At 55.5% G+C, this 107,697-nt stretch overlaps 2 protein-coding genes and 2 long non-coding RNA genes across 8 annotated transcripts; 1 reads left to right on the forward strand and 3 right to left on the reverse strand.

The window, feature by feature from the left end:
* The first annotated feature begins 226 nt into the window (after positions 1 to 226).
* On the forward strand, positions 227 to 60,971 carry SLC37A1 (solute carrier family 37 member 1). Of its 4 annotated transcripts, none has more exons than XM_047098855.1 (22): positions 227 to 360; positions 991 to 1,090; positions 4,326 to 4,557; positions 14,195 to 14,276; positions 18,943 to 19,075; positions 19,775 to 19,853; positions 23,092 to 23,227; positions 24,450 to 24,526; positions 25,570 to 25,736; positions 30,659 to 30,696; positions 32,410 to 32,490; positions 38,876 to 39,007; positions 41,344 to 41,434; positions 43,723 to 43,785; positions 44,105 to 44,190; positions 45,146 to 45,194; positions 45,383 to 45,508; positions 46,822 to 46,895; positions 49,499 to 49,577; positions 55,637 to 55,734; positions 59,448 to 59,512; positions 60,012 to 60,971. In XM_047098855.1, exons 3-22 carry the CDS (start codon positions 4,502 to 4,504, stop codon positions 60,025 to 60,027), a joined length of 1,728 nt encoding a protein of 575 aa, XP_046954811.1. In that variant the 5' UTR covers positions 227 to 360; positions 991 to 1,090; positions 4,326 to 4,501; the 3' UTR covers positions 60,028 to 60,971. The 4 variants fall into 4 exon arrangements, with proteins under 4 accessions (XP_046954811.1, XP_046954812.1, XP_046954810.1 ...); XM_047098856.1 differs by having other exon boundaries at positions 994 to 1,090; XM_047098854.1 differs by lacking the exon at positions 227 to 360 and having other exon boundaries at positions 787 to 1,383.
* LOC124527328 (cuticle collagen 13-like) lies at positions 350 to 4,307 on the reverse strand. Its single transcript, XM_047100496.1, has 2 exons — positions 4,085 to 4,307; positions 350 to 885 (listed from the first exon to the last, which is right to left on the reverse strand). The coding sequence occupies exons 1-2, from the start codon at positions 4,305 to 4,307 to the stop codon at positions 350 to 352; spliced, it is 759 nt and encodes a 252-aa protein (XP_046956452.1).
* LOC124526112 (uncharacterized) lies at positions 7,790 to 16,282 on the reverse strand. The gene is made up of 2 exons (XR_006965617.1): positions 15,508 to 16,282; positions 7,790 to 10,361 (listed from the first exon to the last, which is right to left on the reverse strand). It is a non-coding gene; the product is annotated as an uncharacterized LOC124526112 (long non-coding RNA).
* Positions 33,200 to 35,982, reverse strand: LOC124526111 (uncharacterized). 2 transcript variants are annotated; one of them, XR_006965616.1, is made up of 2 exons: positions 35,886 to 35,982; positions 33,200 to 34,899 (listed from the first exon to the last, which is right to left on the reverse strand). It is a non-coding gene; the product is annotated as an uncharacterized LOC124526111 (long non-coding RNA). The 2 variants fall into 2 exon arrangements; XR_006965615.1 differs by having other exon boundaries at positions 33,200 to 35,508.
* Positions 60,972 to 107,697: the final 46,726 nt, after the last annotated feature.

Genomic DNA, 107,697 nt, shown 5'->3' on the forward strand with positions numbered 1-107,697 from the left:
CCGGCAGGTGCAAGGACACAGGACGGCCGCCGAAATACCGCCCGGGGGGATGGCCTGGGGGCCCCAGCAGCCGGCGGGCCGGCAGCGCCGCTCGCGTGGGGGCGCCCCCGGGGCTGTTTGGGACCCTGGACGCGCCCCGGGGCCGGGGCTGAGGCGTGGATCGCGGGAGGGAGGGGAGGATCGGAGGAGGGGGACGAGCCGGAGAGGGAGGGCCGCGCCGCCCGCCGCCGCCCGGGCCCCGGCGCCCCACGGCCCGCAGGAAAGTGAAAGGGGCGGCGGGGCCGGCGGGGCCTCCGCGCGCCGCCCCAGGAAGTCGCGAGCAGGAAGCGCCCGCGGCGGCCGGGTCGGGCTACGGCGCAGGTGAGGCTCGGGGACAGGGGTAGGGGCTGGGCGGGGAGAGCGGCGCGGGGTGGGCGTCCTCGGGCTTGGCGGCGGCGCGGCACCTGCCGCGGCGGGGCCGGTCCCGGCGCGCCGGCTGCCCCCCGCCCCGCCGGCCTTTGTGCTTGGCCTTGGCCTGGGCCCGGGAGTCTCGACTCCTTCCGTGCGTCCGGAGGGACCCGAGCGGCGCGGGGACCCCGGGCAAGTGGGGGCAGGGGCGGGCCGAGCGGTCCTGCGGGTCCCCTCCTCCCCACCCCGCCCCGGCCGCGCTGGCATTGGGGGACCGGGGCCGCCGCGGGAGGAGCCCCGCGCATTGTCCGCGGCGCGCCGGGGACGTGGGCGTGCCGCCGAGTCCGCCTCCCCCGGGACCGGCCGCCGGGGAGGAGCCGGCGGAACAGCCGTCCCGGAGGCTCGGGGCGCCGGCGCCCTGGGCCTCTGGGCGGTTTGCGTGCGGCGCGGCTGGTTCCCGGGCTCGTGAGCCTCCCGGCCGACGCGAGTGACAGCGACCTTGTGGATCGAGAGGGGAGCGCCGGGACGTCCCCCACCTGCCGACCCCCACCCATCGGGCTCTTTTTTCCTCTTTCTCCCACCTTCCGGCCCTCCCTGCCCCAGCAGCCACGCGGCCCATCCCGGTGACCCGGCGACCGCGGCGGACCGCCCGGATTTGCATTTGAACGGAGCACCCTGGAAAGCCCCAGCCCTCGGCCCCCAGGTCGGAATTTCTTTCTAAAAGGGGAATGAATTGTAACGCCTGCCTCTCCTCCGGCTTCCCTGAGCTCGCTGCCGGGAACGTGCTGCCTGCCTCGGATCTGAAATCCTGTCAAGTTGTTTGAGTTGGTGACTGTGTTAGATTTCCTCCCAGGCCCCTTCGCTGGTGTCCTTGTGGGTCAAGGCCCCAGACCTTCAGTGTCTCACCATGGAGTCTTGAACCGGCACCTGCAGCTTGTGTTTTGTGCACCACCTTTGAGGTTCTGTCTGCGGGTGGAGGCAAGGACAGTGGTACAGGTAGAGGAGTCCTTTTTTGTGTTTAGACCCCGGGAAACACACAGTGGCCATTGTCATTAATCTTTAATATGGAATAGAGCCTTTAAAGTACCAACCGCAGGAAGTATTTTCTCTGGGAAGGAAGCTGTATTCGTTCTCTCTCCTCCCCTCCTCCCCTCCTTCTCTCTCTCTCTCTCTCTCTCTCTCTCTCTCTCTCAAGAAAAAAGAAAAACTTTTTGGGGGGAGGGGCATGCACTTGCCATCCATGTTTGTCTTAAAATGAGGCCCACTTTTAAAACTTTGTCTTTAAGTAGGCCATTTAAAATGTGCTCAGGGTTGTGTAGATCCTTTAGAGCAGCACTCAGTTCTGGAAAGACCCTTTCCGCCTTACTCTTGCCATTACCTCCTTTCAGTCTCCTTATTTTTGCTTGGAAGAGCACACGGAGCCACTGCCGGGCCACCAGTGGAGGGTCTGAGGCCGCCCTGGGGAACGCAGGTCTCCCTGGGGTCATTCCTCTCCTAGCTGGCTGGGTTGGGCTCTTCCAGAAGGTGGGTGTAAAAACGTGCCTGTGGCGGATTTTAACAGAGTTGGTGGGGGGTCCTGAAGCTGCTGTCTTTGGTGATAGAATGACACTGGACATTCTGACTTCTCTCCCGAATGTTGAGTTCCAGGGGCGCCTGGAAAGAACGACTGGGGGGAAAAGTCTGTCTCCTTTTTACGTGATTGGGCTGCATGCCAAACACAGGATGTCAAGCAGGTGCTTTGCCTCGTTCTTCTGTGCTCTCTGGAGGGGACAGGACAGCCTGGAGGAAGCGAGGTGGGAGGGAGGACGGGGCTGAGAGGATCTGGACCTGAATTTGCCCAGTGTCCAGCCCAGGCGAGCCATCTGTCCCTGTTGTCCTCCGTAGAAGGGAACGCCATGCCTCACGGTGGTTACAGGAGTCCTCGCCGTGAACCTCAGAGGGCTCGGCCGGCTCTCCGTGGAATGCTTCTCAGTGGGCACCGCCCGGGCTCTGGAGGAAGGAGCCTCATTAAGTTGAGCTCTTAACATCTCGCGTGTAAAATCACTACCTTTATGCAGCTTAACTGCACTTGCTATGAGAATTATAGCACTTGGCTTTGACCCACTGTACAGGAGAAAAATCCGCTGTTGTTTTAAAAAGAGATTGACGTTTTCTTCCCCTGCTGTTTTCCAGTGCCTTTTGGATTTTTTAATTTTTTTTTTGAAATTACAGGTTTTACCAGAATTGAGGTTGGTTGGTTAATTGATTGATTCAGATGACAATAGAATATTCCTAGATAAGCCGTGCCTAGAGAAGCAGTGTTTGGACAGAGGAAGAAACTGGACTCTGACCATCCGTTTTCAGGCACTGTGAAGTTGAAATCAAATCGTTCACTACGAGGTCATTGTCGCAAGATTGTTTCTCAAAATAGATTTAGGCTCAAGCAGGGGCCCACTCATCTTGAGCAGAGTTTTAGTAAAATATTTTGTAAATCTAGATTTTGAGCAAAATATTTTTGAAGCATTTGTGGAGATTCATTTCACACATCTCTTGAGCCCTTGCTGCGTGTGAAGTTCTAAACCTCAGTCATGGGAGCGGGGGCCCGGCAGTCCTGGGCCTCCCTCATCCGTATTCACAAGAACACTAGCTGCTATTTACCAAGCATCTTCCACACCAGGCCCTGTGTGAAGGGTTTTCCACGGACAATCTCCTGTCCTCTTCATAACAACCCTAAAATGTAGGTGCCATCATCCCTATCTTTTAGGCAGGGACCGCAAGGGAGCAGACAGTTTAAGCAGTGTGCCCAGGGTCACCCAGCCCAAGGGGGGGTGGTGCAGCAGGCTGGCGGAAGTTAAGGCACAGTTCTGGCTGGAGCAGACTCACCTCTCCACTGCCTCCCTGGGTGGAGGGTTCAGGGTCGGGGCTTCTGGGATGAAAACTCAGCAAGGATTTTGAATTTTTCTCTACCGTCATGCAGGGAGATCCTTGAAGAAGGTGTGCGGAGGAAGAAGGGAGAAGGGAGGGCTGGAATGAAAGAGGAGGAGACGCCCAGGCACTTAGGAACTTAGTTGCAGTGCTCCGACTCTCCTGTTTGCTTTGCTTGTTTGTTATCCCAAGGAAGCTGCTTGAAGACGTTAAATAAATTTCAGCTGCTTTAGATTGAGATTAATGTTTACTCAAAGTAGCTTTCTTTGAAAAAGTATATAAGCCGGTGAATTTTTGGCCAGGGTCCTACAATGCACCGTGTACCGTGTTATTTAATGCGTTGGTCCAAAAGACTCCTTGTTGCCGAGCATAGCGGATAGACTGGAAAATAACACAAGTCATGAGGTTGGCTTTGGGACGGGGGACAGATCTCCCTGGGGTGCTGGGGGTCTCTGAGGTGACCACAGGAGATGAGGAACGGAGAGGCAGATGCGCGGTCGAGTTCCTTCCCGTGGCATTCGGTGTGTTTCCACTGAGTTGCGCGGCCACAGTTCAGCGATCGGTTTGCTGATGTGCCATCTTGTCGAGGCCTGCGTTCCTCTCTGTTAGCGGGGGTGGGCGGGATCGAGCGTGTCCGGGGTCCTGCGTGCCCTGGTAATTGAGCACGTGGTGTAGGCACCGGGCACAACCGGGCTTCCTGTGAAGGCTAATATTAGCTCTGAGGAGTACCGTGGTTAAGAGCCAAGGGGTTGATCTGTAGACGTCTCCCGCGTGGAGGCGAGCCCTGGGTTGCCTGCGGCTTCATCAGAACATCGGGTGAAACTCATTCCTGTGATCTTTGAACAAGCCGTCCCCGAGGGCGGACGCTCTGTGTCCGCCTTGTAGCGCTCACGGCGGGAGTTCCCCGTCGTGCTGGACGTCCAGCTTTGCCGCGGGCTGGCCGGCAGCCGTCCAGGGTGTTCCTTCAGCCGGGGACCCCACCGGCGTGCACTGGTCACAACAGCCGACTTTTCCATTCCTCGTCCTCCTTGTAGAGAGCCGAGCCTCTGCCGGACGAAGAGGGCCAGCGAGAACCAGCAGGACGCCTCGACGCACTTTCCAGTCCGCGTGAGCCGCAGCGGCCAGAGGGAAATCCTTGGAGCCGGGGTCAGGAGCCTGTGGAGGAAGCATCCTGCCTTGTGACCGGAGCTGCGTGGTCAGTGCGGCGTAAATGGCTCCCCTCCCTGCCGGCATCCGCTTCATCGTCTCCTTCTCCCGGGACCAGTGGTAAGTGCTGGCACCAGCCGGGCCCGCTGCCCTGTGCCGGTGACACCGCACGGCCGGTGGCATTAGGAAGTCCCGTGGGCGACCGGCCTCCCTGCGACCTTTGGCCTGTCGGTGGTGCAGACGTGACCAGGATTGTTGCCAAACCGTCTTCCATCTTCGCTTCTGGTGGTGACAGTGTTCGGACCCCTTCACGGTCTTCGGTAGTTTCCGTAATGACCGCGGTCTGCACAGAAAAATGGCCACTGGCTCCCGGCAGGAGTGAAATAAAAACAAAAGGGCTGCGGGTGAAATGAGTACATTAACTCCAAACTCAGCGAGTGGCTTAGCTGGGGCAGAACTTGCTGGGAGAAAAAGAGACGTAAACAAGTTAGATGCAGACCCGAACACCACTTTCTGTTCTGAGAGCAACCTCTCCTGGCATGTCCTTCTCATGGCGGGTTCAGGAACCCCGGGCTCCTTGGAGGAAGAAGAGGGTGAGGGCAGCCTAGAGTCAGGCTCTGCATCGTCTGGCCCGCCCTCTCAAAGGCTTCTCTTCCCTGCTGATCTCTATTGGGAAGGAACAAGATTGCCCATACCCTCTTAGGTTCTTTCTTTGGGGGCATGCGAATTAAACCACAAAAGACAAATGTGATCACATATGTATGGGAGGTTGCAGAAGGATGTGACTCAAAAGGGCTTATTTGCCATCTTAATAAGGGAAGAGGAGGAGGAGAAGACGTGTGGGAAAACCAACGATGTTCTGGAAAGGGTGAAATGGGCCCTTAGGGACTAGGTGAGAGATATGATAGTGCTGTGGCTACTTCTCATTTCCAGTAAGAAGGGTCGTCTCCCCTGGTTGTGCCCAGGGAGGGTTTTGTGACACTTGAGTTGTTCTAGGTGGCTGTGCTTTCGGGCGGGTAAGAGATTTCGGGAACTCAAATGCCTTCTATTCAAAATAGTTCTTATGCCATAGTGGTGTATTCTGGACCCTTCTTCTCTGCCACGACAGCCCACTGGTGGCATCACACTCTTCCCTGCTTCTCAGGCCCCTGCTGGTTGGTGGGCACCCACGGGGTCTCCGGTGTGACCGCAGACATTTGCCTCCTTTCCAGAGTGGTTCCCGTGTCAGCTCATTTCATGTCTACCAGTAACCTGGCCACAAGCCTTTACACACTTACCTTTCATCTCCTGGGTGCTTCTCTTCCGTTTCTTTGTCTGTTTTGTAACTCTCTTTTGGTACAATGTTTAAACTCCCAGAGGAAAATTACAAGGATATCACAAAGAACTTGGAAGAACCCCTGAATGTCACAAATTCTTTTTCTTTTTTCAGGTTGAGGCAGGGGCAGAACAGAGCTTCTCACACTTTAGTGCACTTGTAAATCACCCTGAGAACTTGTTAAAATGCGTTGCTGACTTGGGAGGTCTGGAGTGGGGCCAGGGAATCTGCATCTCCCAGGGGATGCGGAGTCCGTAGACAGCACTTGGGGTAGCAAGGATATGGAATATCACTTCCATCTCTGCCTCAGACTTGCTCTTTGACCTTCAAAAGTTATTGAACCTTTCTGGACCCAGCTTCCTTCCCTGTAAAAGGAGAGAGCTGACTTTAAGATTCCTCCGAAGGGCTTTATGTTTTTCTCCCAGCACGCATTGCCCTTCCTAACAGCACCTTGATGTCCTTTGGGGACCTGACTTCCCTCCTTCATGTGCAGTTGTGGGAGTGGCGCAGGCTGGGTGGGTCCCTGGACCCAGAGGGGGGCCCACAGGACCAGCCAAGAAGGGCTGTGGGTTTCACACGGGATAGAAATGAAACGTGAGCCGAGAGGAAGTAATAAACAGAGTTTATTAAAGATACGGAGAGAGTGTGGATACAGACAGAGCATTTGGGAGACTCGGAGAGGAAAGAAGAGGGAGTCTCCTGTTTGCTTGGGGCCTGGGGTTTTTATTGATGGTGGTCTAGTGCCTATGTCTTCTCAAAATCCGGGAACAAAGACCCAGACGAGTGCTTAGGTGTCGTCCACCAGTCACTGATGCCCTGGGGCCAGGGGTCTTGGTGAGTCCGTAGTCTTGGAAAAACATTCATGCCTTTGATGAGGACCTGCCCCGTCACTCCTTAGATGTCATCTCTTGTGCTCCAAGAAGACTCCAAAGAAGTCATTAACTCCTTGACCTTGACAAGGAGGACATATGTTACCTGTTCTGTAACAGGTGTGTAAGGCGGGGGTGTAGGCCTTAGCAAAAAACTAGAAACAGGAAAAAGACAGAAAAGAGCAGTTTTTTATGGGGTCCCTTTAGTTTCCCTGTCTCAGCAGGTGGGTAAGTCTCATGCTTTCGGGTCCGTTATGGTGGCCAGCGGAGGCCCTTGAGGCTCTGTTCCCGTGGCGGTTCTCACACAGCCCACGTCCCCCGGGAGGCAGGGTAGGACCCAGGATGGGCTCTTGGTCTCTCCTGGGACGTTCAGTCTTTTTTGTTTTTTACTTTTTTTTTTTTAAATGTTTAGTTTTGAGAGACAGAGCGTGAGCGGGGGAGGGGCAGAGAGAGAGGGAGACACAGAATCCGGACCAGGCTCCAGGCTCCGAGCTGTCAGCACAGAGCCCGACACGGGGCTTGAGCCCACTGACCGTGAGATCGTGACCTGAGCCGAAGTCGGACGCTCACCCGCCTGAGCGCCCCCGGAGCCCCCGGGACATTCAGTCTTGAGGGTCTTGAGTAGAGTGAACCTCGGGCAGAAGTACTCTTGAAATGCAGCTAGTCCACCGTCCGTCAGCATGGAGCCTGCTTAAGAATCCATCAGTCTCTCTCTCTTTCTCTCTCTCCCCCCCACCCCTCTCCCGTGCTCATGCGCACGTGCCCAAGTTCCCTCTCCAAAAAAAAAAAAAAATGAAAATAAATGATGCTAGGAATGGATGGTAGCCCATTGGATACACTAAGAATCTAATGAGTAAGTGAATGCACAAACAGGAGAAGGGAAGCCCCTCCCCAAGTGGAATGCCAGCCGCTAAGTAGAGCAGCCGGGCCCGCGATGGCACACACGTTGTTGAGGAGGTGGGAGGGACAGGGCGGCCGTGTGGTCTCCACGTATGTCCCCACGGTTCCTCCGTTAATTGCTTAGAAAAGGTGTGGCTTTCCCTGAGGGACAGACAGGGGCAGACAGCCCCTTAGCCAAGTGGCCACTGCTAACACCACACCGACATCCTGTCTCTGCTTTAGGATGCTCTGAAAAGGACTCCCGTCACGGCTAGGCGCGGTTTCACTGTTTCCAGATGAAGCCTGTGGACTGGTGTCTGTGCCAAATCGTATTGCTCCGTTACCCTCGTCTAAAGTATGCGTCATTAGTTGCATACAACTCAGAGCGATAACACTCCGAGGAGGAAACGGATACTCTGCCCCGAATCTCTCAGGTGGCAGCAGGCTGCTATCCATCTGGGGACACCTGCGATATTCAAGAACGTGTCCAAGCAGACTCTGGAAGTGCACACCTGTCCTGGGCTGTCGCTGCCGAGACGTGCTCTGTTTTTGCTAGAGACGCGGTGTTAACCCGCACGCTGTTCTCGTGGTACCGATAGACGCGGACGAGGCCACCGTCAGACGTCCCTACGAAAAGCAGGCGGAACAGCCAGGAACGAAAGTGTCAGGCAGCTCATTTGTAAGGGTTCCTGTTTAATGGCCACGAGCCTGTGTGTAACACAACACAAAAATAAAAGCATGGGATGGTGTCCGTTTCCCAAGGCTGCTGTAACAAAGGACCACAAACTGTAGGGCTCCTGACAGCAGAAATCTCCTCCCACCGTCCTGGAGGCTGGAAGTGAGAGATCCAGGTGTCGGCTGGTCCGCAGGGTGGAGGGAAGGCCCCCTCCTGCCTCTCCTGGCTTCTGTGGTTGCTGGCAGTCCTTGGCTTGGCTGTGCCTCTGCGGTCACGTGGCCCTCTGCCCTGCCTGTCCCTGTGTCTTCACACGGCCTTTTATAAAGATAGCAGTCATTGGATTTAGGATCTCATTTGATTTGAGGTCGCACATGAGCTAAGTATGACCTCAACTAATTACAGCCCCAGGACTCTATTTCCAAATAAGGTCACATTCTGAGGTTTCTGGATGGACTTGAATTGGGAGGAGGGAGGGCTGGGGGGGAGACATTATTCAACCCAGTACAAAGTGGATAATAGAACAAATAACCATCCACAATCTTGTTTCGTAAACGATAAAGACAGAAAAAGGAGGGTAGAACTACAAAGAGGGAAAAGGAATCAGGAGGGCCGCGTAGGACTTGGGTCCCATAACCCCGGGTAACCCCGAGGAAGTCGAGCGTCTGCTCCCTCTCCAGGACAGGCGTAGTGACGTGGCTGCTGTGGCCAGGCCTTCTGAAAGGGGAAAAGTCGACCTCTGCTGCGGGCTCTTTCCCCCTCCCCAAGTCCCACGTAAACAAGAGGAGGAAAGAGAGGAAGGACCGTCGGCCCTGACACTGGCTGAATCAAAGATGCGGCTTTCCTTTTTGGGAGACACGGTTTCCATCTCCAAGAAAACTCCAGTTTGCCGTGTATGTTCACCCTTCGCCCTGACTTCGGGACAGCTTCTCTCAGAGAACCCTGCCGGCCTCTCGGCACGTCCCCTCCCCAAAGACGCTGATGCATCACGGAAAATTCAGATTGGTCTGGAAGCACGTACAGCTCTCCTCTGCGGCCCCTGTACTCAGGGGGCGTCCCCCAGTGAGGGGCAGTCAGGGGAACGACCTTCACCCACCAGGCCCTGCGCTGGTGAGTGCCCACTGTAGAACTGCCAGTTAGGGAAGGAGGCAGCGGCCCGGGGAGTGAAGTTGGAGGCCCAGGGAGGGAGGACAGCAGCCTCGAGGTGGAGGGTGGAGGCCCGGGTTGTCCACTAAGTCCCAATAACCTGGACGGACTGCACCATCCAGGAATGCAGGGTAGGGTAGGGCCCCCGGGCTCTTCAGATGTTATCTGGACGAACCGAGGAGCTCTTTATGTCTGGGTTTTTTGCCTCTATTGAATAAACATGTTAATGTATTTAACAAAAATCAAGTATTTGTAAGTAGAATATTCCGTTTATGTCTGGGTGGAGAGTAGAGAGCGTGAACCCAAAAGCCACTCTGTCAAATTCCTGAGCGGAATGACGATGAAATTCGGATTTCTCCTGGCTGATAACACACTCGCGAACCGGTGTTATATAGCATCCTCGAAGGCTCCAGATGCTTCTCTCAGACTCTGGTCCGGCAGGTGCTGGAGCTGACTCAGTCCCAGACTGGTGTTCATACTCCTTGTGGAGACTGGAGAAGGGAGCCCTGTGCCCAGGTGAGGGCAGGTCCGGGTCCCTGTGGAGGTGGAGCCCCGACTTGCCCCCTTCTGTCACCCGTGCCTCCACTGGAAGTCACTACCCGCCAAAGTGGACACTCTTTTGGAAACCCACTGGCCTTTTCAGACCAGAAACAGGCAGGTTCTTCAGGGCTTGGGGCTGCGCCTCCCGAAACGAGGGGCCTGCCTCTACCTGAGAGCAGGTAGAGGCCCCTGCTCTCATCTCTTGCCGAATACTCTTCCTGCTCACCTGTCTCCCTCTCTGAGAAATACTTTTCTAGAAAGTGGTTCAAACTCTAAAGCTGGAAAAACTTTTATCTTCTTACACAACTATCTTTTCTTGAGTCTCTGATTCAGATTCATTTCAGTCTTACTCTCGGTTTGCTTTCCGTATAAGCCGAGAAGAGCAGCAAGGCTTTAGGCCAGGGTTTCCTACGTCATCGGCCTTGATCGTCGCATGTCCGCGTCGCTGACTTTCTCGTGGAGGTGCCTGAGATATTTATATTCCTGCATTTCTTGTGTCCTTCTACCGAGTTGCACAGAAACAAAAAAGTAAAAAAATAAACAGGATCTGAAACACCCAGGATAGTAGGCTTACAAGAAATTTGCAGTTAATTCTGTTACAGACTAGATGACGGTTTCTTTCTGTCTACTTTATGGACTCTGTTCATGGTCCGCATCTCAGGTTTCTCTTTGTAGTCATTTTTTTTTAACGAATATTTAAATAGCTTCGATTTGGACAAAAGTGGCAGATTTTATTATTTTTTTTTTCAACGTTTATTTATTTTTGGGACAGAGAGAGACAGAGCATGAACGGGGGAGGGGCAGAGAGAGAGGGAGACACAGAATCGGAAACAGGCTCCAGGCTCTGAGCCATCAGCCCAGAGCCTGACGCGGGGCTCGAACTCACGGACCGCGAGATCGTGACCTGGCTGAAGTCGGACGCTTAACCGACTGCGCCACCCAGGCGCCCCTAAAAGTGGCAGATTTTTTAAATGTAATATTATGGCCATCCTGCATACAGGATTAATAACGATATAGGACTGAATGAACAATATACAGCATAAGACGATTTAAAATGCATCCGGTACAGGGGCGCCCGGTGGCTCAGTTGGTTAAGCGTCCGACTCAGCTCAGCCGATGATCTCGCGGTTTGTGAGTCGGAGCCCCGCGTTGGGCTCTGTGCTGACAGCTCGGAGCCTGAGCCTGCTTCAGATTCTATGTCTCCCTCTCTCTCTGCCCCTTCTCTGCTCGTGCTCTGTCCCTCTCTTTCAAAAAATAAAATAAAAACATCACAAAATTAAAACACATTAAGTACATTAAAATACAATACAGTTACAGTGTTTTAGTATGTATGTATTTATTTATTTACTTACTTATTTTCATCCTGATAAGTGCCCTCCTTAATCTCCATCACCTACTCACGCTTGCCCCCACCCACCTCCCCTCTGGTGACCATCAGCCTCTATAGTTAAGAGTCTGTTTCTTGGTTTGACTCTCTCTCTTTTTCCTTTTCCTTTATTCATTTGTTTGGTTTCTTAAATTCCACATGTGAGTGAAACCGTATAATATTTGTCTTTCTCTGACTGACTTATTTCACTTAACGTTATACTCTCTAGTTCCGCTCACGTCACTGCAAGCGAGTGGCAAGATTTCACTTTTTTATGGTTGAGTAATATTCCAGTTTATATGTATACCACATCTACCTTATCCATTCATCAGTTGGTGGACACTTGGGCTGTTTCCATAATTTGGCTACTGTAGATGATGCTGCTATAAACATAGGGGTGCACATACTCCCCTGAATTCGTGTTTTTGTATTTGGGAGGTAAATACTCAGTATTGTGATTCCTGGGTCATAGGGTAGTTCTATTTTTAACTTCGGAAGGAACCGCCATACTGTTCCCTAGAGTGGCTGCACCAGTTTGCGTTCCCACCAACAGTGCACCCGGGTTCCCCTTTCTCCGCATTCTCACCAACACCTGTTGTTTCTCGTGTTGTTGATTGTAGCCATTCTGACAGGTGTGAAGGGATATCACAGGGTAGCTTTGATTTGCATTTTCCTGATGATGAGTGATGCTGAGCCTCTTTTCATGTGTCTGTTGGCCATCTGGGTGCCTTCTTTGGAGAAGTGTCGGTTCATGTCTTCTGCCCATTTTTAAATTGAGTTATTCACTTTTGGGGTGTTGAGTTGTAACAGTTCTTCATATATTTGGATACTAACCCTTTATCAGATATGTCATTTGCAAATATCTTCTCCCATTCGGTAGGTTGCCTTTTCATTTTCTTGATTGTTTCCTTTACTGTGCAGAAGCTTTTTATTTTGATGTAGTCCCAGGAGTTTATTTTTGCTTTTATTTCTTTTGCCTTGGGAGACGCATCTAGAAAGATGTTGCTATAACCGATGTTAGAGCAATTACTGTCTATGCTCTCTTCAGGGATTTTTTTAAGTTTATTTATTTTGAGAGAGAGAAAACAGGACTGGAGTAGGGGCAGAGAGAGAGGAGAGAGCTAGAATCCCAAGTAGGCTCCACACTGCCAATAAAGGCCCAACACAGGGCTCAAGTGCACAAACCATGAGATCATGACCTGAGCCAAAGTTGGACACTTAACTGACTGAGCCACCCAGGCACCCCTCTCTTTAAGGATTTTTATCTCCTCAGGCCAGTATCTCTCATGAATATAGATGTGAAAGACCTTAACAAAATATTATCAAACCAAATCCAACAACAAATCAAAAAAATCATATGCCATGATCAAGGGGATTTATTCCTGGGATGCAGGTGTAGTTCAGTGTTCGCAAAACAATCAGCACGATACCTTACATCAATAAGAGGAAGTATGAAAACCATAAGATCATTTCAAAGCATGTTAAAATGCTTTCAAAAAGCATTTGACAAAGTATAACATCCATTCATGATAAAAACCCTCAACAGAGTAGGTCTAAAGGGAACGTACCTCAACATCATAAAGACCATATATGAAAAACCCACAGCTAACCTCATATTCAGTAGGGAAAAACAGAGCTTTTCCCCCAAGGTCAGGAACAAGACAGGGATGTCTGCTCTCACCACTGTTGTTCAACGTAGTACTGGAAGCCCTAGCTTCAGTAACCCAACAACAAAAGGAAATAAAAGGCATCCAGGTTGGTAAGGAAGAAACAAAACTCTCGCTATTTACAGGTGACATGATAGAATATATAGAAAACCCGAAAGACTCCACCAAAAATCTACTAGAACTTATAAATGAACTCAGTAAGGTCATAGGATACAAAATCAATTTACAGAAAACTGTTGCATTTCTCTCTCTTTTTTTTTTTTAGCATAATTAGAGCATTTTATTTATTTTTAGTTTGAGAGAGAAAGAGCGTGAGGTGGGGAGGGGGCAGAGCAGAGGGGGGGAGAGAGAGAGAATCCCAAGTAAGCTCCACACTCAGCGCAGAGCCCAACGTGGCGCTCCGTCCCATGACCCTGGGATCACAACCTGAACCAAAATCAAGAATTGGACACTTAACCGACTGAACCACCCAGGTGCCCCTGGTGCATTTCCATACACTAATAATGAAGGAGCAGAAACTGAAATTGGGAAAACAAATCTGTTTACAGTTGTACCAAAACCAACAAAATGTTGAGGAATAAACTTAACCAAAGAGGTGAAACACCTGTATCCTGAAAACTATGAAACATTGACAAAAGAAAGTCAAAATGGTGCAAAGAAATGGAAAGCCATTCCACGCTCATGCATTGGAAAAACAAACATTGTTAAAACGTCTGTACTACCCAAAGCAATCTATAGACTCCACGCAAACCCTATCAGATACCAAGAGGACTTTTCTCAGCCCTAGAGCAAGCACTCCTAAAATATGTATGGAACCGCAAAAGACCCCGAATAACCCAAGCACTCTTGAAAAAACTGGAGGCGTCATAATCCCAGATTTCAAGAGATACTACAGAGCTGTAGTAATCAAAGTAGTGCGGTACCGGCACAAAAATAGACACATAGGTCAGTAGAACAGAGTAGAAAACCCAGAAATAAATCCACGATCGTAACGTGTGGTCAATTAATCTTCAACAAAGGAGGCAAGAATATGCAATGGGAAAAAGACGGTGTCTTCAACCGATGGTGCTGGGAAAACTGGACAGTGACATGCAGAAGAATGGAACCGGACCGCTTTCTTACGCCAGACACGAAAAGAAACTCAAAACTAAATATGAGACCCGAACCATCAAAATCCCCGAAGAGAGCACAGGCAGTAACTTCACTTTCTAGCTATGTCTCCGGAGGCAAGGGAAACACAGTGCACTCTTAACGCATCTTCTATCATTTTACGTCACCCCCCACCTCTGTTCTGTGTTTCAGGTACAGAGCCTTCATTTTTGTTTTGACATTTTTGCTGTATGCCAGTTTCCACTTATCCCGAAAGCCTATCAGCATAGTGAAGGTAAGAAATCCTAAAAAGCACCCCGTTTCATGTCCTGCCTATAATTTCCGTAAGGAACTTGTTACTCTAGGAACGGGTTTGGGAGCGAGGGAGGGGGTGGGGGGTGGTGGTGAGACAAGTGGAGGAAACAGACGGTTTAGGAGCAAGTTATCCTCTTTGGTTTCTCTTTTCTGAAATGAACGTCTTCGAAGTGTTTTTAGGGTTTGTAACTTCAGAGGTGCCGCATTAGTCGACGGTTGCAGATTTCTAAAGCTTCGTTAAGTATTTATTCTGTCCTGTGTGAATTTTTCCCTCCAGACTCATCTAATCTGAAATCGTTCCCCAAGGTGCTTCTCCCGTCACTGTGCTCCGATCCTGAGCCTGGCCGTGGTGGCCCCGCTATTCTTAGAGCCACGAGCTTCTGTTTGAGTGAGGGGTGAGCACCAGGCGACGCTCAGCAGGGCACTTAACTAGACTTCAAGAAGAGAAGATTCAAGTAGACAGTCCTACGTAATAGCCAGTTTAAACTGGGGAAGGAGCGAGATAATTTTCTTACCCTCACAGGAACGACATCATTTTTGCCTATAGACTGTCAAGGCTTTTGACTCTTGGTTGTAGAAGGAACAGGAAATTGTTTGTTGCCAAAGATCGCTTAGTCAGAACTTGATTACCTGACCCCTCACCCTCTGGTTCTGGGCAGGGACGCAGATCGGGCACTGTGATTCTGACCTTTGTAGGCACGCTTCCTCCCTTCCCGCCCAGAGGCCTTCAGGCCAGCGAAACAGGAAATGCCGAACACGGCCATCGTTCTGTGGACAGTTTTGTGTTCCCTGCTCTCCAGTAACGCCCAGTGGGTGTTAGTTAAACAGCATCCATCTACTCGAGGGATCCTATAGTTCGTCCTTGACCCCCAGTTAGCAGGAATCTACCGTGCCCTTCATGTCACTGGAGTTTTTGATATACCAAGTTTGAATGACTGCGGGGGGACAAGAGATGGTGGGATGTGATGCACCCAACCAGGGACTCTAAAATCATACCAAGGACCCGCCACTACATTTCAATGCTACCACTCACTCCTTGTCTTCCTTGTTAGGGAAGCGCACATACGGCTCAAGGAAAGGCAAGTTCTAAGAATGGAAGAGGCCATTGGAGGGGTCCCGGTGAGCGCCGTGGGGCTGAAGTTGCTGCTGGGGGTTCAGCATTGACCTTGGGTGGGGGGCAAACGCCTAGAGTAGGGAGGGTGGGCTCTCACCGGCAAGCCCCGCCTAGGGGGCAGAGGCTCCGTGCGAGGACACAGGAGGGGGCGCCGGCCGCCACAGGACCTCCGTGGCGGGACAGGACACTTGGATTCGATGCGCTATCACAAGGGGCCCCTTGTGAAACCCGTTCAGCCAGGAAGGGATGTAGCATTGTGGGGCACCCTCCCAGCTTCCCCGCCGGGAGCTTGGGGCTTACTGATGAGGCGGTGTCCCATCAACTCCTATGTGAGTACTGCATCCGTCAGGGCGCCTGCTGAGCCCCGTGGCAGGGCAGGGTGCCCTGTTCATCGTTTGACAGTCCTCGCAGCAGGCCTGGGGGCTCGGGAGCCCAGTCCCCTCGTGCAGGGTGGCGCAGCTCCAGCAAATTCCGCAGGGTCTCTGCTCTCGGCCTCTGTGCCGCGGGCCCGCAGGGCGTGGAGTACCTGAGTACGTCCGCAGCCTCGCACGCAAGCCTCTCAGGGCAGACCTGAGAACCCAGGAGGTGCCCCCCCCCCACAGTTGGGATGAATGAGTGTATGAGGCTCGTGGCTCAAGTTGAGGCTTAAACAACAGTCTTCAGTAAATGTGCGTCCACGTACAGATATGTGTGCCTAAGTCTGCGTGGATGTGAGCGCGTGTAGAACGTCGGTGCCTCGGAAAGGCCATGCTGCCCGCTGATCCCGCGTGGTTCCCTCTTGTTGCCCACTGGTAGGGGGACTGGGGGAGGGGCCAGGGCTGGAGGTGCATCTGCAGACGGGACAGAGAGCACCCGCACCCCACCCCTGCCTGCCCCTCCCCACCCCCACCCGCCTTGTGGCTCCGTGGCTGTTATCGTGGCTGCTTGCCGTGTCCCCCCATCCTGCGGACACCAGCCCCTCCCGCCCCCGCCCCCACCTTCCAATCCCCGTGGCACTTGCTGTGTAGTTTGTTGCTGTCCTGCCGTGTGGCACGTGGGCAGTGGTAAATAACCTGGAGGGTCGTGTACCTGGAGCCTCCAGGCCACATAGTCTCCTGATTGCTTGGCTTTTAATGACCGCCTGGTGTCACACGTCCATTAATTTTGTTACCTGTGGAAACATTCGCGTAAAAATTGGCAAGGGCCAAGGACTAGCCCCCCCGTCGCTGTCACACCAGGGTATGAACCCGTTCCCCTGCTGAGGGTTTTTCTGATCAGATCCTCTTGGTCTAATTCATCCTTAACTTTCCCTCACACACCGGGTGTGGGAATAAAGCTGGTGGCTGACAGCCAGCACGTGGCGATAGAAACAAGCATCCTCGGGACCAGTGTGAAGTCTTTGCTGGCTCTCCTGCAGCCCTTCGGCCGCCAGGAGGGTGGAGATCGCGGTTCCGATGGGAAGGGTGCGGGCTGGGGAAGGGGTCAGCGCGGCCGCCGGAGGCTGGAGTGAGTGGGGGGCGCCCTGCCTTGGCGAAGTCGCTGTGCCCTCTGAGAGTCCAGGGGAGAAGCGGGAGGCCAGCCCCGTGGCACCAGAGTCCCCGCTCAGAGTCCCCCTCATCACAGGACAACCAAGATGAAACCCTTTTCTGCTTGTTTATGACACAAGAGGGGATCCTTCCTCATCTTTCTTGGTCCCAGGGGATGTGGAAGCCCCGCTTGGAGCCGTGGCCCACGGCCACCTCCTCCCTCGTTCCGTCTCGGCAGGCGGGTCGGCGCCCGGCCTGCCTGCGGCTCTCTCGGCGACGGATGGACAGCGAGGGCGGTGAGGCACGGGGTCTGGCCCAGGGAAGGGTGACTTCTGCGGGGAGAGGAGGAGCCAAGTATGAACCCGGGGGAATGGGGAAGGGCCGCCTGCTGTGTGCAGGCCAGGGGGACTCCGAGATCCAGGCCAGCGCAGCCGGCCTCCGGCCCCGGGAGGGTGAGAGGAAAGCCGTCTTGCAAAGACTCGACTGAGTTTGTAAAGCGGAGCCCGCGGAGAACTTTTAGGGCGAGGTTTGAGTGCTAGCAGAACGCCCAGTGCTGACGACAAGCCACGGGACCACAGAGTGGCTGAGTCCCATGTGCCCTGCCAGGCCTCGGTGGCGTGTGTCCGTGCAAAACCAGGAGGCGTCCAGCCCAGGCTGACCACAGCCCTGGCAAGGGCAGCCGGTCGCAGGAGCCTCTTTGGTGACTCGCTCTGGAGGAGATGGGCGCCAGGGAAGGAGGCGGTGGGCAGGACGTGTGGCCGCTGTTCTTTCTGGGGCCAGCTTTCCTCGTGAGCCCCAGACCCCTGCCTTCACGCTGCGGCTCCGTGAAGAACGCCGCTTGGGGCCCTGCTGCCACTAAGGGCCACTCCCTGCCCTTGTGGTTGCCTCCTCTCTGCCCTCACTCACACCTGGGGGATTACGTCATCTGAGCCCCTGGGAGCAGAAAAACCCGGCAAATGCACAGCAGGCGGCAGGGGCGCTTGGGGAGGGGAGACATGGACTGTGGGGCTGAAAGGCAGACTGGTAGCCAGGTGGAGGTTCCCCCGTAGCAAGACGGGCCCTTTTCTGGAAGGGGACGTCCTCTTGTAAGGAGCACCCCGCGTCCCCTGTGCCCTGCACACAGCCCCGGTGCCCGCTCCTCCGGCCCTCCCTGGTGCGTCCATGCCCCGGAACAGCATCACCGGTCCCGCTGAGTTCTGCAGCTGAGGGGGGCCAGCCCTGTCTGCAGGCGGGCACACTGAGGCGGGTGGGAGCGACTTCCTCAGGCCCCTGCACCTGTCAGCCAGAGGGCTCCCGAGCCTTACACTCCTCTGCCCCTGGCCCGCGTGCTGGCTCCGCGGACAACTTGGTGGGTCGGTGGCCCTGTGCCCCAGCTGTGCTGTTGTCTTACTGAGGCACGTGATCTGCACACGGTAACGCGCGCAGATCTGAAGCGTCTAGCCTGGCAAATATGCACAAGCTCGAACGATCCCCAGGTTAGGGTGTGTCTGGCCCCTTCCAGCTCCCGCTCCAGGCCCCGCGTGCCCCGCCCCCTTCACGGCCCTCCTGCTGGTGAGTGAGCGTCACCGCTGCCACCTGGGGCTGGGTTCTGTCCTCCAGTGACTGACCGAGTCTGGCCTTTGCGCTCCTCACGTCAGGCTTCTTCTGATGGGAGGTTCATCCTCCTCTTTGCTTGGACCTGTGCCTTGCTCTCCGGCTTGGCGGGGCACTTACTCGGGTGTAAACCTGGCACGATGAGGCCGTGCTCGCAGTGCGGCAGGCGGTGCCGGCGTGGTCGTCTCCGCCGCCCGACCGTCACAGGCCCGTGTTGGCTGTGTGTGAGTTCGGGGCTGGGAGCGGCGGAGGCCCGAGCAGCCCCGGTCACCGCAGGCATTCGGTGGGTCGTGCAGACAGACCGCCCCGGCGGGGGCCTCGCTGCCCCAGAGCGTGGTTGCCCTGGGAAGACCGAGAGGAGGGGGCGACTGCTCCAATGCCGCGAGCCCCTGAACCTGGCCTGAGCGCGCTCTCTGTGTCCGCTGATGTCCTAGGGTGAGCTCCACAGGTACTGTGCCGCACTGAACGAGGGGGACGTCGAATTTAGCAGCCAGAGCCGGAGGGCCAGTGACACCCCCCGCCACCAGCCACCAGACAACGAGACTGACTGCAGCTGGGCCCCGTTTGGTGAGTTCTCCGTCTGTCCGCCCCTGTGCATCTCGATCCTGACGCGCGCCGTCCTGCGGCCTCTCGCGTGGCTAGACAGCCGGTGCCGAAAGCGACAGGCAGCCTCACCGATGTGGGCGGCACTAACGATGTTCCCGGACGTGACTGCCTGTCCGGGGACAGCTCTGTCCTGTCACCCGCTCGCCTCCTCCCGCAGCTACTGTGCCCGCGGCACCTGCTGACTCCCGGGAGATCCTCTTTCTGGGGAAATCTGCTCAAGAGGACTTGTATTTTGCATCTGTCGGGGCTGAGAGCCAGGCTTTGCCGAGCGGGGACCGTGCTGGACAGGAGAGGGAGCCCCCAGAGGTGTGGGGCGGGGGCTGGCCCGGGGCTGCTGCAGAAAAGCCAGATTAACTCGGGAGGCAAAATGAACAAAAAACCACATGCTCCCCATGCACAGTGGGGATTTTCTCTAATCCAGATGACGTCTAGTTAGTGACTATTTGAGAACGTGGCAACTTTCTTTCCCTTTGTCCAGAAGCCAACCGGATGTCCTGCCACACTTTCTGTGTTCAAAACCGTCCCTTTCTCCTTCTGCGTCTGCTGCCCCAGTGTAGACGGCAGGCATGTGCACTTTATCACCCGGCCCCAGAACACAGACTTGTATTTAGTGGAAGTAGGCCATACTCACTGTTTCCTGCTGATTTTCACCCTGTGTAGACCAGGACAACTACCAGCAGCTGCTCGGGGCCCTGGACTACTCGTTCCTGTGCGCATACGCCATCGGCATGTACCTGAGGTAGGTCTGCCTGCTTCTCAAGATGCTCGTCGTTCTCGTCCGTTCGCTGCAGGACATGTCTGCGGGTTGCTTGCCGCCCCAGCTCTTCTCAGAGAGGAGGGTAAAGTGTGCTGCAGGGCTGATCAACACGAGACCGCCAAGCGGTGCGTGTAGACGCCCCGGATGTTGTGCTGCTCAGGGCGGGCCGTCCGGGGACGGCTCTCAGGGCCCCGGGCTTTCGGAGGCACCGTTAACCCTGCCGTGGGGTGGTCGCCGGGAACAGGGCGCTGGTAGCTCCCGGGGATCGTGTGCAGAGTGATCCTCTCCTCTGTCCCTGGGGCCACCATCTGTTCACACGACCCAGATCACTAGAGTCACGGCAGTTTAGGGTGTGTGCCGGGCACGTCCCCCCGGCTGCCCAGCTCGCCCCAAACAGCACCTCACCGTCCTCCCTGTGGTTGGGGCACGGACCCCAGAGACACGCAGCTGGGAATAAATCCGACTCAGTGCTGCCCCTCTTTGGGCCTCAGTTTCCCCTCTGCGAAATGGGCACAACAGTGGTTAACTCCCCGGATCATGGCAGGAGAGGATGAGCTAATCCGTGTAGAATGCGCAGAGCAGAGCCCGGCCCGTGGAGTGTTCCCGGTGTCGGTCACGTGTGATTCTCACCCCGTCCTGCATCGACCCAGGAAGGTGGAAGTGTTATGTGGGTAACAGGATATGTGATTGGCTGATTAAAAACTGGTATCGTGTCAGTCCAGCTGGGTTTAAAAAAAAAAATTATAGGGACTAAAGGCCTTCAGCTCAAGGGGCTTTTGTTCAGAGACCCAGTGATCTTCAGAGCTTTGAGCATCGTGGGGACACCTGTGAGCGGTTAGCTTCTCTGTGATATCCACCCAGAGTGTGGCACCATCCAGACCTGCCCCTGGACCCCAGCGCAGGGTGGGGGTGGTGCCCGGTCAGGCGCTTTCTGTTGGTGGAGTGGACGGCCCCTCTGTGTTTCATTTGCATAGCCCTGCAGAACGGGTTTGAATGAACGAATGTGTAAGGTTGGATACGGAAGCCTGTGGTGTGTTCCCCTCCCCTGCTCATGCTCTGTCTCTCTCTTTCTCTCTCTCAAAAATAAATAAAGCTTAAAAAAAAGAAAAAAAGAAAAAAAAAGAAAAAGCCCAAAGGTTGGACTGTGTTTTTCCCAGTTACTAGAAAACAGTATTTAAATGCAGTTCTCAGCTTAGCGTGATATTGTCCCCCAGGCAACACTTCGCAGGATCTGGAAACAAGGTTGGTGTCACAACCGGACAAGGGGTGCTTGGCATCTAGTGGGCAGAGACCAGGGCCGCTGAGCATGCTACGGCACAAAGAGTGACCCGACCCCACGGGTCAAGAGGGTTGAGGTTAAGAAGGCTTTAAATAAGAGGGTCTTACTGTTGCTTATGTATCAGCAAAGATAACATGTCATGAAACTCGCCAATGAGGGTTTATTAACAAAACTCTGCCTCGTGTAGAATCCAGAGTAGACTCGTGGCTGTAACAAAGGCATACACTGCTTCTTTGGATGGCCCTTTAGTGACACTGCGGCACGTGGCTCAGGAAATGGATCGTTTGTATGTCGCGTGAACCGCATACGGGGGCGCCTCCATCAGCCCAGACCTTCCTAGCAGGTGCGCCCTGGCCTTTGGTCCCGGTATGAATCGGATGTCATGTGGAATGGTGTCCGTTCCCTCAGGCCTTTTCTTTAGCGACTTGGAAGCAGAGACTAAATTTGGGCCCAGTGTCATATAGCAAGACTGGGGAACATGTGTCAGCCCTGGCCGACGGCACTAGCTCTGTCCTGTGACGCCCAGGCAGATCAACCAGCCCCTCCGAGACACGTCTTCTCTTCTCTGAAGCCAGCGGGTTGAAGCAGAGAACTTGCTTAGCTCTAGAACGCTCTTGCGTTTGTGACCAGTTTCTCCCCAGCTTAAAATCTGACCTGAATGTTGTTTCTAATTTTTTTTTTAATTTTTTTATGCTGATTTACTTTCGAGAGAGAGAGAGAGAGAGAGAGAGAGAAACAGAGTGTGAGCAGGCGAGGGGCAGAGAGAGAGGGAGACACAGAATCGAAGCAGGCTCCAGGCTCCGAGCTGTCAGCACAGAGCTTGACACGGGGCTCAAACCCACAAACTGTGAGATCACTGACCTGAGCTGAAGTCTGACACTCAACGGACTGAGCCACTCAGGCACCCCTGTTTCTAATTTTAAGTTACTTCCTCTGCCTTGGTCATTTGCCTCAGTCACCGGTGAGGTGTTAGGTAGATTGGCTTTATTTGGGGACTCCAGAAGGACAGGTTTTCTAGTGTGTTGGTTCTTGAGATGAAAGAATCGTGGAGATGGTTCCCAGAGCATTGTTCACGGGCAGGTAGGGGTCACTCTCCATTAAGTTTCTTGTTTATCCGAATCCCTTAATGGACACGTGGAAGAAAATGTGACCCGTGGTTTCTCATGGCTGCAAAAGCCTCCCAGTTACCTGGGATTATTCTGGGTTTTGTGCACTGAACAAGTGACACTGTCACGTTGCTCCTTGGTGGCCCTTCCCCTAAGGCGGTGAGAGGCCACCCTTCACCCACAGCGACCCCACCGGAGCACCAGACGGCTCTGGGAAGGAGCTCTCCAGGCAGCTGCTCATTTTGAGCCACATTGCCGGTGGAAAGGAGCATGTCACCCCCTGTCCCCGACCTCACGCTCCAGGCTGTCTGTCTTCAAACCAGGTCACGGTGGTGCCAGCAGGAAGGCAGCTGGCAGAGCCCCTCCAGCCCGGCGTGTTAACGCAGGGGACTCAGTGACAGCTCGGGGGCGAGCGACTAACCGAGGCCACAACTGATCCCTTTCATGACACACCTACATCTGCCCTTCCAGGTGTTTGAACACTATGCACAGTTACTGGATGCTATTTACAGAAAAACGCGTTTAACTAGCAGGACGAGATTTTGGTTGTTTTAATTGGCGACCGTCACAGGCAAGTCATAGTGTTTGAGGTTTATTACCTGACGGTTAGTGGCTTTTACTAGAAATAAAGTCCTAAGAGATGTTGCCAATTGCCAATTTCTGGTTAATAAGTGCTCCACCGGAGACAGCTGTGATGAAATCTTCCTGGAAACTGTAGCGCATCGGAGTTCTGAAAGCTCGGAGAACAGCGTGAAAACATCCGGAAAGATCCGGACCCTTCACGTTGTGGGTGTGTTTGTTTTCTCATGTTCGCTTCTTTCTTCTCCGTCCTCAGTGGCATAATAGGGGAACGCCTGCCCATTCGGTATTACCTGACTTCTGGGATGCTGGCCAGTGGTGCTTTTACCGCCCTGTTTGGATTAGGGTATTTCTACAACATCCACAGTTTCGGCTTCTACGTGGTAACTCAGGTGAGGTCTGGGTCCGCGGCTCCCCACGGATGGGGTTTCCGTGATGAATCAGGCTGGGCCTTTCTGCCACGAGAGAAGGCTGCCTGGGGGTGGGGGCGCACGGTGTCCTGTCTGCCGTTGGGGTCGGTGCTGGCACAGGAAGCTCTGTCCTTGCAGTAGCTGTGAGGCCTCCCTTAGTCCTGGGACCTGCCTCTTAAATCCTCCCCCTCCGAGCCCCCCGCTGGGCACTGAGGCAGGGAGCCTGGGAGCCCTGCCGCCCGAGTGTGGGAGACTTCGTGTCCTGTGGCCCGTTTGACCTGTCTCGATGGAGGGACACAGGGTGGCAGGGGTGGGAGGAAGGGAGCACTCTGGAGCTGCTGGCGGGAGGTCGGCGTTGCGGGTGGTCAGCAGGGCGGAGAGGAGAGAGCCTCACGGTGCTCCAAGGGGAGTAGAGCCAGGCCGTGGGCTCTGCCCTTCCTGCCGGCCCATCTGTCCTGGTCTGCCACTGCCCCCGCCCTGCCCCGCCCTGGATAAACATCAACCACAAGTGAGAAATGAGGAAAATACTCATGCCCAGCCTCTGAGGCTCTCCAGAGCCTGAGGGTGTCATCAAATCATCAAAGCCAACTGTCCGGAATTTGCTTTTCAGCTGTTGCCTTTGGACTTGAACAAGTTTGGCTGTTTTAATGACAACAGCGATTCACACTTTATAGTAAAATAAAAAATTAGAAGGAAGGAAAAGAGCTTCCCAGAGTCCCAGCTTGTTCCTTGAGGGAAGGCAAGCCGGACTGGCCCAGGGACGTTGTAGGGGGCAAAGGAGGGCAGCTCCTGTCGTGCCCTTGACCCTGGATGCCCCGGAGACTAAAGCAGACCTGCTCGCGCTTCTTGAACCTTCTGAGAGCGTCAGCCCGGGCGCTGTTGAAACGTGGAGAAACGCTTCCCCGAGCTCTGCGTCCAGCCCCTTCTCCTCTCAGAGGCTCAGGCCACAGAAGTGAAAGCACTTATCTATGATTTCCATGCGTGTGTGTGTGTGTGTGTGTGTGTGTGTGTGTGTAGCTGAAAACACATCTGTGGCTGTTGAGGCTCCCATCAAGGAGGGTTTTGCTGCCTTGCTGCTGTGGGAGTCCCCGCTGTGCGCCCAGACTTGCAAAGAACCGGGGAAGTGAGCACCTGTGAGCCTGGCCTGAAGACGGCTGCGTGCGCTTTCCCGCCTGCCGTCAGCCCTCCTTTGCCCCTGTCACAGATCATCAACGGACTGGTGCAGACCACCGGCTGGCCCAGTGTCGTCACCTGCCTCGGCAACTGGTTCGGAAAAGGAAGGTGAGAAAGGGCACCCGCTTTCAGCACCATTTATTTTTTAAGATTCTGACGCAAACCAGACCATGTCATTTTTAGTTATTCTTTAGATCCGCTGCAGAAAAAGCCGCTTTTGCTAGCCTGCTCTCTCAAAGATGATTGACACTCTGGGGTTCTGAGATTCAGGTGGGCCTTTGTCCCTGTCGCGGGCTGGGGGAGCGTGTCGTTCTGCGCAGCTGGTCACCCGCGAGCCTGACAGAAACACGGAGCTTAGGGCCCGGCCCCGGGTCTTGTGAAGCAATAAGTATATCGTCCCGAGACAGGAAGGCACCTGGAAGGGTGACAGGTCCTGAGCTGCACTCAGTGTTTGGCGATGGGCCCACAGTCCGTGATTTCTGCATGGTGCACGGTGTGGCCAGGCCCGAGAGCACACAGCGCTGGGAGACACAGGGAAAGCAGGGAAGCAGGGCCAGAACCCACCGCCGTGAGCCTGGGTTCGATCCTTCAGCCGGTGGGGTCCTCGACGTGAACTTTTGCTAATGGGGTATCTCCTCAAACGATCGTATTTGTTTTTAAAGTTTATTTTTAGTTTTGAGAGACAGAGACAGCATGAGTGGGGGAGGGGCAGAGAGAGGGCGAGAGGGAGAATCCCAAGCAGGCTCCGAGCCGTCAGCCCAGAGCCGGATGTGGGGCTCCAACTCCTGAGCCGTGGGATCACGACCTGAGCCCAAATCCAGAGTCAGACGCTCAACCGACTGAGCCCCCCGGGTGCCCCAGATGATGGTATTTCAGTTACAGAGGCACAAATGTAATGTGGGGCCTTCCAAGAAGGTCAGGGAAAGGCTTCTTTCCTCTTCGTAAGCACAGAATAACAAAGCTCTGAGAGGGGCGTGCAGTGCCACGGCCTGACGCGTGTCCCGCCAGACAACCTTGCGGGAGCGGCATCTGCGCTGCCGGTTGATTTCGATGTTTCCTCGCACCCGTCGTAGGCACCGTCTGTCCTCCACCTGCTGGTCCACTGAAGCTTCTCGACATCATTGGCCGTCTTGTGTTTTGTTGTGTTGCAGGCGAGGTTTGATTATGGGGGTCTGGAACTCCCACACGTCCGTGGGCAACATTTTGGGGTCCTTGATTGCCGGCTACTGGGTGTCCACGTGCTGGGGCCTGTCCTTCATCGTGCCCGGGGCCATTGTGGCAGCGATGGGGATTGTGTGCTTTCTCTTTCTCATCGAACGTAAGTACCCCGGCCTTGGAGATGGCGCCCCGGGAGGGCCTCGCGGGGCGAGTTGTTAAGAGAACGGGCTGTGTTGGCCCAGCGCGAGCCCGTGGTCGCCCTGGCTCTCCCCTTGCCAGGCAGCCTTCTGTCTTCAGGTCTGGCTGGGTTTTCTGTGGTCTCCTGATTTCTGGAGTAACTGATGTTGAGATTCCTCCCATCCCAACCTGCCCTCCTGCCCCGCGGCGCAAGGTGCGCGTGGCTGGCCCGGTGCCGGCAACGTCACGTCTGCCCGAGGCCTGCCACGCTGCTCACCTGCCGGGGTGCAGCGCCCAGCCCGCGTGGCCGCACCTGCTCACCTGTCTTGCCGACGCAGACTGGTACCTCGCCGGCTTGTCTGTCTTCTGATAAGATCTACCTTAGACAGTGTCACCAAGTCATGGCACAACCCAAGACCGGATGTCCTAATCAGGTGAAGAGTGTTCTACCAGAAACTCAAATTCTTTGCCCCATTCTAGACTCAATACCACACTTCTGACTTAATTGAATTTGAAATCAGTTTTCAAAGTAGAGATCCGGCAGGGACAGGGAGTCCTGGCAGTACCTCCAGTGGGAGAGAAGCTGCCGAAAGTGTCGGGTGTCGAGGCGTCCCCGTCCCACGAGCTGTTCTGAGGGGTCACGTTTGGCATTCACTTCTTTGATTTGGCTTCAGGGAAAACAAAACCATATGGTGCAGCACAGCTCCCCACTGTTGACTCCCAGGTAGGGACCCTCAGGAGCCCGGCTACGCCCTCCGTGCCGGGCATTCATTGTCACTTCAGCTCTGAGTTCGGGCTGCCGGCTTCGTCACCCGGGACGTTGAGGTCTGTTTGACCCAGCTTCTCACTTCTTGTTTCTTGCTGCTAAAGGTAACCTTTCCGTCTTGAAGTGACTATCATCAGCTGTGTGGGTGTGAGGCTCCAGGCCAGCCTTGTCAGTGAGAGCGAGGCCGTGGTCCGCTGAGGCCTGGGGTGCACCGCGGGCGGGCGCAGGGAGGGGTGGCTGCGGCTCACCCCCTCTTCCCCCTCCTCCGGGGCCGAGGACACTATTTGCAACGTGTCCACGTGGCCAGGACCAGTGAATCGTGAGACGGACGGGGGTTTAGAGCCGCCTCACCCACACACCCAGCCTGCGGCGGGCATCCATAGCTTGGGTACCACGGAGTTCCGGGAAAGGTCCCTGTGTCCCCTGTTGGCCTCCACGCTGGCTCCCTGGCACCTGGAGCTCGGTCCCGGGGCTCTCCAGAGTGTCCCTTACGCATTAGTCATCTGGAGAACAATGCGCGTCCTCTTTGCTCGTGCGCAGGGGCCCCCGGGTGTGTCCTGCCCGAGGTCTAGAGTCCACGGCACCTTTTTTTTCTCTTCCCCAACCAAGGAAGGGTTGGTTTAGGGGGAAAGAGGAAATGTGACACGGAATGGGGTGTGTGGCAGGAGTGATTAATCCGCCAGCCCGGCCGGGATCGTAGCACCGTTCGGGTCGGTTTTCCCGGGCGGGGCCTCGTCCCCCACTCGAGACAGGGTTTCCAAGAACAAGGAAGCTGTGGTTCGTCCTCGGTAGGAAAACGAGAGCCCCCTTCCCACGGAGCCACCACTCCTGTGTCTTCCGAGGGGGCGGGACAAGGCAGAGAGGGTCCACGCAGGGCTCTCCTGGAGCTGCCCTCCCACCAGCCCTGGTCGGGGGTCCCCTCTCCATCCGGTGCCTGCAGTGATCCCCGAGCTGCTTTCCCGGCCCTGCTGAGCCGTGAGGCCAGGTACCCTGCCCAGGAAGTTGTCCGGAGGCTTACAGATCCCCGGGGACGGACCTGCACTTCGTTCTCCTGCTCCTGGGTTGTCCTTGACCTGAGGAGAAAGGCCACGTGCTGACCACGGGGGCAGCCTGAGAGGCACCCTGGGCAGGGCGGTGCTGTGGGACGGAGGCCTGGACTCGGAGCCCGTGTCCCCGGCCCCGTCCAGGCGGTTTTGCGCCCTCGCCACAGGCGACACGGGCCCTCGACCGAGCCCCTGTGCCTCCCCTCCGCAGCTCCACCCGCGGTGTCTGCCCACTCCCCCTTCCCGGCCCCCCCACACCCGCCCTCCTGCTCCTGCACCCTTCACGGTCTGGGGCAGGTTTCTCAGGGAACCTGCCCCCCCCCCCGCCCCCAGAGCCAGATCAGTCACCTGGTCCCCGCCCTCACCCCGCCTTGCCCGGCACTGCCTTCGGACGAGGCTTACCCTGTTCTGTGCCCTGGACTTGAGTCATCTTTCAGGCCCTCTGAGTAATTAGTGGCCCTTCTTGTGTCACCATTCTGTGTCACCGTACAGCAGGTGCCTCCTGTGTCCCCGGCACCGTGCCAGGCTCGCTGCAGGTATAGTTGCGTGGACCTCCAGGGCCGTGGGTGCCCTGCCCCAGGTCACACGGTAGACGGTGAGGTTGGGGTGTAACAGGTGCCTGCTCACCCATTCAGACTTTCTCGCACTTTGGCCACAGACCCCTTAGGTCCCTGGGATGTGTTCTCGTGGATACAGTTCAAAAGGTTTTTTTTTTTTTTTTTTGTCATTTAGGTGATAATTAAAAAAACCAAACTCTGTTGTAAACGCTATGTTCTGTCACAGAGACAATATGCATTTGAGAGACGTTTTCGTGCAACAGAGAGTGCAGGTTTTTCTTAAGTCTGTTTGTCAAACCGGGGTTCCCTAGGACCCAGGGAGTTGAGAGATTATCTCTGGGGCTGTGGGAACTCTTCTCTTAGAAAGCGTCTGAGAGACGCCACACACGGGTGTCTTCTCTGCCACCGTCGCTCCATTACGTGAGCCCCTTTCTCCCGGTGAAGTGAAAGACTGGCTTTGCTCGTGGGACGCCCACTCCCCTGACCACAGCCCCCCTTCCCGCCCTCGCCGCGCACGTGAGGCGGCCTCCACCCCTCCTCGCCCTGCCTCCGGCCCCCCCGTCCCCGCAGGCCCTTCTCTTTCCTGCCAGGGGTGTCGGAGCCCCCGAGGAGGCCCCCCGGCGGGAGCCAGGAGGAGGCCGACAGGGCTCGTGACCCCATCGCTCCGGCGCGCGGCCAGACTTGCCATCCGTACCTGTCGGCAGGGGGCCTCATCCCGCAGTACAGCCCCCCCGACCCCCAAGTGGGCCTCTCTACTCTATGCCGCCCTGTCTGGGGAAGCCCCCTGCCCCCGCCACGCACCCCGTCTCCCCGCAGCCGTGGTCGGGGGGCCTCTGTGCACGCGGCTCTGACGGGCACTGCCGTGTGCTGACCGCTGACTTTCCTCTGGAGGCGGCGCCTCTAGCCGGCCTCGTGGGACGAGGTGCTTCTGTGGGCCCCTGACATTCCCTCGTGCCAGGACCCCAGGCGCCACGCATGAGCTGGCGTGAGCAGAGAGAACCCGGCGTGCAGGCTCAGACCCTTCCCGTCCTCCTCGCCCGGGCTCCGGCCAGGCTCTCGCGCCTGAGGCCCGTCTTCGCGTGTCCCCCGTCAGCCCGGGTCCACGCGGACGCAGGGCACGTCAGCCTAAAGGAGGCCGCTTGCCCTCCCCCACAGCAGAACAAAACTGGGGCCTTTCTGCCGGGGGAGGGGGGACCGTGTTCTGTCCACGTGACCAGGAGGCTCCGTGTGCACGGTGATGACGGCCAGCTGTCAGGACGGGCGACGCTGCCGGCAGAGCCCTCAACACAGGGGAGGCCAGTCGACGTGCACCTTGCTGGTTTCTCTCCGCTCCCTCCCCACCCTTCTCGTGACCGGGGTCCCTCCCGGTCCCCCGTTCTCGGGCCCCTCTGGGTCGGCCTGGGAAGCCGCTCTCCGGCGTGTCCCATCCGAGCGTCCTTTGTGCCGATGCCCCGTACAGTGAAGGCCGTATCGTGGGGACTGGCCGAGCCTCGTGAGGAGTGGCGACCCCTGACTGACCCTTGGGGACCTCACAGTGGCCTCCCTGGGGAAAGCCACCTGCGCACCGCTGACATCACTGTAAGCAGTGATGGCACATCTCAGGTGTGCCACCGGGACCGCCAGTGCCAAGCGGCCACGCACGGCAGACGTGGAAGAGCTGCCGGTCCAGCAGAATGTGTGTTCAGTCCGGTGGGGCCCCCCGTGGCTGTCATCCCCGTGTCCCCAGAGGGAACTCAGCTGTGGGAAGCTGAAAGCCCCATCGCTCTTTGTGTTTCAAGGCAGTGAAGCTGTTTCACCAAAAGTTACACACAAAGAGCGGATTCTGGGTAGGAGGAAGGGCCGGGCTGTTTAAGGCAGTGTCTGGGTTCCAAAGCAGGGGGTCCTGGGGGCCATCTGGGTTTCAAAGCCGTTCCGAAGCAAGGGACCTGTGTATCCCGTTAGGGCGGCCGTCTGGCTTCCGGAGCAGGGGGTCCGCGTCCCCCAGCTCCTGGAGGCTGTGAGTCTGGCTGTCGGCTCTGTGGCTTTGCACCTGTCCTTCCTTCTTCGTGTTTCGATAAAAGGCATTTTGCTCTAATCACGATAGATGTTTGGTCCCCACTAACTCTTATTCGTAATTCATTCCGTAATGTTAACGAGCCCGTCACATATGTTGAAAGTGACCAGCTGCTCCAAAGAGGCTTGTCCCACCTCTACAGTTCCTTCTGATTCCTGTCCTTACGTGCGTTTTCCATGGCCTGTCATCGTAGCACACATGTGCTCTGCTTATTGTTATATGTCCCACGTTTTCACACGTGTGATGGTCTCCCTTTGCCGGTGGCTCCCTCTGCCATGCTGCGGGCCCTGGGGGAGCACGTGGTCCCGGGGACGGAAAGAGGGGGCGTGGGGCGGCCTGGCGGGTTGACCAGCTGCAGCCTCACCCCGCCGGGCAGCCGTCTTTCCCTTCCGTCTGGCCAAGTATCAGATGGCTCGTGGCGGTCTCATTTCTTGTGGTGGAAGCTCTCAGGCCTGGGTTCACACGTTGCTCTGTTTGGTGTTTCAGATCCCAAGGACATCGCCTGCTCTTCCTCCCTGGTGGCGGTAAGGACTCCCTCTCCACTCCTCGCGTCTGCCAGGGCCGTGCGCCGTCGGCTAGGTGTCTGCTGACCGCCGCCAGTCTGGCTGGTCTGTGCGGTGTCAGTGGGTCGCCAAGTGTGGACAGGGTCCCACCCTCGAAGTATTGGCAGTGCCAGGAGAGGGCTAGTCGTGACCGTGGCGACAGACCCCCAGACAAGAAGTTTGGGGCAGTCCGGGCCGGGACGTCCCCCCCAGAGGCTGACCTGAGGCCGGGCCCCTGCTCCTCTGCCGCGCCCGGCAGGGGGTGTCCCTTCGCCGGGCGGAGCCCCTGTGGCCCTTACGCCCAGTCCCCCGCTGACCGTGGAGCAGTCCCCGCGGGCCACCCTCGCTGACTTCACGTGCACGCCTCCTGCCTTCCCTCCGGCCCACGCTGGGCCGTCGAAACAGCCCGCCAGGGTCCCTGCAGCCTCAGATGCGTCAGCACCCCAGCCTCTTCCTTCCCCCGTCCTCTGTGCCCTCGCCGCTGGAGATACGTTCGGGCCCTGCCTCGGCACCCCCCGTGCGCCAGTGGGGAGTCCTCTCCACGCTGTCAGCGGGGCCTCTCCCTGAGCACCACGGTCACACAGGGCACTGCCCACCTGCCACCCCCGTAGAGGCGTCTCAGACGAGCCACGACCCAGTAATCTCTCCACCTCACCCCATAAACAGCCGGGCCCCGGCTGTCCCCGTCTCAGTCGGGGAACCACTGTCCCCCCTGTGGGCAGGCCAGCTCCTGGGACGTCACGTCCACCAGGCTGGCCCCTGGCACCGTCCTCTCCCCTCTGAGCCACTGCTCATCAGTTTCCTCAAACACTGCGCCCTTGCTCCTCCCAAACCCGTGTTTCACGCTTTGCTTGGGAAGTCAGGGCACATCACTGACTTGATTAACCGCCTCCTACTCTACCTGGCTTTACCCAGTACATCTCGTTTACCCCTTGCCGCTGGTCTCCCCAGTGGGAGGTGACCGCGCAGGCAGGAGCCCCTCTCGCTCACGGCCAAGGCCCACTGCTCCCGGACAGCGCCCGCCGCCGTGCAAGAGAGGGAGCCAGAGACTCCCTCTTGTTAATACTTGGAGCCTTTAAGCACAATCTGAAAAGAGGGGTTCCGGTGCCTTATTGAATGAAAACAAACCCAATTTTGAAAATCACGACCTTCAGGAAGGTTAACACGTTAAAAAAAAAAAAAAACTATAGTTGATATCGTAAAACATTTTAAAAGCCATTTTCCTGCCGCGAGCATGAATTTCCGTTTCAGAGCTCGTAAGGATCGGTTTTTGGTTGTGCAGTGACTAGTGTCCGTGAAAACGCCCTGCCCTGAATCGCGCTGCTGACCCCGGCAGGGCCTCTGTTCCACACTCGTTAGAGAAGGACACTGCCCTGTATCGTTTCTACAGGCCTTTCCGTGCGTCACTGAAAACCGTCAAAGCCAGTAAGGACAATTAGGTTGCCGTAATCAGCATTTTTACGTTTCCTTATCCCTCAGTCTTGGCTTATTCGTCAAGAAAGATCTTCTTTCCACATCTTTTGTCTGAGGGTCCAGAGCCCCCGATTACCCTGTTGCTTTATCTTAGTCGTGTGTCTTGCTCCCCCCGGCACCTGCCCTGGGACGTGTTGCACGGTGCCCCTTGCTCTGGGGTGGCCACTGTGGTCGCCGCTGTCCGTTCGGGAACCTCTGTAACGCTCTGCTCTTCTGACCCAGCATTCGAGGGGCCACGAGAACGGCGCACACAGATTCAGGCTGCAGAAGCAAGTCTTCACGGACGACGAGAACAAGCCCCTGGTGAGTCGAACGAGCCCCCGCCGCTTTGCGGAAATCCGAGTCCTGCCTCGGTGACAGACTTGGGCCTCGAGTTTCCTGCATGAGACCTGAGCCTGCCCTTGCGCGATTTCTTTGGGCAACAGGCTGGACTTACTTTAAGTCTGTAATCAAATTTGGAAGCGACGCCCTCATTCAACGGCTGTGCTCAGCGTTCAGTGTCCCAGGCGTGCTCCGCGTCAGGCCACGCCCTGAGCGGCAGTCACACCGTCCCCGCTGCTCCCGTGGACTCACGTTCTGGGGGGGCGGGTGGGGGACAGAGGGGAAACCAGCAGTTTCCTGCAGCAGCTAAATGCCAGGCACAGAGCCCGCCGAGACGGCTGAGCGGGCGCTGGTTCAGGCCTCGTGTGGGGAGCCATCCCTAAGCAGGGGGCATGGACAGAGCCGTGAAGGGGGGCGGGCCTGAGCGGACCTGGGCCAAGGGGTTCAGGGGCCACACAGGGAGGGCTGGCGAGTGAGGTGGGCCCAAGAGATAACGTAAAATCATCTCCTAGCCCTCTGCACTGCCACTCCCGTGTTACAGAGGAGGAAACTGAGGCACCGAGTGCGCAGCTGCCTGCCTGGTCCTCCTCAGAAGGGAAGCCTCGATGCAGCCGGTGGGCCTCCTCCCTCCAGGATACCGCCCAGAACTTTCTCGTATGGCTGCGCTTCACTGACCACACTGAGCCACAGGGGCGTTTTGGATTCGTTTTAGTCGTTGAAATAACAAGCTGTTTGCTTTTTTAATCAAACAGCTAGAAGGATACATGCTCCACGTGGGCTTCTTACTTTTTTTTCTTTACTGCCTAAGGAAGTTTATTTGTGGTGGCTGAAGTGACAGAAAAGGGAAAAATGACGTCTCGCACGTCTTGGTTCTCGGAGCTGGGGGAAATGCCGCTGGAGTCCTGTGAACCCTCTACTCTCTGCTGAGTGTGCGTGTCAACAATTGGGTGTGTTAGTTTGGGCCCCCGGAACAAGAATACCGCGGACTGGGCGGCTTAAACGACGCGCATTTTTCCCTCGCATTTCAAACAGTTGTTTCTGGAGGCTGGAAGTCCAGGGTCAAGGCACCGGCAGGCGTGGGGTCTCGCAGACGCCTGCCTTCTCCCTGGGTGCTCAGAGACAGAGCACAGGGAGAGACGCGGGCTCCCGGGGCCTCTTCTCACAAGGCGCTGATCCCATCCTGACCTCTCTGCCCACCACTCGGGGCTTGGGGTCCCACACGGGAATCTGGGAGGAACACATACAGTCGGTCCACACCACCAGATGTTAACCGATGTCCGAATGGCTGTGACTCCCCTCTGGCTGTCACTGAAGACTCACCTCTTCCTCTGAGGCGAGACCCCCAGGCCGCGTGTTCTGGCAGCGTGCCATCCGGTACGGCTAACCACGTCTTCTGAGCGTAACTTCCCTCTTGCCTTCCGTTGACCAACATGTCACCAGAGAGACAGTGGCATGTTTAGAGGCCCTGGCGGGTCTTTTCAGGCCCGGCCACACCACAGGCTGGCCTTGATGTGCCCGTGACCGGGCAGATTTTGGTCCCATGTCCCTTACACGGCACCCATTGAAGTGCGGGGGGGGGGGGGGAGGGCTCTTGGGTCACCAGGCAGGATGTCCCTCCAGTTTGGCAGGACACCCTGTTGTCCCCTCTCCCGGAGTGACCGAGCTCGGATCCGCGGGGCCCAGAGTTGAGCAGCGCCCACCCCCTCATCACCTTCATCACCGTGGTGTCTGGGCCACGCGTGATTCTTAGCAACTTGGCGAGAAAAGACGTGAAGCCAGGGGCGCGTGGGGAGGCGAGTTCGAACAAAGAGGGAGAGGCTCAGGCATCACGAGCCAGGTGGACCCTCTTCCACGGGGGTCTTTGTGATGCTCGGCTTGTGGCTGGCTGGTGGGAATTTGTCACCCTTGGCGGCCCACGTCACCGTCATCCTCGGCTTCTCTGAGGGTCTTTCTGGCCGTCCGGGGCTCAGCCAATGCTTGGCGCTGAGTGGGCGTTTTAATGCCAGAGGTGATTCCACGTGGCGCACCGGTCGGTGGGAATCCACGCTCTCTGGGGGAGACCTTCCTCCGTGTGGCTTTGGGCAGCACAGGGCGTGCCATGGGCTTCGGTTTCTGTCGGGGCAGGATTGCGCGCTTCCCCTCCGCCCGCCGTGTGTGCGCGTCTGTGTTCATCGCATGGAGCCCTTTTGCCCTCTGAGTCCTGAGCCTAGGAGCGGGCTGCCTTGGCTGGGGAAGCTCTGCCCCTGCTGGTGCCGTCAGATCCCCTGGGGCTCCTGGTGCCCGGCTTCCCATGTCCGGTCCGCCCGGTGGGTCTCTGGCTCTATAAGGAGGAGGCAGATTTCCTCCCCTGTTTGTTGTGGGGTCTTTTTGTTTTTGTTTCTGTTTTTTACACTGAGAGAGAGAGAGAGAGAGCACAAGCAGGGGAAGAGCAGAGAGAGAGAGAGAGAGAGAGAGAGAGAGAGACTTTCAAGCAGGCTTTCATGCTCAGTGAGGGGCCCCGCTTGGGCCTCGATCCCACAACCCTGGAATTAAAACCTGAGCCAAAATCAAGAGTCAGACGCTCAAGGGACCGAACCACTCAGGTGCCCCACCCCCTGATTTGTCTTACAAAACCCACCAGGACTTCCCTTTTTCCCTCTGTCTCCTCCAGACACTGCCAAGGACTGGAATTTGGTAGGTAGGAGCCCCCAGGCTGTGCATAAACATGAGTGGGTGTGGGCAGGAGGCCCTTCCCAACAAAGACCAAGCTTGCTTAGATAAAGAGCTGAGGGGCTGGATCCGAGACTTTTCTCCAGCCCAGCAGGCAATCCAGACACGCTTTATGGAACCAGGAAGGGCTGTGACTAGGCGGGTTTCTGTGTACAATTCCTGCTCTGAGTTAGAGGCGCTCTTCTTCTCTTGGCTGAGCAGGGTCTGTTCCCTCTATGTTTTCTCTTTATCTGGCTGAATCTCATCCACTGGTGAGTCTGTTTTCGTGTTTACAAAACACCTGTCCTAGACCTGAAACGATAAAAATGCTAGAAGAGAACACAGGCGGTAATGTCCCTAACGTTGGCCACAGCAACTCCTTTCTAGCTGTGTCTCCGGAGGCAAGGGAAACATAAGTGAAAATAAACCGTTGGGATTTCATCAAGAAAAAGCTTCTGCACAGCAAAGGAAACCGTCAAAACTAAAAGGCAACCTACCAAATGGGAGAAGATATTTGCAAATGACATACCTGAGAGAGGACTAGTATCTAAGATATATAAAGAACTTATACAGCTTAACACCTAAAAAACAAATAATCCAATTAAAAAATGGGCAGAAGATATGAACAGACATAAAGAAGACATCCAGACGGCCAACAGACACACGAACAGATGCTCAACATCACTTACCATGGAGGAAAGGCAAATCAAACCTACAACGTGGTATCACCTCACATCTGTCAGAACCGCTGAAATCAACACAAGAAACAACAGGCGCTGGCCAAGGTGGAGAAAAAAGAACCTTCGTGCACTGTTGGTGGGAATGCAGACTGGTGCAGCCGCTCTAGAACAGTGTTACGGCGCTTCCTCAAAAAGTTAAAAGTAGAACTACCTACCCTGTGACTCCGCAATCACACGACTGGGCATTTCCCCAAAAAATACAAAAACACTAATTCAGAAGGATACACGCACCCCTATGTTTATAGCAGCATTACTTACAACAGCCAAGACACGGACGCAGCCTAAGTGTCCATGAACTGAAGAACGGATAAAGAAGATGCGGTGTATTATATACAACGGAATGTTACTCAGCCATAGAAGAGGATGAAATCTGGCCATTTGCAATGATGTGGGTGGAGCTAGAGAGTATTATACCAAGAGAAAGAAGTCGGTCAGAGAAAGACGGATACCATAGGATTTCACTCATGTAGAATTTAAGAAACAAGACAAATGAGCAAAGGGAAAAAAACAGAAAGACAAACCAAAAAATGGACTTTTTTTCATTTTTAAATAGGCTCCACACCCGGCATGGAGCCCCGTGTGGAACCCAGGGTGGAGCTTGAACTCACGACCGTGAGATCAATAGTCAGATGCTTAGGGTGCCTGGGTAGCTCAGTCAGCTAAGCATCTGCCTCTTGATTTCAGCTCGGGTCATGATCCATTCTCTCTCTCTGTCTCTCTCTCTCTCTCTCTCTCTCTCTCTCTCTCTCTCAAAAATAAAATTAAAAAAAGAGTCAGATGCTTAACCGACTGAGCCACCCAGGCACCCCAAGAAACAGACTCTTAACTATAGAGAACAAACTGATGGTCACCAGAGGGGAGGTGGATGGGGGTGGAGGGATGGGGGAAACCGGTGATGGGGATTGACGAGGACACTTACTGTGATGAGCACCGAGTGTCATGTGGCAGTGTTGAGTTACCACATTGTACACCTGAAACTGATATCACACTGTGTTCGTGATACTGGAGTTAAAATTTTACATACAGTATCTTATTAAGAGAGTATAGTAACTGTATCAACAGCTACACACAGATATTAACTCATCTGAAAATCTTTATTTTCTCCTATAAAATTTTTTCATACATTTTGTAATTTAGACTCTTCATTCCATTCGTTAGCAAGTGTTTTACATCTTTTATTCAAAGAAGCAGTTTCGGGGCACCTGGACGGCTCAGTCGATTAAGCATCCGTCCAACTTCGGCTCAGGTCATGATCTCACGGTCCGTGAGTTCGAGCCCCACATTGGGCTGTGTGCTGACAGCTCAGAGCCTGGAGCCTGCTTCGGATTCGGTGTCTCCCTCTGTCTCTCTACCCTCCCCTGCTCGTGCTCTGTCTCTCTCTCAAAAATAAATACGCATTTTTTTAAATTTTAGAGGAAGAAGCAGTTTAATGAGATATATGAGATTGTATATGTTTGGGGAGAGTCTTCATGAAATTGGTGACACCACACGCTGCGGGACTGATTCCTGTGTGTATAATCCACACCTGAAAATTCAGAATTAAAAAAAAAAAAAAAAAAAAAACCTGTCCAGCTTTCGGCCTTGACTGCACACCGACTCACCCGCGGCCTGCCCCCCGAGATTGCGGTGACTGGCCTGGGGAAGAGCCTGAGCGCCGGAGCCCCTCTGAGCCCCGAGTCTGCAGCGTGTGGTTGCTGTTGATGTGGCCTCCTAAACTGGACAGCCAGCATCATTCAGGAGAGAGACGCGTATTCAGCACAGACTCAGACGGAAGTCTTCTGTGTCCGTTTGCTGTTGCGGGACCGTGGTTGGGAAGATGTGCGGTCACACCGGGGGTTGTCATCCCCAGTCGGAAACGTCAGATTGTACGCTTACACGTGAGTGTGTTCGTCCCCAGGCCACGCGGGGCCGGAAGCCAGCCTCCCGGAGGTGTGGATCTTGGGCCGTCCCGAGGCGAAGGGCCGAGGGCGAGGCGCGGGGCTCCTGGCGGGCGTCGGACTGTCCCCCACAGGGACTGTCCCCACCCCCACCCCCCACCCCCGGTCTTCCAGTTTCTGTGTTTCACTGGAAGAGAATCCCGAATATCCAACTTGCACAGGTTATAGCGAGGGAAACGCGACAAAACCGTTCGACTTTGTGGAAAGTGTTCATGCACAGAAACACTGCTTTGGAAGTCTTTGCAGTTCATGGTTCACTCATGAAGAGTGTCATTAGGTCATCCCGGCCCTGGCTGGGCCCCCATCCCTGAACGGGGGAGCACTGTTCTTTGCTTTCGTGAAGGCACACTTTGTCCTGAAGGAATGTCCAGAAGCGGGATTCACAGGATATTGGAAGTGGTTTATGAATTTTAAAATAATGCAATTTCTGGTAACACGCCTGCGTCCAGTGTGAGCTCCTTAGAAAACACAGGGCCGTGTGAAGAATTTTTGACCCCTCCCTAGAAATTACATGCAATTCTGTCACCCGGCAGTAACCACTGTCAGCTTAGAAGTTAGCTGCTCTTCCCCCATCATTAGATCCCGCCAGTTACCCCGATAGAGAAACATACGTACGTGTTCAGTGTTCCTTAAGATCATAATGAAAACACAGTTCGGAATGTTTTGTTACTCAATGTGACATAAGCGTCAAAACCTCACAAGCTGTTGGTTTGTTTTTACTGCTGCTGCCAGATTATGTTGTTTCTGTGGATGCGCTTTACCCATTTCTCCCAACGGGGGCGTGGTGTTCACCGTATCGTATTTTTCCGCCTTTCCGACTGTCTTTCACGGGCAGAATCCTAGATTGCCGGGCCCAAGGATTTTGTATGTTTGTAGCGTTTTGTAAAGGCCGCCCCCGAGACCTGGCGGGGCAGCGGCTGCCCTAGGACTTGCGGCCTCACTTCAGCCGGATGCCTGCTAATCCCTCTTGTCTCTTTTCTTCCCAACGGGCTTCACCGCCAGGACCCCGAGATCCAGTGCCTACTGCTGTCAGACGGAAAGCACCCGGTCCATCAGAGCCACGTCGTCGTCCTCCCGGCCGACGGCGGGGGCAGCATGGCCGCCATCAGCTTCACAGGGGCCTTGAGAATCCCCGTGAGTACGCGTGCCTGGGAAGGGTTTCGGAAAGGGCCGCTTTCGCCTGCTGTGAAGAGAACTGGCCTGTGGATCAAGCTTTAAACAAAAAGTCCGTGGTTCTATAATCCGGGGGTTAGAAATCTACAGCGTAAACCAGAAGCCGCCAACAGGTGGTCTTGGGTCTGAGTGAGGCGCAGGGTCGGCCTCACACCCGGTGCCTGAAAGGTTTCAAGTTAGTTGCCTCCGAGTAGACGTTGACCCGCTTCCCGGACGAGTAGGGCTTCCCGTCCCCCCTTGGAAAACCAGAAAGTCTGGCTTCGGTAGGGCCTGAAGCCCCTCCCTGGCCCCGAAGACCCTGACCGAGAGTCCCGGGGAGGCACTGTCCCCGACTTCTGCTCTGTGGTGTGGGTGGGCCCGCTCCATTTTCTCTACCCTCTGAAATGCTTTTAGGAGAACACATCTAGTCCGCGTGAGCCACGTGTGCTACTGGGGAAGGGGGGAGGGGGAGGGCGAGCCGGGGGGAGGGCAGGAAGCCACCCCAGGACGCACAGCTGCAGTGTGCAGCCTGTGCACCTGTTTGGGGTTTAAAGCTCAGGTGCGCTGGTCCGTGGGGAGGTGGCGGGCCCTGCCTCCAGACTGACGGGCGTGCGTGGCACCTGCTGGCGGGCGCAGCAGTACGCGATCGGGGCTTGAAGGGGGCCCGGGGAGAAGTGACCCCAGACGGGTGGGGGAGGGGTGCAGGGGTGCGATTTCTTGTGGGTTTAGACTTTTCTTGCATTAAAGTCCTGGGCTCCCTCAGCAGAGGATCCGGGGAGCTCGCAGAGACACAGGGGAGATGTGTTCTTCTAACGTGGCGAGCTGCGGTGGGCGGGAACGGCAGAGCCGGGGGCAGAAGCAGGTGCGGAGGGGAGACAGCAGACCCTGCCCACGCAGGGAAGGATGTCCAGGCCCTCGCTGCTGCCAGACCTCGTGGACCACACCTGGAAACGTCTGGGCTCCTGCCCTCGGGTGTGACGGGCTGCTGCAGATTTCACGCCCAGACCGCACCCTCGTGGGCCCTCAGCGAGAAAGGGCGGGGGGAAGACAGGTCCAGAGGCCCTTTCATGACTGGGTGAGGCTGGTCTCCAGCCAGTGGGGAACGTTGAAGCCCAGGCCGGGACTCCCAGAGTCACCAGAATGTGGGTGGCCTGTAGGAGATGCCGGTTTAAAAAAAAAAAAAGTTACCTTTAAAATTTTGTTGTGAATAACAAGCAACTTTTCTGTGGCGCCTTACGGTCCGGATGCTGGGCTGAGGGTGGGGCGGGGTGCCACGGTCACATAGGAAATGTGGCATTGTGGACGGAGCAGCCTCAGAACCCCGGCCTGCTTCACCCTGGCCCAGCTGCGGACGCCCTGGGCGTCCCGGGCAAGTTGGCAACCACTCTGAGCCTCCACTTCCCCATCTGCGAATCGGGCTCAGCGCCTGGTGTAGGACTTGCCTCACGTTCTGAGGATTTCGTGAGACCATTCGTTCCGCAGTGAGCACCACGCCAGGCGCCTGGTTAGCATGAGGCTGGTCACGCGCACGTCCTCATTATTGGGTCGCCGCTGTGAGACCCTGACTCTTTTAATCTCGAAATCACATCACTTGGGAGCTGTGTCCTCCGCCCAGTTTTGGGGGGTGTTCCCGCACGCACCCCGCATGCTGCCTTAGGGTTACCCCTTCTCTCACCCAGATTTCCCAGTGATACCCTGAATTACTGTCTCAAAATGCCACCTCTTTCTAAAAGTGGACCTAAACTCGAGCAGGTATCTCCCCTTAGCTCTCAGGCCGCAGACCTTAGTTTCCTCGGGGAGGCCTACGTCTCTCTTCCAGGTGACTTCCCAGCACCCCCGGTGTGTTGAGCATGGGCAGGGTGCGGGCGACCGTGCGTGCGGCAGGGGGAAGGCTGTTCAGTGTGGGGCGGCTGCCGTGTCGTTTGCAGTGGATTCCGGTCCGGGGAGAGAGAGCGCTGGGTGCGCGGTGATGAGATGGCCCCTCCAGGCACGCTGTTGGAGAGCTCCTCTCACCGCTAAGTTCCCAGAGCCGTGCGATGTGGTAGTCATGTCAGCGTGCACTCTTATGCACTCTGGGCACGCCCTGCGGGAGTGGCCGCGGGCCCATGCGCTGACCCCCCCTCCCCGCTCCCCCATCCCCAGGCGGCACCCTGCCCTATAGGTCCCGCATCCTCTCTCCCTGCAGCGTCTGCAGCTGCCCAGGCCAGAGATGCCAGCCGATGGCATGGGAACGAAGTCATTCATAATTCGGTCGCACGTGTAAGTCAACCTGCAGAGTACACATTGGGGTAAACACCGGCTCTCTGTCTCCCGTTCAGGGTGTGATCGAGTTCTCTCTGTGTTTGCTGTTTGCAAAGCTGGTCAGCTACACCTTCCTGTTTTGGCTCCCGCTCTACATCACCAGTGTGGGTGAGTGTGTGCGTCTGGAAACACAGACGTTAAGTTCACGCAGGGCCTTGACCGGCGCCCCTCTCGTGTGCTGGCTTCCGCGGTCTCGGAAGGAAAGGGCACGCGTGGGGCCCGAGGATTTGAGACGTGCTTTTGAACCACACAACGTGTGATTAGAGAAACGTATAGACAAAAAGAGAATTCGGGTACAAAAGTTCCGTGGCCATAATAACCTTGATGGGGCTTAAAGGGCCCACGTTATAGCCCAGCTGCGGCTGCCAATTCCACGGGGCTCTAACTATCTGGGGCGGCCTGCGTTTAAATTTAGTCTGCCTGGAACTTCACGTCACAGCCGCGGCTCAGGGAGGAGGCCTTGGGGATTGAGATAATAAAGGCTGACTAATCCGACCTGGAAATGGCTGCTTGGGGAAGAGCTCTAGTTTTAGGGACAGCTGACAGCTTGTCTTGGGTTCCTGAAGTCCAGCCACGGCCGAAGCTGTACATGTGACCGAACCCACAGCTCCGTGGCACCGTCACCCTCCCTGTGCTGCGTGTGACCACAGTTCTTAAAGGAGCCTTGAGTGCGGGGGCTGCAGACACGGCCGAAAGGGCACGGGGACCGTCAGAGGGGCCGGGGGACAGGGCTTGCAAGGGTCCCCGGGAGATGTAGGCTCTGGGGAGTGTGGCAGCGAGGGGAGATGTGGAATCCGGGGGTTCACAGAGTACAGACCGCTGTCGGGGAGGAAGACCTTTCTCTGCCCTTCAAGGTCCTTGTGGCTGGGCTGAGAGTCAAATTGACACGAGACACATGAGCAGGAGGAAATCAAATGGAGTTTGGTGCCTACGGGGAATCCACAAAGACGAGGACATTCCAGAGACAGTCAGGCAACAGGAGGCCAGTAGGACGTCCTGAGCCCGGGAAGGGGTGGGCTCTGGGGGTCCCGAAGGGGGAGGACGCTGGCAGGAAGGGGAGAGGAGGTGTTGGGGAGACGGCGTCCGCCCCGCTGTGCAGACCAGGCCCTTAGGTGCAGAGGAGCGTCTGGGAGAGCTCGCTTCCTGCTCGGGCTCTGCCTTCCAGCGCGAATGTAGGCAGTTGTGGGCGAGGTGAGGAACGTTCCCGAATCTGCCGGGCTTCGATTGCTTTCAACTCAAAATAGTCTTCAGGTCAAAGTGGCCCTTCTTGGGGCTGCGTGCCCTGGGCCCCCGCACCACATACTCCCCACGGCCACAAGGTCCAGCAGACGTGGCTGTGAGCCCGGGGCAGGAGGGCTGAGTTTCAGAGGGACAGCAGGTGAGGCAGTAAGGGGACCGCCACGTTATGGGGGACAGAGTCTGGGAAGGAGGGAAGGCAGTTGCTCCCTGTCAAGCAACCCCCTCTCCATTAGGGTGGGAAAGCTGCACGCGGTGTAGACCGGAGACCCCCGTCTCCATTAGGGCGGGCGAGCCGCACGCAGTGTAGACTGGAGGGACCCCCCCCCATTAGGGCGGGCAAGTTGCATGTGGTGTAGACCAGCGACCCCCTCCATTAGGGAAGGCACGCCATACTCAGTGTAGACAGGAGACCCCCTCTCCATTAGGGCGGGCAAGCCGCACGTGGTGTAGACCGGAGACACCCCTCCATTACGGCAGGCAAGCCATACTCAGTGTAGACCAGAGACCCCCATTAGGGCAGGCAAGCCGCACGCTGTGTAGACAGACGTCATACCTTCTTTCTTCCTTTGTTCCCCCATGATTGCAGAAGGGGTGACACTTTTAGGACTCCAGTCACGAATTGCTGGCTTTTCCAGTCTGAGTGATTAGAAGAAGCTAAGTCCCTTAGATGTATGTGCCTTGAGGACACCAGGAAAGGCTGGACTCGACTGATGGTCCCACATGCGTCCCAAGCCCGCTTCTCCTGCACTGGCCAACCTCAGTCCCCTTGGAGCCCAGCGTGGCTCCCTCCCCATTGTCTGAGGAGTTCCTCGGGGCCCGCCGAGTGTCCCAGGGCGCGCCCAGGTGCCGGAGCCTCTGTGCCAGGCATTTCTTGCACCTTCGGGGCTGCGCCTAACCTGTGGCTACCCCAGGGACGGACACTGGACCAGAGGGGTGGGAGTTAGGCCGAGCCACGGGGATCCTCCTATTCCGGCGATCAGCGTTTCGCTTTCATCCTTCCTGCGCGTCTCCCCACGTAGCAGGCTCTGCTGTTTTTCTTTTACCCCGAGTTCACCCCTAACTGCAGCTTGGCTCAGGTCATGCCTAGGAGACAGGAGCGCCACGCACGGTCTTACTTTGCTGTGACTTGCTCACGGGGACACTTGTCGTTTTGTTAGATCACCTTGATGCCAGACAAGCCGGGGAGCTCTCCACCCTGTTTGACGTGGGCGGGATCTTCGGTGAGTCCCTCCCTCCCTGTCGCACGTGGACGGAAACTTGGATGGTGGCATTTGGACACCTGCGTCCGTGTTCCCTCTGAGTTGACTTCCTATCGGGAGGAACACGCATTCCCCAAACCGTCAGATCACCCAAGTGGACGTATGGCCGTCACTCTGGGAGGACAGTCCCGCTCGGGGAGGGATGGGGACGTGGCTAACGGCGAGGGTGGACAGGGACGTGGAGAGGGAGATTATTCTCTCCTCACTGCCGTCTTGCATATTCCACTCTCTCTCCGTGGGATCTTGCCCCGGGGACCCAAGCACCCCCTCTGCATTGCAGGTGGGATCCTGGCGGGCGTGATCTCAGATCGACTGGAGAAGCGGGCCTCCACCTGTGGCCTGATGCTTCTGCTTGCGGCCCCCACGGTGAGCCGGGCCCCCATCCCACCCCACCCCCCGCCCCGTCTGGACCCCAAGCCTCCGGGAGCAGCCGCCTCCCCCCCTCCCCCCCCCCACCTACACACACCGTCACCTCCGGCCCGGGCTCAGCCCCATTTGCGACTCATGGTTTCTGGGTACTGGCCGTGGCCTCAGAACCCCCTCAGCGTGTCCCCCCACTGAGCCTGCCAAGCCTCCTTCCCCAGATGTCTCCCCTGCCCTCTGCGCGTTGCTGGGCCACTCTGTTCATTCATCCCTGGCTCCCCTTTGGGTGCCCCCTCCCCTGGCCCTGGCCCCTCCCCCGCAGGCTCCTGCTCAGCCTCTAGGGTCCCCCACCTCCCCAGGCGGCGGCAGCCCTGCCTCCGGTAGTGCTGGCTTCCACTGCTTTGAACGCATTTGGTAACAATGACCCAGGGCAGGTGACCTTCCCTTTGTGTGCCTGTCTCTATTGTCACAACAATAGTACCGTCACTCATCGGCCTGCACGGCACACACGTGCCCGCCTGCCACTCGGCTGGGCTGTGTCCGGAACGAGGCCCGGCTGTCCGGCGTCTCGGGGCCTGGATGCTGCCTGACGCAGACCTGCAGAGAACCTCACTGAGAAAATGTCAGTGTGGCCCCGTGGCCCCTGCCTCAGGACCCCCTCAGCAGGTGCACCCGTTTAGGCAGACGGCCCGAGGAGGGGACGGTCGGACTGAGGCGTGGATCCCAGGGAGAGCTGCCCCAGGCCGTGTGCCCGGCCCTGGGAGCTCAGCGGGAGGCGCCATCAGAGCCCGCGCGTGGGGACAGGGCACCAGGCTTCACAGCGCCTGGCGGGGGCCGCAGGGCCCCCGCTCCTTCTTAGGGGCCCCCTCTCTGGTCGGCTGTCTGAGAACCGCCGGCCCGGGCAGCATCCGGCTGCGCACAGTGACCGGTTGTCCCCCTGGTTTTACACCGTTCACAGCTCTACATGTTCTCCACCATCAGCAGAATGGGCCTAGAAGCCACGATAGGTGAGTCCCCACGGCCTTTCTTGTCTTCTGTGTGCGGTTTTTGTCCACACGGCTTGATGAAGCAGAGCTACAAATTAGCGTGGAGGCATTCGGCTGGTGTAAACGGAGCCTGTGGGGTGGCCCAGATAGTCCCATGTCCCTCGTGGGGGGGGGGCTCCTGCCCCAGGAGTGAGGCCTGCCGTCCGCAGGCTTGAGAACAAGCGTGGGAGAGCACGGGCCACCCGCTCCAGGGCCGCGAGGAGGCACTCTGAGAAGCCACGTGTCCCCCCGGAAGGCAGAGGCAGGGCTCCACCCCGAGACCTGCACTCCAGCAGGTGAGGACAGGCCAGAGCCCGGCAGGGGCCAGACTCCCAGCTGCCTTTCTGAGAGCGGGTGCAGGAAGCCGGAGGACGATTCTTTACTTCCTGCAAGCAGTACCATCAGATATGGCTCTGACACTTGGGAAGGATTTTTTTAAATGTTTATTTATTTTCAGAGGAGAGAGAGAGAGCAGGGACAGAAAGAGAAGGGGGAGAGAGAGAAGGGGGAGAGAATCCCAAGCAGGCTCTGCACTGTCAGCACAGGGCCGGATGAGGGGCTCGAACTCATGAACTGTGAGATCATGACCTGAGCAGGACCAGGTGTTTCACCAACTAAGCCACCCAGGTGCCCCTCTTTTTTTTTTTTTTTTTAAGTTTTTAAATTTATTTTGAGAGAGAGCGTGTGTGTGCACAAGCAGGGGAGGGGCAGAGAGAGAGGGAGAGGATCCCACGCGGGCTCTGCACTGTCAGCACAGAACCTGACTCAGGGCTCAGTCTCGAAAACCGTGAGATCACGCCCTGAGCCGAAATCAAGAGTCAGATGCTTAACCGGCTGAGCCACCCAGGTGCCCTGGTAAGTATCTTTTCTGTCTTAAGCAGCCAGCAGTGGTGATCAGGAGGGAGGCAGGCTGTGTGTGATCCCGTTAGAAGTCATCCAGAAGTCAGATTGCTGACACGAGGAGCTGTGGGTTTCCCGTGACCCACTGGTCCAGAAGCTTCTGCACAGAGCAGTGGTAACCAGTGGCTAATTTGGAAAAGTGAGCCTGGAGGACGGTTTAGAAAGCGTGCCTTTTAGAAGTAAGCACGCTACCCTGCCCGTGGGAGCTTGGTGGCTCTGGGTGTCCGGGTGTCCCTCGAGGGCAGCCGTCCACAGCTGCGGGCACAGAGAGAGACAGACAGACAGACACCCTCCCACTGCAAAGCAGGCCAAGGCTGGGGTTAGGGCCAGCCGGCACTGACCGCAGGGAGCATTCGCGCACCCCCGGCACATCCGTACTCGGGACGCCGGGCTTCTGGTCCCTCCAGGCTCTCAACAGCCGCCGCCAGTTGAGGGTCGAGGAGACGGAGCAGCAGGTCCTGTGATTGGGACTTCCGGGCGTACCTGGGGCAGGTTTAAAGGAAGAAGCTCACCACGCTGGCCCCAGCGGTCGGCAGTCACCGCGCCCCAGGCGCGCGGGCCCCCTCCCCAGCACCTGCCCACATCGCGCTCAGGCCGGACCCGCGCGTGACTCCGGGGCGCTCGCCCGGGGGCCGCCGAGACCTGGGGGCTCGCCCAGAGGGCACCGTTCCGCTGCCGAGTCCCTCCTTCTGGTTTCTGGTTCCCACAGCTATGCTGCTGCTCAGCGGGGCCCTGGTCAGCGGGCCGTACGCCCTGATCACGACCGCCGTGTCCGCCGACCTGGTGAGTGGCCGTGGTCTCGGCGCAGGGCGGGGGCGGGCGCCGGCCAGAGACGGCCTCTGTTAGTAAAACGGTGTCTTTAGAGACGGGGCTTTTTGCCCGAGGCTGATACCTACGCTTCCGAGAGCCTCCTGAAGCAGATACGGGGAGGTGCCGCCCCCGTTCCATCAACGAGGGTGTCGAGCGAGTTTAAGAGGCCCGTCTGAGGCCCGAGGCCAGAAGGCAGCAGTCCGGCGGGCTCGATCCTCTGTGCCGCCCTTGCTTAACCCCGGGGACTGGTGACCTTGCACCCCTGGGCCCGCCCCCGGGGCCCAGATCGGAGGTGCACTGGGGTCGGCCCCTCCTTTCACCCGGCCCCCTGTGCCTGGCCCTCCGCTAGTCTCCGCAGAGCCAATCCGGACGGGGACCTGAGCCCCAGAGGACCTGTTCCAGAGAGGAAGCAAGCCCGCGTTCGCGCACGCGGCGAGAAATGCCAGTGCCGTGGACAGGGGGGAGCCACCTGGGCCTTAGGGTCCACAGGAAAAACTCACCTGTCCTTCCTGGAGGGAGGGGGCTGCTGACAAGGTGACCTCGGACTCCTGATCATGCCCGTAGAGACCCAGTGGGGGCGGGTCACCCTCATGCGCCTGACACGAGGGACATTCCACACTGTCCGTAGCGGGCACCGACACCCGCACCAAGATACAAGATCCTCTTTAAAAAGTTGTTTCTTAAATAAACGGGAGAGAAGAGACAAATCCCCCGCAGACAAGAGTTTCTGTGGATACCCTGTCCTCCGAGAGGGGAACGCCCTCTCTGTCCTTAGGTGCGGGCTGTGCACAGTGATGTCATAGCTACGGGGAGGGGCCTGACAGACGGCCCCGCCAGGGGACCAAGGTCAGTGCCAACAGTGACAGGGCGCGTGACGGCCTGCATCCTGGACACGTGCTTTGAAGATGTCACTTCACCTCTGAGACCACCCTCCCCAAACCCGCTCCCAGGGTCCTCAGGAGGGAAACGTCCCGCACACACCAGCAGAGGGCACTTTGCTCTGCTGGCTGGGTCAGAACCCAGGAAGGGGAGGCGTGACGCCTGAGAGTCATGTGGTGTCCCACACAGAACGAGGTCAAAGGAGACGTTAGATGAAAGTCCTTGGGTTAGGTAAACATAACGCATCAGTGTTGGGCTCCTGACTGTGGCAGCGACAGCAAGCCATATAAGGCGGTGACCCAGGGAAAGCGGGCACAGGGCACGCAGCCCGTGTGCCGTCTTGGCAAAACTAACGTGCACCCAAGACTTTTCTCAAGCAAAACCATAAGCAGCAACCCAGAAGTGGCCTGTAGACTCGTGGGCAGGATGGCCGGCCTTCTGGGCGTCTGGCCCGGTGAACCCTCCCCCACGGGCCCCTGAGGCCCCTGGAACTTTCCTGTCTCCGGTGACCCTGCTTCTCTTCTGCATTTCTGTCCAGTCCTCGCAGAGTCAGACCCGGAGCTCACCAGCCACCCGCTCCTTCTCCTGCTTGGAGGCCATGGCAGGCCCCCCGAGGGCACGGACCCCATGCCCAGGCGGATCCCATGCCCGCCCCCTTCCCCTCCTCTCCCGTGTCTGCCTGACACTCACCCTGCCCATCGGCTCAGAGCGCTGTCCTCGGCCCCTCAGGCCCTTCCGCTCCTGGGACAACCAGAGGCCCCATCGGGTCAGCAGAGAGAGGCAGAGGAAGGGCTCTGGGGAGTCCCACCAGGCGGCAGGCCCTCCAACATCAGGCCCCCCTTTGTGCTCCTGCCTGCATGGGGCACAGAAGATGCTGGGAGGGGCCACAGCAGACCAGTAACAGTCATCTGCTCTGTGGGATCAGAGGAAGGACAGAGCAGGGACTCCAGACTCCAGAAAACATGGGTTATGGGTGATTATCGCTTTGCGTGTGTGCTTTATTTATATATTGCTGTGTACACGCTCACAAGCATCTGTTTTTACAGGCTTTGGTTTGTGTCATCTTAGGTTTCCAGGCACTTTTTTCCCCAATCAGTTACTTTTCTTTTACTGGCCTCGGTTTGTGCTCCCCCCTCCCCCCAGCCTTGTATGTATTGCTTTTTGAAAACCAAAGCTCCTTTCCGTTTGTCATTTAGGACTTGGTGACCGTCACACTGGTTTCTTGGGTCCTGCCCTCTTCCCCATCCTCCCTGGCATTTGCCATTACCCGGGTTGGGTTTTAGGTACTGCAGAGCCACCGGCATGTGTCACAGAAGGCCCCTCGCGGGAACATGGACGTGGGCGTTGATACTGGCCCCCCTCCGGGGTAGGGACAAGTCTGTGTCCTTCTTTCCCACGTTGGCAGGTGTGGTGTGCTGAGTAAAATAGTTGCTGATTGAAGAATTCTGAGAGTTCTCTCAACCAGAATGTGTTTGGACAGATATCTCTGATGGTGTCTTACTGCTGAAAACCCTTAAACTTTGTGTATTTTTCCAAAGTAAGTTTGGATCGGACTAGATTTTAGATTTTTCTGATGGAAAACGCCCCACATTTTGAATTGCTTTGAAAATTGGGTAAATTGTCGTAAGGAGGGGCAGACTGGTTTCTCACTGATGCGGCTGAGATGGGCCTCACATCTGTTTTTCCCTCTCGTCTAGGGCACGCACAAAAGTCTCAAAGGAAACTCCCACGCCCTCGCCACCGTGACCGCCATCATTGACGGGACCGGGTCTGTAGGTGAGTGGTTATCTTTAGGGCTAAGAAGTTAATTGTGGTCATAGGGGAAACCACATTGTCACATCCTAGTTAACAGATGCCAAGAACTCCAAGGGTCTGGATAATACTAGTATTTGCTGGCCTTTTTTGGGGTTTTTTTGTTGGTTTTTTTTACTGCATGAAACACTCTTTACAGTAAGTATTGTTATAATGCTTATTCTAAATGAAAGATTATTTTTCAAGAATCCTTCAAAGATTATTTTTAGTTAGGTGGTGTAATGATGCTGATAAAATTATCTTTTTTTTTTTGATAATCTCAGTTAATTTCACAAAGAGAACTTAATCCAAAATTTCATCCAAATACGTAAGACCTACACAAAGTCTTGACAAAATGGAGAATGTCTCTCTTGTCGTAAAGGTGGTACTTACTTAAAATTAAGTATACTCTGTACTTAAAATCTAAAAATATTAACTTTTAAAATAAAAAATTATTGGGGCGCCTGGCTGGCTCAGTCAGTTAAGCAAACAACTTTGATTCAGGTCATGATCTCACAGCTCGTGAGTTCGAGCCCCACATCAGGCTCTGTCCTGACAGCTTAGAGCCTGGAGCCTGCTTCGGATTCTGTGTCTCCCTCTCTTTCTCTCTGCCCCTCCCTTGCTCTCTCTCTCTCGCTCTCAAAAATAAACGTTAAAAAATTTTTAAAAATAAATACGTAAAAATAAATAAAAATTACTAATAATTTTTACTAATGGAAAAATGTGGTATTTATAATCACTTAAAGTTCAGTTAGTATTTCAGCAAAGGTGTGAATTTATGTTAACAATTTATTGCAAAAACCAACTAAGGGCAATTTGATTAATTTTTTTTACCACAGAGTTCAGATCATTGCTGTTGAAAAGTTTGGATCATTTAATGAGAAAAGAGGCTCTAACAGTTACCATTAGAGTTACCGTGAAAAACTGATCTTTTCTAAAATGCCCACCTCACAAGCCCATAGGCTGTAGGAACGGTCTAAGGTGCAGGTCATGGGTAGGAGAGTAAGGAGAGCATCCCCACGCTCAGTCTAGGGTCAAGGGCACGCATGTCAGAGCGCCGATTACTGTGACACGACCATAACATCTGAGGTGCATTATGTTACAAAATTTCCACAACCAGATTTTTAAAATTGCAAGTAGAAGAAAGTAATTCCAAAATATGATGTTCAGATCAATTTCAATATTCCGAAGGTTCAGTCCCCGTTCAGAAACAGGTAAACGGTATATATTTATCAATGAGTTAGGACAAATAATAAAGGATCGGCCAGCCTTTTTCAAATACGAGCAGGTCAAAAGCACATGCGGACCCAGGGGAAGGGGGGTGCGGGCACCGTCTGTCTGCCCTGGTCGGACGGCTCCAGAGGAAACACGGGCACGTGACTGGCTGGAAGTGGTTTCCCTCCGTGTGAACGAACGCGTACTCAGCTTTTCACCCAGGCCAGCCGTTGGCACACCGCGGCCTCTGGGCCACTGGCCTCCTGACTTTACCGCTGCCATTTGGAGACGGACAGAACCTGAATTAAATGCACGTGGCAGGAAAACTAGTAGGTGCCCAGGCATAAGAGATCGAGGTGTTGGCAGCCTCGTTACAGTTCTGGAAGAGCATTCCATAGCACGCTCTGCAGGACAGAGGGGCTGCAAGACGCGTGGGTCCTGCGCTCAGAGACGGGCAGGTGCGAACCATGAAGCCGGTTCTTACCCACAAGTCAGAAGGCTGACGGCAGCGTTCTTGACCTCTCTCCGCCTTCGTGCAGGGAGCATGCGCTCTGTGATGGCTCCCTGCCAGGGACCCTGCAGCCTCCTGAACGGGCCTGCCCTGCTCCAGGCGCTGCCCTCTTACGCTGGTCCCTCACTGGATGCGGGAAGCTGACGCTCAGGAGCTTGGCTGGCGACGCCCGCGGCCACCCTGGAGGATCCTGGGTCGCATCCTGCTGTCACCTGCCGCCCCAGGCACCCGAAGCAGGGGGACTGAGAGAGAGAGGGCAAGCTGGGCGGGGAGGGGCAGCTGGGCAGCTGGGACGGTCTCGTGGCAGTAAAGCCGAGCTCTTGCCAGACAAAGGCAGCTCAGTAGAAGCACAGTTGCTCCTGCCCCCGGGGCCGCCCCTGTGTGTGGCTGTGGGAGGTTTCCCTCCTGGTGGTGCCCGCGGGCATGCGTGCTAGCTGCATAGAAACAGCCGCCGTCCTGTCCTGGGCGCCCACTGCTGTCTCACTAATGCAGAATCTGAAGTCCTCCCCACCCCTCTCCGCAGCCATACGGCCTCCCTGCGGCTGCTCTCGGACACCAGCGTGTCCCCGTGTGGGGCCTTTGCACGAGCTGTGCCCCGTGCTGGAGGAGCTCCCCTCGGGGAACCTCATGTCTGTGCCCTGTGCCCTGGGAGTCTTTGCTCAGGAATCACACCACCCTTTCAGTGAGACGTCTCGGCCTGTGTGGAACGCGGACGCTTGTCACCCACACTCTGGAAGGAGGACCCTTGTCACCTGCAGTCAGGGCCCCTCTACCCTGGCGTCTTCTCCGCAGCACCTTCCACCTGCCTGCCTCATGCCGTCCCCTCACCCTCCGCCTCAATGGAAGCTGCCCGAGGACAGGAGTCCGCTTCACACTCTGCCGTACTCTCAGCACAGAGACGGTGCCTGGAGCACAGTAGTCACTCAGCGAACGGGTGGAAAATGAATTGCCTGGCGGCTCCCACACCCAGAATCCCACACGGGGCCAGGCCACCTCCTGTTGGGGGTGCTGAGTTCACAGGGGAGGGGCCGGGTCGGAGAGGCCTGCACGGTTCAGCAGGACAGGGCCGCCCGCCCCTGGGTCACAGGAGCCCCGGTCCCTGCCCCGGCCGCCTTCCCAGGGCCCCCGGCAGCTCGCTTCCCGCAGCAGGTTCTGCTAGTTCTAAGATGCACGGGGCAACGTGGCCGTTGTGAGGGGGCCGCGCTTGAGCCTCTGTTGCTCCCCAAAGTCATACCTGCCCCGTATTTGGATCATGGGGTGACTTTGAATTTGCTGGGCAGTGTCCGTGGTCACCCCTGTGGTGTTTAAACCGAGACAGTTCCCCTTCGGGGAACGCGGGGACGCGTCCAGGAAAGGGGGGGCGCTGTGCCCAGGGCGGTCGTCTGCAGGGCAGCACGGTCTGCCCACGTGGAGCAGGTCCCCCGCTGTCCCCACTCCCATGGCCCGCGAGAGACTTCCCAGGGCCTGGAGGACATGCTCGGCCAGAAGTTGGGACGCTTCTGGGCTGAGCTCAGTCACATGAGCCGTGTTACTTGGAACCACTTTCTGTGCCTTCTGTCCCCAGAGGACGGTCCACGAGTCCGTCCAGCTGCCACCGTGAAGCCGTGTCTTGGGGCTAACTTGCAGCTCTGCCAGAAGGGTCAACAGCTCTTCTGTAGCAGAGGATGGCAGTTTACAAGGACGGAAACGTGAACTGGGTGAAAAACACATCTTTCTTGGTTTTCTTCCCAAAACAAGAGGGAGCAGAAGTGCCGAGAGTAGAATGTGTGCATCGGGGAGCCCCCAGGAGAGACACCAGGGCACAGCTCTAAGCGCATTCTCCCCCACAAAGGACGGCCGAGGGCAAGCAGACCGGCTTGACCTCGCCACTAACGGGCGGGGTGCACCGGCCACGGGGCCCTCGTGCCTCAACCCCCACGGCACCTGCAGTGCTGTTCGCTCCCGGCCCGCGGACCCCGGAAGTGGCCATGGCGGAGCAAGCCGCGTCCCCGCCCTTCTCTCTCCCCCCAAGTGCCGCCCGCTAGACAGAAGAAAGAAAGGCTTGAGTGGAAACGCACACAGTTCAGCAAAAAACCCCGTTCACAGAGCGCTCACCCTGATGCGTCCACGCCGAGCCGTAAATACTGGTTTGGACGGGGGCAAAGCTCAGCGAATAGTAACTAGGCCGATGTCTTCTCACAGCTCACCGCGGCCCCGTGGTTCCGGTGACACGGTTTATGTGCCTGGTGCGTTCCCAGGGCTTAGAGCCGCCTCCCCATGGGGCGCGAGCCCTTGTCGTTCCTCTGTGTTTCACGCACAGCGACTGCACAGCGCCCCGAGTTTCCGCCTGCTAAGTTTTATTTTATCAGAGTAACACTTGATGCAACTGTCGAGGCCAGGTAGCCTCACGGGCCGATTATGACGTGGGACGCGGGTCCCTGTGCCCCCGCCAGCTCCCTCCTCGTAGATGCAGCCTCGTCGGCTCTGCCCTGTGGTCTGAGCTGCGTACGAGCCTACACGCTTCTCCGTCCCTCGGCCCGACACTGCTGTCCTCCTGCGAAGAAGGCCGGGGCTCGGCTCTCACCCCCTCCCCAGCCTCCTCAGTCGACACCGCTCCTCGGGTCGCAGCACTCACTCTAGAAGTGAGCCAAGAAGTGAGCTTTTTGTGGTTATGCTTGCTCCCTGGCTTCCCCCCGTCAGCCGAGAGGGGCCACCGGCCACAGCGCTCCCACGCCTTGTCCTGCAGCCGCTTCCGCCACGTTCCCGCGTTGGACCTGTCTTCCAGCTTCCGTGTCTGCTCCTCTTTAGTGGAGACCTCCAGTGGCTTCCTGAGCAGTAGCCCACGGGCAGCGGAGCCTGAGGGCTGGGAGTCCGTGCAGTCTGGATTCTGCTGCCGCCTGTGGATACGAATCCCAGGCTAAAACTCCTTCTTCGGGATTCCAGTGTCTTGTAGCTTCCATGGTCTCTGTTGAGAAGTCTGTTGTCCCTCCCGGCCCAGCCCGCTTCCCCCCAAAACCTCTGGGCACGCTTCTTTATCTCTGGTGCCTTTCTTTGTCCCCTGTGCCCCGGGCACCCGGGGACTCACCTGCCTGGAGACACGTGCCCTTCCTCACGCATTTCCCTTACCGCTGTCTGTCTTTAAGTCCCGGAAAACTGATTCGTCAGATATTTCTTAACACTTGTGGGCTGATGCTTGCATTTTTTCTTTTTTTCCTTTCTTCCTGTCGTTTTCTCTTTTCTCTGCTTTCTCAGAGATGTTCTTGACTTTCCTTTCCAGTCTTCGTTTTGGTTGTCATCATGTTAACATTCGTTAGTTCTCACTTCTTGGATGCAGCGTTTATTAGACTGAATCGTGAAGTGTTGATGCTGGTTTTGTGAGAATGCCGTGTGGCTCAACTCGATTTTCTGTCACTTATCTGAAGGTATTACAACTTCCTGGGAATTTTCTCCTCCCCAATTTTTTTCTTTCCTCCCGGTTCCCCTCCTTCCGACTTGTTTGCTCTCACCTTGGAGCTGTCCTCAGACACAGGTGAGCTGGGCTGGCCCATCGTATATTTGTATTTAAGGATGAGCCACCAAGCACTTGCTAGAAGCCCTTTCCACACGGAATGATGCATCAACCACTGGTCTTCGTGGTCATGGGATCCAACTAGAATCTGGAGGCAGAGACTCCCCAGTGCCCGCCGGGGTGTGGGCCTGCGGCCAGCACTCCCATCACTGTCGGGGAGGGTGGGCACCTGCTCAGTGGAAGTGAAATGTACATATACGTCCATACTTTATATATGTGCATACTTTTCCCCAAACCACTCAGGAGCAAATTGCGGAAGGCTGCCCCTCTACCAGTAACTGTGTATTCAGTGTGCATTCCCTGAAGGCAAAGGATCCCCTGACGTAACCACAGTGCCCCATCATCAACTGAGGAAGTTAACACTGACACGGTCTTAGCATCTACAAACCTTACTCATATTTCCCCAATGACACATCTCCTAACCAAAGCGTATCTGAGATGGTGCATTAGATTCAGATTTCATTAATAAAGTCTTCAATTGGGATTGTTGGATCCGAAGAATGAGCGTGTTAAGGTCAGTACGTACTTTTAGATTTGCTTCCAGAAACAGGCCATGCCCGTCGCGCCCTCACCAGGACTGAGCATGAGCGAGCCTCTTCCCCCCACCAGTCTGGGAGGTGGGGATGAGATTGTGCTGTTCAGCGTGTTTTTCTTTAACTGTGAGGGAGGCGTCGAGCACCGTGCTGTGTGCTCGCTGGGCCTGGGTGTGTCAGATAGTCGCCTTCCAGCATTTTCCTCACCAGGCTCCTGTGTGTGCTTGCCCCCCTCCAGGAGCCGCGCTGGGCCCCCTGCTGGCTGGGCTCCTCTCCCCGTCTGGATGGAACAACGTGTTCTACATGTTGATGGTTGCAGACGCCTGTGCCTTACTGGTAAGTCTCTGTGGCTGTCGTCCCAACACGGTGACGCTCTTTCCGACGGAAGTGCGGTCCTCGGGAAGGCCTGGCCCGTGACAGACCCTAGCTTTCCCGAGTGCTCGTGATCCGAGGCCTTCCTCTTTCCGGTCTGAACAAATGTCAGAGCAGAAGCCGGCCTGCCACTCTGCAGCTTTAGGCAGGATGGTGGGGAGGCAGAGAGCAGGGGCTCCCTGCGTGGGATCCCAGCCCCGTCCTCTGCCGAGAGTGTGTGCACCTGGGGCAGGTGACTTGGCCTCTCTGTTCTGCAGCTCCCGCGTTGGTTAAACAGGCATAATAATGGCACCCCAAGACAGGATCATCGAGGGGACTTGGAGGAGACGGCAGGCCGAAACCCATGTCCTACGTGGTGACCTCCGTTGCCCCAGTGCTCCTCCCGCGCCCTGCAGCCCCGGGGAAAGCGGCCTGACTCTCGGGGCCCGAAGGGGTGGGAAAGAAGGAGCGGAGGCTGTGGGTGCCGGCCCCCAGCTTCCGTCTGCGGCCCCTGCAGGACAGAGAGGCCCGGGCCCCCGTCAGAAGCGGGCCGTGCTCACCCGAGTGGCTCGCGTGCGCTCAACCTGCAGCCGCCCTGCGCACGGGGGTCCCCGACCTGAAGCCACGTGCCTCCTCTCGCTTCCCCAGAAAACCCCCCGAGGTTGATCCCTGTAAGGGAGAGTCGAGGATTTGGAAACATCAGCTCTGAGAGTTCTGTGTTTTCATTCCAGGGCTGTTACACAGCCCCCCATGTCGTAGAGGATCCAGCACCAGCTTTCAACTCGGGAGCCTGTTAGGTTTTTAAGAGGCTCTTCCTCAAAGCATTTGTTTTTGTAAATGCCCGAGGGCTTTAGTTAAGTCCCAGATCATTTCAACTAAGTGGCCTCGAGACTTCCATCATCATGGCTGGTTAGAGACTGAAGACTGTCCCTCAGCAATGCGGGGGAACACACGTTATGCGTCCTTTTAAATGCACAGCCAACCCCATGGAAAGGAAGGGTATCCTTGGGACGGGACCCAGAATGTCGAAGCGGCATAGACAAGTACCCGGGCTAGAGCAGCGGGAATCGGGGGGGCGGCTGGTTCTGCCCCCCCTGGGGAGCAGAGGTGGGGCTTCAGGCCCGCACGAGTGGGGCAGGAGGCCAGGACCCTCAGTGGGCTGGGCTCCAGCGAACACATGGGTCCAAGAGACAAAGATCTGTGTCCACCTCAGCCTGTTCACCAGGTTGGAGGGGGCTAGTCGTCCCTGAGGATTTTTAGCCACAGACCTGCCTATGGTAAGCTTAGATTTTTGAACTTAGGTAAATACACATAATGTGTACCCAAAAATTGAGTAAAATTGGTCTGGAACCGTGATACGCCTGGTTCTTGGGCAGAAGCAACCCTAAAACCATTTGCAAGGGGCAAACCTCAACCCGCTGCCCGGATCCCCACTAATGCCCGGCAGAGAGAAACGGTCCACCGTGACCGAGGTGACAGACGCGACAAACGGCAGAGTCAGACCCCCCAAAATTGCAGATAACATGGTTATCAGATAGACGTAGCAGTACTGAAGACGTCCGAGAAGGACGTGGGTTCACGAGCAAAGAAGGGGAGCCCGTGGAGCACAGAGACAAGGACGTCCCCGGGTACAGCCCAGCACGCGGAAGCCGTGGCCGCCGCCAGGGATGAAGCACAGAACGGAGCCCCGGGGAGGAATCTAGAGACGGGGGCCGAGCACAGTCGAAGACGGAACAGCCGACAGCTTCAGGGCACAGAAGGCGGGGCTGCGCAGCCGACAAGAGGGGCGAGCGCATGCGTGCAAACGTGACCGTGAGCGGCCCGCCGTCACCGGGCAGCGCTGGGGTTGCGGGCCACGTGTGGCGCGTCGGAATTCAGAAAGGACAGAGAACAGGATGTGAAAGTAGTAGACAGGCAAGTGGTGACCGGAAGCAAGCTGGACCGGCTAGGCCAGGTGAGACCCAAACGGGAGAGCGGGAGGAGTCCACAGGCGGCCTAAACACCAGACAGACGTCTTCTCTCCGCGGGTCAAGAGGCCTGTCCCACCCCCCAAGTCTGAGGCTGGAACCCCAGCACCCAGCAGGTCAGGTCACCCTGTGGGGTCAGACCTGGGGCCTGCCGGACTCTCAGGGGCACGTATGCAGAGCCCGGTGGCCATGCTGTCACACCCATGGGCTGACCCCCGCCGACCTGGGCCAGGGGGCTCCAGGCGTCTGGGCAGGCACTTAGAGCGGGCGGGCCTCCCTGGGCTTGCCCACAGACACGGCTCTCCGTCACATGCGACAGTGTGACCTTTTTAAAAAAAAAATTGTTTTTTAATCTTTACTTTTGAAAGAGAGAGAAAGAGAAACAGAGCACGGGCAGGGGAGGGGCAGGGAGAGAGGGAGACACAGAATCCAAAGCAGGCTCCAGGCTCTGAGCTGTCAGCACAGAGCCCGACGCGGGGCTCAAACTCAGGAACTGCGAGATCATGACCTGAGCTGAAGTCGGATGCTTCACCGACTGAGCTGCCCAGGTCCTCCCCCTCCCCACCCCCCCCCCACCCCCGGCAAGAGTGTGACCTTTGTCCTTCAGGTTCGTTACTACTGTCGGCAGTGTTTCATGCCACCTTAAACACTCGTCATTTCCTTCCCTTTTCCCTTCGTGTCCGGGATCTGCTTTGGATGATGGCGGGTCTTCCCGCGAACGCTCAACACGGCACATTCGGCGGGATGTGTGTCGACCAGGTGCCCAGCTCCAGGCGAGCAGGCCCATGCTGGGCTGCTGGAGGCTCACGTTGCCAGGGTCCGCTTGCTCCACAGGAACGTCCCCCTCACCGCCAGCCCCACGCTTGGCCCCTGACGCTTTCCCTGCTTTACCCCTGTGATCGTATGCGCACCGATCGAGGGTCGGGCACGGCAGCCGGACTGCGCTTTCTCAGAAGGAGTCACCCCCGTTCTCCTCACCGGCCACTTCTCTTCGGAGCTCCTGCTTGAACCACAAGCGCTGAAGGCTCCCCTGCTTCCTGGAGCTCTGACCTGAGGCCACGCCGGCCCTCTCTCGGCCCACTGGTCCCTCCTGGGCCTTGGAAGGGGCCCTCCTGTGGGGCTGGGGTCAGCTTGCGGAAAGACCGGGTCCGCAGCCACACAGGCAGAACCAGTTAGCTGGTGTGGCACCAGGTCACCGGTCTGTCTCCGTAAACGGACCCAGCCCTGTGGGCGCGTACGGGGCAGAACTCTGTCCCTGGTTTACTCCCACGGCGGCTGCGGGGGCTGCGGGCGCGCTCTCCCAGGAGTTTCCTAAGAAAATGCGGCTGCTCCAAAAGTGAGCCTGGTCCGCCTCTGGGTGCCGGGGCCCATGAGATGCTCACCTGGCCTTCAGAGTCCCCCGTGCGGCCCTCCAGGGCCCCCACCCAGAGTCACCGCGATCGTGGGTCACCTGGTCTACGTTCTTTCCCTAATTTGGGTATTTTATGATTGGACTCGTTTCATTCGCAACGTTACTTGATCCCGGACGTTTTAGGCTGAAACCTGTCCTTACCTCCAGGAGCACGGCCTCCATGCGGCTCACAGGCCCACAGCCCTGCCCTGGGGCCCGGGGCACCCCAGCGTGTGATGTGGGGCCCACACAGCTGCCCCCAAGTGAGCTTCCGAGAGCACTGATGCAGGGTCCCTGCCCGCAGTAACGGCTTCTGTCTTTGGTCTTTGTTCCGGTTGCAGTTCCTGATTCGTCTCATTCACAAGGAGCTGAGCTGCCCGGGGTCAGCGGCCGGGGACCAGGTTCTGTAAGTGCCCCCTCCCCTTGCCCCCTGCCACCGGTCAGAGGTCAGAGAGCAGCTCTAGTACGGGCCTGCCTGCCTGCCTTCCACACCTGGCCTCTCCTAAAATGGAAGGAAAAGAAAACCCACCCACCGTCTTATCGTCCCACGGCTCATCTCGTTCATGCTGATTTGTCCTTTCCTAATAAATGCCTCGGGGCGGCTGATGGTGGCAATTAATCTCTCCTCAGAAGCTGAGGGAAAACATCAGGGAAATTGCCTTCTGTGTTGTCTTTGAGCCGCGGCTTAGAGACAAGAATAGGAGCCCCCGCAGCCAGCCTGCCCCACCCCCCGCCCGCCCCATCTCTGTCCCTCCTCGTCCCCAGGGCTGCGGGTGGGGCGGGGCTGCACCCCCCAGGTGGCTCCAGAGGCTCTCGCGGGGGGGGGGGGGGTGGGGGGGGCTGTGCATCCTTCCTGTGCCATTTCTGGCTGTGTCACCAGCTGCTCCTTTGTCCTCCTCTTCCAGGTTCAAGGAACACTGACCGCCGAGTCCCCTGGAGGGAGGCGGACCCGTCCTTCACCAACGGTCTGTCAAGGGAAAGTTCAAATAAAGGATCCTGTGTTGGAAAGAATGATTGACCCTTGCCTTTTGCACACACACCTGGAAAAGACACAAAAGCCGCCTTGAGAAGTCCAGCTGCCATTTTAGGCGAGCCGTGGGGCTCAGCACCGCGGACAGGAGGCGCGTGGGAAGTGCCCTCAGCACGGCGGCGGAGCGGGGGGACACGTGGCTGGGCGGGCGGGTCCCCGGCGGGTGGCACTCAGGTCGGCCTGAGTCTCAGGCGCTCCAGCCTAGGACTTTAGAACGGGCGTGTGTCGTGCTGGCAGGGACCTTGATGTCACCTGAACGGGCCGTGTCGGGGACCCGATGCCACAGCGGGCGCGAGAACGCAGCCAGCACGGAGCCCAGACTCTGGGAGGACGGAAGAAACCCGATGCCGGGTCAGAAACCAGGACGGACCTCGGGGCCCTCAGGTCTCCCGCAAGACTTCCCGCCACCGCCCCCGGCTCCTCACCGGCCTGGAGAATTGTCGACGAGTGAGCAGCCGCGAGGCCATCGGCCTGCCCGTCGAGGGCCCTGGGAACACCAGGCCCGAACACCTGGATGCGTCTGCCATCTGAGCGCCACGGTGGCCGCTGCTGCTGGTGCCTGCGGGGCTCGGGGAGGACGTGGCCGGGGTGGGCGGGCCTGGTGCAGTGAGTCACCTGCGACGCGCCAGGCGCCTGGAACTGTCTCCAGCCCCGCGGCACCAGTGTGGGGTTATTTATTTAAGATGTGCTGTGTGTTCTAGAAATCCAAGAAAATAAATGGCATTTTGTTATTTATTAAGACGAACTCTGATTGTTTTTGGCCATTTGTCTTCCCAGTTGTTGCCTAGCAGAATACTTGTCTGCTCTTTGAAATAAAATGGTTTTTTAAAGCTTATTTTGATTTATTTACTTATTTTGAGAGAAAGAGCCCAAAGCAGGCTCCTCGCTGTCGGCGCAGAGCCCAGCACAGGCTCGTTCTCACAAAGCGGGAGATCCCGACCTGAGCCGAAATCAAGGGGCGCCCCGAGAGAAAGTGTTTAAAAAATAGCTCAAGCAGAATGTTGATGACGTCTGCTCACGTTTCCCTCATGTTTAAAAAAAAAAAAAAAAAAAACAAACACTTCCAAACACTGTGCGTTCTTGGTTTTCTCGGGGTTGGACACAGTCCTAGCTCTGCAGCTGGAAGGAGAGGCTGTAGGTGGCAAAGCCAGGGCCGCCCTGCTGGGGGAGGGGCTGAGTCTGGGCAGTTGGCGAATGAATTATGCGAATGCCACCCGGGGGGGAGCAGGGCCGCCCCTGAAACTGCCGGTGCTCGGCGCTCGGTGCCGGCTGTGAGTTTCTCCCCAACAACAGGCGACAGGCGCCTTCTCCGTCTGCGTGACGGGGGCCGTGTGGTGGCCTCCCCCGTGCCACGGTGCCAAGGGCCGCGGCCGGGAATGGCCCCGGCGGAGGCTTCTGCTGCGGGCTCTGCGGAGAAGGGCCAGAGAGACGAGGGGTCTCCTGCGGGCGGTTGTCCTCACCAGACAGGCTTGCTTCGCTGAATAACGAAAGCTGCTTATTACACGTGTAGAAGTTCCCTCCTGCTAGAATAAAACTTGTCCAAGCACCGAGTGGATTGCACGGTGCCTTACACACGGTTCGCTCCGCCCACGGGGTTCTCTTTCCCTCCGGTTCCTTCCGTCTTGTGTTTCCTCTTTGCGGCTGGGGCCACTCCTTTCTGCCTTCCTTCCCTGTCCCGGGCGGCAGGGGCCCCGAGGCCTGTGCTCACTATGCCCGGACAGCCTCTTGCTCGCCCCACGGCCTGTGTCCGAGGCAGGCAGGGCCAGTAGTGACTAACGCACAGAGAATCCTTCACCGTGACGTTCTGGGGCCCCCTGCTCCCCGAGGCTTGAACCTGTCAAATGCCCGGGTGAGGCCTTCAGCAGACCCTCTGACCCTCTTTGCTTCTGCCCCCACCCCAAAGAGCAGCCACCATCGCCTGTGGTTCAGCGGCAGGAAGCTTTTGGGCCGTTATTTTTCCCGAGTCTGGGACTGAAGTCAAGACAGTCTCCCACAAGCCACAGAGGACGGCCGCTCTGTGCTCCGAGCCTGCAGGGCCCCCCCGAGGAGGCCTGCTGAAATGCGGAATCGACATTGGAAAGCAAGGAGCGCACATAGCGGAAACATTCTGGGCCCAGGAGTGGAAGGTCTCACCGCCCCTATTAAAGAAAAAAGGCTCAGAAAAAAGCCACTGCGTGGCTCAGTCGGTTAAGCGTCCGACTTCGGCTCAGGTCATGATCTCACGGTCCGTGAGTTCAAGCCCCACGTCAGGCTCTGTGCTGACTGCTCAGAGCCTGGAGCCTGTTTCAGATTCTGTGTCTCCCTCTCTCTGACCCTCCCCCATTCATGCTCTGTCTCTGTCTGTCTCAAAAATCAATAAATGTTAAAAAATTTTTGAAAAAAAAAAGAAAAAGGTATACGATTTCAATATAACAATAAATCTTCATTTCCACCTGAGCGATCGGCTGAGAAGATGTCCTTCCGCCAATAGCTGGTCACGACACGCGCATGCTCGCCTTTGTACGGAGATGTGACTCTGCCTTCCAAGAACCTGTGCGTCACTAAGATGTTCCTGTTCAAATCCAGGCGGGGTGCAGGGCGGGGGTGGGGGATGCCCAGCAGGATAACTGCCAAGCAAGCTGGGACGGGCAGCGAGAGAGACGTGAGAGCAGGAGCAGAGCCCGTCCGGAGTATCGTGCCTGGAAGTGCACCCTCAACCACCTCCCCAGCTGTGACACCCGATAAAAACAAATCACTAGATGGGGCGCCTGGGTGGCTCAGTCGGTTGAGCGTCCGACTTCAGCTCAGGTCACGATCCCGCGCTTTGTGGGTCCGAGCCCCGCATCGGGCTCTGTGCTGAAGGCTCGGAGCCTGGAGCCGGCTTCGGATTCTGTGTCTCCTCTCTCTGCCCCTCCCCTGCTCATATTCTGTCTCTCTCTCTCAAGAATAAATAAAACATCAAAAAATTTTTAAAAATCACTAGAAAAAAAATGGACTGGGAAAACCCAAGTCCTGATGCCTGTTAGATTCAACAGACATGGTGCCAAATTGTCGTAGGAGCTGGTGATGCTCGCTCTGGTCTGCATACCACGAACTTCCTCCGGAGAGACGTGCAGGGAGGCACTGGGGCAGCCACGCGCTGGGGGCCGGTGGTGCGGAGGCTGGGGGCACAGTACGCAGGGACTGCTGTGAATTGCTCACAATGTGTCCCGTGGGGTGTCCCCAAGGAGCCGTAGCAGCCTGACGCCCGGTGCCCCCCCAACCCTGCAGGGCCTGGTTGGGGGGCTGCGATGTGCAGGCTGCCGACCTGGCGGCCAACGCGGGCCCTTTGTTCAAAACACAGGAAAAAAGTGCCGTTCAAGGTACTGAAATGGAAAGTGTCTTCCTGGGGCGCCTGGGTGGCTCTGTCGGCTAAGCGTCCCACTTTGAGCCCAGGTCATGATCTTGCAGTTCACGAGTTTGAGCCCCGCTCGAACACGCTCTGTGCTGATAGCTCTGAGCCTGGAGCCCGCTTCAGATTCTATGTCTCCCTCTCTCTCTGCTCCTCCCTCACCTGTGTGTCTCTCAAAAATAAATAAAGGTTAAAAAAAATTTTTTTTTAAAGAAAATGTCTTCCTTTCCTCTGTCTGGGAGGCGGGAGGAGGCCGGTAGGAGGTGAGATCGTGGGGCCTCCCAGCACCTGCGACCTCCGTTAGAAACGTCAGTGCAGAGATAACATTATTCAGCACGTGAACACGGCGACCATGAGGCATGAACCCCCAAGCGTGGGCCCTTCTGAGCACAGGGCCCGTGCGGCTTCAGGGTCACAGGCCCGTGACGTCACCCTGCGGACGCTCCCCCCAGACTCAGCACGGGGACTGGCGGCGGGTGGGGGGACGGGCTGGTCCTGGCCTTGTCTCTGACGATCGGTGGCGGTGTTGGGAAGGCGGGGTGTGTCCACTGGGTGTCCCTTCCCCTGGTGGTGCCTCCCTGAAACCATGCAGCCTGTTGAGGTAATGTGCGGTGGGTTCCAAGTGCTCCTCCCACTGAAGGTTAATTTCGAGGCTCTGAGTTTGTCCTTGCGAGCCTTCCACAAGCCGGGCCACTCAATCCTCCTCCGCTACCCTTTCGCCAGTCAGTGTGACGTCATTGCCACCAAAGGCTCATACTTTCTGACGTGCACCTAGGATGTGCGGGTTCAGGGCTGCTGGCCCCATTCTGCCATCCCCGGGCCCGGCCTTTCCAGCCACTGCAGAGAGACGCTAACTAACACAGACACGCTCCACCATGTCCTTGCGAGGGCAGAGGTCAGAGTGCAGCGGAAACCTTCATCCATGGACGCGCTCCAGACCGGGAAGCCGGGCTCCATCGGGCCCCGAACCAAACAGCAGAGCTGGCAGACGAGACAGATGTGAAGCCCGACTGAATGAAACTGGTGAGTCACAGTCCCAGCTGGCACAATCCCGTGACAGCAGCGTCACCTGCAAAACTCACGGCTGGGAGCTGCATGAGTTGTCCTTGGAGCCCAAGCAGGGGCAGAGGGGGGTCTCACCCGGAAGCTGAGCAGGTGGGCAGGGGCGAGGGCCAGCGGGCACAGTCCCAGGCGGTGGGGCGGGGCCGGGCAGCACCTTGACTTGAAGATGCCCCAGATGGCCCGGCCCCCTCGTGAAGTCCCAACCTGAGGCCTGAGTCCAACAGTCTGTTACCTGTTGGATTTTGTGCCCGATCCGCTTCTAAAGGCACCGTGGGTAGATGTGCATTGAGCAGGGGCACAGAGACATTGAACGTGCCCACGGCCTGGAGAGTTTCGGGGTCTTGGGCTGTGGCGCCCCCACCCCAGGACGTCTCGGAGTCCACCAGAAGGGGCGCGTGTGCTCCGGCCCCACGCGCTTTGTTTGTACGTTTCAGACCGAGGTGAAATTCACACAACACGCACTTAAGCATCTTCAAGCGTGCACGCCCGTGCCATGTGGTGCGCACACAATGCCGTGCAGCCACACCAGTCTAGTTTCAAAGTTTTTCATCACCCCTGTGCCCGTCAAGTAATCCCACCCCATCCCCTCTGCCCCCAAGCCCTTTGTATTTAAGCCAGGGCACCTTTTAGCACCAAAATTCTAGAGCCAAGTGTCTGGGAAACAGCACTTCCTCTATTTATCGTGTCTTAAGTGGACGCACAGTGCTACGTTTCTATGACCTCCGGCCTCCTCTGAGAGGCCTCCCTGTGGACAGTGGTCCCCGGTCTGCTGACCCCGAAGCCCTCCCCGAGCCGTCGCTGTCCCAGGAACCACACCTGAGTTCTGCGTAGGCCACGAGTGGGGTCAGCTTTGGTTTCCCCTTCCCACACCCGCCGGCCTTCGTTGTGGCTTTGTTCTCCCACGTCCCCACGTCCCCGGTGGCAAAGCTGCCATCGGGGCTGCGGGGCACACAGGTGGGAAGGACGGTGTGCCTCCCACAGGGGCGCAGAGGCCGGGGAGGGGGATGCTGTCTGAGTCATGGCACACAGTCCCCTCGGTGTGCACCTTGCCTGCAGGGAGAGCTGCTGGGCCACTGTAGGAGCCCCGGATGTCGCCGGTGGAGGCTGCTCTGTCTAGAAGAGAGAAGCGAAGTCTGAGGTCCTTAGAGCCTCTCTGCACCCATACAAACACCCGCAAACCTTGCTTCTTTCTGGGGGTCGACAGGCCAGGAGACGCGGGGCTGGGAATGCTCTAGTGATCCCACACCTTTCAAGGGGCCGCGGAGGAGAAAACACGCGAGCCAGTGCTGAGCTTGGCGCGCCAATGGGGGCTAGAACTCCAGGGAACTGCAGGGATGTGTGCAGGAACCGGGTTGCGAAGCACCCACACCGCCCACACACAGCCTCTCCGTGCGTGGACACACATACCACGCTCCCCTCCCCTCCCAGGCCAAGGCCTCGACACAGCGGCCCTTTCCCCCCGCTTCTCGCTGGATTTTATTCACCGGTGATGTCCTGATAACGCCCGGCGGGCTCACCGTCAGGGCTGGGGACGCCCCGTGCATGTCTGTCCCCATGGCCACATCCACCAGAATTAAATACAGGTTGGCTTATTACTGGGAGTCAAACAAAGCAAGTGGCCTAAAACGAATAGATGACTCTGGCCCAAACCTGTCTTTTGGCCTCGAAACAGTTGTGACTGGGCCTCCGCCTGGGTTCGTGCCATCTGCACCAGACAAGCCTGTGCTCCGGTGGACGGATGAGAGGCAGGCGGCCCGTTTAAAGGGCCAGGGAGCCGGTGTTTACTCCACAGACGTGTCTGACCCCACAGACAAGTGCATCTTTTCCGCCCTGAGGACCGGAGCCCGGCCCTGGGAGCCCCGGCAGCCTCTACGTACAGGTCAGAAATTATCAATTGCGCGGTCACGTAACCAGTATCCAGGGCAAGAAATAGAGGATTACCAGCACGCCAGAGATAGGCCAGGGGCCCTCCCTGCCCTTAAACGTCCGCATTATCCTGACCATCGTGGTTTCCATTTAAGTCAGCGAGTGGGGTTGAGTGTCCTTCTGTGTCTGTGGCCCAACATCCCTTCTACAGCTGGGCCTGTTGTCTGCCTTCTGACGTGCAGACCGCCTTCTAGACTCGTGACGGCTGCTTCTCGGTATCAGCGCGGCTGGGCCGCGACGCCCACTTGGCCAGACGCTAATCCAGGCGTTGCTGGGAGGCACCTGGCAGGCGTGTGAACATCTCCAAGGAGCTGACTCTAAGTCCGGAGGTGGGCCTTCCTGTGTTGTCTACATGTCTTGTGGTGGACGTGTCTTATTCTTATAATCAGGAGAAGTAGTAGGAAAGCTAATTTTAATGGTTTTTTAATTTTCTAATGTTTATTTATTCTGGAGAGAGACAGAGCACGAGCGGGGGAGGGGCAGAGAGAGAGGGAGACCCAGAATCCCAAGCAGGCTCCAGGCTCCGAGCCGTCAGCCCAGAGCCCGACGCGGGGCTCGAACTCACGAACCGGGAGATCGTGACCTGAGCCCAAGTCAGACGCTCAAGCGACCGAGCCACCCAGGCGCCCCTAAAGCTAATTTTAAAAGTAGGGGACGACACTAGAAAGTCAAGGAATCTGCTACACAGGCCACTGTTTCCCGGGAGGGCTGCGTTTGGAGAGGCGACGCTGTAGCCGCCAGGCTGAGCCTGGCACCTGCCACACCCTCAGTGACCTGGGACATCGCCAGCTCTACGAGCTGCATTTTCAGGGTCCCTTGTCCTAGGAGCTCCTCCCAGGAGCCTGGAGGACGATTGTAAACCTGCCATTCATTCATTCATTCATTCATTCAAAACGCTTTGTCGCCAAGCACTGAGTGAGCCCGCAGACAGTGACAACCGGGGTGAGCCCAAGCCACGCACCCACAAGGCTGCACTCTGGCAGGGGCGACAGACCCCAAGGGGCAAACGGGTGGGCCGCAACAGTTCGGGGAGGCCCGGCTCCGGCAGAAAGTCGCCGGGGGTGAGGGGACGGCAGAGGGCACAGCATTATCTGCTGTCAGATGGCCTTCCTCGAGGAGGGAAAGCCGAGCAGAGACCTCAGCGATGTGACGAGCAAACCACCCGGGAGAGGGTTCACAGACACAGGGCAGCCGGCAGGTACCCAGGATTGGGGTTCTCTTGACAAGCAGGGCCAGGGGAGGGGCAGGGGGTGCATGGGGAGGGGCGAGGAGGGGGCGGCCTGAGCTCCGAGACAGCCAAGTGGCTTCAGAGAGGGTGCAGCGGACAGTGGGTGAAGCCCTGACTGGGGGGGCAGGGCTGGGGCCGGCCGGGCACACAGGAGGCGGCGGCCACGGGCCCCTGGCACAGGCTCCCTGGAGGGGGTGCAGATGTGGCCGTGACCAGGGCGGGGCCCATAACGGTAGGACTCAGGGGCCGCCCTCTGCCTGGGGCTGGTGGGCACGCAGGACCCGGAATCTCCTGCCCCAAAGGCTGCGACCCAGGTTTGTTGCCTTTCTTGTAATTCAGCCCAGATTCTCTGCCGCCACGAGAGGGCCCCCGGAGCTGATGCAGGGATGGACCTGGGGAAGGACAGCTCCTCTGCAGGGGGCGTCCGGGTCCTCTTGGGGGGCGGGGGAGGGGTGAACCTGCAGACCCCTCCCGGGGCCTCCCTGGCGGGGGGGGGGGTCGGGGGGGGGGGCTGGGCTGCTTGCTTGCCTGTCACACTTCCAGCGTAAGCAATATCCTGAGAAGGCCCGCATGCAGATGGGCAGGCGGGAGCTGACCGGGCTCAGCGGGGCACTCGGGAGGCCTTGTCACCCTCCTGCTGAAAAAAGGGGGGGGGGGGGACTGGGTCGAAGAGGTTACCCCGCAGCAGCCGGGCAGCGTCGGGCGGGGGGGGGGGGGGGGGGCCCAGCCTGCAGCCAGCCAGCCGCCTCTGACCCCAGCCTCCTTGCGATTCTCTGATTCTCTTGTTTACGCTTCTCAGTAGGGGGCTTCTCGTGGGGGCCCAGAAATGCGTGAGACGACAGCTTATAAGAAGCACTTGCCTGTCCCCTGGCCTCCACGGTGAGCACGGGGCGCCCTTCCCGGGAAGGACAGGGGACCCCTCGGTCTCAGGGCTTCCAGAGGCCCTCAGAGCGAAACTGATGTGAGACAGATTACAGGAGGAGAACAAGTCTCGAGTCGGAATGAGCCAGGGGGACAGTTTTCACACCTCTTAGACCAAGAGACAATCCGCGCGGGAGGGACTGGCGGACAAAGAAAACTTAACTTTGGGGGCTTCAGGCAGTAAGGAAGTCTAACAGAATTTGGGCTGGGATGGTGACCAGGGTTGTTCGCACAGCCCTCCGGCTCCAAATGTCCCATTTCCGGTGACAAGGATGCGTCCCTTCCTCCTGGGACAGGGAGGGCACCTTCCACAAGGGAGATTTATTTCCTGCTCTAAGGGGACGGAGGAGGGTCTGTGTGTCCTTCCCGCACTGGCCGTCTCTTAAGTAACTTCTGTTTAAAATAGTCAACTTGCTGGAGCGCCTGGGTGGGTCAGTCGGTTGAGCGTCCGACGTCGGCTCAGGTCACGATCTCTCGATCCGTGAGTTCGAGCCCCGCGTCGGGCTCTGTGCTGACAGCTCAGAGCCTGGAGCCTGTTTCGGATTCTGTGTCTCCCTCTCTCTGACCCTCCCCTGTTCATGCTCTGTCTCTCTCTGTCTCAAAAATAAATAAAGGATAAAACAATATATATATAATGTGATCTGTCTTTAAGCAAATTCTAAATTCATGTCACTGTGCCCTTCCCTGCCTCAGCCAGCCGTTTTCCTCAGCCCTCTGTTGTGTGGGAGCGAATATCAGACACTGTTCCCCAGCGTGCAGAGTATCGGAGCCCCAGAGGGCAAGCGACTTCACGAGGCAGGTCCCCCAGGACCGGGTCTGGGGACCGCTTGGGGACACCAGTCCCGCCGGGTGACCCAGCCCATAAGGGGAAGGGGCCGTGACCACACCCGTGCCAGCTGCACCCAAATGGGGGGGCAGGGGCACGAGCACGAAGACCGGGCCCAGGGTGCCTGGTCCCCCGCCCGTCTCCTCAACTGCAGGATTTTATAATCCAATCGCCTGCTGTCGAAAGGGAAGAGAAAGGAGTAAGAAGCTCAAATTACCACTAACTTTATTTTTAGAAGTGGCAGCATGAAATGAAAAACAAAGTCTCTGGAATACCAAGTAGGGGGAAATGATAAATCAATGCCTCCAAATTGTATGAAATGCAAGAAAACCATCCAAGTGCCAATGACTCAGAGGAGCCCGGGGGGTGGGCTTTGATCAGGTCCAGGAACTTCCGGAGGGGCTTTCAATTCGGTGACAAATCCACGGTGTTAATGATGCCCTCCAGGACAGATCCCGGCCTCCTCCACAGGTCACTCGCAAATGCAGCCGCGGGGAAGATGTGGCTCTTCTAGGGCTCCCAGATCCAGCTGGGACAAAAGCCCAGGACCTGCTCCCGGAATGAGGACAGGCGGCAGATGGACCCCTCGGGGCGTTCAGGCCATGACCAGGGTGAGCCAGGGTGAAGCAGGCCTGGAGAGCTAAGGGGCGAAGCAGACCCCACTGCGCGCAGCCGGCGCAGGGGGCAGACCGCACAACACGCTGCGTTCCCTCCCCTGACCGCCGTGCAGCCCCTCGGTGGGCTCGTACCCCACCCTGGGCACCATATCAAGCACCTGCTCCTTGGGTTCCCGGCCAGCCCTTCGTCTCTTTGGTCCTCGACAGCCGCCATCGGTGCTTTCCGCCAAGTGTTTCCAACCCGTGCCCCCTGCGTCGCCGGCCCCCCCACTCGTTCCGACAGCGCTCCGTGGGCGGAGAGGACACGCGTCCCTCTGGGGCTGGGGCATCTCACTGCCCAAGCGCGGCCCTCCACACCTCCTTCCCTTCTGCCGTGGCGGCTGGCGGCTCCGTGAGTCTGGCCCGGACGTGACGCAGAGCCCGACGGTCCCGGTGGCGTGTAACCTGCATCACGGGAGGGCCGCGGGGAGACTGCGACCAGAGGCGGGAAGACGGTCCCCTCGGTGGGCAGCGGTGGCTCGGTGGGTAACCGCCGGCGCCCGGGAGTCCCAGGGGGGCGGGTCTTGCGCCTCAGGACGCGGCGCTGCAGGGCCCGCTCCAGGGAGGTGCCGGAAACCGGATTTTAGCACTTTGTGCTGCTTGCTGTTGGATTCCGTTGGAAAGACACCGTAAGGAGAAGAGGGCTCAGAACACGATCTGGTTTGTGAGCGGGGACGAAAGGGAGTAGGGAATTAACAAATCCAGAAACAAGCAGGATGAGAAGGAAGCTTTCTCCCCACGCGCCGACAGCAAGAAAACACCGAGAAGCGCCGGGGACAGCTGCCAGCCCAGGTCAGCGGATCTGAGAGCGACGCCCAGCCCCCCACCCCCGCCCGGACCGCAGGCACCATTGCAGGAGGACCCAGGGACAGAGAGTGACACTGTGGCTCTCCCCCCCCCGAGCTTTTTAGTCTCCAGAGACGGGCAGGGATCTCTCTCCACAGTCGCAGTGAGGAGCCACCTGCATTTTTAAGAGACAGGCGCCCCCAAAGAAACCGCAAACCTGGAAGAACATAGTCAATTCTCATTATCTGCAGTAGCTGGCTTCTAGAAAGTCTGCGTGGACACCGAATTAGCAAACATTGGGCCATCGCTCCCGGGGGTGGGGGGGTGGGCGAGGGAAACGCAAGGTTGTCCCTTCAAGGCTCCGGTCACAACATCGTCATCCATCCGCACACAGCCTGGCTGGATGTGTGCTTCTATTTAAAAACACCCGTGTCACCTCACGTACATCGTTGGTGCGCTCACGTGGAACTCGCGGCCAACGGCATCGGCGCTCACCCCGGAAGGAGCGTATCCACTCGTCGCGTGTGACGCACTGAAACACCACTTCCCGCTCTGCGGGGTCCGTTTTATTTATTTTTATTTTTTAAAATTTTTTTTTATTTTTGAGAGAGAGACAGACAGAGCATGAGCGGGGGAGGGGCAGACAGAGAGGGAGACACAGAATCGGAAACAGGCTCCAGGCTCTGAGCCATCAGCCCAGAGCCCGACGCGGGGCTCGAACCCACGGACCGCGAGATCGTGACCTGAGCCGAAGTCGGACGCTTAACCGACCGAGCCACCCAGGTGCCCCTGCAGGGTCCATTTTAAACCGCGAAATCACCGGCAGAAACAAAGCGAAGCAGGGCGTCGCCTCGTCCCACCTCCGCCGGGAACGTGCGCGTCCAGCCGCTCACGTGTTTCTCGCCGGCCCCGTTCACACCCCAGAACCGTCTCTACGTTCCCGGAGCGAGGCTTCCGTGAGGGAGGCTGTAGGACAGTAGCCATGCAGTTTGGACCGGCCCCGCGGGGTGAATGGGCCACCGTCCACCCACGCGGGGCCCCTCCACCTCTGCTTCACCGGAGAGCCCCCCATCGGGCCACCGAGCGAGCTGGTGGGGGGGGTCACCGGGTGACGCGCAGCCTGCTGGCCCCGTGCGCCTGCTGCAGGCGCATATCCCCACCGATGACGGGCTCCTTCCAACCTGAGGATGTGACGGAACCCAGCTCCCCCCGAGCCGGCCCAGATGCATGATGGGACGCCCGTCTCTGTCGGGGCCCAGCAGCCCATCAGCAGCTGTTTTCTCAAAAGGCACGGACGTCTCTCCAGCGGACGGTGTGGCTTTGTTCCAAAAGCCCGGGGGGGGGGGGGCCTGCATGGGGACTCTGACACAGTCTTGCCGTAGATGCCACCGCGTGTGCCCGAGATAACACGGGGTCTATCGGGTCGCACGGCCGGGCTCTCGGGGCTGCGTGCGGTCGGCCTGGACCTACCGCAGAGCCCCTTCCTGCTCTAGGCTCCCCCAAAGCTGGTAGCCTCTCCGTCAGCCTCGGGCTGGGGCGGTCTGCCCACGTGTGGAACAGAGCCCTCTGTCCCAGTCCTGACACCCCAGCTTCCACAGCTGTCATCTGTGCCCCAGGAGCCCTAGAGAAATGCCAGGCGTCGTCTGCGGCTCCTCACGGCGGGAGAGGCAGAGTGCGCTCGGCGGTCCTTCCCTCTGGATGTGGTCCCAGCGCATCCCTGGTTGTGGACCCCCTATGGATGTCATTGATGCGGCCCCTCCCTCTCTGAGCCTTCTTGGGATTTAACTTCCACCTGCTGAGCTCACACATCCTCCCAAGACTTCCGACGTGTTTGCCACTTCTTCCCCATCACCGACCGGCATGGTGTCATCAATGTACTAGACCGATGTCGTGTTCTTTGAGACGCCCGGGTCCCCCAAATCCCTCCGGGCTGCTTGAGGGCATAGAGCACGCGAGCGGACATAGCCCTGTGGCAGAGCAGGGACGCGCCCCGTTACGCAGCCCACGTGAATGCAGACGGTTTCCTCGTGGGGACCGAGGGCACTGGCCAACCCGCTGGGGACAAGCCACGTACCCGAGGCCGTGTTAACCTGCTCTGGAGAAGAAACCACACCTGCCAGGGCAGCTGCAGGGTGGGTGCCTCTGGGCACAGACTGTGCCCACAAGACACGCCCACCAGCCGTGCAAACTCCAGGTCCGTAAGCTGGGAACTGATTTCCACGCCACTTCTCACCCGGGGGTACGCAGTACGGGCCTTCATTTACTGTCTTGACCAGGGTCAGGGGTGTTTGCAGAGGCCTCCGTTGTCATCCCCCGTGACAGCCGATTTCATCCAACAGGCCAAGGACCTACAGTGAGTTTTACCCACTGCCAAGTTTGAACATCCTGACTATGATTTGGGGGTGGAAGTCCTAGCCGCTGGGACAGAGGTAGGGACCCAGTGGACCTATCGTAAATCAGTGCTTGGTCAAGACCACAACTGTCACCTGGCCTCCGTGTACCCCCTCTTTGGTGGGGAGTCGGGATGAAGCTTTGGGTCCTTCGTGCAAACTCTAGCCCTTTATCCAACAGGCTTTCAGATGCTAGGATATCCCTCCCTCCGCAGTGCACAGTTACTCGAGTAAATGACCATCAGTCTCCTCGGGGAAGGAACAGGACCGTTGTTACCGAGCTCACTGGCTCTGCTGTGCTGTCGTTCTTTTCCCCTGGGGATCCGACCCGCTCTTCAGCCGACAGGTTCCGGGTCTGAAACGGCTCCGATCTGGCAACAGGGCAAAGGACCGTGACTCTTTAGTGGGGCACCTGTCTCCCCCTCCGGTCATCCACCCGTACTTTCTTCTCTGGTCTGGGCTGAGGGGTACCCTTGCTGGCTGCACATATGTTCTGCCCCTAAGGATGCTGTGTTCTATTAACTGTGTCCCTCGCGCTGCAGGCCACGCCCCCCTTGGCTGCCTCGGTGACCTTTCTGCTCGCTGCAGTGTTTGCACCCGGCTGTCTTCTGACAGTCCAGCACCGACACCTGTCCCTGTGGGTCTGATGTCTTTGTTCCCTTTGCTCTCAGTGAGCCTGGTTGCAATGGCCTGTCCCACAGTGAGCCTGGTCTACAGAGGAGGCCACCACTGGCTTCTGAGTGAGCCTGGTACTCTTCCCAGGAATGCATTTCATGCGGCCACGGTCAATGGTGTCACCTCCAGGACTTCCCATGGAGTAGAACCGTCGGGTAGGCATTTGGCCTTAGGTGGTATCCTCACTCCAGGGGATACAGGACACCTCCCGTGCCTCGGAGGAGGGACTGCTTTGTCCGCCATCTGCCATGGCAACCGTGGGGTCCCGTCACGCTCAGTGCGAGCCTGTGTTTTTCCATGCTTCTAGGGACCGTCCTTGTCCAAAGTGGGTGACATCTCTTTCCTGGGTCCTTGCCAGGGTATGAAGTTCTGACTCTTGAGAGAACGCAGGGGAGACATCTTACGTTGTCTTCAAGCAAGCAGGGGTCTTAGCATCTGTACCAGGACGGGATGGCCCACTTCCGCAGACTCAGGGGATTCCGGGGAAATTGGGAGTTTAGGATTTTTGGACGTTCCAACCCGGAAGTCCCTGTTTCCAAGTGCCAGGGTCCCACTTATTCCCAGCCAGGGTCCTGGCCTTGGCATAGCCAACCTGCCTCGGTTGGGTCGGGGATCTAACCTTCTTTGGAGCTCGGCTGTTGTGATGATCGAGTCCTGGGTGTGGCTCAGCTTTCTCTGCCCTACTGGGAAGCTGTGAGCCTGAAGACAGCCTCGGCCAGCTCCCAGGGAAGCTCGATGTCCCATCTGGGGCCAAAATGGCCAAGGCTTTCAGCCCCTGCCACGATCGGCCCCGGAACGTGGGCTGCCTGGGAGGCTTGACCTCGGGCCGGGTGTCTCCCCACAGCCGAGACGGTCACTGAAGGGGTTGCAGGCATCGGCCCACCTGCTGCCATCGGAGCCAACATGTTAGATGGGACCTCAGGGTGCATCTGTGTGTTCATTTCTGTAGAGAACATTTCCGGAACTCCTTGTGTTTGAGTGGATCATCTGGGCATCATCTGGCTGGAGCATTTCATTGCGAGGGCAAGATGCCGCAGAGCCCTCTGTCCCAGTGCCGTCGTCTCTGACTCATAGTAACAGATTTCTTTCTCGTTCTTACTGCGGGCCCTTTGCCGTAGTTTGGGGGCTTTTCTCCAAACCCCCCACTCCGGGATCCAAGCTGGCGGAATAGCCACCACCACCTGAAAGGTTGGGAGAAACATACCAGAGGGAATAAGGGCTCTGACACTTTTCCATCCATGACTCGTGGGGCACGGCCAGTCACGTGACCCCACCAACAGCAACGAGGCCCGCAAGCTGCAGCTGTCTGAAGGGCAAGACCAGCTTCCGCAGCCAGTCACTCAGCGGGGTTCCTGAGGATTACCCAGGGCGCCCAACTTCTCAGAAAGAGCCAGCACTGGGTAGGACCTCCAGTACGAGACCGCACGGAAGTGACGAGGGCTGCCATCGTTGTCCTGCTTCCAGTGTCCAATGTTAGATTTTAACATTCCGCTTGTAATTATGATGATCTCTCTAGTTTCTTGGCATGCCCTTTATCAGATTTAGGAAGTTCCCTCACAGCCTAGTTTGCTCGTTTTTTAATTTCTTTTCTTTTTTTAATTTTTTAAATGTTTATTTTTGAGAGAGAGAGAGACAAAGTGTGAGCAGGGGAGGGACAGAGAGAAAAGGAGACACAGAATCCGAAGCAGGCTCCAGGCTCCGAGCTGTCAGCACAGAGCCCGACGTGGGGCTCGAATCCACGAACTGTGAGATCATGACCTGAGCCAAAGTCGGACGCTTCACCGACTGAGCCACCCAGACTCCCCTCGTTTTTTTTATTTCTAATCACAAGTGATTGTTGGAATTTTTCATAGCTCTCCCCCCATGTACTGAGACGATTTATCCATCTTTTTAATGGTTGTAAGACTGTTCACATTTTCCATTTCTTATTGTGTTAGTTTTTTTTTTAAGCATATGTGTTTATTTTGAGAGAGAGAGCATGAGTGGAGGAAGGACAGAGAGAGAGAGAGAGAGAGAGAGAATCCCAAGCAGGCTTCATGCTATCAGCACAGAGCCCAATGCAGAGTAACCTGAGCCGAGATCAAGAATCAGAACCTTAACCAACTGAGCCACCCAGGCACCCTTATTGTGTTCGTTTTTTGTAAGTTATTCTTCTGGAAATGTTTCTATTTCATCTAAAATTTTCAGTTACTGGTGTGAAGTTTCTCACAAAATCCTCTCATTATTTCTTTTCTCTTTTTTCTTTTTTCTTTTTCTTTTCTTTTCTTTTTTTTTTTTTTTATACCTATAAGTGCCCATAGGAATGTCCTCTTTATTTCTGACGTTGGTTTCTTGTGCCATTATCTTTCAACTCAAAATATTTAAAAATTTTTCATTCGTGTGTCTCCTCTGAACTTTAAGCTTTTAGAAGAATTAACTTCCAAGGGCTCCTGGGTGGCTCAGTCGGTTAAGCGTCCAACTTCGGCTCAGGTCATGATCTCGCAGTTTGTGAGTTCGAGCCCCGCATCGGGCCCTGTGCTGACAGCTCAGAGCCTGGAGCCTGCTTTGGATTCTGGGTCTCCCTCTCTGCCCCTCACACCGCTTGCACTCTCCCTCTCTCAAAACAAATAAACTTAATAAAAAAACATGTTTTTAAAGAATTAAATTCCAAGCATGGGGGGAGGGGTGGGGATTTTCTATTTTTCTTTTGTTATTGCCTTAGTTGCATTCGGGCCAAAATCTTACTCCGCATGATTTAGCTTTTGAAACTTGCTGAGACTTCCTTTATGGTCTATTTTGGGAAATACTTCACATGTGCTTGAAAAGAATGGGTATCTAGCAGTCTCTTGGTGCAGTGTGCCATATACATGTCTATTATGTCATTTATTCATATTATGAAACATTTCATATCATTCCTGATTTTCACGTTACCTACAAGTAACGAAGGTATGTCAACGTCTCCCGCTGTCATTGCAATTGTGAATTTTTCTATTTATTTTCATTCTATCAAATGTTTTTAAAATACATCTCGGTATCATGTGATCAAGGGCATGTGCATTTGGAATTGCTACACGTTTCTGGTAAATCAAACTGTCCATCTTGGTCTCTAGCAAGTTTGTGTCTCTAACGACGTCATGCATGAAGTCAATTTTGTCTGATACTTGTATATATACACTAGTTTTCTTTTTGTGAGTGTTTAGATGGCATTTCCCCCATTATTTTGTGTCCCCGCCACCCCCACTATTTTGTTTTAAGCCATTCTTCTCCTTATATTTCAAATATTGGGAGATGTAGGAAAATAACATTTAGAAAAAAAATGTTAGTCTTAGGTAACCTTCAATTACACAAGTTCTTACCCCGTATCTTTTGAAATGTTGCTTCTTCCAATTCTTTTTTCCCTCTCCTTTTCAGACTCCGGCAAATATCTTCTTCATAAATATTTGCCAGAGTCTGAAAAGATAAGTAGCATATCGGATAAATAGCATATCTTCTATGTCTTTGACTCCCTATTTTGTATGTTCAGTCCTTGTGTCTCTCTCCATGCTTTCTTCTGGATATTTTCTTCTAACCCACTTTCAAATTCATTAACTTTCTCGTTAGCTGATATAATAATGTTCTCCTAAACCCATCCATTGAGGGTTTTTTTTTTATTGTTCATTTATTTTTGAGAGAGAGACAGAGACGGAGACAGAGCATGAGCGAGGGAGGGGCAGAGAGAGAGGGAGACACAGAATCCGAAGCAGGCTCCAGGCTCCGAGCTGTCAGCACAGAGCCCGACACCGGGCGCGGGGCTCGAACCCACGGACCGCGAGATCATGACCTGAGCCGAAGTCGGACGCCGAACCGACTGAGCCCCCCAGGCGCCCTGAGGTTTTAATTTCAATGATTGTATAATTGTAGCTCTCAAACTTGTGCTCAGATATTTTCATATATGTTACATCATTTTTTATAGCTTTCAACTCTCACTTATTTTAATGTTTTGCCTGGATAATTCCAATATCTAGGAAGAGCCCCTGAGGGTCTAATTTTATTGTCCTTTTTTTCTGCTGGTTCTTGTCAACACTGTCTTTTCTCTTTGTGTGTTTACGTATTCTAAATTGTGTGCTAGACATTGCACTGGGGACAAATTGTAGAAATAATGTGCTGATAAAAACTTTCTCTGGGGATTTTTGTGGCTGCCAGGCACCTGGTTGTGTTGACAATCTGGAATCATCTAAATCTAACTTTATGGACTGAGATTTTCCTGGAATATCCAGATGTCTTAAAACGGGGCTGAAGTTTTTGTGAGGGCTTGTTTATTTCCAGTTCACCTTTTTCTTCGGGTGCAAGACCTCAGCGTCCCCCCTCAGAGAAGAAGAGTTACCAAGACCCCCATAGTTGGAGGACCTTGGACTCTAAATTTTGCCTTTGGCTTGGCCTCTCAGCTGCCTCTTCCATGATTGGCAAACACTCCTGTTGGAAAAAATGCCCCAGATGCTGGGCTCATCTTTCCAAATTTCTATCTTCTCCCTAGTGCTGGCCCTGTGGTTCTCACTGCCTGATTCGTCCATCAGTATTCAAGAATACTTTTTCAGATATTTTGTTCAAATGTGTCTTGTCGTCCTCAGAGGGAGAGTCGGTCCAAATTGCTTAGCTCACTATCACTGGAAGCAGAAGTCTGTACGCCTCTATTCTCGGCATAAATTCAATAATAACTCGTTCTTCTGACACCAAGAGATCAGAGCTTCAAATATGCTCACTTTGGCAGCCTGGCTGTGTTGTTCTACACTCTGAATACAAACAGGGGAAAACTCAGGCTCTGTAAACATTTCGAGAAGCCCGAGTACAGGCTGACCTAAAACTCTGAATAGGTTGTGTTCCAAAGTTCATTTGTAAATAGGTTATCTAAGGTTGAATGTGTGTTCCCGTATAGGACAGGCTAGCCCTCAAGAGCGCCACCGCGGGGCTGAGCCCCTGAGGCACCTGCAGTGGCCTGAATTCTCTGCTGTGGAATCTGGGGCACCGACAGGCGGAGAAGCACAAGGAAGAGACGTGTGGCATGTCCCCTCTTTACCCTGCAGGAGGAGGGCCCGAGGGAAGGGCAGTAAACGGGACCTGCCTTCGGCATCTGTCCATCTCCTCTGTCCTGAGCACTTGGGTCCCAGGCACCCTGTGCCTTCCTGGGGTCCCCAGTACCCACTGGAGAGTCTCATCCAGCCTGTCCCCCCCCCCGCCAAGTGCTCCACACTCCCAATTAATCTCATAGTTCCCCCAATAACAAAACTCCCAAAGCCTTTGCAGGCCTTGTCAGTTCAGGGCTGAGGGAGGGAAGGAGGAAGCCCCAATGACTCTGCACAGAATCATGAAGTTCTTCAGAATCTTGAAGTTCTTCAGAATCTTGAAGTTCTTAAAGATGCACCTGTTGTGACAAGTGACCCCATCATCCCAGGCCAGGTAACAGAGAGAAAACTTGCAGGGGATGTGGTGGAGTTATTTGAGGGAGAGAGAAAAATGGGAGAAGGCCATTGAGGAGTCTACTGTAACTATTCGGTTCCCTCACCTCGGTGCTGCCTTTCCAACTCCTTCCCTCCTTTCAATTCCGAATCCTAGGACTCTTCAATTTCTGAGACTGGCTGTCTTTCCATTGGCTCCGGGGTGGAGTGCCATCAGCGTATCAAAGGGGACAGGTGACAGGAGACGGGGGACAGCTGAGGGCAGGGTTCCCAGAGTCGCACATCTACAGACTGGGATTCTCTGGAGTCACACCCTTCAGTTTCGCGCCTCGGATGAATCAACATTTAGGCGCCCACCATGCTGCCATTTTCCTTTTTCCTTCTGTGTTACCAGTTTACAAACAAAGCCAAGTTCTCTTTCCCGGCAGGATTGCCCTCCCTGTGCTTTACATTAGTGGACCATTCCATTGCACTCAATTCGTCCATAAAACAGAGCGCCTTCCGAGTTTTGTTGTGGCCCCAAGAGGAACACATGTTACGAGAGAGCACAGGATCATTATAGAGCCTTAGAGCTGCACACCAAGCGTGACCCTCACCAGCCCCTGGCCTGTCAGTGCGGCTTTTCCCACTTTACAAAGAAAATGAGGCTCACAGAAGTCAGAGTCCCTCCGGGTCACAGCTGGCCAGTCCACGGGTACCGATCCAAGTTCGGCACCTGCACGGCCTTGTCTCCCTCTGTCCGTAAAACTCTGCTCTCATGGTTTCCAGAGTTTGATCAAAGTGTCTGCAGTAGAAAACCACAGTCGCCAAGGGGCTATTTTGGGGCAACCAAACTTTGTCATATTTTTTTGCAAAAGGGACTTCTCTGGGCCTTACAGGGACGAGGGGCTATGGGACACTTATAACCCACCACAGGTCCGCACAGAGTTTACGCCCTGACAGTTTGGTTTCTGAACACAGCTTGGCAAACTCCACAGGAGTCCAGGAGAGAGAAGGTGTTGTGTGTGTGGACAAAGGCCACATTCAGGCAGTGAGGGCACCGGTGCTCCCCAGTGGCGATGACCGTGTCACGATGGGTCTCGCCCGGTCCACACCTGCGGGTCTGCGCCACCTGGCATGGCCTCTGGGGCCACACTGGGGGCGGGCTCCACACCTCCCCCCGGACCAGTCCTTCCATGGCCAAAGCTTGTGCCCGGGCCAACCCACCCCTGCGTGTCACAGAACCTAAGACCTGAGCTGGAAGGGATTAGGGATGTCAGATGTAAAAAGTGATTAAATAATCCGCCAAGAAGTCCAGGGAAGCTGGGAGCAGAGCCGGGACGGGACTCTGCCTTGCTGCTGCTCTGTCCCAAGGCTGGACATGATCCTTCTCGCACACACATGCACACGCACACACACGTGATTGCACACACAGTCATGTCCACGCACACCCGGTCTGTGGCCAAGTTCAACTCTGCACTGGTCATAATTTGTCGTTATTTATCATTCTGATCCCAGAAAAAAAACTCTATCTTTCCATTCACAGGCTGTTCTGTAGTATAATAAAGGGCGTGATATTGGCCACCACACATGAGTTCAGAGATGAAATGGAACCGTTTGTGAATGATAAGAACCAAGTCTCACGAAACGGCAGCCGTGAAAGGAACAGAATGATGGAGGCGGGGCGAAAAGAAAGCCCTCCAGGACACGGCCACACAGCACGGGAGGGCAACATCCAGAAATCTTCTTGGAGCCTTTTAAGCAACCTGCAGATTTAAATGTTTTAATGTTTATTTATTTTCGAGATAGACGCAGAGTGTGAGTGGGGGAGGGGCCGAGAGAGAGGGAGACACAGAATCTGAAACAGGCTCCAGGCTCCGAGCGGTCAGCACAGAGCCCGACGCGGGGCTCGAACCCGTGAACCGTGAGATCGTGACCTGAGCCGAAGCCGGGCGCTTAACAGGCTGAGCCAATCTGAAGCATGAGGGATGGTGTCAGATTGTTCTTTTAATCTGTGTGCCCGGGGTTACTGGTGAGGTGAAAGACATTTTCACGGGCTCGTTGATGAATTCAGTCCTGAGTCCTCGGCTTCGCCGTCTTTACGTTGTACGCGCCGCAGACACTAAGTTTTTGTCGTAATGGTTGGTGATGGCGATTCCAGGTGCCCTAGAGATGTGCCCACGAGGGGGGTCCCACCGCTCAGTGTGGCGTCCCCTGCAGGATGGGGCTCATATTGGGTAGTGCTCCTTCAGCCCTCGGCTCCCTAGCGACCATAAGAAAAAGGGTGACAGGACCCCAGAAAAACAGGCCACTGTTCAGACTCCTCCAGGCAGGAGAAAGGCATCACCGTGCGGGGAGGGGCAGCTGACCCTGACCGACGTGTAGGGCTGCTGATATATGGGGGGCAGGAAGGAATGTGTTTGGGACCCATACCAACCCCGGGGACGCGCCTTGCTTCTCTCATAACCAGTTTTCATTGCAGACAAGTGCTTAAATGCAGCCTGATGAAAACACAGAAACCCTCAAGGGTGACTCTGGGCCCCACCAAGCCAGCCACCCAGCCCTGCAGAAACGCGAGCCACGGCGGAGAACCTGGACCGGGCTGTAGAGGAGGGGACCCTGAGTGTCAGTCCCAGTCCCAGGGTGAGCAACAGAGGGAGTACAGTTCGTCCCTCGAAGCCTCCTTTAACTGTCCCCGGACTCTGCGACCATCTGGACCCTGGAGCTGCTCTGTGGGACGGAGAGGCCTCAGGCAGACGCAATCGGGTCTGCGCAGGGCTAGGGGCGCGGGGGGTGGAGAGCGCTCCCCGCACCCCCAGCCCCTGCCGGGTCGGTGCACACATCCCACCACCACGGGGAGGGTGAGGGGCGAGGGGCAAGGTGTCCGTCGTCGGAAGGGGGCGCCCCCGACCCCGGGGTACCGCCCTCCCCCGTCCCCCAGCCACAGTGCGGGGCTGGCCGATGGTTCCCAAGAAACGCATCTCAAGGGGCGATGGGGCCTGTGGAGCAGTGTCCCTCCAGGGCGCCTGTGTAGGGTCAGGCCGGAGCCAGCCCTCAGCTGCCGAGACCCCACCTGGCTTCCCTCTGTCACGTCCTGGGTGCCTGGGAGCACGCCCCCAACCAGTCACCTGCACAGAAGTCCCCACCTCAGGCGCCGCTTCTAGAGAACGCAGCCGGAGACGCCACGCTCCGTGTGCACGACGTCATTTTCCCCGAAACGGGGATGGGGCGACTGTCGATCTCGCCGCATCTTCCTACTCGAGCCCCTCGCTTATGGGCCCCACGTCCACGCGCCGACAAAACTCACACGCTGAAGCTGTGACCTCCAGGGTGAGGATATTTGGAAGCGGGGCCCCACGACGAGATCGGTGTTTTCATAAGAAGAGGACAAGACACCAGAGCCCTCAGCTCCCTGGTACGGAGAGGAGTTGACGTGAGCGCGACGGGAGGGTGGCCATCGGCAGGCCCCAGAGAGGACCTCACCCAGAACCCCAGCTCCCGGCCCCTTGCTCTGGGACGAGCCACCTGCAGAGCCCTGAGAGATACACATGTGTTTCTTGAGCCCCCCGCCCGGGACATTTTCTTTCCAGAGCTGGGATGGACATTCTCTAACGTGCAAATATTTGTCAAATGTGTCCCAGGCTCATTCTAGATGGTGAGCCTAACATAGGGAAGCCTTGTAAATCTATGACCTATAAGCTCTCAGCAAAGCAGCTAGCTAACACCGAGGTCAAAACCAACACACACACACACACACACACACACACATGCACACACATGGAACCAGAGTCCGAGCCCCCTCCCCAACCGCCATCTCCAGTCTGCTGTGCCCGGAGGGTCAGTGTGTGTCCCCCACACGGTTACAAAATGGCTCACGTTCTCATGCCCAGTGTCCCCAGCACGAAGGACGGGAAACAAAAGGCATATTTGCAAAGCTCTTTTTTTTTACTGTCAGGGAGAGAACGATTTCCCAGAAATGCTCCAGCTGACTCCCTGCGCATCTCTCACTGGCCACAGGTCGGTCACTCGGAACCCGTAGATGCCCGCAGGGACAAATGGACAGGACGGCCACAGCTGGCTTGGGTCAGAAAATACTCAATCCCAGGGCGAGGGAAAACGGCACTCAAATAAAATTGAGGTGTGTTAACCAGGGAAAAAAGGGATGGAAGCCGTCACCAGGTGGTGGGAGGGACTTGGACGGTGCCGATCCATGGTCTAGGTATAAAGGCGATGTTTTTGTATCTAAAATAGTTGTTCACTGCCCGATGTTCTAATTCATTCTTTCAGTGAACATTTAATGAAGACCGGCCATGGGATTTTTAAATAGTAGTATAAAAATAGTGGTCTTTACCACGCCTCCTTACTTAGACACCCTGGTTGTACTATGCTTCACAGCCGACATGCGGAAGTAAGTGTTTATTTCTGGGTTGCAGACCAACCGAAGACGATGGTTCGTATCTTTTACTCTTCAGTGGATTTATTAAAGAGATTTTGGTCACTCGAGAGTTTTCTTGTGGTTACTTTTCTCATCGGAGAGGGACACTGCCGTGGTCCGAGGGGGAGACTGTGCCCCTAGCTCTCTCTCCACACGGGTTTCAGGACGCGACATTCCGCTCTCGTGGCCCTCGTGGCTCACGACCTTCATTCAGAGAGTATCTTGGTACCGATGCTCGCATCTTTTCCACTGGACATTACCTTTTTTTTTTTTCCAACGTTTATTTATTTTTGGGACAGAGAGAGACAGAGCATGAACGGGGGAGGGGCAGAGAGAGGGAGACACAGAATCGGAAACAGGCTCCAGGCTCTGAGCCATCAGCCCAGAGCCTGACGCGGGGCTTGAACTCCCGGACCGCGAGATCGTGACGTGGCTGAAGTCGGATGCTTAACCGACTGCGCCACCCAGGCGCCCCTGGACATTACCTCTTGAAAGACATTTATGAAGGAGACACGGGGACTTAAGTGGCAATTTGGTTCCACCACCGGGAGACCATTTGTCAAGGGCTCCAGGGATCGGAGTCCCTCCACACTCCCAGACAGCAGCCCTCTCTTGGCTTAGTTCACTTCTTGTCGTGGGGGATTCAGGCAAAACACACATTTTAAGTTCTTTTACGTGGTTGTCTTCAAGATGGCAGGAGGAAGACGGGACTGCATGGGGGATTCAGGAGTGTGCGTAAGCACAAATCTCAAACGGGCCCATTTACTGACTCCAACTACTGACATGAGGAAAATGCTCATTGCCCTGTGAGGTCTAACCCCTCGCCTTGCCCCGTCACCAGCAGGGAACAATGTTGTCCTCTTAGGAACAGTGCTCAGAGCTGACCTGTTGTCACAGGGGCAGCCTGCCGAAAGATGCCCAACAGGAATGTGCTTCATTCAAAGCACATGTTCCAGAAATAGAAAGCCCCCATCTTTGTCCAAAGGAGGCTATGGGTGAGGACAGATTGGCCATCGCTCATCGGAATCATTGCCCACTTGAATTGACAGGAATTAACCCAAAGCCTCCCTGAAAACGGTGCCGGAATACATAGCTGTGCCCTTGGACTCACATCTCCTGCCTTCTTCCTAGTACTTTTATGGTCTGTATAATGTTGTGGAAAATCTGCTCTGCAGCCCTACTTCTAAAAGATTACAAGACGCTGGTCTGGCAGCAGAAATCTGGTAGGAATAACAGATCTGAGGAGTAAACGTAAACAGCTGCTGCCAGGCACACCGTCTTCCATATGGACAAGTTAAATCACGTCCAAAAATTCAGACCATCTTCTTTGGTGTTAGCATTCCAGTGAAATGCAATGAAAAACCAAGAGAAATGTTGGCCGTTGAAACCCAAAGACATTTGACAAGGCAACTGCCACCATCCCGGCGCAGGGCAGGCACCTGCTTGGGCAAGCCATCAATGGCTCACCAGCAATTTCTTGGGAACTTACTGGAAACAAGACGTGGATTAGATAGCAAACACGACTGACTTGGTCGCAAGAGACCCGCTCATGTCCTCAACCAGCTTCCACCATTCTTGACTCTCAGGAACCAAGAAAAGCCTACTTGTTCCTTTTACCTAGGACTCAACATTTCGCTGCATTTCCAGGTAGTTTCGTAGACGGTACGTGTTTTATTCTACTTCATCGTAAACTAGGAGTCCAGTCCTCTTGTTTGACAATTCTATGGTTTTCGGTTCTGCACGACACCCTAAAGACATACGGCCCAGTCGCGCAAACCACTGGCCTCCTAAAATCAGCACCATTTAGACAGGATGGTAAGTGGTCACAACGCCAGAGAGAAGATCTCTCCCATCTTGACCTCTCCTATCCTTGCCCTAATTTCTCTGGATTAGTAATGCCCACCATCTGTGGGCACTCTCCTTCCCAGCCAGGCCCTGTGTTTATCCTCAGGGTCCCCATGCCTCTCGTGTACCATTGCTGGCCCTCAAATGGCGTTGGAATTGTTTGTGTTAGTCTGTGTCCACATTAGATGGCGACCTCTACGGGGACAAGCTGTGGTCAGTGCCCAGCACACACTGACCTTCCAAAGAGCATTGCCGATTGAATGAGTGAGTGGACCAATGGGGCCTTCACCTGTCAGTCCCCATCCTTCCCAAGGATGTTGCATACAGGTAGGTCTTAGATGCAGGACTTAGCAGCTATAACATGCTCACTGCTGTTGAATTTGAAGATATGACATCCCTCAGCTCCCTTGTTCCTACTTCCAGTGACTGAGCTTGGTAAAGGACGGATCGCCGCCATGTTGAAAACGCCAACTGACATTTGTCTCTCTCCTCGGGTCATCCCGGGGCGGCAGGAACCTTTCAGCCGCTGGTGAGGTGTGCCTCCTGTCAGCCTCACGGAGGCTGGTGGCATCTTCCACATCCCAGACACTGGTGACATGATTCGTTCATTCTTCAAAAAAGAAACACTGAGTTCCTGTCAGGAGTCTGATGCCACGTCGGATGCCATGGAGATTTCTGAGATGGGTAAGATGTAGTCTGGCGCTGGAGGTGTGTGCAGTGCGCTAAGGGGGTAAAATGTGATCGGAGTCGGGGACACCGGCAGAGACAAGTCCAGAGGCTACAAAGCCGCTCCATCGGTACCACTGAGTCACGATAATTTCAGCTCAGCTCGCTGTGATTCGGGGCCATGTCGCCTTCACTTCCAGCCCAAGCCATGCTTCCAAGTGTGGGGGTCTTAAAAATACTGATTATTCTATTTCAATTAAGCTTCTGTCATCTGCATTTCCATTTTGGGACAAGCTGCCACTCACCACTTCCCTGAAACGCATGCGGATGCGCTCAGGCTAATTTAGGGGCGGCTGGATAATGAGTCACGTTGGAGAGGAGCTAATGAGAGCTGTCTGCTTTGAGATGCTCCCGAGAAGGGATTGGCCCAGTTAGTGTTTGTCAACTTTACAACCTCCCTGCGGGGCAATCACCCAACCTTCCATGTGGTTGGTCTTCAGCCCTGATAATCCTATGCCCTGGGTTTCAGTATCCACCCAGGGTGAGCCTTTTGCAAGACAGATTCCCAGGCCCGCCCTCCAAGATTTTGGGTCCTTTGGTCTAGAGTGTGGCCCGGGCATCAGCATTTTAAAATACTCCCCAGTAGATATCCATGGGCACCCAGAGTTGAGAATCATCGCTCTTCTGGAAGACCCTACGCTGGGGACCCTGAGCCCCAACAAATTGTCTTCTTCTGGACTCAGCTTACACCCAGGTCTGGAGCACATGTCTCAAAACATCTTCGCTTGAATTAAAATATTGACTTCTTCGGAAATTCTTTTATTTTTTTAATGTTTATTTATTTTGTGAGACAGAGAGAGCAGGGAAAGGGCAGAGGGAGAGAGAGAGAATCCCAAGCAGACTCCATGCTGTCAGCACAGAGCCCTACACAGGGCTCGAACTCATGAACCGTGAGATCATGCCCTGAGTCGAAATCGAGAGTCGGAAGCTTAACCCACTGAGTCCCCCAGATGCCCCTCTTTCAAACTTCTCGAACTAATTTAGCTTATTTCCCTTGAGAAGCGATTACTTCTTTCCGGAAACAATATAGTGAAATGGCTGTTTCTCATATCGACAAACATATAAGGTGAAATTTTGTATAAAACAGATTCCCTTACCACACATGAGATTAACCAAGGCCTTTGGCACCTAGTGATGTTTTCAACATCTGCAGAACAAGGAACCTGAAACCTCTCTCTCCCACAGAGCGGGATGCACAATAAGGAGATGTAGGAGTTGTGCCCCATGGCACCCTATAAAACCTTGTCCCGAGACCAGCCCAGCCTCAGCCACAGAGCACAGAAACCACTACGCCTTTGATGGTCAAAGCCTTCCAAACACACACGATGGGAGACCTTGAAGTGAAAAGTGGAGTTGGAAGGTCTGGATGTGGAGTCAGACTGTGGATTCCATTTGGAATGTCACTGATGTCCCCACCTTGGCCATTTTTGGTGCTAAGGCTGCAGTGTGCCTTTCTGTCCCAGCATGGCTTCTCCACACCCTGAATTGATTGTTTCCATTTTTTCTTGTTTTTGCTGATGACACTCATGAATAACTGGCCGTCCTTTGTGATGACTGTGGCCCTGGGCACAGGCTGACCCCGAGGGAGAGGAAAGCTGAGCCGCGTGGTGTCTAGCAGGGTCCCCAGCACAGGCACCCTGGTGTTACCCCATTTCCCAAGGTCACCCCCACCTCCCTTGTCATTAGCCTCCCCGTACAGAACACGACCTCAAAGGAAGAGAATTGATGGGGTCTTTTGATCCTGAAACAAATATCCCTCCCCCAGGTTGGCTGTCATCCTGGCATCAGGCACCAGCCCCTGCTGGCTCCTGTCCCCTGGGGCCCTCAGAGAGTTGTTGCTGGCTGATAGCCCCACGTGCTCCCAGATTTGACGTCTGGATAGGGTGCCTCTGACACGTGCCCTGCGGGGCACTGGCATCCTGGTCTCTTCTGGTCACTGTTAGCGCTTTGTCTGTACCTCAACTGTCACCTGGTGCGGGAGGCCAGCCCCTAACTCCTCCTTCTTCAGGAAGCACCTATTAAGCTCCGATTTCCTACAAGTATGCACTACGAAATGCCACCTTCTTCCCCTGCTCCCGCTCTGCCGTGGCAAAACAGCCAGGCCTACTGCATAGACCCAGCTAGGTTGTGCCTCACACAAGGGTGCTGACCAAATGGGCAAAGAGGGTCCTACAGACAAGCAGCTCATCTCATAGCACTGTCACCAAATCTGTGAATGGGCACCCGTTCGTCCCCATAGGGAAGGGACACCTTTTGGTATCCATAGGGAAAGGGTACCCATTGGTCCCCGTAGGGAAGGGGCACCCTTCAGTCTCCATTGGGAAGGGGCACCTTTTGGTCTCCATTGGGAAGGGGCACCCATTGGTCTCCATAGGGAAAGGGTACCCATCGGTCCCCGTAGGGAAGGGGTACCCTTTAGTCTCCATTGGGAAGGGGCACATTTTGGTCTCCATAGGGAAGGGGCACTTTTTGGTCTCCACAGGGAAAGGGTACCCATTGGTACCCATAGGGAAGGGGCACCCTTCAGTCTCCATTGGGAAGGGGCACCCATTGGTCTCCATAGGGAAAGGGTACCTATTGGTCCCCCTAGGCAAGGGGCACCCTTCAGTCTCCATTGGGAAGTGGCACCCATTGGTCTCCATAGGGAAGGGCAGTTTTTGGTCTCCATAGGGAAAGGGTACCCACTGGTCCCCATAGGGAAGGGGCACCCTTTAGTCTCCATTAGGAAGGGGCACCTTTTGGTCTCCATTGGGAAGGGGCACCCATTGGTCTCCATAGGGAAAGGGTACCTATTGGTCCCCATAGGCAAGGGGCACCCTCCAGTCTCCATTGGGAAGGGGCACCTTTTGGTCTCCATTGGGAAGGGGCACCCATTGGTCTCCATAGGGAAAGGGTACCCATTGGTCCCCGTAGGGAAGGGGTACCCTTTAGTCTCCATTGGGAAGGGGCACCTTTTGGTCTCCATTGCTGAGACTAGGAACCTGAGCCTAAGTGATGTTAAATGACTCCCTGGTGCATATCTGCGTGCTGGTTCATGTCGCAGCAACGTCTGGGCAAGCCTGTGAACACAATCGTGAATTGACACGTACATGTTTCAAGAAACAAGGGGTCCACCACACCATCTTCTCCCAATCCCGTGGGTCAGCTGGGAGGACCACGCCCCTTCCCTTACAGCCCCACTGCCCGAGTGCGGGACGCTGGTGCCAGCTTCTTAACAGTACGGAGTGGATGGATCCTGGGCTCAGGCCCAGTGAGCAGGAAGGGCCTCTTCCACCGGCTTCAAGGCCACTGTCAGGGCTAATGCTGTGCGTCCACTGCCGCGGGCCAGGGGGGACTCAGAGGTATTTGGTTCAACATCATTCTGGGTGTGTCTGCAAAGGTGTTTCTGGATGAGATATGCATTCGAACTGGTGAACTGAGTAAAGCAGGGGGACCCCTCCCCAGCGTTGGGGGGCCCGTCCAGCCTGTTGGAGCCTGGACGGAGAGCAAAGGGCGGAGAGGGCAGACTTGCCGTCCGCTTGGCTGTTGAAGCAGAGACATCGGACTTCCTGGCTTTGTACTGGGTCTCACACCACCTGGACCTCAGGCCTTCGGACTCAAACTGGATCTCACCACCGGCCTCCTGTGTCTCCAGGCTACAGACACAGGTTCAGGGACTTCTCATCCTCGTGATCACGTGCACGGATTCCTTACCTTAAACACATATCATCTGTCCCTCTGGAGAGCCCTGACGAATCCGCCCGCCTGCCCGGACTCCGTTCTATGTGCCTTTGACCCAGACCTGCCCCGCACCCTGTGGGGTGGGCCCCACGCAGGGCGGTGTTGGAGAAGCCTGTCTGCCTCTCTTACTCCACGAGGAAGAACAGAAGAGAGCTCCCCGGGAAGCAAGTGTCAAACCGGCTTCTGCTCATGAATGTAAGAGGATTGCCAGGCCCGGGAGCGGCAGGAGCGGCTCCCTTCTCCCATCTGGTGCTCGTGTCACATTCACAGAACAAGCCAACCGCGGATGGAAATGCCCGGCAGGAGAACTGCCCATCTCTGGGGCCATCAGGACAGGAACCTCGGGGCACCCGAGTGCCCCGAATTTGCATCTCTGTCACGGTTGACACACTTACCTCTCTGAACCGCGGGGGTTATCACGGCTGATGGAGGTCGTGGCGGCCAGAGTGTGGTTGGACAGGAGACATCCAAGGATGGACGGGAGACAGCCTTGGGCAGTGAGGCCCTCACTGCCCTGTCCAGAAGGAACGGGTCCCCTTTTAATTTTTCCCCCTTTTGGTATGTGGGTCTTTGGGCAGTGAATTATTTTATGCTGGGTTTTGACCTCTGCATGAAAGACTGAGAAACAGGTTTTTTAATGTCTGTGTATTTTTGTGGGAGAGAGAGAGGCAAAGCACGAGCAGGGTAGGGGCAGAGAGAGAGGGAGACACAGAATCCAAAGCAGGCTCCAGGCTCCGAGCTGTCAGCACAGAGCCTGACGAGGGGCTCGAACCCACGAACCGTGAGATCATGGCCTGAGCCGAAGTCGGGTGCTTAACCGACTGAGCCACCCACGCACCCCACAACAGGTTTTTTAAATGCTGAGTTGGAGTTGGTTGGTTGGGTTTGAAGATACGGCCCTGTGTTGAGGAGGGAGATCTGTGGCAAGTGGCTCGGCCTCCTTGGGGAATGCTTTGTCTTAAACCCCCCCTCCCCCTCCTGCGTAAGCTCCAGCCTGTGCTCGGATCACCTTGTTTTCCAAGGACTTGAACGGCTGTGCTGTTCTCCCTTAACAAAGGGGGCGAGGGCCCAGTTTCTGTGGATTCCAGGCACCTGCGCTCTCCTTTCTCTGAGACAGGGAACCTTGTAGACGCTTCCGTCGGGCCCCCAACAAATGTCCCCTTCCCTCTGGCACTCTGATGGCACCCCAACACGGCCACGTAACTAAAGAAGGGTTGACAACAGCACCTGACACCCTCCTAGCCCCTCACGAAGACCTTTGCACCTGCTCAGACTGTGAGATCCCCCGGTAGCCGGATGTTTCTGCGCAACGATTGCTGTCTGATCCGGTCTCAGGCTTCTCTCCGGGTCTCTCTGGGTGAGACCTGGCCCTCTCACAGATCCTGCCCAGAGCACCCGCAAACTCATACCTCTGCCCCCAGCCATGTCCCCTTCCAGTGCTCGTTGCCTTGGCCATCTTACAGAGCCAGGCTCCGGTAGGATCACCCAGGGGTCAAATCTCACTTCCCACGTGGGAGCTGTATACCTTTGGGCAGTTCTTTAACCACCTTGGCCTCAGTTTCCCTTATTGTGAAAAAAGAGTAAATAAGGATGATGTTTTAAAAGGTACACGACTGAGAACAAACTGAGGGTTGATGGGGAGTGGGAGGGAGGGGAGGGTGGGTGACGGGTATTGAGGAGGGCACCTTTTGGGATGAGCACTGGGTGTTGTATGGAAACCAATTTGACAATAAACTTCATATATTGAAAAAAATTAAAAAAAATTAAAAAAATAAAAGGTACACGAACCCCCTAACACTTCCAGGTATACAATAGGTACTCGATAAATGTTTTTCTTCTCCACTACCTCCCCTCTCTGCTGTGCCCATGAATCTTCCTAAACTACCACCCGGCTGTGAACTGAACTCTGTCCCCCCAGCCCCCCACCAAACTCACAGGTTAAAGTCTTAACCGCATGGTGGGCGCATTCGGAGAAAGGAAGCAATAAGGTTAAAAGGGGTTCTAAGAGTGGGGCCCTGATCCCGCAGGACTAGCGTCCTTGTGAGAGTCCAGCAGAGCGAGCTCGGTCCCTCCCCCACCCCTACCGCAGTGCACGTGCTGAGGAAAGGCCACGTGCGGACGTCTGCAAGCGGAGAGTGAGCTCTCGCCAAGGACCAACTTGCCGGCACGTTAACCTTGGACGTCCGGCCTCCGGAACAGTGAGGAAATAAACTTCTACTGCTTACGTCGCCCCGTCTGTGGGATTTTGTTGTGCCTCCCCGAGCAGACTGAGACACCCTGACCACATTAGTCTCTTCCTGCCGATGGTTTCTCCCAAGTGGTGAAGTCAGGCCCTGGGCCGGCAGTGAAGGCCTTGCCTGGAGGCTGACCGAGCCCCTGTCCCCCCAGAACCTAGAATCTGACGGTGGATGTTACGGAAGAAATGCAGGAGGAGGGTGAGCCGTGAAGGACAAGCTTCAGCAAGAGGTCTTTCGGTCTCCTTTTGTTTATCAAAAGCAAGCCTGGGGTGTTGACTTTACCTTTATACAGACGGCGGCCCTGTATCATCGGGCCAGCCTGTGTCCTCTTACAGGTGGTTTCTGAAAGGCTGACAGTCAACCCTCTCCCTGTGTTTAAAAGGTCCCTGCAAGCAGTGTGACCTTTACGGTCACAGTATAGAGGCAGCTGCTACTGGGAATCTATGAAGCCCAAGCATCGTTCAGAAAGGGAGATGCATGGGGGCACCTGGGTGGCTCAGTCGCTTGAGTGTCCGACTTCGGCTCGGGTCATGGTCTCACAGACCATGAGTTCGAGCCCCGCGTTGGGCTCTGTGCTGATGTCTCGGAGCCTGGAGCCTGCTTGGGATTCTGTGTCCCCCCCCCCATCTCTGCCCCACCCCAGCTTGCTCTCTGTCTCTCAAAAATAAACATTTTAAAAATAAAATAAAATTGGGGTGCCTGGGTGGCTCAGTCGCTTCAGCGTCCGACTTCGGCTCCAGTCATGGTCTCACAAATCATGAGTTCGAACCCCACATCGGGCTCTGTGCCAACAGCTCGGAGCCTGGAGCCTGTTTCGGATTCTGTGTCTCCCTCTCTCTCTGCCCCTCCCCCACTCACACTCTGTCTCTCTCTCCTTCAAAAATAAGTAAACATTAAAAAATAAATAAAATTGGGGCGCCTGGGTGGCTCAGTCGGTTGAGCGGCCGACTTCGGCTCAGGTCATGATCTCGCAGTTTGTGAGTTCGAGCCCTGCTGACAGCTGGGAGCCTAGAGACTGCTTTGGATTCTGTGTCTCCTCTTCTCTCTGCCCCTCCCCTGCTCATGCTCTGTCTCTCTGTCTCTCAATAACAAATAAACTTAAAAAAAATTTTTTTTTAATAAAAATAAAAAAATAAAAAATAAATAAAATAAAATAAAATAAAATAAAATAAAATAAGGGATCTTTTTTACGACACCACCCCTCTTATAGACTACAAGCTCAATATGTCCAAATGCAGTGAGCATCCTTATCGTCATGGAGACATGACCTTCTGTCCCCAAAGTGGTTTGGGAATATGCCACTGCTTCCTTGGTGGCCTTCTAGGGGTTCACCTCTTAGGACTTTTCACAGCTGAAACGTTTGGAATCATGTACAGGAATTTTAAGAAACTCAAACCCATAGTCCATATGTTCACGTTAAAGAATTTACGGATATTTGGGGTTTGCCGTGTTCGTAATTGCAATACAAGGGCGGCCTGGCTTATTTTGTTCAGTTAAAATAGAAGTGAGTGATTTCAAGACTGGGGATGTTAGGCAGAAATTTTACTAAATTTATTCCAGCATGGGAACATTCAAGAGAACTTGAGAATCTCCGCGTCTACAAGGTTAATTTCTTACCTGATTAGATCCGCAGGTAAGTTTGGTTTGTTTGTTAATCAAATAGCTGAAACAAGAAAAGCCACTTTGCTAAACTGACACGCGCATTCAGAGGTGTTTGACGTCAGTTCATATTAAACAAGGGCCTAGTTAAAGGAATTACTTCCCAACGTACCAGCTGAACTTAGATATAAGGGTATAAGCTAGTTATTTAAATTCCAAAAGATAGAAGCTAGTTATTCAAATTCTCCACTTTGATAAGATGAAGATTTTTTTTTTTTTTCAACGAAAGCCAGTTTCTGAATTATGTTTTCTGTATAAAAGCCAGCCTCGGGAGTGCCAGATCCCTCACATTTAACACAAGACGGAAAATGCAGGAAGGGGCCAGGCACGCACTGAACTGTGAACGCGCTCGGACCAGGAGCCCCCGACGAGAGCTGATGCGGACTGGGGGGCCCGGCTGGGGGCTTTTCATCGGGACTCAGTGAGTGCGTTTGCCACCAGCCCAGCTCCCCGGGCCTCCTCAGCCCCTCCCGCTCATGGGCCCTTTCCTGGCACCCGGCCTGCCACCCACCTGCGGCCCCCCAGCTTGAGCACCCCCGTCTCCCCATCCTGCTGCCCCGCCCCACGCTGTACCTCTCCCCTGCCCGTGCTTGGGAATCGCACACTTTTCCTCCAGTCCTCACTGCGGTCAAACACCGAATCCGAGGCTGAGCAGGAGGAGGCCACCCATCTTCCCTGTCCACCAGGTGGCCGAGGCAAGGCAGGGGAGGGGAGAGGGGGCCTGAGCTGGGATCTTGCACCACGGGACATCGGCTGCACCTGCTGGAGAAGCAGCGGAGGGCCCCCCACCCCCCGGGGAAAGCAGGGTCACCAGTTGCCGTCCAGGGTCCAGGCTGAGACCCGAGGGAGGGAGGCCCGAGTCAGCCAAGCCCAGGGGCCCGCAAGCAGCACTCCTCCCCCTCCTCCTCCTCCTCCCCCTCCTCCCTCTCCTCACCCTCCTCCTTCCCCCCTCCCCCTCCTCCTTCCCCCCTACTCCCCCCTCTTCTCTCCTCACTCACCCTCCTCCCCCTCCTCCCTCTCCTCACCCTCCTCCTTCCCCCCTCCCCCTCCTCCTTCCCCCCTACTCCCCCCTCTTCTCTCCTCACTCCCCCTCCTCCCCCTCCCCCTCTTCTTTCTCTTCCTCCCCTCCCCTCCCCCTCCCCCTCCTCCTCCCCCTCCTCCTTCCCCCCTACTCCCCCTCCCTCTCCTCTCCTCACTCTCCCACCTCCCCCTCCCTCCTCCCCCTCCTCCTCCTCCTCTCCCTCCTCCCTTGCCTTCTTTGTGGCAGTGTCGGGAGCCTGAGTTCAAGCTCCAGCCACACCCAGCTCCCCGCACGCCCCCACCCATCCCCAGTTTCACGTCCTCTCTTCTTTTAACTCCTTATTGAAGTCTAACCTGCATAAAGCTAACGCACAACTCTGAAGAATCTAGTTTTATGAACTCGCCCCATGAACGCACCCGTCAACCCCGCCGCCCGCGGTGCCACGGGCTCGGTCCCTAATGCCGCCGGTCACGGGTGCCTTGGCGGCTCCCCACTCGGGGCTGAGATGAACGTGGCACTGTGAACGGTGTCCACGTCTTCGGCTCCCACGCGAGCGCAGCTTCCGTGGGTTTATAAGGTATCGGGGGGAGGGACGGCTGAGTCCTAGGGGCTCCCGGGCTCGCTGCGTGCCGTTGGCCCGTGTTCCAGAGCCACGTGGCAGCTTACGTGCCCCCCACCAGCCGTGCGGGAAGGTTCTGGTTGCTCCTTGCCCTCATATCCACCCTGAGGGCGCATTCCAGACCTAGGCTGGGCGCCTCTGCTGACTAATGAAGGTGGGCATCTAGAGAATCCGGTGTGGTCCTCCCCACGAGTGACCCCTGGCGCGGGGATCCCCGCTCCCAGACGACGGGTCACCGTGGCGCTCAGCGGGGGCTTGGAGGTCCCACCCCTTCCCGAGGTCTTGGGGGCCAGAGGGACTTCCGGCTCCCGGTTTAGCGGTCCCGAAAGTGGGGGAAGCGGGGAAACAACTGGATGTGCCGAAGGAGACCGCAGGCAGGGCACCAGCACGGTGTGGCGGGTGGCGCGTCCTCAGGGAGCGGCGGCTGCTGTTTCCCGCGGATCAGCCAGGCTCTGGACGCCAGCCGACCCTGGCCGAGCTGATCAGAAAGGGGGGTGTTGAAGGGAGGTCGGGGGACGTGCTCCGTCTGCAGAAAGACGGCAGAACCAGGCAAGGGTCCGGCAGGAGCCAGAGCCCCACACGTGGTCTGCCGAGGACGCTGCGGCGGATGCCCCCGCGGGCCTGGACGCGGCCCCCCAAGCTCCTGCCTCCTCCTCCAGGAAGGCTTCCCCTCATCCCTGCTTCTGGCCTGCACTGGGCACCCAAGGTCTAGGTGAGGGCCCCTTCGTGGCCGACCTGCCGTCACGTGGCCCCAGCTTCCCTGCGAGGAAAGGGGCTCAGGGGCTGGTCTTCCCGGAGGCAGTAGAAGTTCCACCACCCCAACACGTGTGGAGCCCTTAGGCTTTTGCGAAACATTTTTGCCGAAGCAGGCAACGGAACAGAACGCTATACGCAAGTTTTAAATGTGCAGATGGCGATAACCGAAACGGGAAAGAAGTGAAGCCTGAGCTCTGTGTGTGTAATACTACGCGGCCGGAAAAGCAGGGGCCGGACCGGCAGGTGGGGGCAGTGGGAGAGGAAGCCCTCACACCGGGCCTGCCTCTAACGGGCTTTGCAAAAAGCAGCGGGACCTGCAGTCCTGCGAACGCCTCCTCAGTGCCCAGCACTTAGGGTTACGGCTCAGCCCCACCCAACGACGGTCGCCCACCCGACCCTGCACCGCACGCACGCACGCCCAGGCTGGGTTGTTGGGTTTTCTGTGGTTTTTTGTTTTTTTAGTTTATTTATTTAAGAGACAGAGAGAACCAGCAGGGGAGGGGCAGAGAGAGAAGGAGAGAGAGAATCCCAAGCAGACCTGACACGGGACTCGATCCCACGAACTGTGAGATCGTGACCCGAGCCGACACCAAGAGTCAGACGCTCAACTGACGGAGCCACCCAGGCGCCCCCTCTGCTCTGTCTTCATGTGACATTCTCCCTGTGTGTCTGTGTCCCCTCCTTATAACGACACCTGCCATGGATTTGAGGCCCACCCTAAATCCAGGATGATCCCATGGCGAGATCTCTAACTGAATGACATCTGCAAAGACGCTTTTGCAAACAGGGTCATTGGGGTTCACGCAGAAGCTTGGCTTCCACCAGAGTCAGGGAGCCTCAGAACAGGTCACCACGGCGGGGTCCCCAGGCCCACCTACAATACTTCGCTTTCTAGGATCTTTTCCTGCTGACGCCTGGAGCCCAGTTTGTGAAATCAGAAAGGAGGCACTTGCCCGCTCTTCACAAATCCGGCAGAGAAGCAGCTCAACGTCGAAAGCTGTTCAGATTATATTCTCTCAGCGCGTTTTCATGTAAAATGGCGTATGTGTTCCTTCCCCACCGAGGACCGCGAAGTGACACGCGGTCTGTCCCAGGCGCCCTCATCTATGTGATGCTCTGAGGGAAAGACATCACTGGTCCCCCAGGAAGCCAGGCCCAGGCGGCCGGCCAAAAGGATGCTTTGGGGTAAGAGCCCACACTCGGGGGCTTGGCTCTTGCCTGTCTGGGCCACCGTCAGGGCCTCGGACGTGGTGATTTGATGTGGAACCCACCCAGCCCCACATGGGAATCAGATGGGCAGCTGGGCTGGTTTCCCACGGCCTCTGAGGCCCCTGACCGTGGTGAGATCCTGATTCCTGCCAAGCTGGGAAGCCTTCACGAGATGTGCCCGCCATGAAAGACACCAAAACCGTGAGAGAACCCCAAACTATGAACGGCAGCGGCCGGAAGTCTAATCCGAATGATACCTCAGTGCCGGCCCATCCCCCTCTGCCTTCATCCCTTGGGGGCCACCAGCCCGGCCACTGGCCGCCCCCCACCTGCCTTTGATACCTGAGCAGTGCTGTGCCAACCTGGAGTAGACCTGAGACAAAAGGAAGCATATGGACCCCATACGCATGTTTTTTGGAGTTGTAGCTGGTTGTTTTTCCCCAGAGCGCTAAAGCAGTCGAAAAATAACGAAAAGCTGAAAAGTAGGTGTATTAAAAGTCACAACCCGACTGGTGTATTTAGATTGAAACAGAATTTGGGGCATCTGGGGCACCTCGGCTCAGGTCATGATCTTCGGTTTGTGAGTTCGAGCCCCGCATTGGGCTCTGTGCTGACAGCTCAAAGCCTGGAGCCTGCTTTCGATTCTGTGTCTCCCTCTCTCTCTGCCCCTCCCCCACTCATGCTCTGTCTCTCTCTCTCAGAAACAAGTAAACATTAAAAAAATTTTAGATTGAAACAGAATTTATTATAAGTCTATTTCAAATCAAGTTAATTAAAAATGATTTAAGATTACCGCTTAGCTAAGAGAAATCGTCAAACCGGGAAATTCTCTCCATTAAACATCAGATTAGCAAACAAGTCCACTTTGGATATATTATTGATGCGTTTGCTTCGGGAAAGCCAAGTGCAGTGCACTGAATGGTGGTCCCATCCCCCGAAAAGATAGGTCTACCTGGAGCCTATGAATATGACCTTATTTGGAAAAAGGGTCTTGGGGGAGGGGGCGTTGTGATTAAATGACAGGTCTGGAAATGAGAGCATCCTGAAGCAGGCTGGGACCTAAATCCAAAACAAGTGTCTTAGAAGAGAAGAGAAGGGGTGAGACGCGCAGGGGGGACAGTGACGTGGAGAAGGAGGCACACGTGGAAGTGACACAGCCACAAGCTGAGGGCCACCAGGAACTGCCAGCACCCAGCCAGCAGCTGGGACAGAGGTTGGAGCAGACTGTCCCTCAGAGCCCGGAGCGGGACCCAGCCCTGCTGACACCTTGATTTCGGACTCTCCCTCCAGAGCCTGGAGAGAATATATTTATCTTGTTTTAAGCCACCTAGCTTGTCACAGAAGCCCCAGGAGAGTAATACACCAGGGGGTCTGTCTTATCCCCCTCCCCCAGCTCCAATATGGTATGCTGGTACACCAGGTCTTATTTAAAACTTCAATACTTTGTTTATTATGGATTTTTGTGCATTTTAATTTTTAAAATATCTTGCCTTGGGGCACCTGGGTGGCTCGGTCGGTGAAGCGTCCGACTCTTGATTTTGGCTCAGGTCATGATCTCACGGTTCATGAGATCTGTCCCTCTCTCTCTGACCCTCTCTGACTCTCTCTCTCTCTCTCTCTCTCAAAATAAATAAATAAACATTTAAAAGCAAGTAAAATACATTGCCTCTTTTACATGGATCCAATGAGCAAGCACGAGGCTGGTTGAAGAAGGAGATTAAATTAGCTGATATCCATAAGATGGGTCACCCATGAGCCCTGAATACTGGGATGCCCCCACATCCCCCGGTGGATACTTATGTCGGATACAAATATCTTCACACTCTGCCCTTTCTGCAAGGTCCACACATATCTCCCCAGGACGCACTTCATCATCAGGTTTCTATTTGCGTTCTTTCCACATCTCTGGAAGACTGGCCAACTTTTTGCCACTCCGCGCAAGCCAACAGAGACCTGTCACCTTCAGTGAGCTCTACATCTCATGAAGTAGACAACTAAATGTGTTTCATGTGTTTTGTGGTGTTCCGTCCACCAGGCAGATTTCCATCATCATTGTCTTTTTTTTTTTTTAATTTAAATGCAAGTTAGTTTACATATAGCATGATAATTTCAGAAATAGAATTTGGTGATTCATCACTTACCTCCAACACCCCGTGCTCATCCCAACAAGTGCCCTCCTTAAGGCCCATCATCTATTTAGCCCACCCCACCACCCAACATCCCTCCAGTAACCCTGTTTCTTCTCTGTATTTAAGAGTCTCTTATGTTTTGTCTCCCTCTCTGTTTTCATATTATTTTTGCTTCCCTACCCTTATGTTCATCTGTTTTGTATCTTAAAGTCTGAGTGAAGTCATAGGATATTTGTCTTTCTCTGACTAATTTCGCTTAGCATAATGCCCTCCAGTTCCATCCACGTAGTTGCAAATGGCAAGATTTCATTCTTTTTCAACATTGAGTGATATTCCATTCCACTGTGTGTGTGTGTGTGTGTGTGTGTGTGTACATATATCCCGTCTTTGATGGACATTTGAGCTCTCTCCCATACTTTGGCTATTGTCAATGGTGCTGCTATTAACATTGGGGTGCATGTGCCCCTTCGAATCAGCACACCTGTATCCCTTACATAAATACCTAGTAGTGCTATTACAGGGTTGTAGGGTAATTCTATTTTAATGTTTTGAGGAACCTCCATGCTATTTTCCAGAGTGGCTGCACCACTTTGTATTCCCACCAGCAGTGCAAAAGAGTTCCCCATTCTCCACCTCCTTGCCAACATCTGTTGTTGCCTGAGTGGTTTATTTTAGCCATCCTGACAGGTGTGAGGTGGTATCTCATTGTAGTTTTGATTTGTATTTCCCGGATGATGAGTGATGTGGAGCATTTTTTCATGTATCTGTTAGCCATCTGTATATCTTCTTTGGAGAAGTGTCTATTCGTGTCTTTTGCCCATTTCTTCACTGGATTATTTGTTTTTTGGGTGTTGTGTTTCATAAGTTCCTTATAGATTTTGGATACTAGCCCTTTATCTGATATGTCGTTTGCAAATATCTTCTCCCATTCTGGGGGTTGCCTTTTAGTTTTGCTGATGGTTTCCTTTGCTGTGCAGAAGCTGTTTATCTTGAGGTCCCAATAGTTCATGTTGGCTTTTGTTTACCTTGCCTGCAGAGACATATCAAGTAAGAAGTTTCAGAGGTTGTTGCCTGTTTTCTCCTCTAGGATTTTGATGGCTTCCTATCTTACGTTTAGGTGTTCCACCCATTTTGAGTTTATTTTTGTGCGTGGCGTACGGAAGTGGTCCAAGCTCACTCTTCTGCACCTTCATCATTGTCTTTTAAGGATGTGCCTTGGTTGCACCACATTGCCACTATTCCCAGCTGGTGCCGGCACCACTTGCAGACCCTCCCTTGGCCAGGCCCTTGCTGTTCCTTCTCCACCGACTGGCCATAGGAAACACCCCTGGTGGCCACAGGTGTGGGCCAAGGGAAAGGTGATGAAGGGACCCATGGATCCCATAGAGTTCGAGCTCTCTGCCATGCAGTTTATATATGCCTTGTGGTCTACTCATGCCCAGGGTCTCCCATGAAAACTTCCATTTTGTAATGGAATTCTGTTGTGTGTATCCAATTTCACGGTTGGGCCACATGACCAGCTGGTGATCTTCTCCTTCAGGGGCAGCAGCACTTGCTGGCCACAAAATGTGTTGCCATTGGAGGTGATGTAGTACGAGTGGGTGGCTGGGGCTTCCTGCAGAACAAGACTGGTAATGCTCAGAAGCACTGGGGGCGGGGCCTGGTGTCACCGGCCAGCCACCAGGTAGTCAGCTTGTCCCAGTTGGGAAAATGGGGGACACCACACTGGTCTCAGGTCAGCACTCAGCAGGTGGTAGGAACCAGGTCACCTTTGGGGAGAGGAGAACCATGTGGCTGAGCCCCCGTGCGTGTCCCCCAATCTGCCATGTAAATGGAGACTGTTAACGTTTCTCATTACTGATCAGAACACAAAAGAAGGCATTTTCCAGGCAACGGAGACAAGTCTGGTGCCAGTAGCTATGCTGATTCTTCCAGTAAAGATACATCTGAACCGTGGTCATCATCACCTCTAATCAAGTTTGTGAAAACCTACTATCATGCTCTAGGATCCATCTAACTTGTGTACCAGCTAAGCGGGTGTATTAAATGGGCTCGTGGTACGAATCTTCACCCTGGAATCTCCCAAGTCTGCTGGTGCCCCAACTTTTCAGGGATACAGTTTTGGGTTTGAGTCATTATTTCCCAGGGGTATGGTGTAGAGGGTATGGGGCCCCTTCTACCAACACGGACATTTGGCCAGTTGCTAAATACTTGGACCGAATGTCTGTGCCCCACCCCCACTACCCCAAATTCATATGTTGAAGTCCTAAGCCCCCAGTGCAATGGTATTTGGGGGTGGGGCCTTTAAGAAATAATTAGGTTTAGATGAGGACATGAAGGTGGGCCCTCATGGTGGGGTTGGTGTCTTTATAAGAGGAAGAGACACAAGAACTGGTTCTCTCTCTGCCATGTGAGGACACAGTGAGAAGGCAGCCATCTCTGCGAGCCAAGGAGAGAGGCCTCACCAGACTGAATCTGTAGGCACCCGGATCTCAGACTTCCAGCCTCCAGAACTGCGGGAAATAAATGTCCATTGTTTACGCCTCCCAGTCTGTAGTATTTATTAGGGCAGCCCAAGCTAAGAAATTAAGCATATTTATTTCTACTACTATATATTCTGGGTCTGGGGAAATAATCAGGAATGGATCTGTAAGTCCACTGGACTCCATGTGAGGTGAACTTGGACCAAGACTCCGTGATCGCCGTGCCAAAATCTTCCACTTTTATTAGTGGATCACAGTGTCCCTTGGGGATCAGTGTATGTTCCATATCGATATCTAATTACACCCAGAGGGTTGGCCGATGCCCTAGCCCCAGGACATGGGCACTGCTAGGGAAGGCTTGAGGAAAGGGCCACAATACACACCTGTGCCTCACTGCAACACACCTTCTTCAAAGGAAGACAGCCTCTCCATCAGGGCAGGCACCCAGATCTGTGAACTGACTTTAGGTCCAGATTGGGTAATGGGTCACACATCCCTACTATGGTCATTTAAGTTGGATCTCTGCCAGTCAATTTAGAATTTGAATTTTCCATAAACAGATTGAGATAGATGATATAGATGATAGATTAGATAGCTAGATAGATGATAGATAGATAGATAGATAGATAATAGATGATAGATATAATAGATTAGTTGGTAGATAGATAATATAGATAAATGATAGATAGATAGATAGATAGATAGATAGATAATAGATAGAAGATAGAATTTCCCTCCTTAAACACATACCTCTTGAGAGAGGCTGTTCACCTGTTCCATTTCTAGTAATTCCGTCATCAGTTAGCCACTGCTGCACATCCTACTTGTCCAAACACTCTAATGACTACCCTTCCTATTTGGGTATGGAAGTGGAGCCCACTTGTATCTGATGGCTAAGCACTTGGCCTCTGCCCCTCCAGGACCCTTCTCAGAAATGCAGAGTCACAGGCTCACCCGGCCCTTCTGTAGGCCATCACTGAGTCCAGGCTCTGATGAGCAATCCAGTAGAGCACTGGTGAAGACAATACATTTAACCACATGTAACCAGTGGTTCCAGCCCTGGCTGCCCATTAGATTCTCCTGAGGAATGTTTACAACTCCTAATGCCTTACCACTCCAGACCACTACATCAGAGGCTCTAGCGGTGGCACTCAGGCTCTGCAGATGATTGCCATCCGCCCCTGCCCCAGGTCAGTGGGTTGGGTGAGCCTTTGTAAGCCTCATATCCCCACTGGACCTTACACCATCAGAGTCCCCTCACGCCTGGTGCCTGCTGATCATCTGTCACAGTCCTGACCCGCTCCGTGGGTAGGCTGCCTCTTCCCTCCCCAGCAGGACTGTGTTGAGCTTGCCTCTCTGCTGCTCAACCCGCCATCCGGAGCCCAGTGGTAGCACCAGGAGCTTGTTAGGACCAGCCTCCCAGGCCCTGACCTGGACCTGCTGAGTTGAATCTGCATTTTAACAAGACCCCCTGAGGATTCACACACACGTTGAAGCATGAGACAGGAGAGCTGACCCCACTTTCATTCGCACCTGGTGGGAACGGAGGTGTTTGGAGTGGGGAGAAGGAACAAGGAGACTCAGCATCAGCTCAGGGGGCACCTGGCCCAGTCTAGTCTTGAAAGGTTTTGGAGCAGAGCAGGGCTGGTGTCCTCGGACAAGGGAGGGGATTGCCTCAAGGGGGAAACGGGGTTCAGGGAACCTGGAAGTTCAACATTTTCAGCTCTTACGTGTCTTCATCCCATGTGTTGGGGTCCCTCTCTTTGCCCACCAGGGCCCTTATCTCATGCGTGTCCAGTAATCTAAGTTTTTCCTTTCTCTAGGGAGGTAGGACGAAGCCAGGAGATTAAACTCTCCTCAGTCATCACTGTTGCCCTAACAGGGGCTTCTGTCCCAGTGCTCTGCCCTCCCCACGTCCTCCAGTCCATGCTGACACCAGTGATTATCAGAATCACCGAGAGGCCACTGTGCCTGTGTTTACCTATGTCGTTTCCCTTGGCAAGGGGACTGCTCCTGGGTTCCTCGAATATATGACCAACCCATTCCCAGATCCCACTTTGAGGATCTGTTTTCTAGGCCCCTTCTTGTACTAACTATATTAGCAGTCAAGATCCCAACAGGAACCAACTCCACAATCAAGGTAATTTGGGGGTTATTTGGAAAAGGACTATTTATAAAGGTGTGGGCAGGCCAGGGGGTAACCTGGAGCTGTTACCACCCTGTCCCAAAGGGGTCATAAGGAGGGGGCAAGCATTTAGCAGCAGCCTGAAAGAAGACAGCCATGTATAGTAGGACACCTTGAGCCGAGTAGTGACCTTCAGTCATGGGAAACAGCAGCCTGATGAGAGCAATGTCACACAGACCAAGGCCCTGACCTCTTCCTCCAACTCTGAGCTTCTGGAAGGACTCCCTGTTGGCTGAACCCCACCAGAAGCCAGGAGAGAAAGGGGCCTGGTGTCTTCACATGGGTCAGCCCCAGGACAGGTGAAGAAAAGGGACAGAGAGTGGACTCAAAAGGCATTGTCCTGTAGCACCATGCTGCAGACTTGCAGGTCTTTGTGACACTCAGTATCGTCACCAGGCTGTTGTCTCCAGATTGTTACCATAGTTCTTCTCCCCGCTGGAAAGGTCTGGCTCCTGCCTGCTCCAGGCCAGCTCCATCTTCACTTGGGCTCAAACCAGCTGCCATCTCCTCAGACGGTCTCTTGACCCTCTACAAACCACAGGGGTCCCCACTCTCTAAAAGGTAAGCCTCCTACTGGCACTGTGTCTCCCACAAAGTAAGTACTCCATGAATATGTGTCCACCTATCTACAGGACTTCTGTGATTGAATGTGCTGACATTTGCCCAACCCAAACCAAACATCTGTATTTATTAATTCATCCACCCATACATCTGTGATCCATGATTCAGGCATCCATGCATCCATCCATAGATATAACCAAGTATCCATCCATCCATCCATGCATTCATCCAAGGACCCACCCATCCACATATCTAAGTGTCCATGATCTATCTGTTATCCATCCAACCATCCAAGCATCCATCCATTCACCCATCCACCTACCCACCCACCCACCTATCCATCCATCCATCCACCCATCCACCCATGCACCCATCTACCCATCCAGCCACCCATCCATTCATCCATCCATCCATCCATCCATCTATCCATCCAACCACCCACCCATCTATCCATCCACCCACCCATCCATCCATCCATCCACCCATCCATTCATCCATCCATCCATCCATCCACCCATCCATTCTTCCATCCATCCGTCCAACCATCCATTCATCCATCTATCCATCCACCCACCTAACCAGTCACTCATCCATCCATCCACCCATCCATTCATCCATCCATAGATATAACCAAGTATCCATCCATCAATCCATGCATTCATCCAAGGACCCATCCACATATCTAAGTGTCCATGATCTATCCGTTATCCATCCAACCATCCAAGCATCCATCCATCCACTCGTCCAAGCATCCATACAGCTATCCATCCATCTCACCATCCATCCACCCATCCACCTATCCACCCACCCATCCATCCATCTATCCATCCATCCACCTAACCATTCACTCATCCATCCATCCATCCATTCACCTATCCACCCACCCACCCACCCACCTACCCATCCATCCATCCATCCATCCACACATCCATTCATCCATCCATCCATCCAACCATCCATTCTTCCATCCATCCATCCAACCATCCATTCATCCATCTATCCATCCACCCACCTAACCATTCACTCATCCATCCATCCATTCACCCATCCACCTACCCACCCACCCACCTATCCATCCATCCATCCACCCTTCCACCCATCCACCCATGCACCCATCTACCCATCAAGCCACCCATCCATTCTTCCATCCATCCATCCATCCATCCATCCATTTATCCATCCAACCACCCACCCATCCACCCATCCATCCACCCACCCATTCATCCATCCACCCATCTACCCATTTAAGATATATTCTCTTATCCCTTTCAGCACCACCATCACTTTACCAGGTGCCTGTGGCTAATGACATGAACCTCATCTTTAACTTTTCTGACTTCTTTTCTTGGAGGTTGTGTGAAGAAACACACAAAGTGACACTGAGATGCAGATACCCTGGAGAAAGCTTTGCCTCTTAGGTCACCATAGCCCATCTCCACACTAAGGCAAAGTAGCTCTCTCTCTGACCAAGGGTCCAGGATGAACACTTTCACACCCACCATGGGATGGGCAGGCAGGGAAGCCCTAACTGGTTGTGGCAGTTTTTCTTATTCTCCACCCCCAGTTAAAGCAAAGAATAGAAGGCAGAGAGCTCTGGGGCATATCGCCTGGGTTTTATTTGTTCACTTAAAGATAGCTTTTTTGTTTCCTGTCTCCATGAGGCAGCTAAATAGATTTAACAATGATTCATTAAAGTTCTGTCTACAGAACATCAAATCTGTCAGTGGAAAGGTTTACATTGTCAAATTACTAGATATTTATTCCACAGAGTAACTAACTTTTCCACTGAAGCAATGGTTTTCTTGTTCTGTAATACTCATACCTTAATAATGTGCTATTACATAACATATTAATAACATTCTGCAAACACCATAACTCAGTTAAGGAGCATTTCTAAATAAGCCTTGCATGACTTCCCAAAGATGTTTGCCTTTTCTAGTTAGATGGCATTTCATGCACCATTTTCTTTCTCAAAGCTGGAAAATGAGCGGAAAGTCAGGATATAAGCCACCTTATGGAACAGGGCAAATGACGTCATTTGTTGGTAACGTGGGATGTGCATTATTATTACCATGCGCATTATTACATCAAACCCATGTGCCTAATAACGGCATCCCTTAAAGGAATCAATCTGGGTTACAAAACGATAAAAATGAATGTTTCCAGACTCCTGAAGGACTGTGTGTTTTCTTAAGCCACGGTTAAGAGGTTTTCATGGAGTAGGTCATGGAGGGTGTATGTGTTTTCTAGGCGGGGTGAGATTAATCAGCATGCGCCAGAAGGCAGATACGTGTCGACTCCCCACTGGTGCTAAATGGGCTTGGGAATAGGATCTTCCGGTACATGCACACATGTACACACACACACACACACACACACAGGAAAGCTGCCTCTAATGGCCCACGTCTCCTTCCCAGAACCATCAATCTCTGAGCTCTGTGATCTCACTTGCAAATTCTGTTAAGAAGCAATGTCTCATCCTCATGATGGGGAAAGGAGCATGTGACAAGGGGATGCCATGTTTCAGCTCTGTAATAGAGAGGTGTAGGGGAACGCAGAGGACAGCTTGCTTCACTGGGCAATCTGCAAATGATAGCTTGTGTGTCAACAGAAAACTAATACTGAGGGTTAATTTCTACAAGGACGTCCCATATGCCCTGAAGGTTAGTGTTGGGCTATTTTGGGGGGGAGGGGGAGAGAGAGAATCCCAGACAGGCTCTGCACTGTCAGCACAGAGCCCGACGTG

The sequence above is a fragment of the Lynx rufus genome, unplaced genomic scaffold (assembly GCF_022079265.1).
Source record: "Lynx rufus isolate CCGP_SWC_20201006 ecotype Redwood Valley unplaced genomic scaffold, mLynRuf1.p SCAF_5, whole genome shotgun sequence".
NCBI lineage: Eukaryota > Metazoa > Chordata > Mammalia > Carnivora > Felidae > Lynx > Lynx rufus.

Coding starts and splice junctions, on each gene's coding strand:
- LOC124527328 (XM_047100496.1), bottom strand. CDS start 4,307: ATGGAAAAGTCGGCTGTTGTGACCAGTGCACGCCGGTGGGGTCCCCGG. Junction 886..4,084: donor ATGTTCTGATGAAGCCGCAG/GCAACCCAGGGC, acceptor TCGATCCACAAG/GTCGCTGTCACTCGCGTCGG.
- SLC37A1 (XM_047098855.1), top strand. CDS start 4,502: ATGGCTCCCCTCCCTGCCGGCATCCGCTTCATCGTCTCCTTCTCCCGG. Junction 23,228..24,449: donor GCTTCTACGTGGTAACTCAG/GTGAGGTCTGGG, acceptor CCCCTGTCACAG/ATCATCAACGGACTGGTGCA. Junction 41,435..43,722: donor GCTCTACATCACCAGTGTGG/GTGAGTGTGTGC, acceptor TCGTTTTGTTAG/ATCACCTTGATGCCAGACAA.